This window comes from Mesoplodon bidens (genome assembly GCF_964165515.1).
Source record: "Mesoplodon bidens genome assembly, chromosome: 2".
In the NCBI taxonomy this organism is placed as follows: domain Eukaryota; kingdom Metazoa; phylum Chordata; class Mammalia; order Artiodactyla; family Ziphiidae; genus Mesoplodon; species Mesoplodon bidens.
In genome coordinates, this window is record NC_138177.1 from 51,463,160 (window position 1) to 51,607,338 (window position 144,179).

Here is a 144,179-nt window from a genome sequence, read left to right on the forward strand (position 1 = left end):
ATTGAAGAGACTGTCTTTACTATATTGTATACCCTTGCCTCCTTTGTCATAGATTAGTTGACCATAGGTGTGTGGGTTTATCTCCGAGCTTTCCTTCCTGTTCCATTGATCTATATTTCTGTTTTTGTGCCAGAGCCATATTGTCTTCGTTACTGTAGCTTTGTAATATAGTATGAAGTCAGGGATTCTGATTCTTCCAGCTCCATTTTTTCCCTCAAGACTGCTTTGGCTATTCGGGGTCTTTTGTGCCTCCATACAAATTTTAAGATTTTTTGTCTTAGTTCTTTAAAAAATTCCATTGGTAATTTGAGAGGTATTGCATTGAATCTGTAGATTCCTTTGATTAGTATAGTCATTTTCACAATATTGGTTTTTCCAGTCCTAGAACATGGTATATCTCTCCATCCGTTTGTGTCATCTTTGACTTTTTTCATCAGTGTCTTATAGTTTTCTGAGTACAAGGCTTTTACATCCTTAGGTAGTATTATTCCTAGATATTTTATTCTTTTTGTTGCAATGGTAAATGGGAGTGCTTCCTTAATTTCCCTTTCAGATTTTTCATCATTAATGTATAGGAATGCAAGAGATTTCTGTGCATTAATTTTGTAACCTGCAACTTTACCAACTTCATTGATTAGCTCTAGTAGTTTTCTGGTGGCATCTTTAGGATTCTCTATGTATAGTATGTCATCTGCAAACAGTGACAGTTTTAATTCTACTGTTCCAATTTGTATTCCTTTTTTTTCTTTTTCTTCTCTGATTGCCATGGCCAGGACTTCCAAAACTATGTTGAATAATAGTGGTGAGAGTGGACATCCTTGTCTTCTTCCTGATCTTAGAGGAAATGCTTTCAATTTTTCACCGTTGAGAATGATGTTTCCTCTGAGTTTGTCGTATATGGTCCTTATTTTGTTGAGGTAGGTTCCCTCTATGCCCACTTTCTGTAGAGTTTTTATCATAAATGGGAGTTGAATCTTTCATTTATTTCTGATATGATCTTTATGATTTTTTTCCTTCTGCTAACTTTGGAGTTTTTTTGTTCTTCTTTCTCTAATTGCTTCAGGTGTAAGGTTAGGTTGTTTATTTGAGATGTTTCTTGTTTCTTAAGGTAGGCTTATATAGCTATAAACTTCCCTCTTAGAACTGCTTTTGCTACATCCCATAGGTTTTGGGTCGTTGTGTTGTCATTGTCATTTGTTTCTAGGTTTTTTTTTTTTGATTTCCTATTTGATTTCTTCATTGATCTCTTGGTTATTAAGTAGTGTGTTGTTTCGCCTCCATGTGTTTGCATTTCTTACAAATTTTTTCCTGTAATTGATATCTAGTCTCATAGCGTTGTGGTTGGAAAAGATACTTGATACGATTTCAATTTTCTTAAATTTACCAAGGCTTGATCTGTGACCCAAGATGTGATCTATCCTGGAGAATGTTCTGTGCACACTTGAGAAGAAAGTGTAATCAGCTGTTTTTGGATGGAATGTCCTATAAATATCAATTAAATCTATCTGGTCTAGTGTGTCATTTATAGTTTGTGTTCTTTATTAATTTCTGTCTGGATGATCTGTCCATTGGTGTTAGTAAGGTGTTAAAGTCCCCCGTATTATTGTGTTACTGTCTATTTCCCCTTTTAGAGCAGTTAGCAGTTGCCTTATGTATTGAGGTGCTCCTATGTTGGGTTCATATATATTTATAATTGTTCTATCTTCTTCTTGGATTGATCCCTTCATTGTTATGTAGTGTCCTTCCTTGTCTCTTGTAACATTCTCTATTTTAAAGTCTATTTTATCTGATAGGAGTATTGCTACTCCAGCTTTCTTTTGATTTCCATTTGCATGGAATATCTTACTCTATCACTTCAATTTCAGTGTGTGTGTGTCCCTAGGTCTGAAGTGGATCTCTTGTAGACAGCATATATATGGGTCTTGATTTTGTATCCATTCAATGAGCCTGTGTCTTTTGGTTGGAGCATTTAATCCTTTCACGTTTAAGGTAATTATTGATATGTATCTTCCTATTACCATTTTCTTAATTGTTTTGGGTTTGTTTTTGTAGGTTCTTTTCTTCTCTTGTGTTTCCCACTTAGAGAAGTTCCTTTAGCATTTGTTGTAGAGCTGGCTTGGTGGTGCTGAATTCTCTTAGCTTTTCCTTGTCTGTAAAGCTTTTGATTTCTCCGTCAAATCTGATGAGACCCTTGGCAGGTAGAGTAATCTTGGTTGTAGGTTCTTCCCTTTCCTCACTTTAAATATATCATGCCACTCCCTTCTGTCTTGTAGAGGTTCTGCTGAGAAATCAGCTGTTAACCTTATGGGAGTTCCCTTGTATGTTATTTGTCATTTTTCTCTTGTTGCTTTTAATAATTTTTCTTTGTCTTTAATTTTTGTCAATTTGATTACTATGTGTCTCGGTGTGTTTCTCCTTGGGATCCTGCCTGGGACTCTCCGCACTTCCTGGACTTGGGTGTCTATTTCTTTTCCCATGTTATGGAAGTTTTCGGCTATAATCTCTTCAAATATTCTCTCGGGTCCTTTCTCTCTCTCTTCTTCTGGGACCCCTGTTATGTGAATATTGTTGCGTTTAATGTTGTCCCAGAGGTCTCTTAGGCTCTCTTCATGTCTTTTCATTCTTTTTCTTTTTCTGTTCTGCAGCAGTGAATTCCACCATTCTTTCTTCCAGCTCACTTATCCATACTTCTGCTTCAGTTATTCTGGTATTGATTCCTTCTCATACATTTTCCATTTCCATTATTGTATTGTTCATCTCTGTTTGTTTTCTCTTTAATTCTTCTAGGTCTTTGTTAAACATTTCTTGCATCTTCTCGATCTTTGTCTCCTTTCTTTTCCCGAGGTCCTGGATCATCTCCACTATCATTATTCTGAATTGTTTTTCTGGAAGGTTGCCTATCTCCACTTCATTTAGTTGTTCTTCTGAGGTTTTATCTTGTTCCTTCATCTGGTACATAGCCCTCTGCATTTTCATTTTGTCTACCTTTCTGTGAATGTGGTTTTCATTCCACAGGCTGCAGAATTGTAGTTCTTCTTGCTTCAGCTGTCTTCCCTCTGGTGGATGAGGTTACCTAAGAGTCTTGTGCAAGCTTCCTGTTGGGAGGGACTGGTGGTTGGTAGAGCTGGGTGTTGCTCTTTTGGGCAGAGCTCAGTAAAACTTTAATCTGCTTGTCTGCTGATGGGTGGGGCTGAGTTCCCTTCCTGTTGGTTGTTTGACCTGAGGCGACCCAGCACTGGAGCCTACAGGCTCTCTGGTCTGACTAATTGCTGACTCTGGAAGGGCTCATGACCAGGTGTACTTCCCAGAACTTCTGCTGCCTGTGTCCTTGTCCCTACAGTGAGTCACAGCCCCCACCCCCGTCTCTGCAGGAGACCCTCCACCGCTAGTAGGTAGGTCTGGTTCAGTCTCCTATGGGGTCACTGCTCCTTCCCCCTGGGTCCTGATGAGCATACTACTTTGTGTGTGCCCTCCAAGAGTGGAGTCTCTGTTTCCCCCAGTCCTGTCAAAGTCCTGCAATCAAATCCCACTAGCATTCTAAGTCTGATTCTCTGGAGATTCCTCCTCCTGTTGCCAGACCCCCAAGTTGTGAAGCCTTATGTGGGGCTCAGAAACTTCACTCAAGTCACCAGACTTCTTTGGTATAATTGTTCTCCAGTTTGTGAGTCACCAGCCCAGTGGTTATGGGATTTGATTTTATTGTGATTATGCCCCTCCTACTATCTCATTTTGCCTTCTCCTTTGTCTTTGGATGCAGGGTATCTTTTTTGGTGAGTTCCAGTGTCTTCCTGTCAATAATTGTTCAGCAGTTAGTTGTGATTCCAATGCTTTCACAAGAGGGAGTGACTTCACGTCCTTCTACTCTGCCATCTTGGACCCATCTCCTTGGTTACATATTTCAGGTGAACATACATGTAGTAAGTTATACCAATATTTTAAATTTATTATGTTGTGATAAGAAAGTTTTCATTATAATTTTATTACCCTGATTCTGATTATTTCATTTCTTATGGCTTCTTTTTTATATATTTTTCTGTTTTCTTTTGAGTAGTGCCAGAGGTAGTATATTTATCCTGCTGTTATTAAATAATCAATAGAAAAAAATAGTCCAGCAGCAATAATAATCTATGGTAAAATCTCAGAGATCATCCACTTAAAATCATAAATATGTAAACCATAGTAATACATAGATATTTTTACACAAAATAATTATTATGTACCGAACCCAATCACACAAAACGAAGTTTCAACTATGTAAACAACATGTCTGATTACTATCAAATATTATAAGAACAGTATTTTTTTTTTTTTTTTTTTTTTGCGGTACACGGGCCTCTCACTGTTGTGGCCTCTCCCCTTGCGGAGCACAGGCTCCGGATGCGCAGGCTCAGCGGCCATGGCTCACGGGCCCAGCCGCTCCGCGGCATATGGGATCCTCCCGGACCGGGGCACGAACCCGTATCCCCTGCATCGGCAGGCGGACTCTCAACCACTGCGCCACCAGGGAGGCCCTAGAACAGTATTTTAATTAGCTATATTTTAGGAAGTCATTTGATTCTTTTTATTTGTTATTTAAATTCATAGTAAAATCTTTCATAGTTAAAAAATTAATTCTAGAAAAGGCAAAACTATGGAGATGATAAAAACATCAGTGATTGCCAGGGGTTGGGTAGGAGGTGGTATTAATATGCAGAGCACTGAGAAATTTTAGGTAAATGAAAGTACTCTGCACGATATCATAATGATGGGTACATGTCACTATATATTTGTCAAAACCCATAAAATTTGCAAACCAAGAGTGAACCCTCATGTAAACTATAACTTTGAGTGATTATGATGTGTCATTGTAGGTTCATCAATTATAACAAATGTAACACCCTGGTAAGGGATATTGATAATCAGGGAGACTATGCTTTTAGAGGGGCAGCACGTATATGAGGAATCTCTGAACATTCCCTTCAATTTTTCTCTGAGCCTAAACTGCTCTAAAAAACTTATCTTAAAAAAATTTTTAAATTAAGCTATTGTTTACCACTCTCTCTTTTATCCCAGGTATATCTTTCTTTGTAGTTTCATGACTTCCTTTAGTGGTATCCTTAAATTTCCTCTCTATCTTTTGTGTATTTACTATAGGTGTTTGTTTTGTGGTTATCATGAAGCTTATGTATAACAACTTATATCTGTAACAGTTTATTTTAAGCTGATAACAAATTAAGTTTGATCCCATTGTAAAACTCAGCATTTTTACTCTCTTCTTCCACAATTTATGTTTTTGATGGCACATTTTACATCTTCTTATCTTGAGTATTCTTTGAGTAATTGTTGTAATCATAGTTATTTTTACTAATTTTATCTCTTAAACTTCATACAAGATTTATAAGTGATTAACTCACTACCTTTACTATTTATTTACCTTTCCAATGAGATTTATCCTTTCATGCATGTTCTTATTACTAATTAGCTCCCTTTCTTTCAGCTTGAAGAATTCCTTTTAACATTTCTTGTAAGACTAAAAGAAAAGCATTTTAAAATGCTTTTTTCTTTTTGTTGCACTGTTTGAGTGAGTTCCACTGCCCTGTCTTCCAACACACTGATTCTTTCTTTGCTTCATCCAGTCTGTGGTTGAGTCCTTCCATTGTAGTTTTCAGATCAGTTATTGTATTCTTTAGCTCTGTGGCTTCTATTTTGTACTTTCTTGTATTTTCCATCTCTTTGTTGGTGTTCTCAATAGGTTCATCCATTCTTCTCCCCAGTTTGGTGAGCATCTTTATGACCAATACTTTGAATTCTTTATCAGGTAAATAACTTACCTCAATTTCATTATTTCCTGAGGTTTCCTCTTGTTCTTTCATTTGAATATATTCCTCTGTTTCTTCATTTTGTTTGACTCTCAGTTTTGATTCTTTACAGCAGATGAAACAACCACCTCTCTCGGTATTGAAGGAGTAGTTTCATGTAGGAAATAAACCTTGTTCAACTCTGCCTCAGCCCCTCATTGTCTCTCAAACCTCTGTGCTTGGCTAGAATATCTATTATATTTTGAATAGTTCTCAGTAGTTAAGGATGTACCAAGACATGTCAGTGACCCAAAGGGAAGGATCTCAGCACCTAGATTCAGGCTAACTGGAAGCCAGACTGTCAGGCATCAGCTTTTAAGAGTATGGAAATACATACAGTCCTATGGTACCACAAGCATAAGTTCCACTGTTCACCAGTGCCAGGCCAACTGGAGGTGTCCCCTGAGTAGCTGTCACAGAAATTGGTGCTCCAGATGAATGTATAAACTCTGTTCTGGGTGATACCGGCAAGCTGAAGCAAGGCAGAAGGGGAGGGCCAAGATGATGTATACAGCCTATATTCCCTGAGAGCAGCTCCATAGGCCACTAAATGTGTGCTGAACCTGAAGACTGTTCCTCAGACCAGAGCTCCAGGACAGGCACAGAGGGCTTCTTCACGGAAAGTCTGGGGAGTGTGCCCCAATCCACTGTCTGGGCAGTGCCTTGGGAGTGGTAGCCTGTCAGAACCATCTCTCCAGTTGCCACAGTGCTGTGGGACCCAGGATACAAGACCCCCAGCCATCAGAGCCAGGCCATCAAGTGGCATCCCCTGGGAAGCAGCCACAAAAGCTGGGGCTCTAGACAAAAACCATGGCACCAGTCACACATAAATCTACCCTCCAGGAGACACTGGTGCACTGGAGTGTGGCAGAGGGTGACCATGAAGATAGTGCCCACCCTCTAAGTTCTCTGGAAAGGATTACAATAAGCCCCAAGATCCTGCCTAATCAGAAGCCCACCCCTCAGGCTGCAGTCAGCATGATCTGTTAAAAAACCTTCACAGGAAAACCAAGCTCCTGAGCCTGTTTCCTCTTGCCATGCCCAGGGGATGGTAGCTGTTTAAAAACTCTCTCTCCATTGGTCACAGTCCTGTGATACCCACTGGCCCCCAGAGCCAGGTGATGTAGGAGTGCCCCCTGGCAGCAGTCTAAAAAATTGGGACACCAGAGAGTGGTATGAGATCTTTTCTGGGTGACACGAATTATTAAAGAATCACAGGAACAGGAATACAAGATCCCCTGGTATCCAGAGCCATGGATGAAGAGGTGTCCACTAGGAAGAAGCCACAAAAAGTTGGGGCACTAGACACATGCAAAAGTTCCCCTCCAGGAGACAACAGTGCTCTGAAGCATGACAATAGAAGAGCGTGAAGATGGCATGCACCAGTCTATGTCCCCAAGTGTTTGAGCAGGCTCCAAATGTGTGTTAAATAAGATGCTTCCCCCTCAGGCCAAGGCTTTAATCTAAGCAGATGAGCCTCTTTCACTTTATGTCTGAGCACTATTGGCTGCCTCTGAGCTGGGCCCTGGGGTGGGCAAGTCTGAGCAGGAGCACTTTAAGAGCGGTCTCTCAGATCGCTATCATCTTGTGGGTCTTGGGAAGTGATCCCATTGGTTTTCAAGGCCAGATGTTTAGGGGTTTCTCTCTCAAGTGTATGTCCCCAAAGTTAGAATGTCTGGTGTGGGGTCTGAAACCCTTGATCTTCAGGGAGAATCTCTGGGTTCAGAGTTCCCTCGTGGTTGTGGGACATCATGGTGGGATAGGGTTTATGGTGAGATAGTTTCCCAGGTTCTGCTACCCACCTCGATGTCATTTACATCTTGTTTGGACAATGTGTAGTTCTCACTCAGCCAGGCTTTCAAACGTTTTAAGAGGAAATTGTTCCATACGTAGCTGTAGACTCAAGTGTGTCCGTGGGAAGAGGTGAGTTCAGGACTTTGTATGTTTCCATCTTGGAATAGAACCTACTTCTTATTCATTTTTAATACATTGTATATCGTTCAGATTGAGGCTCAAATGTGTTCTGATGCCCTGAGAACACACCAGTTGGGCGGTGAATGGAGGCAGCCAAAATCTGAGTCACAATATGCTTTACACAATATATTCTCTAAGTCTATAGCTTTTTACTTTTATGGGGATTTTGTTCTTGACGGCTTCTCTTGTCTTCTTACGCTGAAATGGCTGGCTTAGCAGTGGGATGGGAAGAATCCATGCTGGCACATGGGGACCAAGCAGAGGCTTATAGTTCCGGAGGAGGAGTTGGGAGAAAAGATGAAGGGGGATGGGTGACTAACTGTACTGTAAGCTAGGTGTGGGGTCTGTTGGATGACACTTGGGCAAAGGTATCCCTTGTTGAGGCCAGAAAGAATAGCTTTCTAGGAAGTGTAAGAGTGGAACTATCCACCAGCACTCACAGCTCTGTACTGGATGGCCAGTCCTGGAAAGCAAAGGAACATTCTGCTTGTAGTCTTAGGAATGTTTTAGTAGAAAAAACACAGACAAGGTGTTGAAGAAACGTTTATTCTACTCACAGCTCTGCCCTGTGGCCTTAGTTTGCTTACCAGTAAAATGTGGGTACTGAACTAACACATCTTTTAAAATCCACACTCTCTAAGTAGGATTTTTAAGCTCCCTGGCAAGCACAGGATAGAGCAGAAGATATTTCCTCGTAACTGACAGGTACTTTGCTGTTCTTTCCTCAGTATGTCAACCACCTCCAGAAATCCTGCATGGTAAGCACGCCCCAAGACACAAGGATGACTTTTCCGCTGGGCAGGAAGTGTTCTACAGCTGTGAGCCCAGATATGATCTCAGAGGGGCTTGTTTCCCTGCCCTGTACACCCCAGGGAGACTGGAGCCTGGCAGCTCCCAGATGTGCAGGTGCCTATATTCTTATCTGGTCTGAGGATCAATCTCTTTGTCCCTCACATAGACATCTAACTCCTGTGTTTTTTTCCTAGTGAAATCTTGTGCTGACTTCCTGGACCAACTTCCTAGACCAACTTCCTAATGGACGTGTGCTCTTTCCACTTAATTTCCAACTTGCGATAAAAGCATCCTTTTTTGTGATGAGGGACTGAGGGACCCTACAAGAGAGACCAGGGACTCTGTGATGGATAGAGACTCTCTTGGGTTCAGGGATTAATCCACAAAGGGAAGCTGACCTATGGAATAGAAGTACCCGGAGGACTAACTGCTGGGCAGTTTTGAAGTAAGTGTCATGACTCGGGAGCATCACTATCAAATAGATGAAGAAAATGGCATATGTAATTCAGTGTCAAATACAAACATAAATATAGACAGTGATCTTGAATTCATGGTTAGAAGTTGAAGTAAATGGGGAAATAGTTGTTTGGAGGCAGGAAAATGTAACTTTCTAGGAAAATCTGCTAGTAAAAGGCTTGACATATAAGACAACAATTGTTTGCAATGTGATAGATCAGGGAAAGGTTGTTTCAGGAAAATAAAAACCAATCAAGAGTGGAATTTGTAATACTATATGGATAAGAAATAATTCAATCATATATCTTTGCATCTGTAATATCTTGGTCTTTGGGATCATAATGGCCAATGTTATTGTTTCAGGAAGTATTATTAACTGTTCATGTGGATCTAGGACTCTCAGTAGAATGCAATGTCTGTGAGAGGTAACAAGACTGGGTAATATAGTAGTTACTCTAAACAATTTCCAAGGAAACTTTGATATTTACAAAGTCTGCCACCCAGTAATGATGAGCAGATTTCATAAGGACCATAGGATCTAACAATAATCTGGGCATTTCAGTGGCAGAGACCTCTGTGAGCCCCTTCTGGCCATTACAGCTCTGGTGGCAAGAAGAGCAATGTCGGTTCTCTTTCCCCATGTTCCCTGTTTTGATTCCCCAAGTCAGGAGCCGATCTTGCTCATGACCTACTAATTAGGATAAGAGGAGTGTCAGAGGACTGTCAGTGAGAAATGCAGAATGGGTCTAGGGCACTGGGGAGAGTCCAGCTCTGTGTTCAGGGACTTCTGAAGTGACACTGGGCTATGTCTGTTTGACTAATAAGTGTACAAGTTCTGATTACTTTGTCTGTCACAGGACACCGCAATACTTTAGAATAATTTGGCTTCTGAATTTCTGCCAGCTACTGAATGCAAGTCCTTAATAAACTGAGACTTCTGGCTTGTTCTGAACCTAAGAAACAAATGGTATTTAGGCTGAAGTGAAAAAGCTGAGCATCTATCAGTGAAGAGATGAAGGGAGAAATGGGAATTGCTCACCTATTTGCTACCCTTTTTCTCCTTAGGTTCTGATTAAAAGACAACTCTGCTAGCCATTGTGTCTTAGTTGGAATGTAACCCCCTTGAAGAGCAGTATTACTGTGTGTGAACGTGAGTACAAATAATTCTGCAGCATGGATATATCTCCTTATTTTTTTCCTAGTGTGTTTCACCTCATTGAATAACCTGTTGTCTGGATCTTTATTTAACTAAATTACTGATAAAATACTTCTTTGTTGTAAGAATTTTTACAAGGTCTGGCAGGTCTTATACATCATGTGTTCATGTTACTAATCTGTAAGTAACTAGTTTAATGTTGGTGTTGAATTTTGTGGGGAATATGTGGGGAGAAAGTAGATGACATAAAGGTATGTCAAAATTTATTTATTCATTTACTTTTTAAGTTTCACCACTGAAGACTAATCTCTCTTAAATTTTTATGTCCTTCTATCCCTCACATAGGTGAACTATTTTTTCAGCCTCTCATTTAGTCCATAGTATTTACGAGGAAGGCTTCCCATGTGCCAGGACTTTCCATGTGGGGGTTGCTGAATAGGAAAGTCTTATTCCTGCTCTTATGAAGTTCATTTTCTATTTGGGGAGGCAGACAATAAACAGGAAAATAAGTCAGTAAACAAATTAAAAATAGAATATATAAAATAGTATGTTAAAAAGTGATGTGCTATGGGACTTCCAAGGTGGCACAGTGGTTAACAATCCACCTGCCAATGCAGGGGACATGGGTTCGAGCCCTGGTTCAAGCACTTCAGGCTTCACGTGCTGTGGAATAACTAAGCCCATGTGCCACAACTACTGAGCCTGTGCCCTAGAGCCCACAAGCCGCAACTACTGAAGCCCGCGCACCTAGAGCCCTTCCTCTGCAACAAGAGAAGCCCCGCAATGAGAAGCCCGTGCACCACAATGAAGAGTAACCCCCACTCACCACAACTAGAGAAAGCCTGCATGAAGCAACGAAGACCCAACACAGCCAAAAAAAAAAGGGGGGGGGTGTGCTATAGAGAACAAAAGCAGATTTATATGATAAATTAGTATGGTTCAGAGAGGTGAGTCAATATTTGAAATGTTGAGGTGAAGTACCTTAAATTTCCAAACGACCTGTTTAAACAAAACATACAAAAGACTCAGAAATTAATAAATAGGTAAAAATATTTTATATACCAAGACATTACTGATGTATCCTACTCTGTTTACTAAAGCAAGGCAAGATTTTTTAAATCCCTTCCTGATGATTAGAAAATGTTTTATTTTGGATTTCATTAAAGTACTTTGCTGGAAATCTATTTGGACATCTTATGGGATTATGATGGAACTTTTAAGAACACTCGATACGTATAAAATTCATATATACAATAAACTTAACCTTCCTGAAACACAAAAAGCTGAAAATAAGTTAGGTAAATTTTGGAGAAACATAAACACACAGTTAAGAGTCCAGATACGAGGAGTCAATCATTGCTTGATGTACTGAGGTCCTCATCTGGAGACATTCCCTATGGAAAAGAAGTACAGTGGACCAACTGTATCTACAGGTCCTGCATCCGTGGATTTAATCAACTGAGGATTCAACTAACTTTTTTTACTGAAAAGTAAAACTTAAATTTTCCCCATGCTAGCAACTGTTTACATGGTATTTACATTGTATTAGCTATTATAAGTAATCTAGAGATGACTTAAAGTATACAGGAGTGGGTACTTAGGTTATATGCAAATACTACGTTAAGCCATTTTATATAAGGGACTTGAGCATCCATGGACTTTAGAATCCATGGGGATTCTGGAACCAATCCCATGTGGATACTGAGGGCAAATTTATCTTACAAATGTGACCTCCCCCTCCAAGACAGAGAGATGACCTTCAGCCTCACTGGGGACAGCACCACCCAATGCACAAGCGACAGTCAAGGGATGGGGTTTGGAGCAGCGCCGCCCCTCCCTGTGAACTTTCTGGTCCTACTGGTCAGTGCACATTTCCCCATGATCCAGAAGGATCAGTGTATCTAGATGAAACCTCCGTGTTTCTATAGTGACAATCATTTTTTCTTGTGATATAGCTTTGTTATGAATGTCAGAGGCAAAATTACCTGCAGGATGAATAACATGTTTTAGATGTGCTACAATCTCTCCCAGTTGGTGGTATTCTGATGACCCTTCCCTCTGGAGTGAGGAGTGTGGGATGGTGAGGAGAGGTGGGAGTAGAGAGAATAAGTAAAGGCCAGATTTTACAGGAAATATTTTCAAAACACAGAAAACAAATGCCAAAGAAATATTCTGTTATGCCATCTCTACTGAGTTGTCCTTATACTAGATAGATGGGTGCGCAGAGCAAAGAGCACATGTTGATGTCTGTAATTTACTTCAGAACTGATGATGTTACTGAGTATAGAAGATGGCAGAGTAGGAAGACCCTGAGCTTACCTCTTCTCACGTGACATCAAAATTATAACTATTTACAGAGAAACTAATTGATGAGGATGACCAGAACCTAGTAGAAAAGAGCTTCTACAACTAAAGACTTAAAGACGGAATCACAACAAGATGGCTAGGAGGGGCAGAGTCAAGGTAAATCGAAGACCCATACCCCTGGGTGGTGACTCCCACAAATGGAAGAGTAACTAAAACTGCACAGGTTCTCTCCAAGGAGTGAGGGGTCTGAGCCCCACATTGGGCTCCTCAGCCTGGGGGTCCTGTGCCAGGAGAGTGAGAACCCAGAATGTTTGGCTTTGAAGGCCAGTGGGACTCTAGGAAATAGAGACTCCACTCTTAAAGGGTGCACACAAAATCTCACATGCTCCAGGACCCAGAGCAGAAGCAGTAATTTGAAAGGAGCCTGAGTGACCCACGTACTGATCTTGGAGAGTCTCCCAGAGAGGTAGGAAGCAACTGGAGCTCATCCTGGGGACAAAGACACTGGTGGCAGCCATTTTGGGGAGCTCCTTCTATCATGTGGACATTGGTGCTGGCAAGTGCCATTTTGGAATTCCCCCCATTAGCTTTTTAGCCTCAGGACCCAGGCCTGCATCTACCCACCAGCCTGTACGCACCAGTACTGAGCACAGCTCTACCCACCAGCAGGCTGCCTTAAGACCTCCTAAATCCAAAGATAACCCTGGACACAGCCCTGTATGGCAGAGGGCCCAGGACCCAGCACCACACATGGTGAAGTCACTAGACTTGGGACTCCCAGGGTCCTTGTGGCCAGAGACCCTAGGACCCAGCCTCACCCACCAGTGGGTGGACACCAGCCCTATAACAACTGCAAGTCCACAGCCTGCCATGTCAGGACACAGCCTACCCATCAACAGGCTGGCACCAGCCCCAGGAACCACTGGGCTCCAGCCCCACCCACCAGCAGGCCAGCATCAGCTCTGAAACACTTTGAGCCTCTCAGCCAACCTCAGTGGATCTGGCCCCACTCACCAGCTAGTCAACACAAGCTTCAGGACAACCCAGACCCCACAGGCAGCTGTGTAAGGACCTGGCCCCACCTACCAGCAGTTCGACACCAGCTCTGGGACCACAGTCAGAGACCACAGATCCCAGTTCTGCACACCAGTAGGCTGGCACTAACCCCAGGACCTGGTTTCACCTACTGGACCTACTGGTGGGCAGGTATGAGTTCCAGGATCTCCTGGGCCCCACCCCCACCCACCAGCCACTGGTCCCAGGACCACCACAGCCCACAGCCTTCCTTGTAAGGACCCAGCCAATGTACCAGCAGGCTGGCAACAGTCCCAAAACTTCCCAGGCTCTGGCTCAGCACAGCAGCAGGCCAGCTCCAGCTCTGGGACACTATGTGACCCTCAGCCAATGGCCCTGGATTCCAGCCCTATGCACCAGCGAGCTAAAACAAGCTTCGGGATTCCCAGGGTGCTCTAGACAGAGTCCCCAGGAAATGGGTCCACTCACCAGTGAGCCAGCACTAGTCCTGGGAACACATGGGCCCTGGACCCACCCACCATCATGGCATCAGCAGTTATGAGACACCTTAGTCACTTTAGCCATACACCCCAGGATCCAGCCCCATTCACCAGTGGGCCAGCACTAGCTTTGGGACACCACAGGACCTGCAGCCAGCCATGTTAGGAATCAGTCCCACCCACCAGAAGCCCAACACTAGATCTGGGAACCCCAACCCTGCAACCACCCACCCTGGAACCCAGCCAGCTCTGCCAGTTCTACCAGTGAGCCAGCACTAGACCTGGGACCCACTGCAAAGCCAGCCAAGTCATAACCTAGCCCCATAAACCAGTGGTTAACAGCCTCCACACAAGGCAGGGCCTGGCAACAAACTGAACTGGGGGCTAGCCATGACTATCAGGCCACTCACAGTAGTCAGTCCACCACAAAAGAAGGACTCATGCAGCTCACATAAGGGGCAGCCCTAGAGCATATAAGCTCTGGTGACCAGAGGGGAGTGTGCTACAGGAACACATAGGATGTCTCCAATAAAAGGCCACTTCTCCAATATCAGGAAACTTAAACAACCTACCAGATACATAGAAATAAAGTCAGCAAATCAGGCAAAAATGAGGCTAGAGAGGCATGTTTCCCACACAAAGAAACCAGATAAAACCCCAGGAAAAGAACTAAATGAAGTGGAGATAGGCAATCTACCCAAGAAAGAGTTCAAAGTAATGACTGTAACAGTGATCAAAGAACTCCAGAGAAGAATGGATAAATAGCACAAGAAGTTAGATGTTTTAACAAATAGGTATAAAATAGGAAGAACCAGACATGAAAAACACAATAACTGAAATGAAAATTACACTAGAAGGAATCAATAGTAGATTAAATGATACAGAGGAACGGACCAGTGAAATGAAAGACAGACTAGTGGAAATCACTAATGCTGAACAGAAAAAAGGAAAAAGAATAAAAAGAAATGAGGACAGTTTAGGACACCTCTGGGACAACATAAAACATACTAATATTCACTTATAGAGGTCCCAAAAAGAGAAGAGAGAGAGAAAGGGGCAGTAAACATATTTGAAGGCATAATAGCTGAAAACTTCCCTAACCTGGGAACAGAAATAGACATCCAAATCCAGGAAGCATAGAGAGTCCGAAGCAGGATTGACCCAAAGAAGACCACACCAAGAAGCACTGTAATTAAAATGGCAAAAATTAGAGATAAAGAGAGATTAAAAGCAGCAAGGAAAAAGCAACAAGTTGAGTGCAAGGAACTCCCATAAGACTATCAGCTGGTTTTTCAGCAGAAACTCTGCAGGCCAGAAGGGAGAATCATGATATATTTACAGTGATGAAAGGGGAAAACCTACAACCAAGAATACTCAACCTGGGAAGGGTTTCATTGAGATTTGATGGAGAGATCAAAAGTTTTACAGATAAGTTAGAGCTTTAGTACCACCAAACCTGCTTTACAAAAATATTAAAGAGACTTCTCCAAGTGAAAAAGAACAGGCCACAACTAGAAACATGAAAATTATGAAAGGAAAAAGCTCATTGGTAAAGGCAAATATACAGTAAAGGAAGTAAATTAACCACATACAAAGCTAGTAAGAAAGTTAAAAGACAAAAAGGAGTAAAATTATCTGTATCCACAATAATCAGTTAAGGGCTACACAAAACAAATAGATGTAAAATACAAGGTCAAAACCAGTAATGATAATAGGAGAAAAATACAAATGCAGGGTTGTTAAAATGCATCAGCAACTTTAAATAATCATGTAAATATATACAGATTGCTATATATAAATCGTATTATAACCACAAACCAAAAATAGATACACACACAAAAAAGAGAAAGGAATCCAAACATAACACCAAAGACAGTCATCAAATCACAAGAGAAGAGAGCAAAGAAAAAGAAAGGAATGAAAAATAACTGCAATAACAACCTCAAAACAATTAATAAAATGGCAAAAAGTACATACCTATCTATAACTACTTTAAATGTAAATGGCTTAAATCCTCCAGTCAAATGTTATAGACTGGTTGAATAGATACAAAAACAAGACCCGTATATATGTTGCCTACAAAAGACTCACTTTAGATCTAAAGATTCACAAAGGCTGAAAGTTAGGATATGGAAAAAGGTATTCCATCCAAATGGAAATCAAAAGAAAGTCAGGGTAGCAATGCTTATATCAGACAAAATAGACTTTAAAACAAAGAGATAAACAGGACTTTACATAAAGATCAAGGGGTCAATCTAAGAAGATATAACAACTGTAAATATATATGCATCCAACATAGATTTAGGAGCACCTAAATACATAAAGCAAATATTAACAGACATAAAAGGAGAAATCGACAGCAACACAATAATAATAGGGGACTTTAACACCGCACTTACATCAATGGACAGATCATCCAGACAGAAAATCAATAAGGAAACACTGGCTTAAGTGACCCATTATACCAGGTGGACTTAATAATATATACAGCATATTCCATCCAAAAAGCATAATACACATTCTTTTCAAGTGCACATGGAACAGTCTCCAGGATAGATCACATGCTAGACTGCAAAACAAACCATGGTAAATTTAAGAAAACTGAAATCAAATCAAGCATCATTTCCAACAATAATGCTATGAGACCAGAAATCAACTACAACAGACAAACTGCAAAAACACAAACAAAAGGAGGATAAACAATATGCCACTAAACAACCAACGGATCACTGAAGAAATCAAAGAAGAAATTTAAAAAATATGTGGGGACAAATGAAAATAAAAACACAACAATCTAAAATTTGTGGGACACAGCAAAAGTAGTTGTAGGAGGGAAGTATAGCAATATGAGCTTACTTCAGGAAGCATGAAAAATTTCAAATAAACAACCGAATCTTACACCTAAATAGCAAGAAAAAGAACAGAACAAAACCCAAAGTTAGGAGAAGGAAAGAAATCATAAAGATCAGAGGAGAAATAAATGAAATAAAAACTAAAAAGACAACAGAAAACATCAATGAAACAAAGAGCTGGTTCTCTGAAAAGATATACAAAATTGATAAACCTTTACCCAGACTCATCAAGAAAAAAAGGGAGAGAGCCCAAATCAATAAAATCAGAAATGAAAAAGGATACGTTATAACTGACATCACAGAAATACAAAGGATAATAAGAGACTACTACAAACAACTACATGCCAATAAAGTGGACAACCTAGAAGAAACGGACAAATTCCTAGAAATGTACAATCTCCCAAGACTGAACCTTGAAGAAATAGAAAATATGAACAGACCAATTACCAGTGATGAAATTGAATCAGTAATTTAAATAAAAAACTCCCAACAAACAAAGGCCAGGACCAGATGGCTTCACATGTAAATTCTACCGAACATTTAACTGTGCTGTCTCCAAAACTAACAGCATAGTACTGCTTGACAGCTAAATAAATTCAACTCCAGAAATAATGTAAAAACTAAGAGACAACTTTATTGGAATCTCTCAAAGAGGCTCAAAGAAAGATTACACTATGTGATGCTCATAAAAATGTCCTAAAATCCACTTTACCCATTTATGTCCCCCAGGGTTCCATTCCTTAAAGCAACTGCTTTCCTAAAACCTAGCTTCTCTCTCTTCCTCTCAGACTCTCTCTCAAAAGCTCCAGCTAAAGTTGGCTTATCTGTCTTCTACTATGCCCTTACCATCTGAATCTTCTATTTCATCAAAGTCTCCATGACATTTCTAAGGTAAATAGTGTTTCTTCTCTACAGCTCAACAAAACACAACACTGAAAGGGGCACAGGGAAGTGCAGAAAATATCTTAGAATGTGGGGTTGGGAGAAAGGGTGCAAATATATGTTTATGCTGGCACATAAATATCGGGAAATTGTTTAACCTCACTAAAACTGAAAGAACTGCAAAAGAAAAGAACAAGTTACCATTTCTTTGTCCATTAAATTGTCAACAACAGAAGGTTCTTATGTGACCCCCAATAAAAAGCAAAATGTGATGAAACTGATACCCTCATATGTTGAAGGTACAATTATAATTGGCAAAAACCCTATGAAAAACAGGTATGCAATGTATGTAGACAGTAACACAAATACTCATGCCAATTAGCCCTCCTAGAAATCCAATCTAATGAAATAATGTAAAATACAAAAATATTTCATGCATTTTTATCAAGGATTTCATTACAAATAAAACTTGAAACAGCTTAACTCTACAATAGAAATCTTGAACTACACTATGATACATTCACTAGAAAAGTTTATATTACTTTGCCTCTGACATAATATTCATTCCTATTGTATCACTATGTAAACTTTAAATGCATGGGAAAATTTACCGGAAAGGAATGTACCACAACATTTCAGGGTAGTAGGATTATGGATGATATTTTTCTTTTGCTCTGCTTTATAAATCTTCTGCTGTAGTTATATTATTTTTATGACAAAAAATATTACATTAAAAAGAATAAAACACACTTCTCTGAGTACAAAAAATGAGATTGTGTGAGTAAAACCAATGGCTTTTTATATCATAAAAAGCTTTTTATATCAGAAAAAATTAAGACTATGTATTGAAAAAATCAGGATGAATTATAACTCACTGAGAGTTCCTGTTTGATCATATTGTGTGCCAGAATGACGTTTTTTGTGGCTTTTGCTTCCTTTTAGACACAAGTGATAATCTCACAGTTGGTAAGTTTTATGAAGAGTTTGCCAAGGAAACCTAGCATCCTTAACAGTAAGTATCCACTTATAATAAATGAAATGTAAAAAGAGAGATCAAAATATCCTAGACTGCAATTTTAATTAGAAAGAAAAGAATAATGAATTCAGGCCATAGTGTAGCAAAACTGGTATCCTTATATGCATATAGAGTGAGTGTCCTTTATCAAAGTTTCTATACTATCTTTGAACCATTGTTAAAAAAGAATCCTTCTTCCTATTTTAATGTCTGGAGAAGACAACTTGCTCTTTGGTTTATAACCTAGGAATAGCCTTCAGGATGGTAATCGTGCCCATTTGCACAAATTGAAAGCCACAAAGACCAATTTTCTAAGACCATTTCTGTGATCTGCCTATGTGAGAGGAATAGTTTTGTGGTAGAGTTTCTAAGAGAATCAGTAGAGTCTGCTGCATAGAGTATCTCGTGCCTTGTGCCTCACACAGGAGACATGCAGGATCATGGCGAGCTGAGCAGAGGAGCTCCAGTGCTTTTTTTCACCCACTTGTTGAAAGGCTGCTATTGGACAAACGTTACAAACTGCTCTCTCACAGCTTATCTGTAACCCTGTGGTAATAAGACTAATATGCTAGATTAAACCAGGAGCAGAGAGGAGTTCTTAAAGATAAGCCTGTGGGAGGTGTTTTTAGTAGCAGAATTTGTAGTTACATTTTTTTTAACATCTTTATTGGAGTATAATTGCTTTACAATGGTGTGTTATGTAGTTACATTTTTAAAACTCATTGGCAATCTCTAGTGGGACTAGATATTAAGATAGAGTTTAAAACCTCCAGGTTAGGGACTTTCCTGGTGGTGCAGTGGTTGAGAGTCCGCCTGCCAATGCAGGGAATGTGGGTTCGAGCTCTGGTCCAGGAAGATCCCACATGCCGCGGAGCAACTAGGCCCGGGCGCCACAACTACTGGGCCTGTGCTCTGGAGCCCTCAGGCCACAACTGCTGAGCCTGTGTGCTGCAACTGCTAAGGCTCATGCTCCTGGAGCCCGTGCTCTGCAGCAAGAGAGGCCACTGCAATGAGAGGCCTGTGCGCTGCGATGGGGACTGGCCCCCGCTTGCTGCAACTAGAGGGAGCCTACACGCAGCGACGTAGACCCAACGCAGCCAAAAAAAAACAAAAACAAACAAACAAAAAAAACCCCTACAGGTTAAAATATAAGCCATGACCCCTAAAACTCCTATAAGAGAAAGTCGGCAAAACATTCTTTGACATAAATCACACTAATGTTTTCTTAGGCCAGCTCCTAAGGCAATGGAGATAAAGGCCAAAATAAACAAATGGGACCTAATCAAACTTATAAGCTATTGTACAGCAAAGGAAACCATAAACAAAACAAAAAGACAACCTATGGACTAGGAGAAAATATTTGCAAATGATGCGACCAACAAGGGCTTAATTTCCAAAATATACAAACAGCTCATACAACTCAACATCAAAAAAACAAACAACTCAATCGAAAAATGGGCAGAAGACCTAAATAGACATTTCTCCAAAGAAGACATACAGATGGCCAATAGGCACATGAAAAGATCCTCAAGCATTGCTAATCATTAGAGAAATGCAAATCAAAACTCCAGTGAGGTACCAACTCACAACAGTCAGAATGGCCACCATTAAATAGTCTACAAATAACAAATGCTGGAGAGGATGTGGAGAAAAGGGAACCCTCCTACACTGTTAATGGGAATGTATGTTGGTGCAGCCACTATGGAGAACAGTATGGAGGTTCCTCAAAAAACTAAAAATAGAGTTACTATATGATCCAACCATCCCACTCCTGGACATATACCCAGACAAAACCATAATTCAAAAAGATACACGCACGACCTATGTTCATAGCAGCACTATTTACAATAGCCAAGACATGGAAACAACCTAAATGTCATCGACAGGTGAATGGATAAAGAAGATGTGGTATACATATACAATGGAATATTACTCAGCCATAAAAAAGAATAATGCCATTTGCAGCAACATGGATGGATGCAACTAGAGTTTATCATACTAAGTGAAGTAAGTCAGAAAGAAAAAGATAAGTACTATATGATATCACTTATATCACTTAAAATATGACGTAAATGAACCTATCTATGAACCAGAAACAGAGTCACAGACATAGAGAACAGACCTGTGGTTGCCAAGGGGGAGTGTGGGTGGGGGAATGTTGGCTTGGGAGTTTGGGACTAGCAGACACAAACTATTATATAGAGAAAAGATAAACAACAAGGTCCTACTGTGTAGAACAGGGAACTATATTCAATATCCTGTAATAAACCATAACAGAAAAGAATAAGAAAAATATATATATATGTGTGTGTGTATGTATGTATATATATATATATATATATATAAATCTTATTTATGCTCAAGCATAAATAAGATTCAATAACCATTTCATAAAAATGTATTTCTTTAGAAATCATTATCTTGTCTAATCTAAACAATCTTAGATCACACACCATTTCTTCATGTATTCCATCTCTTAAAACCTGCCTGCTGTTTTTCTTCTATGTTCCATAAATGTGTAATGTCCATGGCAGGAGCATTCTCTCTCTGACCAATGGCAAACCAGATGGTGGCAGGGGAAAAGATCATGGTCCTCTTTAATCTTAAAGGTCAGGGAGCAAACCTCCCAAACATGTAAGCAACTCATAATAAAACCTATTGTGTGTAATTTATCAAAATTTCAAAACATTTAAAAAACGTTTATTTTTCACTTGATTCACTTCTTGGGATAACAAGCAACTCACAATGAAACCTATTAGGTGTAATTTATGAAAATTTCAAAACATTTTAAAAACTTTCATTTTTGGCCTGATTCACACCTTGGGATAACAAAATGCCATTTATTTTCATCTTAGAAATAATGTATAACTCTAATTAGAAAAGGAAGTTCTAAGCTTAAATAATCAGAATGCAGAAGTCCCTTCTCGACCTGGAAGGAACTTGTATTCTAGTGGAGGAAGAGACAACAGTAAACCAGACACTCAATGAATTACAGGGGATAAAGGCTATGATTTTCTTTGCCCATTTCTGAATCTGATTTTGTGTCATTGAAATTCCATATCCAGAACTGTATAGTACAAAGCTGAAATAATTCTTTTTTTTCTTTCAATATTCCTTTTTTTCTTCCCTCTATTTTATTGGATTTGTATTAGCTTTCTGGTAGATTGAACCAGTATCTTTCTGGAGAACAGTATTCAATCTCTCCTCTTTCACTCTATTCTGAGTTATTAGCCTATAAGAAAATTACAGTATTTCTGTAAGGGTATCTGTCCATATTAAGGTTTTGTGAAAACTTTCCTGTTTGTTTGCACAGACTTGCAAATTCTTTGTGATTTAACCTCACTGGCTTGACATTTCACTAGTGAAAAAAATACTATTATCAGCACATGTGATATTTTACTGTGTATTTATGACATAATAATTTGTGACAAATGTTAAGATAAGTCATGCACCGATCACTGAGAAACAATACTGTTAGACTGCTCCACAGAGCCCATTTATCCCTGCCTCTTTGTTTCTGCCTCTAATCCACTCCCATTTCTATACAAAAAACCTTCTTGTCCACAGTCAGATAAAGCCTTGAGTTTTCATTAGTATTATGCGTAGTTCAAAACTATTAAGGCCGCTCTCTGGAAAGGCTCGCTGCATTACCCTCTATTCACATTAGCCATCAACCACCTGCACAGCCATTCTTTGAACACATACTCACTAAGGTTGTATCCTCTCACGCCCTATGTACCACTCAGCATCCAAGACCACTTTCAGGCCATTACTCACCTAACCACCTAGTCACTGCTCCTTGGACGCCCATCCAACGTGGCTGTCCAGCCCTCTATGCTTCCTCATGCATGAATCTCAAGTTGCCCTTCCTCATCCTGTGGACACTTTGCTCCTGACTCACAGTCTCCTCTTTATCTCAAGTGGTGCCACCATCTAACCTCCATGAGAGGGTAAAGAGGAATAATGAGGAAGTACTGGGAAGTGGTGGAGTGAGTGAACTCTTTGTGCTTCCATTCTTAAATCCCTAATGCCAAGCTAGACTTGAAATCTAAAGGTACTAGTATTGTATGATTCATCATTTCATTTATGTAAAGTGAAGTGCTGATTAAATGAACCGCAAAGGCAGAGGAGCATACCCGGTAAGACCCTGGGCTTTGCAATCGGTAAGACTTGTGTTCACACTCACTTACTACTATGAGACCCTCAACAAGATACATATCCTGTCTAAACTCTACTTTCCTTCCCTGTAAAATAGGGAAAATAAGAGTTTCTACCTCACTTAACACAGTGCCTCACTTATGATGAATGCCAGAAAATTTTAACTATTGTTATATATGCATGATTATTATTACTGACATTTAAAAGTCATTGAATACTTCTATTTACTGTCAGTTCTCATATACCTTCATGACAACTACTGCTGCTCTCCTAACTGTGGGTAATAATTGTACAGAAAACAGAACTTATGTCTTCACGACAGGGGAAGAAAGAAGTCTTGTGTAAGATTGCAGTGCAAAGACATTCACACTGTGAAGCCTAAATGTCACAATGTTGTGGTGAACAATATTCAGTAATCAAAATTACTTTGGGAATGGTGAAATGTGTTGTTTTAAGGCACGGGCCCTTGTCTAATAGGCAATTTAGATTCTTCTGACATGATGGATAGGATGGTTTTATTATTATGTCCTAATAAGTTTTTACTTAGTCTTGAAAGTTGGGATTTAGTTATGTTTTTCCTTTTAGATACCTTGCAAATATTTCAAAAACTTGAGACAAATTATGTTCTAAATTTCAAAAATTAAAGCAACTGATTTCTTTCAATACTGAAACATATAACTGAGATACTTTTCCTGCTTTTCCCCATTGCCAATTAGCAATAATACAGATGAAAAGTCTAAAAAAGTGATTATCCATTTATATTCCCAAGAAGGCAATGGTGTTCATCCTCAAAACCAGCAAACAAATCAAGAAAATAGCAAGTACCTAATACACATACTGAATTAAAATTTTTTTCAACAACTCAAATGTTGAAAGTGGAAACAGAATTTGAATATGGTACTTCACTAGTTGGATCACTGGTACCAAAGAAGTTGGAATGTACTTCAGGAGGTGGAAATGCCTTTGTTGTTGTTGTTGTTTCTGGATTATTGTTTCTTCTAGTGATTTGGGGTGATGACTCTGTCAGGGCTGTGCACAGGCACTATCTTTTTCAAAACAAAGACTAAGACTTCTCCCAGAAGAAGGAATTGAGCCCCAAGACTGCAACATAGAAACCTTGCCTAGTTTCCAGCCTGCGTGTCTTGCTTGGTGGAGTTCAGACTCCAGACTGCAATATCATCTCTACCCTGAATCCCCAGTCTTCTGTTCTGCCCTGCAGATTTCAGACTTGTCTACCCAACAACTTCATGAGCCAATTGCTTAAAAGAAATCTTTCTCTATATATGTAGATACCCTATTGTTTCAGTTTTCTCTGGAGAACCCTAATACAGTTGCCATTGGTCAAAATAAATAAATAAAGTAGTCTTACCCAAGCTGTTGTGTAATAAACATGTTAGCTGTTTGCATAAGGTTTGGGGTGAAAAGGAAAATTATGCTACAGCCAAAAGTGGCACACAACCTAGACTGAATAGTAGAAGTCACTGAACCAAACATAACTGTTTCATAAATAGTTATACTGGAACACAGGCACACCCATTCCTTACTTAATGTCTATGACTCTTTCATATTACAGCAGCACACTTGAGTGCATGCCACAGAGACCCAGAGGCTGCATGGCACACAAAGCCAAATATTTACTACTGGCCCGTTAAAAGACGAATTTGCTGACCCCTGAACTACACCAGACTGTGAGGATTTTCTCACAGGCTGGTCCCCCTTTAAGTTTTGCTTTCTACCCTTTTCTCAGGCCTCTCTCCCATTAGACACTCATCCCTTCAAATCTTTACTGCAATCTCAGGGTGCCTCATTTCAACTCAAGTTTTCTTGTAAATTCAAAACTTCAGTTTTTCATACAGAGTCATTCACCTGGTCCTTGCTTACTCTGGCTATGGCCAGAAGTCCTAAAATTTCCTATCCATAATATCCTTAGGGCATTTTCAGAAACACTACCTCCAAAAGCACTAGAAAGGTATTAGGCCATTCCTGTAGAAGCAGAAGCAAAATCATCACATTTTTTAGTAAATTTCTTTTGTTTCTGACCTACCTCTTTCCCTTATCAATGTGCATTAATCTAAATCTGGCATCTTATATCTACATACATGTCAGAAGTTATAAATTTAATAGAGAACAGTGGAAGGAGCCACAGGAAAAGGTAAGGAAGTGGGAGAGGCATTTTATAGTTAATTAAGTTATATGCAATTCAAATTTTTCTAAACAAAAATATACAGGATAAGGTCAATTTTCTCCTAAATAGAAATGAATTTGCAAAGCCCTTTGTTTATTATCTGGCTTCTACTCACTTTGCTTCTGTCAAACAGCTTGTTTTTCATGACTGTTAATGGAAGCAAATGAAATGTCTATTGCTTTTAAAAGCTTCAGAATTGGTAATTTATTTTTTGAAGGTTTAATGATCATCTAGCCTGATGCTCCTCCAATGGGCATTTGCATATGCCCTGGGACTGCTTGGCTGGTATACCAATAGGATATAGAAGTCATGAGATAAAAATGGCAAGACTTCCTAGGAGAACATTTTTCCTAATGTTATTCCAATAGTTCAAGTGGAAAATAGCATTATATTAACACAAATACATACGTAAGAGAACAGAAGACAAATAAGGCAGGATATTTTAAGATGAGTAAGACAGAGAATATTGTACATTCAGGGCTGCTTTAAGGCCTCCAAGGCTCATGGCTGATGAGTACCTTTTCTTTGCTATTGGGGTACTGGGATGGAAAAGTTGTGCAAAACTGTTCCATGGCCAGCCATGTTGCCTCCAAATATAAACAGCAGACACAATGGTCGTCTTTTCAAGAGTTCATTTAAAAAAACAGTCCATAAGAGTGCTTAAAATATCATTTTATTTGGTCTCATTCCTGCCAGGTTACCTGTCTAAAACACGTTTCACCTTTCTTCCCATCTAAGTTGCATTAACCCAGCTCAGAATTCACTCACCCAAGAAGCTCTCCCAAACAATTCCAATCCAGAGTGATGTTTTTCTTTGGAACTCACAGCACTTCCTTTCTATACCATTTTAAAATAATCTAGTTTCTTTAAAAGTAATGTGTGCTCACTATTGAAAACATGTAAAACACAGAAAAATAGAAAGAATATTAAAATTGCCTATAAGAGCCTCCACCCAGTGGTTAGTGTTTTTAAGCTTCCTTCATAATATTTTACATTTGCAAGGTTATACCTTGAGATTATATTGATGGTATACTATTTTTTTTTCACCAAATGACAACCATTTCTCCCATCATTTCCCCCAAGCTTTATCTAAACACATCCCATAGTATTTGACATTTCATGTCTTGTTTTTTATCTATTAACTCTATGACAGTCATTCACTTGCTCATGCATTCATTCTTGTAACACTCAGTAGTCAAATATAATGTACCAAACTTTGTGCTTACGTGTTTTCTTTCCCATACTAAATTAACTTATGGGTAATGAGCACTTTTTAAATTGTCTCCACATTTCTGAGTATAGATTTAATCAAATGAGAAGTATACAGTAAGTATTTGAGAATGAGCTTACCAAAATTTCATTCATTCTCAACTTTTTGGAAACATTCTTTTCTTTTTTTTTTTTCCTGTATGCGGGCCTCTCACTGTTGTGGCCTCTCCCGTTGCAGAGCACAGGCTCCGGACGCGCAGGCTCAGCGGCCATGGCTCACGGGCCTAGCCGCTCCACGGCAAGTGGGATCTTCCCGGACTGGGGCACGAACCCGTGTCTCCTGCATCGGCAGGCAGACTCTCAACCACTGCGCCACCAGGGAAGCCCTGGAAACATTCTTTTACATCAAGGTGCATCTCAAATTGTGCATGTTGACTGCTGACCACCTTTTAATAAAAAGGTAGGAAGTCCTTAATGAATTGTCTCAAATGTTTCCTTTTAAGCTTGCAATTTTTAAAAAAATTAATTTACTTATTTATTTTTGGCTGCGTTGGGTCTTTGTTGCTGCATGCGGGCTTCCTCTAGTTGCAGTGAGCCGGGGCTACTCTTTTTTGTGGTGCGTGGGCTTCTCATTGTGGTGGCTTCTCTTGCTGCGGAGCACAGGCTCTAGGCACGCAGGCTTCAGTAGTTGCGGCACGTGGACTCAGTAGTTGTGGCTTGCAGGCTCTAGAGCACAGGCTCAGTAGTTGTGGCGCATGGGCTTAGTTGCTCTGCGGCATATGGGATCTTCCCGGACCAGGGATCGAACCCGTGTCTCCTGCTAAGGATCTGGCAGGCAGATTCTTAACCACTGTGCCAACAGGGAAGTCTCTAAGCTTGCAATTTTGATCACTGACTACCAAAGGATCAAGGTTAATCATTTGTGGCAACATATGGTAGACAAGGCATCAGAGTCTGTACCAAGCTTAACACCTGTGCACCCAGGCCAGGTGCAGGAGCAGAGAGGGCAATAAAATTAAAGAAGCAGACTCCAAAGACACGGCTGTGTTTTGAAGGCCATGACAATGTTCAAAGATGATGCAGGTAACACATGATGTTGGGAAATCTTATGAGGTAGAAGGAGAACAATGATGAGGAATCATTAGTAACTGGGGGTGTCAGGTAAACTGACAGGCCTCATCAGGGGTTTGTGCACTGGTGGAAGGACAGTGTTCCTGGCCTTATGAAACAGGAGAGGCTTCAGCATGGCCAAGGGAACATTCTGATATCTTGTATTATACAATAGTTTCTTTCAATCCTGACTGTGAGTAGGGGAGGAGGATGTGCTATCTGAAACTGACCCTCCTTCAAACTACCAGCTCTTGTTTATTTCCTCTAACAAAATCATCATTCAGAAAAAAGAGACTCAGGAAATATTTTTTGTATTAAGAGGGACCTATACGTGTTCTGGAATGGGGCTCTTTTTATTTAGTTGCTCAACTCTGAGAACAAAAGAAGCAATGTGAAAAGGTCAAGTTACTCATTACCCTCTCTTATCTACTCAGTGTCTCAATTTATGCCATACTTTCTTGCGCCCAAAATAGCAACCACCACAGCAGGCAATAAGCACTTCCTTTGAAATTGTAATTTATGTGTAATGTTTGCATCATGATTATCAGCATATAAATTCTGGGTAGTCCAGTTGTCGACCATGCTGTCATCTAAATAAAAATATTTTGTTATTTCAGTGTCCTTCCTTGACAAAGTACTATAAAGCTGGAGAACACCTCGAATTAAAATGTTGATTGGAAAAGAGCCAATTCATTTCAACAGAATAAGATCTGAGACTCATAAAATCTTTTAAGTGACTTCACAGAGATGCAAACATGTGCACTTGAAGATGCTGAAGCTCTCCCAGTACCTACTGAAGCACCCTCTTCTTAGCTTGGATTACAGTCACCCCTTCACCCTCTTCTCTTGTGCTGAAAGCACACATTACCTAGTCAGGGGAAAACTACACTTAGGATTTATAAGTAGTCTCAATTACTTAAAGAAATGTCACCCAGGATTTCTGTTTACATGTTTGTCATTTTTCTTTCTTATTATCAAATATTATAATATGAAATAGGCTCATTGAGGAGAATTTGGAAAATGCAGGAGGAAGATATGAAAAACTGATCAGTCATAAAAATATATTACCTAGTGATAACCACTGTTAATATTTCAATTCATTTTCTGCTAATCTTTCTTCAAGTATATTTCTTTATACACACAGATATCTTTCTTCTTTAAATAACTTCTTTGCTTTTATAGAGCAGAACGCAATCCTTATAGATGGACTGTGGTAAAATGTATGCTATAACAGTTTTCACTTTCTCTAGAAAAAAATTAATTTCTGTTTAGTAAAAAGGCATTAAATGATTACAGAGAGAGGGGTCAAGGGAAATATCTGGAACAAAATAAGGAAATTAGTATTTCCTAAGCTCTAGTTCAAAAGAACTTTGTACTGTGTTCTATATAAAAAACACTAAAATTTAAATAAAAGCATAATTTTTATTACAAAAGTAGCTAGATTATTTTTTATGGGTTCAGAATAAACTAAATTAACTAAGAAAGCATGACTTTTAAGAATTTATCAAATTAATAAACATGTATTGATACTTTCTTAATAAATGGCCCTGGAGTCTCAACTGGTCCACATCTTTATAGATCAAAAATTTATTTGGGGGACTTCCCTGGTGGTCCAGTGGTAAAGAATCCACCTTACAATGCAGGAGATGTGGGTTCGATCCCTGGTCAGGGAACTAAGATTCCACATGCTGCAGGGCACCTAAGCCTACGCACCACAACTACTGAGCTCAGGTGCCTCAACTAGAGCCCATGAGCCCTGGAGCCTGTGCACCACAACTAGAGAAGAGAAAACCTGCACGCCACAGCTAGAGAAATGCTGCGTACTGCAACTAAGACCTGACGCAGCTAAAATAAATAAAAATAAATAAATCTTTAAAAAATTTGTTATGATATTATGAGCCTTGCTAATGATCTCTAGAAAATATCAGGATATTTCTGAATATTTAACAATAGATTCTCATATGACTACTGCTAACTTCTGTGTAATTCTGGGTTTTAATAGTTGCTTTTAGAGTGTATTCTGCCATATATACTTTGATAAATATAAAGAGTGAGCTGGACATCAACCTGAATTTCAGTTTTAAATTACTCAATACAGAAAAACAAAAAACAGCATAAGCAAAGTCAACTGACAAACTGTGACAAAAAAATTGCAACCTCTATCACAAATGAAGGGTAACTGGCTTCTTTAGAGAGTTAAAAATTCAAAGACCAGGCTTCCCTGGTGGCACAGTGGTTGAGAGTCTGCCTGCCGATGCAGGGGATACGGGTTCGTGTCCTGGTCCAGGAGGATCCCACATGCCGCGGAGCGGCTGGGCCCATGAGCCATGGCCGCTGAGCCTGCATGTCCGGAGCCTGTGCTCCGCAACGGGAGAGGCCACGACAGTGAGAGGTCCACGTACTGCAAAAAAAAAAAAAAAAAAAAATTCAAAGCCCAACCCTCCCCCAACTTCCCAAAGTATGGGTAAAGGACATACACCTAGGTCACCCAAAAAAGAAAAGCAAATAGCCCACGAATATATGAAAAGATGTTCAATGGCTTTGCTTAGTTGAACCTCTATTATTATCTGCATTATTTCTTGGGTTTCTGGAGAAGAAACTTTTAAAGGAAAAGACCCCAAATAGCCAAAGCAATCTTGAGAAAGAAAAACGGAGCTGGAGGAAGCAGGTTCCCTGACTTCAGACAGTACTACAAAGCTACAATAATCAAGGCAGTATGGTACTGGCACAAAAATAGAAATATAGCTCAGTAGAAGAGGATAGAAAGCCCAGAGACAAACTGATGCACTTATGGTCACCTAATCCATGACAAAGGAGGCAAGAATACACAATGGGGAAAAGACAGTCTCTTCAATAAGTGGTGCTGGGAAAACTGAAAAGCTACATGTAAAAGAATGAAATCAGAACACTTCCTGACACCTTACACAAAAATAAACTCAAAATAGATTAAAGATCTAAATGTAAGACCGGACACTATAAAACTCTTAGAGGAAAACATAGGCAGAACACCCTTTCACATAAATCACAGAAAGATTTTTTTTGACCCACCTCCTAGAGTAATGAAAATAAAAATAAAAATAAACAAATGGGACCTAATTAAACTTAAAAGCGTTTGCACAGCAAAGAAAACCATAAACAAGACGAAAAGACAACCCTCAGAATGGGAGAAAATATTTGCAAATGAAGCAACTTACAAGGGATTAATCTCCAAAACATTAATCTCCAAAACATACAAACAGCTCATGCAACTTAATATCAAAAAAACAAACAACCAAAAACTGGGCAGGAGACCTAAATAGACGTTTCTCCAAAGAAGAGATACAGATGGGCAAGAGGCACATGAAAAGATGCTCAGCATCACTAATTATTAGAGAAATGCAAACCAAAACTACAATGAGGTATCACCTCACACCCATCAGAGTGGCCATCATCAGAAAATCTACAAACAATAAATGCTGGAGAGGGTGTGGAGAAAAGGGAACCCTCTTGCACTGTTGGTGGGAATGTAAATTGATACAGCCACTATGGAGAACAGTATGGAGTTTCCTTAAAAAAATAGAAATAGAACTACCATATGACCCAGCAATCCCACTACTGGGCATATACCTTGAGAAAACCATAATTCAAAAAGAATCATGTACCACAATGTTCACTGCAGCACTATTTACAATAGCCAGGACATGGAAGCAACCTAAATGCCCATCGGCAAATGAACAGATAAAGAGGATGTGGTAAATATATACAATAGAATATTACTCAGCGATAAAAAGGAACAAAATTGGGTCATTTGTAGGGACGTGGATGGACCTAGAGTCTGTCATACAGAGTGAAGTAAGTCAGAAACACAAAAACAAATATCATATATTAACACATATATGTGGAATCTAGAAAAATGGTACAGATGGACCTATTTGCAGGGCAGGAATAGAAATTCAGTCATAGAGAACAGATGTGTGGACACAGTTGGCAGAAGGGAGAGTGGGATGAATTGGGAGATTGGGATTGACACATATACACTACCATGTGTAAAACAGATAGCTAGTGGGAACGTGCTGTATAGTGCAGGGAGCTCAGCTCGGTGCTCTGGGGTGACCTACATGGGTGGGATGGAGTGGGGTGGGAGGGAGGCCCAAGAGGGAGGTGATATATATATACATATAGCTGATTCACTTCGTTGTACAGCAGAAACTAACACAACATTGTAAAGCAACTATACCACAAATAAAAAAAAAAAGGAAGTAGAAATTAAATGCTTGGAAATAGGCCTTTCTTAGAATTAAAATTCTCCATCACAAGAAAAAATGTGTTTTGTTTTTTCAAAAATGGAGTAGGTAGGTCACTGAGCAATATGATTAACAAATATCTGATGCCTGTGACTTTTTAATTTCAAGAAATCTGTGAGATTTTTTCTATCACATCAGTTATCTATGGGAAATAGTGTATATATTAATGATGTCTAAAGTATTATATAGCTAACTTGTATTATTGAGCAATTCTTTTCACCCCTGGCCTTACATTTTTCATGTGAAAAGCAGGGACTGGAACAACCGGTCTCCAAAGCTGTTCCCAGTGCTAACATTCTAATTTTGTTTCGTTTGACTTTTTGTACAGTTAAGTGTGAGATGTAAGTTAGTTTAAGTCTGTGGGGTTTTTTGTTTTTTTTGTTTTTGTTTTTGTTTTGCAGTACGCGGACCTCTCACTGTTGTGGCCTCTCCCATTGCGGAGCACGGGCTGCGGAGGCACAGGTTCAGCGGCCATGGGTCACGGACCTAGCCGTTCCGTGGCATGTGAGATCTTCCTGGAATGGGTCATGAACCCATGTCCCCTGCATCGGCAGGCAGACTCTCAACCACTGTGCCACCAGGGAAGCCCAAGTCTGTGATGTTTAAATGCACTGTCTCCACCATTATAATGCAAGGAATAAAAAAAAATTATGTTTGCAAATGTACTTATGGAATATGGTTTGTAATATATTTACTTTTTAAAGCCTTGAAAAGCCAAGAGGAAACAAAATGAATATGTGATCCTTATGAGAAATCCCCTCCTTTCTGTACTTGACTGGGTTCAGAATCCCTGTGTTGGGTGTGGCACCACAGTAATGCTCTTAAGGTTAACAGCCAAGTAAGAAGATCAGTTTGCTGGCAGGTGCCTACCAGGTGCGAGTAGAGGTGGCAGAGCTCCCAGGACCAGCATCAAAAAGGTGGCTTAACTATCCTCTGTTTAGCCATTCTCTTTCAGGTTTTCACAAATAACTAACCTGTAAAGCACCATGACAGGGGAAAGCCTCTTCTCAGAGCATTCACAGGCCCCTTCATGCTGCTACCTTCACCTCTGAAAAGCAAAATGTAAATATACCAATTTAGGAGGCAAAGGATCGTCTAACATTGTTTTATTTAATGAAGTCCCCCTCGGGTTAATGACATCCACAGACACCTCCCTCCACCTTACCGCCATTCCTAAAGCTTACAGGAGAGCTACTACGTAGCTTAAAACCTGGTCTACAATCATCTTCTCCATTCTCTCCTTATTTTCCTGTTTGCAGTTTTACAAAATCTTTAGGGGGAGTTGGAGGAACCATTAGGGTTTGAGCCCCTACTTCAGTCAAAGCCTCGACTCTTGAGTTCTATTCCTCGCAGCACCTTAGGAAGTTCACAGTCAATACTCTCCCTTTGAACTCAGTCACTAAAATGACCTCAAGGCTAAGGGTTAGACAGTAGATCCACTTCATAGGTCAGCTTGCCATGCCTGATTTAGGAGTTTTCTGTGCAGACAGTTGTAGACAAATCCTTTCAGAGACAAATTCTGCTTGTTCCCAGTACCTAACATTATTAAACTCAAAATTTCTCAGAACTTTTCCAGCGTTGGGTAAATCCATGCTGGGGAGGATTGGCAGAGACATGTTAAATGCACTTGACAGCAATGCCCATTTATTTCATTCAGTATTTAACGGGTATTTGTTATGCACCTGGTGTAGGTCTAGAACTGTCTCAGCACTGGAGATACAGCCAGAAAACTATCCCTGCCCCATGGAGCTAGTCCAGAAAAATAGGGAATTAGGCTCAAAACCTTTCAAATGGAGCCTCAGTTGGGTCGAATCAAAGTAAGTTAGAGAAATCTATGTGAAAGTCTTCAGTTATATTAAGAATGGCTTGATGAAACACAGGTAAAGAAATTTCACTGATTGAAATAAAATTCCAGTAAAGCCCCAGTTCTTGAATCTAATCTAGCATTTGTAACTAGTAAACCATTGCTAGTCATATTTTTTTCCCTTTTAAATTTTCTGATGAGAAATAAAAACTTACTTCCAAGACTAGAAATAGATGGGAAAGTTTTTTTCAACTTTATTCAGATATAACGGACATATAACATTAAGTTCCAATAGTTACAGAGAACATAAATAGATCCATTTTAAGTGCCAACATTGAACCACAGAACATTTCTGTTATATCACTGTTTTACAACTATAAGAAATAACAGAAATGATAAGTCCCCCTCATTGAGTTTTCTATTCACTGTCTCCTTAATTGTACCTCCTTTAATTGTCATCATGGAGTGTCTGGAGTTTATAATCCAAGACACTAAGGTGTTTATCTAATACATCACCTCCACACTTAGTATCTTGTATGCCAGATATAAGAATCCAAACATTGTGTTGGTGTGGGAGGAAACGGAAATTCCATAGTTTGCTGAACTCAGAAAACCTTTAGTACATCTCAGATATAAAGTTGTTTAAATATATATAAAATTCTCTAATTGCAGAAGATGCATTTGAGATTTACACGAAGAGCTTCCATTTTCTTACCATCCTCTCATACCTTAACCCTATGTGATACAGGTTCTATTCCCACCATTCTATGAACAAAAGAACAGGTGATATACAGGCTGGCTTTTTTTAAAAGTGTTTCTTTCCCTGATTCCAAATGTAACAAAGGTCAATACAGAAAAAAAAAAGCACACAAAAATGAAATATAGATAAGCTTATGAACTGTTAGTTAATTTGGACTTATTTCAAACTAATCTCTTTTTAAGTGTGCCAGTATACTATTTTGTTTTAATAAAAGTAATGACAAAAGGCACACACCGATTTGGAGTTTGCTTTTTCTACTTACGAATATACCATAGTTTCTCATATTTTTTTTACACTGCTTGCTGCGTAGAAATTCATTCCATAAAGCTGCCTATCAAAAACTCTTATACTTCTGCTAGACATTTAAGAGTTTATATTTTGTTCAAAATTATACATCTTTGCTCACAGCTCTGATGATATCTTTGGCATAAACTCTAAATGAAACTAGTGGTTTAAAATTCATGTCCATTTAAAATTGTAACGCATGAGAAAGTTATGTAAACTAAAACTTTGAGGGTGCTGCCCCCCACTCCACCCCGTCCCCAATATGTTTACACACTGGTTGACCTTTTTATTCTTTGCCAGCTAATACGAAGAGAATGTCAGCTCCTTTGTTTGCTGTTTAAATCCGGTCATGTTACTTTCCTTTCCTTTTACTAGTCATACAGGTTTACTCACAACTCTACAAATAAATCTTACTCATTCTTATTTCCAGCATTGAGAGATTGGTTCACCAGAAAAGGTGTCACTCATCAATTCCTACCCATCCCAACTCTGACGACATTCATTGCTTCCAGAAATATGGCACTTAATGCACCCTTGTCCTTACCCTTTTCATGCATGTATATGTCATCTTCAATAAAACATTTAGTCGTTCGAAGGCAAGGCCGTAGAGTTGAGGCCCAATATGCTAATGGCCCGGTGTTGTTTAATAATTTACCTTCCCAGGGGTGCTCTCCTGGGAATACAGGTGAGACTAATTGACTTTAGCAGTTGGGAGAGCAACAGCCAAACCTTCCATGTTTTTGAAATCTATCAGGCCATGAGAGGCTTCAGTAGCAGAGGCTCAACCACGGAAATCTCAACTATTGTCCCGAATTATGCCTGACTAATGCCAAAGATTGAGCAAGGGCCCAGGTATCCGGACAGTCTGGAGTGCCCCAGGTCCAGACTGGAGTCCTGAGGGGTGTCTGCCCCACAGTGACCCACTGCCTGGGCTCTAGTTTCTATCTTCAGCTCGATGAGTTTTACTCTTTAATCTAGCGTTCCGGAAAACTGACAATGCTGACCTCGCCAACCCTTGCTTCCTTTCCACCCTTCCTGTATAGGGTGGTAACAGTCTTTACGAACAGGCGGTGAACAAGCCATTTCTCTCAAACCGCAGCTGTGCTTCCGTGTAGGTCTGCAGAAGGAGGAGCCAGGTACAGCCAGGGTCCAGCAGTGAGGCATAAAGCGGCCCGCGCGCAGGGACTGTTAGACCCTGGCAAGCGCCACGCCCCGCCTCTCCAGGCCTAAGGGCCACCCCCAACACCGAAGCCCCGCCTTACAGCCCGCCTATTGACCCGGCAGGCCCAGTCCATAGAGTCACTTCCGCCCTGGGCTCTGTCCAGGCCACGCCCGGCTGCGTCACCGCAGTTGACGGTTTGTGAGTGTGCGGATTCTTATCTCTTGGTAACCGGACTCAGAAAGATCTCTCCTGAGCTGTTTCAGGTTTCTCCCTGACCTCCCGAAAATGACGGCGTCTTGCTCCTCTCGCAAGGCATACCCCTACCGCTCCGAGAGTCCCTTTTCTTCTAGGTGCTTCGTTGGAATTCTTTTGGTGGCGCTACTGCTCCTGCTTCCCATATCCTCCGGTAGGAGCCTGGAGAGGGTGTCCGCACAGGCGGCGAACTGGAGCGGGGGGGGGGGCAGGCCGGGTCGGGGGGCAGGCCCACTGGAGCCGAGGGTTGGGGGAGCTTTGCTTGGTGGCTCGGGGCGGTGGCTCGGGGCGGAGGCGCGGGGCTGAGTCCACCCGGGGTCGTAAGGAGTTAGGGTAGAAGGTGTGGCCAGACTGTCCCCGGCTCGTACCGTGTGGGGACCCCGGGGGGTGGGGACCACGTAGTGGCCGAAGAGCAGGCTTGCTTGGTGGCGTGGCTGGGGTTTACCCGGGGCCAAGCTGGGTCTCTAGCAAAAGCCTGCACGGTGTTTCCGGGACTGATCAAGTCGATAAGGGAGCGCCAACCCGGGGCTGGTGGTGAAGGCTTGCTCTTGAGTTGCCCAGGTGCCTGGGGATGTTGCTAGGCTGGTGCTGTGCTCGTGGGGAGAGTTTGCCCTGTGTTCCCTGGGCGGGATGACGCCTTGTGCCCTGCTGGGCGTGGTTAGGGGAGCCCAGGCCAGGTGTACGCAAGTGTGTGCTTTGAGGAAATGGCCAGTGCAGCCGAACCGAGTGTGGGACAGGGAAGCTTACTACTTGCTTTAAGTGGGCCTGCGGAGCAGATGTTGTGCCTGTAGCACTCCGGTGAGAGCAGGCTCTGGGAGCCTGGGATTTAGAGGGTTTGGAAGTGGGCAAGGTGCTTTTTGTAAATAAAGTTAACAGGAAACTTGGTACTGGAGATCGTATTGATATTGATTTGCAGGTTCTTCTTTTTTTTTTTTCTTTGCAGTAGAGTTATCTTCCTGTTCTCATCCAAAAGACGGTATTCAGTTCTATTACCGAATGGCTTTTTGGCATTGCTTTCCTTCTTTCTGAAGGTTGGGTCATGTTTGAGGGTATATCCGAAGCAACCTAAAAAACACTGGTAGCCACATCTACGGAAAAATGAGTATCCTAAGAAGTGAACCAGAAATGGTGGTAATCTGGTTTTCTCCTATAGCTCATAAACTAAACCTGAAGGCCCAACCACTAAGTTTGTTTCATGTTTCACAGAAAGCACTTTGAAGTACATATATTCTAAAAAAAAAAGGCATGCTGGGCTTCCCTGGTGGCACAGTGGTTGAGAGTCCGCCTGCCTATGCAGGGGACACGGGTTCATGCCCCGGTCCGGGAAGATCCCACATGCCGCGGAGCGGGTGGGCCCGTGAGCCATGGCCGCTGAGCCTGCGCGTCCAGAGCCTGTGCTCCGCAATGGGAGAGGCCACAACAGTGAGAGGCCTGCGTACCACAAAAATAAAATAAAATAAAATAAAGTCATGCTTATTGTATAAAACTTAGGACAACCATTTTTAATACTTTGGTAGATTTCCTTTTGTCTTTATATGTACATATGTTTTCATGCCCAAGTTATTTTTAGGATCCTATTACGTATACGGTTTCATTAGCAGCATTCATTCAACAAATACTTGACTTCTATATGCCAGGTCCTGTACTGGTCCTGAGGATACACTGGTGAGCAATAACACACCATTCCTATTTTCATGATCCTTATTTCACTATTTGTCTGCCTACACACATGAATATATGCAGGGACTGTGTTTTGCTTACTGCTATACCTCCAGTGCCAGGCACACATTAGGAAATCAAATATTTGCTACAATTTATTGGAAGTGGTAGACAGTAGCCAAAACATAATACTAATGAATATGTTATAACCCAAGAGAAGTACCCAGGAGGAAAGGAGCATGATTCTCTGACAGCATTTAACAAATGACTGGTGGAAGGGAAGACATTTCTGTTCATCAAACAAGCCAAACTCTGCCACTTTGCCTTCTGTACTTGCTGTTCCCTTGGCCTTGGGACATTCTCCTGCCTCTAGCATAGTTGGCTCCTTCTTATTCTTCAAATTCACTTGTGATATTACCTTCTCAGAGGGACCTTCTCTGACCCACTATTTCCAGTAGAGACACATGTTCCAGCTCAATTACCCCCCTAACTGGTAGTCACTCTCCCAAACTGTTTTCTGTTCTTTCCTCACTAGAATGCAGAGATCTTGGCTGTCTTGTCACACTTGTGGTTCCAAGTGCCCAATTTTTTGCCTAAGTGTCAACACTCTTGTATAACTCTCAAGTACCAGAAGATTAAAGGTGACATTCGGCTGGGGCTTAGAGCCCAGGAAAAACTTCTCTTGCTTCCAGGAGGAAGCAAGAGAGCCATGCTTAGGATGGCCTTTCTTTGGTGCCTAAAAAGCTAAGGCAGGAGCAGCTGGGGGTCAATCTACCTTCTCCTGATAGTAGACTCCTCAGGTCTCACCATACTCGTCTTGCTTATTACGGATCATTTTAAAAGTTTATTTCTATGCCGGAGAGGTGTGGGGGATGGAACAGCAGTGCTAACAAGAAATTAAAAGGAATTTTTTTAAAGAATAATAATGTTTAGAATAGGCTTAAAGCTAGAAGTTGAAGGATATGATGAGAACTATTTAAAATAGAGGGGGGCTTCCCTGGTGGCACAGTGGTTGAGAGTCCACCTGCCGATGCAGGGGACACGGGTTCGTGCCCCGGTCCGGGAAGATCCCGCATGCCGCAGAGCAGCTGGGCCCGTGAGCCATGGCCGCTGAGCCTGCTCGTCCAGAGCCTGTGCTCTGCAATGGGAGAGGCCACAACAGTGAGAGGCCCGCGTACCAAAAAAAAAAAAAAAAAAAGTAAAATAGAGGGAATTCTCTGGTGGCGCAATGGTTAAGAATCTGGGACACGGGTTCAATCCCTGGTCTGGGAAGATCCCACATGCCACGGAGCAACTAAGCCCGTGTGCCACAATTACTGAGCCCGCGTGCCACAACTACTGAGCCCACGTGCCACAACTACTGAAGCCCGTGCACCTAGAGCCTGTGTACAGCTTCAGCAAGAGAAGCCACCACAGTGAGAAGCCCGCGCACCACTATGAAGAGTAGCTTCTGCTCGCTGCAGCTAGAGAAACCCCGCGCAGCCAAAAAGAAATGAAAATAAAATAAAATTTAAAAAATAAAATAGAGGAAAATAGGTAAATAAAATGAATAGCATGTACTGTGGAAGATAACAAAACTAGAAATGGAGGAAAAACAAGGTGAAGTTTAAGGCTGAAAGGTAAAATCAGGATAGGTGGGAAACATAGATGAGGTACAAATGAGAACTTACTATACTGGGCAGGGAAAGTATGTGGGTACAATAAATATTTCACTGAAGCAGCTCATGAGGAGAAGGTTTTGTAAGTGGGCAGTGTGTGCTTGGGAGACTTGCCGTCTCAGAGGTAGTTGCCAAATGGTAGGGGATCACAGAAGGGACCAGTCTCATTCCTCCAGAATGGGTCTGCTTTTTGGAACAAAACCTACAATTTCCTTTTATGGGTGGTCTCTTCTGCCTGTTTTAGGTCTGTTCTTTCTTCCTAATGAAAGAATCCAAGATCAATAAGGGCTTACACAGTAGTTTCTTAGTTTCTTACTCTACATATTACAGTGCAGGGAGAACAGTCCTTATCTGGTCAGTTGCTAGGTTACATATACTGGGAGATATGAGACAAAAGAAATTAGGTGGTCAAATATTTCTCCAGTGCATAATGCTTTAAGATGATTATTTTCAATATTAGATTCATTATACTATATTCTTTACCATTGGTTTCTGTTTAACAGCAGTGGTTCTTTGAGAACCAAAGTTTTTTGAATAACAGCTATGAGGGACATACTGTGTGAGGTGTTGTGCCCACATGGATGAATGGAGTCCACTGGTGAGCTGAGACATCCATGCAGAGGAGAGTCCAAGAGAAGAGGACTGGTCACTGCCTCCCCAGGATAAGCAGAAAGTACTTCCCAGAGGAGATGTCGAGTGGATTAAGTCAAAGAAGACAAGACTTGAACAGGAGTTGCTCCTGAGCAGGAGGAAGGGTGTTCAGAGCAGAGGGAGCATTGTGAGCTCAGAGATGTGGCACGGCTCGGGGCAGCCATGGACTGCCTAGTTACGCTGTGTGGCAGCAGTAGGGCAAAGGAGGCAAGAGGAAGGCAGCGGTGTAGATCACAGAGTGAATAATTGTGAAAAGAACAGGATAGGTAGCAATGAACAAACATCATAATAAAAATCACCTGTTGGTTTTGGGCACCTTGACTTGACTTAGCAGAATGCAAATCTAAACCAGGGTTGCTTTGATTTCCCTAGGCTCAGTATAAGACCATTTCTTGAGGACTAAATTGCAGACAGAGTGTATTGGTGTAACCATGCAAGGTTTCCAGGTTAGAGACAGTGATGGGAAATGGTGTTGGCAGTAGAACTAGGCTGCTTGGCTTCACTCCTGGGTCTGGTACCTTCTGGGAATGTATTCTTAAGCAAGTTACTTCATGGCTCAGATTGGTCATCTTAAAGAGGGTGAAATAGTACCTAACTCATAGGATGTTTATGAAGAGTAAGTTAGTTTAAAAGGACTTCAAATATGGTTGGTACAGGTAGTGCTTAAATGTGCTATTTCCAAAATAATTAATATCATCTCTTTTGTTGTTAGAAACAAGTTCTGGGATCTTTCATACCATACCTTAGGGAAAAAATGTAACCAACAGGACTTGGAGTTCTCCTTTGAGAATGTTAAAATGCCATTTCTAGTCATAGCAGTAATGGAGCATGGGTTCAAATAAATAAAGCACAAATATTTTGACATAAAAAAACTCTGATAAAGGGAAACATCTGTAACTAAAGGAATGGAAAAAATTTGAGGAAAGGCATACAAAAGCAAAGAAAAATGATGATTTTCGGATATCTCTGGAACAGGTTGGCTGAACAGTATAAAGAATTTGAATTTTGATCCAAGAGTGCAGAGAACTGATAACAGTGCTCCTTCAGCTCTGGCATTAGGAACTAGAAATGCAGTGAAGAATGAGACAATGGCCCTCAAGAAGGGTACAGTCTCTTAGGGAGTACAAACAATGAACAATTACAGTATGAAAATTGCTATGAAAGAAGTAAATTGGGGCTCATGAGGACACTTAACTGAATTTTCTGGGTGAGAGTTGTTAGGAGCCTCTGGGAAGAAGTGGAATCTGAGATGAAACTGAAGGATGAGTGGGTGGGAGGAATGGCAGTCTCTGGTCAAAGCTGAAGTAATATGATGCAAGGAGGTCTAGAGTGCTAAAGTAAGTTGAGTAATTTAATGGGCACTACTAGTGGAATTGAATGTGGCTTAGAAGAGTGTGCAAGAGTGAGCGGATATTAAAGCTCTGTTAGCCATGTCAGGGATCCTTAGACATTATCATGAGGGCAACAGGGAGCCGTTGAAACATATCTGACTTGGAAGGGCCTTGGTCCTAGTATCATATCAGTATTACTCTGGTGGCAGTGTGAAAATGAACCGAATGAAAGGTGGCAAGACCAGTAAGGAGACCTATTCAGAAACTCTTGTAGCAATCCAGATAAGAAATGATAGTGGCTTGAATTAGAAGTAAAGGTGGAAACAGAGAGAGGGAACAGGCATTTCAGTTGTGGAAACCATGTATCTTGTTTGCTGGCTTCATTATGTTATTTGAGATAGTGTGACACATTCCAAGTGGAGCTGTGGGGAGGCAGTTGAACACATAGACTTGGCACCCCAGCTAAGATCTGGGATGGAGAGAGGGATTTGGGATGCAGCTGTCATCAGTTGTAATGATGTCATGAGAGTATACATTCTGACCCAGGGGGATTTGCAGAATGAAAAGGAGAGCTCGTAGAATAACCCATGAGGAACGTCACATTATGCCATCAGACAGAGAAGGAAGAGCAACCAGAGGACAGGCTGAAAACCAGACTGGTTTGCTACCTGGAAACCAAGGAAAAGAGCTTTATAGGCACAAGGGAGCAAAGAGAGAATGAACAATAGCTCCCGATGTTATAGACAGGGTGATTAAAATTACTGAGGGAGAGAGTGCTAGGATGAATTTACTTAGAAGGTGGCTACTTAATTATTTCGAACATGGTTTATGTGATTTTTTTATAGGTCTAGAAATGAGTGGAACGTGAGAAATAAAATTGACAGGTATAGATGTTAGAGCGTCCATTCTGAGGAAGCAAAGAAAATTTGAAAGTAGGTTGTGTAGAGTGAGAAAAGGGTAAGATTCATCAGGATTCATTGAGGTTCCGGTTTGGGTCAGAGACGATGATTTTCTAAAGGTACCACCTGTGCAGGGGTGTGGGTGTGTGCTTATGCCAGAGAGTTATTTTTAACTTTTGCAAGCAGGTAGAGAGTCCTTGCATAATTTTGTAAGTGTACAGAAGGTGAACAGTTTTCTTGATCCATATTAGGGACTATTTCACCTTCCTGAAACTCATCTGGAAAATTGGGGAATTTTCTGAATGCAGCCTATCATATGATATAATGGATTCTGTTATTAAAGTATAGCATTGCAGCCTAATAATAATTATATTGTAAACTCTCTAGAAAAAAAGCTCAGTCCATATACTATTTTTCTGATGCTCGGAATGTTTAGTTTGAAAATCCTCATAGGAAAAACGAATTCAGTATTCTGAGCAAGAGAAGAAGATATTTGATTATAAAACAAGTATGATATTGGACCCAGTTATTACAGTATATAAAGCTTGTAATCAACTGATTGCCAAAGCAAATGTTCTAAACTGCACATTGTTGAAGGCATGTCTTTTGCGATGCATGTTATTGGGAAGAAATACTTCAGGTTAGTTGAATAGATTGAACCATCCAGTTGACATTTCTTTTTCCATACACAGCACTGTATGTGAGAGTCATATTAGGAATTCTCTCTTCTTTTTATGCCTTCAAGATAGTTACTGGGGGCTTCCCTGGTGGCTCAGTGGTTAAGAATCCACCTGCTACTGCAGGGGACATATGTTCGAGCCCTGGTCCAGGAAGATCCCACGTGCCGCAGAGCAACTAAGCCCCTGCGCCACAACTAGTGAGCCTGAGCTCTAGAGCCCATGACCCACAGCTACTGAGCCCACGTGCCACAACTACTGAAGCCAGCGTGCTTAGAGCGTGCGCTCTGTAACAAGAGAAGTCACCGCAGTGAGAAGCCCGCGCACTGCAAGGAAGAGTAGCCCCCACTCGCCGCAACTAGAGAAAGCCTGCGCGCAGCCATGAAGACCCAAAACAGCCAAAAATAAAAATAATTAATAAAGTAAATAATTTATTTTAAAAAAAGACAGTTACTGAAATTGAATACATAAAACAAAGATCACTTGTATAATTTAATCACATGCATGCTGTTACTTGATTTCTTTCTTGGTGCTTCCAGGATATTCTAGAATGATATGTGTTTTTATCTAAAATGGAATTATATAGCATTTCTAGCCCATTATTTCCTATTGTAAAATGAGAATGTATGGCTCAGGGTATTCAGTAAATTTAATGTTATTAATAAAATTCAACTCTTTACTAATCTTTTTAAAAAATGCTTTTAATAACTATGGCTTTTTGTTTGTTTTTTGCTTTTGCCTTGTTTTGGGCAGTTGATTCAGGAGCATTCATGTAACAAGATCAGCATAGTGGATACGTTCAAAACATTTGCTAAATGCTGAAAGAATTTCAGCACATGATGTAAATGAAATGTTGGACAGTGTATTGAGAGAGGAGTTTAGAATTTAGAATAAGATGTAAAATATTTCACTTGTTTAGACTCTTGACCATTCTCAATCTGAAGACCAAATTCCAGGGAGTAAGAAAGAAAAAAGTTCCTCAGGGACCAGAATAGGTCTCTCTCCTTTCTCCTTAGGTTCTTTTTATTTTTTATTTTCTTAACACCTTTACTAGAGTATAATTGCTTTACAGTGGTGTGTTACTTACTGCTTTATAACAAAGTGAATCAGCTGTACATATACATATATCCCCATATCTCCTCCCTCCCACCCTCCCTACCCCACCCCTGGAGATGGTCACAGAGCACCAAGCTGATCTCCCTGTGCTATGCGGCTGCTTCCCACTAGCTATCTGTTTTACATTTGGTAGTGTATATATGTCCATGCAGCTCTCTCACTTCGTCCCAGCTTACCCTTCCCCCTCTCCGTGTCCTGAAACCCATTCTCTACATCTGCGTCTTTATTCCTGTCCTGCCCCTAGGTTCTTCAGAACCATTTTTTTCCTTTACATTCCAAATATATGTGTTAGCATACGGTATTTGTTTTTCTCTTTCTGACTTACTTCACTCTGTATGACAGTCTCTAGGTCCATCCAGCTCACTACAAGTAACTCAATTTCGTTTCTTTTTATGGCTGAGTAATATTCCGTTGTATATATGTGCCACATCTTTATCCATTCATATGTCGATGGACACTTAGGTTGCTTCCATGTCCTGGCTATTGTAAATAGAGCTGCAATGAACATACGGTACACGAATCTTTTTGAATTATGGTTTTCTCAGGGTTATATGCCCAGTAGTGGGATTGCTGGGTTTATGGTAGTTCTATTTTTAGTTTTTTAAGGAACCTCCATACTGTTCTCCATAGTGGCTGTATCAATTTACATTCCCACCAACAGTGAAAGAGGGTTCCCTTTTCTCCACACCCTCTCCAGCATTTATTGTTTGTAGATTTTTTGATGATGGCCATTCTGACTGGTGTGAGGTGATACCTCATTGTAGTTTTGGTTTGCATTTCTCTAATGATTAATGACGTTGAGCATCCTTTCATGTGTTTGTTGGCGATCTGTATATGTTCTTTGGAGAAATGTCTATTTAGGTCTTCTGCCCATTTTTGGATTGGGTTGTTTGTTTTTTTGATATTGAGCTCCATGTGCTTGTAAATTTTGGAGATTAATCCTTTGTCAGTTGCTTCATTTGCAGATATTTCTCCCATTCTTACGGTTGTCTTTTCATCTTGTTTATGGTTTCCTTTGCTGTGGAAAAGCTTTTAAGTTTAATTAGGTCCCATTTGTCTATTTTTGTTTTTATTTTCCTTACTCTAGGAGGTGGGTCAAAAAGGATCTTGCTGTGATTTATGTCATAGAGTGTTCTGACTATGTTTTCCTTCGAGAGTTTTATAGTGTGTGGCCTTACATTTAGGACTTTAATCCATTTTGTGTTTATTTTTGTGTATGGTGTTAGGGAGTGATCTAATTTCATTCTTCTCCATGTAGCTGTCCAGTTTTCCCAGCACCACTTATTGAAGAGGGTGTCTTTTCTCCATTGTATAGTCTTGCCTCCTTTATCAAAGATAAGGTGACCATATGTGCGTGGGTTTATCTCTGGGCTTTCTATTCTGTTCCATTGATCTATATTTCTGTTGTTGTGCTAGTACCATACTGTCTTGATTACTGTAGCTTTGTAGTATAGTCTGAAGTCCAGAAGCTGGATTCCTCCAGCTCTGCTTTTCTTTCTCAAGATTGCCTTGGCTATTTGGGGTTTGTGTGTCCATAAAAATTGTGTAATCTTTTGTTCTACTGTCAAAACTGCCATTGGTAGTTTGATATGGATTGCTTTGAATCTGCACGTTGCTTTGGGTATTTTATTCATTTTCACAACGTTGATTCTTCCAATCCAAGAGTATGGTATATCTCTCCATCTGTTTGTATCATCTTTAATTTCTTTCATCAGTGTCTTGTAGTTTTCTGCATATAGGTCTTTTGTCTCCTTAGGTTGGTTTATTCCTAGGTATTTTATTCTTTTTGTTGCAGTAGTAAATGGGAGTGTTTCCTTAATTTCTCTTCCAGATTTTTCATCATTAATGTATAGAAATGCCAGAGATTTCTGTGCATTAATTTTGTATCCTGGTACTTTACCAAATTCATTGATTAGCCCTAGTAATTTTGTGGTGGCATCTTTAGGATTCTCTATGTATAGTGTTATCTGAGAACAATGACAGCTTTACTTCTTCTTTTCTGATTTGAATTCCTTTTGTTTCTTTTTCGTCTATGATTGCTGTGGCTAAGACTTCCCAAACTATGTTGAATAATAGTGGTGAGAATGGGCATCCTTGTTTTGTTCCTGATCTTAGTGGAAATGCTTTCAGTTTTTCACCACTGAGAACAATGTTGGCTGTGGGTGTGTCCTCTATGACCTTTATTATGTTGAGGTAAGTTCCCTCTATGCCTGCTTTCTGGAGGGTTTTTATCGTAAATGGGTGCTGAATTTTGTTGAAAGCTTTTTCTGCATCTACTGAGATGATCATATGGTTTTTCTCCTTCAATTTGTTAATATGGTTTATCACATTGATTGATTTCCATATATTGAAGAATCCTTGCATTTCTGGGATAAACCCCAGTTGATCATGGTGTAGGAACCTTTTAATGTGCTGTTGGATTCTGTTTGCTGGTATTTTTTTGAGGATTTTTGCATCTATGTTCATCAGTGATATTGGCCTGTAGTTTTCTTTCTTTGTGACATGTTTGTCTGGTTTTGGTATCAGGGTGATGGTGGCCTCATAGAATGAGTTTGGGAGTGTTCCTCCCTCTGCTATATTTTGGAAGAGTTTGAGAAGGATAGGTGTTAGCTCTCCTCTAAATGTTTGATAGAATTTGCCTGTGAAGCCGTCTGGTCCTGGGCTTTTGTTTGTTGGAAGATTTTTACTCACCTTCTCAATTTCAGTGCTTGTGATTGGTGTGTTTATATTTTCTATTTCTTCCTGGTTCAGTCTCGGAAGGTTGTGATTATCTAAGAATTTGTCCATTTCTTCCAGGTTGTCCATTTTATTGGCATATAGTTGCTTGTAGTAATCTCTCATGATCCTTTGTATTTCTGCCGTGTCTGTTGTTACTTCTCCTGTTTCATTTCTAATTATATTGATTTAAGCCTTCTCCCCTTTTTTTTGGTGAGTCTGTCTAATGGTTTATCAATTTTGTTTATCTTCTCAAAGAACCAGCTTTTAGTTTTATTGATCTTTGCTCTTGTTTCCTTCATTCCTTTTTCATTTATTTCTGATCTCGTCTTTATGATTTCTTTCCTTCTGCTAACTTTGGGGGTTTTTTGTTCTTCTTTCTCTAATTGCTTTACGTGTAAGGTTAGGTTGTTTATTTGAGATATTTCTTGTTTCTTGAAGTCAGATTGTATTGCTATAAACTTCCTTCTTAGCACTGATTTTGCTGCATGCTATAGGTTTTGGGTCGTCGTGTTTTCATTGTGATTTTTTTCTAAGTATTTTTTGATTTCCTCTTTGATTTCTTCAGTGATCTCATGGTTAGTTAGTAGTATATTGTTTAGCCTCCATGTGTTTGTATTTTTTACAGATTTTTTTCCTGTAAGTAATATCTAGTCTCATAGCGTTGTGGTCAGAAAAGGTACTTGATACGATTTCAAGTTTCTTAAATTTACCAAGGCTTGATTTGTGACCCAAGATACGATCTATCCTGGAGAATGTTCGAGGAACACTTGAGAAGAACACGTATTTTGTTGTTTTTGGATGGAATGTCCAATAAATATCAATGAAGCCCATCTTGTTTAATGTATCATTTAAAGCTTGTGTTTCATTATTTATTTTCATTTTGGATGATCTGTCCATTGGTGAAAGTGGGGTGTTAAAGTCCCCTACCATGATTGTGTTACTGTCGATTTCCCCATTTATGGCTATTAGCATTTGACTTATATACTGAGGTGCTCCTATGTTGGGTGCATAAATATTTACAATTGTTATATCTTCTTGGATTGATCCCTTGATCTTTATGTAGTGTCCTTCCTTGTCTTTTGTAACATTCTGTATTTTAAAGTCTATTTTGTCTGACATGAGAGTTGCTACTACAGCTTTCTTTGGATATCCATTTGCATGAAATATCTTTTTCCATCCCCTCACTTCCAGTCTGTATGTGTCCCTAGGTCTGAAGTGGGTGTCTTGTAGACAGCATATATATGGGTCTTGTTTTTGTATCCATTCAGCCAGTCTTTGTTTTGTTTGGAGCATTTAATCCATTTACATATAAGGTAATTATCCATATTTATGTTTCTATTACCATTTTCTTAATTGTTTTTGTTTGTTATTGTAGTTCTTTTCCTTCTCTTGTGTTTCCTGCTTAGAGAAGTTCCATTAGCATTCGTTGCAAAGCTGGTTTGATGGTGCTGAATTCTCATAGCTTTGCTTGTCTGTAAAGGTTTTCATTTCTACATCGAACCTGAATGAGATCCTTGCTGGATAGAGTAATCTTGGTTGTAGTTTCTTCCCTTTCATCCCTTTAAATATGTCCTGCCACTCCCTTCTGGCTTGGAGAGTTTCTGCTGGAAGATCAGCTGTTAACCTTATGGGGATTCCCTTGTATGTTATTTGTTGTTTTTCCCTTGCTGCTTTTAATATTTTTTCTTTGTATGTAATTTTTGATAGTTTGATTAATATGTGTCTTGCCATGTTTCTCCTTGGATTTATCCTGTATGGGACTCTCTGCATTTCCTGGACTTGATTGACCATTTCCTTTCCCATTTTAGGGAAGTTTTCAACTGTAATCTCTTCAAATATTTTCTCAGTCCCTTTCTTTCTCTCTTCTTCTTCTAGGACCCCTATAATTCGAATGTTGGTGCATTTAATGTTGTCCCAGAGGTCTTTAAGACTGTCCTCAATTCTTTTCATTCTTTTTTCTTTATTCTCCTCTGTAGTAGTAATTTGCACTATTTTATCTTCCAGGTCAGTTATCCATTCTTCTTCCTCACTTATTCAGATATTGGTTCCTTCTAGAGAATTTTAAATTTCATTTATTGTGTTGTTCATCATTGTCTGTTTGCTCTTTATTTCTTCTAGGTCCTTGTTAAACGTTTCTTGGATGTTCTCCATTCTATTTCCAAGATTTTGGATCATCTTTACTATCATTACTCTGAATTCTTTTCCAGGTAGACTGCCTACTTCCCCTTCATTTGTTTGGTCTGAGGGGTTTTTACCTTGCCTCATTCATCTGCTGTGTTTCTCTGTTTTCTCATTTTGCTTAACTTACTGTGTTTGGGGTCGCCTTTTCACAGGCTGCAGGTTCGTAGTTCCCATTGTTTTTGGTGTCTGACCCCAGTGGGTGAGGTTGGTTCAGTGGGTTGTGTAGGCTTCCTCGTGGAGGGGACTAGTGCCTGTGTTCTGGTCGATGAGGCTGGATGTTGTCTTTCTGGTGGGTAGGACCGCGTCCAGTGTTGTGTTTTGGGGTGTCTGTCACCTTATTATGATTTTAGGCAGCCTCTGTGCTAAGGGTGGGGTTGTGTTGCTGTCTTGCTAGTTGGTATATGGTGTCCAGCACAGTAGCTTGCTGGTGATTGAGTGGAGCTGGGTCTTAGGGTTGAGTTGGACATCTCTGGGAGAGCTTTCACTGTTTGATGTTACTTTGCGCCGTGAGGTCTCTGGTGGATCAGTGTCCTGAACTCGGCTCTCTCACCTCAGAGGCCCAGGCCTGACACCCGGCCAGTGCACCAAGACCCTGTCAGCCACACGGCTCAGAAGAGAAGGGAGAAAAAAATAAATTAATTAATTAAATAAAATAAAGTTATTAAAATTAAAAATATTATTATTAAAGGTTTTCAAACTTTTTAAAGTAATAAAAGAAAGAAAGAAAGAAGAGAGCAACCAAACCAAAAAACTAATCCACCAATGATAACAAGTGCGAGAAACTATACTAAAAAAAAAAAAAAAAAAAAGACGGACAAACACAACCCTAGGACAACTTGTAAAAGCAAAGCTACATAGACAAAATCACACAAAAAAGCATACACATACACACTCAGAAAAACATGAAAAGGAAGAAAAAATACATATCTATATATTTTTATAAAAATAGGGAAGAGAGCAACCAAATGTATAAACAAATCTACCAATGATAATAAACTCTAAGTACTAAACTAAGATAAACATAAAACCAGAAACCAATTAGATGCAGAAAGCAAACCCCAAGTCTACAGTGGCTCCCAAAGTCCACCACCTCAATTTTGGTATGATTCGTTGTCTATTCAGGTATTTCAGAGATGCAGGGTACATCAAGTCGATTGTGGAGATTTAATCCGCTGCTCCTGAGGCTGCTGGGAGAAATTTCCCTTTCTCTTCTTTTTTCGCACAGTTCCTGGTTTTCAGCTTTGGATTTGGCCCCGCCTCTGCGTGTAGGTCGCCTGAGGGCGTCTGTTCTTTGCTCAGCCAGGACTGGGTTAAAGTAGCAGCTGATTTGGGGGCTCTGGCTCACTCAGGCTGGTATAGGGAGAGGAAGGGGTATGGAATGTGAGGTGAGCCTGCGGCTGCAGAGGCCAGTGTGACGTGGCATCAGCCTGAGGCATGCCGTGTGTTCTCCCCGGGAAGTTGTCCCTGGATCTCGGGACCCTGGCAGTGGGGGGCTGCACAGGCTCCCAGGAGGGGAGGTGTGGATAGTGACCTGTGCTTGCACACAGGCTTCATGGTGGCGGCAGCAGCAGCCTTAGCATCTCATGCCCATCTCTGGTGTCCACACTGATAACTGTGGCTCGCACCCATCTCCTCCTTAGGTTCTTAACTTTATAAGAGTGGCCTCTGAATTCTTGTAGTCCTTTAGAACTTAATATGTCTCCATCACATTATTTTACATAATTTTTCTAACAGATTTGTTAGGTTATCAAGTACCCAGATAGTTAAAAGCAAGAGGGGGCTTCCCTGGTGGTGCAGTGGTTGAGAGTCCGCCTGCCAATGTGGGGGACACAGATTCATGCCCCAGTCCGGGAGGATCCCACATGCCGCGGAGCAGCTGGGCCCGTGAGCCATGGCCTCTGAGCCTGCATGTCCGGAGCCTGTGCTCTGCAACGGGAGAGGCCACAGCAGTGAGCGGCTCGTGTACCGCAAAAAAATAAATAAATAAATAAAAGCAAGGGGGCTTACTGTTGTAGAAATGACATTATTCTAGGGAGTAAAAAACTCCTTCCCTCAACACCCCCCAGAAAACCCCAGAAGTAAAAAATTCTAAAAGCATAACAATATAATAGCTTTACTGTTGGGGTATATTGGATAAACAACCCAAACAGCTACCTCAGGGAGCTTCTGAGGAATGAGCAATCCATTGATCTGTGAAGGAAAGTTAAATTATATTTAAAGTAATGTTGAAGAGAGCAAGTTGTTTTTTCATGTAATATTTTTCAGATAGTTCATTTTGATATTTACATGGTGTCTATTCATCACTTTTAAAATGCTCAATTCACTAATAGGAAACAAATGAAACGAAGTATTATTTTTTGAAATACTTCAGTCCATAATTATTTTGATTTATGAATCCCACAAGGCATATTTTATATTCATCTCTTTCCATAGCATGTCTTGAGTACCAAGTGAGTACAGATTGTAGTAGAAAAAGAAGGCATATGATCCCTGCCCTCCAGGACCTTGCCTTCTGAGAGGAAACTGAGCCTGAAATGACAAGTGATCATATGCTTGTGTTTCAAACTATGGAAGAGTAATCTGAACAGAGTGCTGTATACTGTAGGAGACCTCTTAGAGGAGAGGTGAGTTTTGAAATGAATTTAGAAAAAAGTGGGAAAGGATACATACCTAAAATGTATTTATATTTCAAAACTAAAAACGTTGATGCTATCTCTTTAATTTACTGTTGAATAAAAATTCATCTTATTCCCTAACAAAGCAAAAGCTAATAGGTTGTTATTTAATGTAAGTAAGGCACATACTCCACTACTATCACCAGTTGGGTAAAAGCATGGGACGGTCATTTAAAATCTTGCTAAGAACCTTTCCATTTATTCTGTACTACCTACCTGATGCCAGGCCACAGTCGCTGGCTGGTGAATGAGATAAAATATTTTTATGCTCTTCTTCTCTTATAACTAGATGCCTGTGGTGAGCCACCAAGGTTTGAAACTATGCAGCTCCGGGATGTCCCTAAACCCAGTTATAGCCCTGGGGAAAGTATACATTATGAGTGTCGCCCAGGTTACCAGCCCAAGCGTCCTCCTCTTCCTACCTCTGCTGTTTGTCAGGATGATAATACGTGGTCACTTCTCCAGGAGGCCTGTACAAGTAAGTAAACAAAACTTTTTTTTTTTTTTAATTCAAAAAACTTTTTTATTGCTCTAGAGATTTTTCACACATTTTAGGGTTCATGTTTTACGACTGAAATGGTTTTCTCATGTGAATGTAGGTTTTAGAGAGCAGTGCATTCAGGCTTTGAAAAATCTCCCGGGAACCTTTTTTTTCACAATTGGTTGCCTGGGTAAATGTGAACCTTCTTTGATGTTATAACAGTTAAAGAAAGAAAATAATAAAAGATAATAATATTCCCATGAATTCAAGTGAGCAATGTAGAATTTTGAATTTGATTCAAATCTGTTTTGAAACCAGTATAAAACAACGAATTTGAAATTTTCCTTTTAGGAAAACAGTGTCCTAACCTAGGGGATCCAGCAAATGGCCAAATAAAGTACCCAAATGGAAGTATTCTGTTTGGCTCACAGGCTCACTATGTTTGTAATGACGGGTAAGTAGAATGCTCCTTAGAGGAAATAATGTTATATGTTACTAAATCCATTTTCATTTTGCCTGTCTTCTTAAGCATTCCCACAAAGTTGATTCCATTTTGCTTTCTGTGTGACAAGTTTTACTGTAGCCAAATAACTCTTGGGCTTTTTATGGAGAGTGAAAAGATGTGTAACTAACTAGTAGAAAGAAATTTAAATTGAAGGAAAGTAAAATTGTATAATACTTGGTATATGTATTAATAAACCTCTCATAAGCATTAAAAATGTGTTAATCATGGTGACTTTTCCTTGACAACACAATGCACCCTATTTAAAATGGTCAATTCTCAGAGGTGAAATAGGTTTATGGAACTGGGAGGTAGAGTTGCCAACCGAAGATATTCTTATATCAAAGTAATCTGTAAGATGTCACGAGACCAAAAGTGACCTGGTAACTTAGACAATAATGTTGATCAAGATCTCTTAGTTGGAAAACCTTATTTTTAAAGCTACTACAAAGGAGTGAAGCATCTCAAAGAGAGCTACTGAGGATTTAATAATAGCCTTTGTTTTACAGGGCTCTTTAAATAGCATATGTTAGGGATACTGAACATTTATAAAAAATGTGAATTTAAAAGGTAAATGTAATATGCTATGGAAACACAACTGGTTTTTTAATATTGTCTATGTATCCTGGTAGTTTACTGAGTTTATTTATTAGTTTTTACATTGTGTGTGTGTGTGTGTGTAATCTTCAGGGTTTTTTCTGTAGAAGATTATATCTTCTGCAAACGTGATAATTTTACTTCTTTCTTTCCAAGGTAGAAATATATTTCTTTTTCTTGCTTAATTGCTCTGACTAGAACTTCTAATACCACGTTGAATAAAAATGGTAAAAGCAGTTGTTCATGCCTGTTCTGATCTTAGAGGAAAACTTGCAGATTTTCACCACTGAGCATGATGTTTGCTGTTGGATTCTCATGTATGGAGTTTATTATCTTAAGGCAGTTTCCTTCTGTTTCTAGTTTGTTAAGTATTTTTATTATGAAAAATATTGAATTTTATCAAATGCTTTTTCTGCCTCAATTGAGGTGACCATGTGGTTTTTTTTCCTTTCATTCTTTTGATGTTGCATATTACGTTGATTGATTTTTATGTGTTGAGCCATCTCTTGCATTCCAGGAATAATTCCCACTTGGTCTTGATGTTTAATCCTTTTAAAATGCTGCTAAATTGTTTGCTAGTATTGTGTTGAGGTTGTTTGCATCAGTGTTCTTAAGGGATAGTGGTCTCTAGCTTTCTTTTCTTGTAGTACCTTTATTGAATTTTGCTATGACCGTAATGCTTGTCTCATAGAATGGGTTTGGAAGACTTCCCTCCTTTTCAGTTTTTTGGAAAAGTTTGAGAAGGATTGGTATTACTTCTTTAAATGTTTGGTAGAAATCACCAATGAAACCATCAGATCCAGGATTTTTCTTAATTGGGAGAATTTTGATTACTGATTCAATCTCCTTACTGGTTACAGATCTATTCAGATTATCTGTTTTTGTGATTAACTCTTGGTAGGTTTTGTGTTTCTAGGAATTTGTCCATTATATCTAGTTTATCCATGTGTGGCATAAAATTGTCCATAGTATTCCCATAATAGTTTTTATTTCTGTCAAATCTATAGTGATGTTCCTGCTTTCCTTTCTGATTTTAGTAATTTGAGTCTAATCTCTTTGTTTTAGTCAATCTAAGGGTTTGTCAATTTTGTTGCATTTTTTGAAGAACCAACTTTTAGTTTCATTGATATTCTCTCGTTTCGCTCTTTTTGTTGTTGTTGTTTATCTCTGTTCTAATCTTTATTATTTGCTTCCTTCTGCTAACTTTGGGTTTATCTTTTTCTGGTTCCTTAAATTGTAAGGTTAGTTTGTTTTTTCAGAGCTTTCGTTTCTTAATGTAGACATTTATAGCTATAAATTTCCCCCTTAGCACTGCTCTTGCTGAATCCCATAAGTGTTAGTATGTTATGTTTTCATTTCCATTCATGTCAAAGTATGTTCTAATTGCCCTGATTTCTTCTTTGAGCCATTGGTTGTTCAAAAGCATATTGTTTAATTTTCACAATTTTATGAATTTTCCAGTTTTCCTTTTGATGTTGCTTTTTAAATTCATCCTATTGTGGTCAGAGAATATACTTTTATGATATCTGTCTTTTAAAATCTATTATTAATATTAATTCGTGGCATAAAACAATTATATTATTAATTATTTATTAAATAATTAATTATGTTTTGTATAACATTAACTTGTTTTCTAATTTGTCACCTAACATATGGTCTATCCTGGAAAATGCCCACTTGCTCTTGAAAAGACTGTGTATTCTGTTGTTGTTGGGTAGAGTGCTTTGTATATATCTGTGGGATCATGTTGTTTTACTGTGCTGTTGAAGTCCTCTGTTTCCTTATTTATCTTCTGTCTAGTTGTTCTATCCATTATTGTGAGCGAGGTATTGCAGTCTCCAACTATTGTGTAGAAATGCATATTTCTGCCTTCAATTCTGTCATTTTTTGCTTCATATATTTTGATAGCCCGTCATTAGGTGCATAAATGTTTATAATTGTTATATCTTCAGTACTGAGTCCTTATTAATATAAAATTTACTTTATTTCTTGTAACCTTTTTCATTTAAAGTCTATTTTGTCAGATTTTAGTATAGCTACTCTACTGTCTTTTGGTTACTATTTGTGTGAGATATCTTTTTCCAGCCTTTCATTTTCACCCCATTTGTGTCTTTGAATGTCAGGTGAGTCTCTTGTAGACAACATGTAGTTAGATCATGTGTTTTTATCCATTCTGCCAATCTCTGTCTTTTGATTGGAGAGTTTATTCCATCTACACTTAATATAATTATTGACGAGGAGGGATTTATTTCTACCATTGTGCTACTTGTTTTCTATATGCTTTATAGATTTTTCCTAGTCCCCCATTTCCCGCATTACTGTTTTCTTTCGTGTGTAATTGATTTTTGTAGTGAAATGTTTAAATTCCTTTCTCATTTCCTTTTGAATATATTCTATAGTTATATTGTTTGTGGTTACCATGGGAATTATTATACATTGAACATAGTACATGGGAATTCCCTGGCGGTCCAGTGGTTAGGACTCTGCATTTCTACTGCAGGGGGCAAAGGTTCAAGCCTGGCTGGGGAGCTAACATCCCACAAGCCTCACAGGTAGGCCAAACAAAACAGACTAGCAAAATTGTACAGTTATAACACTCTAGTTTAAATTTATACCAGCTTAAATTCAATAAATTACAAAAACAGTCCTTAATAGCTCTATCCTCGCCCCTTTTGGTTGTTGATATCATACTACCCTCTACACAAATATTGCATACTAGCTTCTACTTTAATTATTTATTTATTTTAAAATTTAGTGTTTTAAATCACATATAGAAAACAAAAACTGTAGTTGCAAACCACTGTTTCAGTCATGTTAGTTTTATCATTGCCTTTGTATTTACTTTTACTGAGATATTTATTTATACATAGGGCTTTGAGTCCCTTCATTTCTTTTTCAGTACTCCCTTGAGCATTTCTTCTTGAGGAGTATAGTGGTCACAGACCTGCTAAGCTTTTAATTCTGGGATTCTGGGAATGTCGTAATTGCTCCCTCACTTTTGATGCTCAGTTTTGCTGGGATAGAGGATTTTTGGTTGACAGTTTTTTTGTTTTTTTTTCTTTTAGCACTTTGACTATATCAATGCACGGTCTTCTGGTCTCTGAGTTTCTAATGACAAATCTTAATTAGTATCCCTTGTATGTGATGATTCATTTCTCTCATGCAGCTTTCAGCATTCTTTGTCTTTTGAAAGTCTGATTATCATGTATCTTAGTAAGATGAATACAAAGTGACCTGCACTTAGAATTTTAAGCTTTTGGAGAATTTTCAGCTTTTGGCATATTTGTTTCTTTTATCAAATTTGGGAAGTTTTCAGCCATTATTTCTTCAAGTATTCTCTCTGTCCCTTTTGCTGTATCTTCTCCTTCTGAGAGTCCCACAGTGTATATGTTGGTCTGCTTGTTGGTGTCCCACAGATCCCTTAGGCTTTGTTCACTTTTCTTCAATCTTTGTTCTTTCTGTTTCTTAGAGTCAATAATTTCCATTACCCTATCTCAATTTCACTAATTCTTTTTTCTTCTCAAATATGCCTTTAATTATTCCAGTGACTTTTTCATTTCCATTAATGTACTTTTCAACTCCAGAATTTCCTTTTGGATTCTTTTTAGGTTTTCTAGCTCCTATTGATATTTCCATTTTGATCACATATTGTTCTCTTGACTTTCTACATTGTTTCCTTTAGTTGTTTGTGCATCTTTATCCCAGGTATTTCTTTCAAATTTTACTGAGGCTCCAGGGTGGGGCTTAGGCAGGGGACAACCCTGTGGGCAAAAAAAGAGCCAGTGGAGAGGATGTATCTGACCTTCTTCTTGGGGCACAGGTTGTTGGTTTGGCCATACTTCTTCTTGTGGCAGTTGACAGCACTGGTGTGCAGGTGAGCATAACACTTGCAGCAGATCATTTTGTCACAATTGTACTTCTGGGAAAGCTGGCAGAGGGAAGACTTGATGATACCACCCTGCAGGTGAAGCACCAAGTGTAGGGTGGATTCTTTCTGGATATTATAGTCTGAGAGAGTAAGGCCACCCTCAGCTGTTTGTCTGCAAAAGTCAGACCCTGTTGGTGGGGCAGGATGTCCTCAGTGTCTTTGATTTTGGCTTTGACATTCTCAGTGGTGACACTGAGCTTGACCTCAGGAGTGATAGTCTTGCCCATCAGGGTCTTCACAAAGATCTGCTGTTTGGCTTCTTCATTGGCTTCTCTGTGTCTGCTGTTTGGCTGCTTCACTGAAGAAAAATGGGGTAGCAGAACTGGCATCTGTTAATTTCCATTGAGAATGCCTTCACAAGACATTTAAAGTCTTTGTTTGATAGATTTGTCATGAGATCTCCTTCAGAAAAAAATTCTGTTCATGTATTTTTCCACTGTATGAGCCATACTTTTCCTTTCCCGTTTCTTTGTATGCCTTACAACTTTTTTGTTGAATCAATATTTGAATCTAATAATGTGGTAACTCTGGAAATCAGATTCTGCCTGCTACCTAGAGCTTACTGTTTTATGGGGTTTTTTGTTTTGTTTTGGTTTGGTTTTCTCATTGTTGTATGGTGTCTCTGTGCTGAGGAGCAGGCTGACATATAAACTTGAAGGTCATCTCAGGTTTTCTCTGAGCCTTTCTCTGGGCAGGCGGAATCATTTTCTAATTTTTTTCCACATGGCAGTTATTTTTGAATGTCCTAGTGTTTAATGTCTGGCTCCTGTTAGTGGAAACAAAGTAAAAGTGAAGGGGAGGGGCAAAGGATGCTGGATTTTACATCCCTTGGATATCATTTGTCCAGTGTTGAAGGAGCTTGAAAAAATTGGGGGAGGTGTGACAACACAGGCTGCCCACCTTGATTTCTGCTTCTCTGTGATCAGAAGCAGCAGTGATAAGAACACAGATCCCTGATACTTGGAGGGCAGATTCTTTTTTGCCCACCCTAGCTCCCACAGGCTATTTATAAGCTGCTCTAGCAACACGTTTACAGATGCCAGCAGGGCGGGGGGGGGCGGGTTAGGTAGCTGCCACCCTGCTAAGAGCTAAAATTGACTGAAATCAAGTTAATTTACCTAAGTCTTCTCCTAGTAATTGCAAGCCATGAACAGATTCTAGACTTCCAAAATAGTGATATCAGGCAGATTCTGTCAGTGTCATCATCAAGGTGGGGAGACAGATTTCTGTTGCCACTTATTTTGCCATCATCCCAGAATCCTCTCCTAACGCATTATAATATAGATTCAATGAATTAGCCTTTAGGGAAAAGTCCTCTGGAAGTGGGTACAGGCAGTTACACTGAGCCTTTTTTAACTTGATCAAGTAAAAATAGCGGAATATCCAGTGAATGTTCCACTGGAACATATAGATAAGGCTACTAGGCACCAAAAGTTTAAGATGTAGAATCAAGGAAGTTGTAGCCCTCTTGAGAAACACAATATATAGAGAGAGGCATCAGAGCAAAATAGTAAATGAAAAGTACCAAATAGAATCATTCATGATCATTACAATGAGAGTCCAGAAGAAGAGTGTATTATGAATTTAAATAACTGGAGAATATTTCATTGAGTAGTATTCCTGAACCACTACTAGAAAGATACAGTCATACTTTGGAGATATTGCAGTTTCATTTCCAGACCACTGCAATAAAGCAAATCAAATGAGTTTTTTACATACATTTATACTATAGTGTAGTCTGGTAAGTGTGCAATAGAATTATGTCTAAACAAATGTATATACCTTAATTTAAAAATACTATATTACCAGAAAATGCTAACCATAATCTGAGCCTCAGAGTCACAGTAGTAACATTAAAGACATTGATCACAGATCACTCTAACAAGTATAATAATAGTAATAAAGTTTGAAATATGTGAGATTTACCAAAATGTGACACAGAGACATGAAGTGAGCAAACATTATGGGGAAAATGGCCCAAATAGACTTGTTTGATGCAGGGTTGCCATACACCTTCAATTTGTTAAAAACTTAATAAAGTGAAGGGCAGTAAGATGAGGTATGCCTGTATTCTGAACATTAATAAAGAATCTAACGAATATTATTTAAAGAATGTTTAAAAAAGCTAAAACTTACCTAGTACTCTCTACATGCCAATTGCTAACTCATCCAATCCTCAAAACAGTCCTATGAGGTATGTAGTGTTACCCTCCTTTTCATAGATGAGGAAACTGAGCAAGAGAACCTTGCCTAAGGGGCTTGCCCAAGCTCAAATAAGTCAGTCTTAGAGCTGGAACTTGAATCCAGGCAGGCAAGCTCTAGGGCCTGATCTGTCTGCTCAGTCCTTACTGAGCAGAATGGTGTGATCAAAAGGGTAGAGAAGTGAACGTGTGATGCATTTGCCAGAGAGAGCAGAGGGCCTACACTGACAACATGACAGAGTAATTTAGACATTTTGCTGTGGGCCAATGTGTGTTCACATGCAGAAACTCTATTTAATTAAGTTGCATATTTAGTTAGCACTTACATTATATTTTGTTTAAGGAACTTCTCCCTCAAATTACTATAGTGCAGGAAAACAACCATATAAAATCGTTTTCATTATTATGTCCATCTTGTAAGTACAAAAGAACGTCATAACTTTTCTTTTCTCGTTTAGTTATTTCTTAATTGGACCAAGTATTCTATACTGTGACATTTCTGAAAGTACTGTGAGCTGGAGTGATAATCCTCCAATATGTGAAAGTAAGTATATTCTCTCTTTAGAATATAGAGGAGCAGTTCTCAAACTTTGGGTCTCAGGACCCCTTTATGCTTTTAAATTAACATAGATACCAATGAACTTTTCTTTATGTGGGTTATGTCTTTTGCTATTATTATATTGGAATTAAAACTGAAAAGTTTTTAAAATAATTATTATTCTTTTTTTTTCTTTTTTTTTTTTTTTTTTTTTTGCGGTATGCGGGCCTCTCACTGTTGTGGCCACTCCCGTTGCAGAGCACAGGCTCCGTATGCACAGGCTCAGCGGCCATGGCTCACGGGCCCAGCCGCTCCGCGGCATGTGGGATCTTCCCAGACCGGGACACGAACCCGTATCCCCTGCATCGGCAGGCGGACTCTCAACCACTGCGCCACCAGGGAAGCCCAATATTATTCATTTTTAAGAAGAGTAAGCACAATACCTGTTAGTATATACACCATACTTTTATGAAAAATCAAAAATTTCCAAAACAAATAGTGGCGTTGTTTTACATTTTTGCAAATTTCTTCAATATCTGGCTTAAAGGAAGACATCTGGATTCAGTCTCTTGCAAGATCACACAATTATAGCCTCTGGAAAATTTCACCATACACTTGTAAGGATGAAAGTGAAAAATGACGATAATACTTGGTATCAATGTGAAGAACTGATTTAGTGAATAGATATATTTATAAATTATGAAGTGTTTCTCAAGCAGCACTGAGTTCTGTTTTGTTTTGTTTTGTTTTTATCTGTACGTGGGCCTCTCACTGTTGTGGCCTCTCCTGCTGCGGAGCACAAGCTCCGGACACGCAGGCCCAGCGGCCATGGCTCGCGGGCAAAGCCGCTCCGCGGCACGTGGGATCCTCCTGGACTGGGCCACGAACCCATGTCCGCTGCATCGGCATGCAGACTCTCAACCACTGCGCCACCAGGGAAGCCCCTGAGTTCTGCTTTTAATCATAATTATAGTATATCATGAAATTGTCAACATCTCTTATGATGAGAGCAAAACTTAGTATGGCCTTGCAGATAAATAAATGTGTTTCATATAGATTTTTAATGTCGTTATTTAAGAAAATTAGTTTTATTTTAAATAATTCACTTCTAAATTAATAGTTTGAATTTAGGATAATACATTTTCTCATAGAAACCTTCTAAATGGATATTGGATTCACAACTAGCTTGTAGAAATCATATATTAATTTACTGAAGGCAATTCATAGATCTTTACTAATTGCTGTTTAATCTTTTACCTTTCCTTTTGCCTTTTATGTCTTCTTTTTTTTCCCTTTCTAAGAGATTTTGTGTAAACCACCTGAAAAAATTCTAAATGGAAAATACACAAATAGCCACAAGGATATATTTGAATACAGTGAAGTAGTAACTTATAGTTGTGATGCTTCAAATGGAACAGATCCATATTCACTTGTTGGAGAGAGCAAGCTTGTTTGTATTGGAAAAGACAAATGGAGTAGTGACCCTCCTCAGTGTAAAGGTAATAATATTTCCATTCATTTCCTTCTTAATTTGTTAATACTGTAGAAACGCTTTGTAAATTGTTTTACTTACAGTAAAAACAGCCATATGTGCTTGATCCTCCTGTTAAATTGGTTTCTAATTTAATTTAATATCGGTCAAATCAAGTAAAAAATGCTTCTACTTGTAGAGCTTCCCCCCTCTCACCCCACAGGTTCTTGGCATTCCAATTTATACGTTGTGAACTACTGTGTATATGCATGAGTTAGGACTTTTTTCCATGAAAAGCATCAAAAAATTCAGCACACACTTTCTTAAACATAACAAAGTGTTATCTTGTATTACAAGAAGTCTGACAGTTTTGGCTACAGGAAATCATAGTGTAAATTGTAAAAGATTAATTGTCTCACAGGTATGATTTATAAACTCTGGGCAAATCTTACTTAAAGATAACGTTTAAGGCATTAGAGCATGATCAAAAGCAGGGAGACACTGGAGGGATTTTTACTCTTGAAAGAAAGGGTCCACTGAATAATAGCAAAATATTTACTCTTCTCAAGTGAACATGGAACATTCTCTAATACCGTATTCTAGGCAATAAGGTAATTTTTAACAAATTTCAAATAATTGAAATCATTCAGAGTACATTATCTGATCAAACTGGGATGAATGTAGAAATCAAAATATAAATCTAGAATATCCCCAAATATTTGAAAATTATGCAGACACTTACAACTAATAAATGAATCAAAGACAAAGTACTAACAAGGGAAATTAGAAAGTGATTCGAACATACTAAAAATGAAACACAGCATATCAAAATATCAGAACTTGTGGGATACAGCAAAAGCATTGCTTAGAAGGCTATTTAAACCATGAAATACGTATATTGGAAAAAGAAAAGTCTCAAATCAATAATCTGAACTTCTACCATAAGGAACTAAAAAAACAGAGCAACTTAAACCCCAATAGGAGAAAATAAAGCCAGAGAAAAAATCAATGATATTGAAAAGAGAAATAATATAGAGAGAATCAAATCAATACCTGCTTCTTGGAGAAGATTGATAAAATGGATAAACCTATAGGTAGTTTGACAAGAAAACAGAAGATACAAATAACCAGTATCAAGAGTGAAAAAGAGGAGGTCACTACATATACTGCAGACATTTAAAGAATAGTAAGGGAATAAAACAAACAACTTTATGCCTGTAAATTTGACAACTTAAACCTTGCATGTAGATTTTGTCTTTCCTTTTGTTATTGTGGTATATCACATTGATTGATTTCTGTATGTCGAACCATCCTTTGCAGAAGGAAATTTTGTCAAATGCATAAATAGCATTTGACGAAATTCAACATCCATTCATGATAAAAACCCTCATGAAGGTGGTTGTAACAGGAACATATCTCAACATAATAAAGGTGATTTATGACAAACCCACGGCCAACATAATACTCAAAGGTGAGAAGCTGAAAGCTTTCCTGAAATTCAGGAACAAGACAAGGATGCCCACTCTCAGGACTTCTATTCAACATAGTATTGGAAGTCTGAAAAGAAAAAGAAATAAAAGCTATCCAAAATAGAAAGGAATGAGTAAAACTATCACTATTTACAGGTGACATAATACTCTATATAGAGAATGCTACTCTACACAAAAACTATTGGAACTAATATATGAATTCATCAAGGTAAGAGGATACAGGATGCATATACAGAAATCTGTTGTGTTTCTTCACCCTAATGAAGAGTAAGAGAGTAAGTTAAAGAAACAATTCCATTTAACATTGCATCTAAAAACAAACAAACAAATAAAACCTAGGAATAGACTTAACCAGTGAAGTGAAAGACCTATACACTGAAAACTATAAAACATTGATAAAGGAATCTGAGCATGATCCAAAGAAATGGAAAAATATAGTGTGCCCTTGGATTGGAGGAATTAATATTGCTAAAATGGCCATACTACCCAAACCAATCTACAGCTTTAATGCAATCCTTATAAAAATACCTGTCACATTGTTCACAGAACTAGAACAAATAATCCTAAAATTTATATGGAACCATAAAAGACCCAGAATTGCCAAAGCAATACTGAGAAAACAGAAGAAAGCTCAAGATATAACCCTCCCTTGACTTTAGACTATACTACAAAGGTACAGTAATCAAAGCAGCATGGTATTGGCACAAAAACAGACATGTAGATCAATGGAGTAGAGAACCTAGTCCATTGTAGTTCAGTGGAACAGAGTAGAGAACCCAGAAATAAACCCATGCACTTATGGTCAATTAATCTCCAACAAAGGAGGCAAGAATATACAATGGAGAAAAGACAGTCTCTTCAACAAGTGGTCTTATGAAAGCTGGACAGCTACATGTAATACAATGAAATTATAACATTCCCTCACACCATATACAAAAATAAACTCAAATTGTGTAAAGGCCTAAATGTAAGAAATGACACCATAAAACATAGGCAAAACACTCTGACAAAAGTTGTAGCAATATTTTCATAGGCCAGTGTCCCAAGGCAAAAGAAACAAAAGCAAAAATAAACAAATGGGACGTAATCAAACTTAAAAGCTTCTGCACAGCAAAGGAAACCATCAACAAAACCAAAAGACAACCTATGGAATGAGAGAAAATATTTGCAAATGATGCAGATGACAAGAGGTTATTATCCAGAGTACCCAAACAGCTCATACAACTCAATATTAAAAAAACAAACAACACAAAAAATGGACAGAAGACCTAAATAGATGTTTCTCTAAAGAAGACATACAGATTGCCTACGTGTATATGAAAAGATGCTCAACATCACTAATTATTAGAGAATTGCAAATCAAAACCACAAGGTGTTACCACTGGTCAGAATGGCTGTCATCAAAAAGTCTATAAATAATAAATGTTGGAGTGGGTGTGGAGAAAAGGGCACCCTCTTGCACTGTTGGTGGGAATGTAAAGTGATGCATCCAGTAAAGAAGACAGTCTGGAGGTTACTTAAAAAACTAAAAATAGAGCTATGATCCAGTAATCCCACTCCTGGGTATGTGTCTGGAAAAAGCGAAAACTCTAATTCAAAAAGGTACATGCACTCCCAATGTTCATAGCAGCACTATTTACAATAGCCAAGACATAGAAGTAACCCATGTGCCCATCAACAGGTGATTGGATTAAGAAGATGTTTTGTGTGTGTGTGTCTGTGTGTCTGTATGTGTGTGTATTGGCATATTACTTAGCGTTAAAAAAGAATAAAATAGTTACATTTTAGCAACATGGATGGACTTAGAGAATATTATGCTTAGTGAAGTAAGTAAGACAGAAAGACAAATACTATATGATATCAGCTGTATGTGGAATCAAAAAAATAATACAAATGATTCTATATACAAAACAGAAACAGACTCACAGATGTAGAAAACAAACTTATGATTACCAAAGGGAAAAGGGAGGGGGGCAACAAATTAGGGGCATGGGATTAACAGATACAAACTACTATACCATATAATAAAAAAGCAACAAGTATTTGCTATATAGCACAGGGAATTATATCCAATATCTTGTAATAACCTGTTATGGAATATATCTAAAGAATAACCAAACAACAAATCACTATGCTGTACACCTGAAACTGATGCAATATTGTAAATCACCTATACTTCAATAAAAAATTATAAAAAACCTTCTTATGAAGCATACTGCAGGCCCCATGTCCTCACTGGGGAATTATACCAAACATTTAAGGAATAAATAGTAGCAGCCCTACACAAAGTTTTCAAGAAAACTAAAGAGATAGGAATACTTCTTAACTCATTTCATGAGGACAGCACTGCTCTGATACCAAAACCAGACAGAAACATTGCAAGAAAATTACAGACAATATCCAAAATGGGCATAGAACTAAAACTTCTTAAAATATTAATAAATCAAACCCTTGCCTATGAAAAAGTAATACATCATAATTAAGTAGGATTTATTCCATGAATTCATGGATGATTCAAATTTGAAAATTAATCAGTGCAATTTACCATATCAAGAAACTTTGAAGAAGAAAAAAAAACACTCTTGCATTCCTATACACTAACAATGAAAGATCAGAAAGAGAAATTAAGGAAACAATCCCATTCACAAATGCAACAAAAAGCATAAAATAACTAGGAATAAACCTACCTAAGGAGTTAAAAGACCTGTACTCAGAAGACTAAAAGACACTGATGAAAGAAATTAAAGATGACACAGATGGAGAGATATACCATGTTCTTGGATTGGAAGAATCAAATTGTGAAAATGACTATACTACTGAAAGCCATCTACAGATTCAATGCAATCCCTATCAAATTACCAATGACATTTTTTACAGAACTAGAACAAGAAATCTTAAAATTTGTATGGAAACACAAAAGTCCCCAAATAGCCAAAACAATCTTGAGGGAAAAAAATGGACCTGGAGGAATCAGACTCCCTGACTTCAGAGTATACTACAAAGTTACAGTAATCAAGACAATATGATACTGGCAAAAACCCCAGAAATATAGATCAATGGAACGGGATAGAAAGCCCAGAGATAAACCCATGCACCTATGGTCAACTAATCTATGACAAAGGAGGCAAGGATATACAATGGAGAAAAGACAGTCTCTTCAATAAGTGGTGCTGGGAAAACTGGACAGCTATATGTAAAAGAATGAAATTAGAACACTTCCTAACACGTACACAAAATAAAATGGATTAAAGACCTAAATGTATGACCAGGCCCTATAAAACTCTTAGAGGAAAGCATAGGAAGAACACTCTTTGACATAAATCATAGCAAGATCTTTTTTGACCACCTCCTAGAGAAATGGAAATAAAACCAAAAATAAACAAATGGGACCTAATGAAAGTTAAAAGCTTTTGCACAACAAAGGAAACTATAAAAAAGACAAAAAGACAACCCTCAGAATGGAGGAAATAGTTGCAGATGAATCAATGGACAAAAGATTAATCCCCAAAATATATAAACAGCTCAGGCAGCTCAATATTAAAAAAACAACCCAATCAAAAAATGGGCAGGAGACCTAAATAGACATTTCTCCAAAGAAGACATACAGATAGACAAAAGGCACATGAAAAGGTGCTCAACATCACTAATTATTAGAGAAATGCAAATCAAAACTGCAGTAAGGTATCACCTCACACCAGTTAGAATGGTCATCATCAGAAAATCTACAAACAACAAGTGCTGGAGAGGGTGTGGAGAAAAGGGAAACCTCTTGCACTGTTGGTGGGAATGTAAATTGATACAGCCACTATGGAGAACAGTATGGAGGTTCCTTAAAAAGCTAAAACTAGAATTACCATATGACCCAGCAATCCCACTACTGAGCATATACCCAGAGAAAACCATAATTCAAAAAGATGCATGCACCCCAATGTTCATTGCAGCACTATTTACAATAGCCAGGTCATGGAAGCAACCTAAATGCCCATCAACAGATGAATGGATAAAGAAGATGTGGTACATATATACAGTGGAATATTACTCAGCCATAAAAAGGAGTGAAGTTGGGTCATTTGTAGAGATGTGGATGGACCTAGAGACTGTCATACAGAGTGAAGTAAGCCAGAAAGAGAAAAATATCATATATTAACGCATATATGTGGAATCTAGAAAAATGGTACAGATGAACCAGTTTGCAAGGCAGAAATAGAGACACAGATGTAAAAAACAAAAGTATGGACACAAAGGGGAAAAAGTGGGGGGGAGGCGGGCGGTGTGGTGTGATGAATTGGGAGATTGGGATTGACATGTGTACACTAATATGTATAAAATAGATAAGTAATAAGAACCTGCTGTATAAAAAAATGGATAAATAAAATTCAAAAAAAAAAAGAGAACTAATGAGAGCTTAGAGTATGCTGCATATCCTCCCTTATTTGAACCCAGAGCCATTTGCTTAGACAAACCTTCCCTTGAATATATTGGACAATTCTGTCTCCACTTCTCATTAGCTCTGTAAGTTATTTAACTTCTTTGAATGTCAGTTTCTCCTGCAAATAGAATGCCTAACTTAATGTTTATTTTAAAGATTAAATCTTCTAGCATGTGCCAAAAAACAAAAACAAAATAAAACCACACATGATCACCTTAATAGATGTAAAAGAAAAAAGAGTATATGACAGAATTTATCATCTTTTCATTATAAAATGAAAGTAAGGATATAAGGGAACTACCTGAAGCTGACAAAAGGCACCTATAAAAATTCCCCAGCTAACATTATACTTAATAGTAAAAGAGTAGTTTATTTTTACTTAAAGTGGAAGAAGACAAGGATGTCTACTGTTAACCATGCTATTCGGCATTGTTTTGGAGTTGCTAGACAGTACAATAAGGCATACATATTGGAGAGTAAGAAATAAAATAGACTTCATTCACTTATGACGATTGCTTTTGTAGAAAACTTGAATGGCTGAAGTTTTAACAAGGTTGCAAGATACACGATCAACATACAGAAATCAATGGTATATCTATATACTAGTAAAACACCATTAGAAATTGAAATTTTTCAAGTACTGTTTATACCAGCTCCAAAACATGAAATACTTGCATATAAATCTAGCAATGTATGTGAAATATTTAAATGGTAAAAACAACTAAACACTTATAAAAGAAATTAAAGAAGACCTTAATAAATAGAGAAAATTCAGTGGTCATGGATTAGAAGACACAATATAATAAAGATGTCAGTAATTGATCTTTAAAATCAACACAATCCCATAAAATCCCAGCAGAACTTGACAAACAGGTTCTACAATTTATTTAGAAAGATAAAAGAACTAGAATAGTCAATATAAATTTGAAAACAAATTATAGATGTCTCATTCTACCTGATGTCAAGACTTCTTATAAACCATGCTCTAAGGAATATAATCAAGACAGTGTGGTATTGGTGAAAGGATAGCCATGTAGAGCAGTGGAACAGAATAAGTGTCCAGAAATAGACCCTTTCAAATATGTCCACTTGATTTCATCACAGATATACAAACAATTCATTGGAAAAATGGTAAAATTACAGGCTCCATTCGATATACATTATGCATAGAAAAAAGAAAGCACCTCAACCTATGTTAGCACCATAGACAAACATTTACTTACAATGAACCAAAGACTTAAATGTAAAACCTAAAACCATAAGGCTTTTACTAGAAAATGTAGAAAATATTTCTGCCTCAGCCAAAATTTCTTAAATCAATGCTAAAAGCATGATCCTTCTTCTTTAAAGAAAAAATATTAATTGGACTTATTAAAAACTCAAAACTTCTGCTTCAACTACACTGTTCAAAGAATGAATAAAATGAGCCATAGACTGGGAGAAAATATTTGCAAAATACATATCTGCTAATGGACTTGTATACAATATAATATATAAGTAACTCTCAAAACACAATAAGAAAAGAACCCAATTTTTTTTGAGATGGGCAACATATTTGAATAGATCTTTTTCACCAAAGAAGACATATGTATGCCAAAAAAGTACATGAAAAGTTGCTTGATATCATTAGTAATTACAGAATGGAATTTAATACCATAGTGAGGTATCACTAAACAGCTATTAGAATGGCTGAAATTTAAAAAAAAAACTAAAAACTAACAATACCATTAACTGGCAAGTATATGGAGCAATTGGAGCTCTAATACATTGCTGGTAAGTATGCAAAGTGGTATGAACATTATGGAACGCAGTTTGGCAATTCCTTATAAGGTTAAATATACATTTACCCTACAATTCAGCAACATAAGTAAAACGGTATGTTTATATAGAAACCTGCATGAGAATATTCACAGCAGCATTAGTCATAATCGTTCCACACTGGAATTAGCCCACATGTCCTTCATCTGGTAATGGATGAACAGCCTATACCACATCCATACAATGGAGTAATAACTCTGCAATAAAAAGAAATGAACTCCTGAATCATGCAACAGCAGGAATGAATCTCAAATGCATTATGCTAAGTGAAATAAGCCATACTCAGAAGCTGTGATCCCATTATGACATTCTGGAAAAGCAACATTATAGGGACAGAAAACAGATTAGTGGTTGGCTGGTTGGATAAGGTAGTTGAAAGCTGGGGAGGGTTGATTACAAAGTGGCATGAGGAAGTATTTGGAGACAATGGAACTTTTGTTATTGTGCAGGTAATTACATGGTTATTTGAATTGATCAAAACTAATACAGCTGTACACTTAAAAGGGTGAGATTTACTGTATGTACTTTGTTATCTAGTAAACCTAACTTAGAAGAAAATCATTAGGTACAATTAAGAGCATATAGGCCCAACAGTGAAAAATATCAGTGACAGAGTGATAGAAATCCACCATGATTTGAAAAGAAAGGTTAAAATAAGAAACAGAGAGAAAGCTTTGGGAGAAAAAGCAAAGAGTCAAACATACATGTAACTGGAGTTTCAGAAGAGAGGAGAGAGAAAAATGTAGAAAATCATTTCAATAAATACTGGCCAAAAATTATCTAAATTTGATCCAAAACAACAACCCCACAGGTCTGGGAAATTCACTGACCGTAGCAGAATAAATTTCAAAAATTTACCAAGAAACCCCCACTAAACTAAACACAACATGGTAAAACTACCGAAAACAAAAGAAAAAGTAGCCAGTGAGGGGGAAAAACGAAAAACAAACATATTACATTCTCCCTCTCCTCACCCCAAAGTAAGAATGACATGACAGCTGACTTTTGTTAAGGAACTGTTGAAACTACAAGACAATAATTTCTGCTAATGTGCTGAAAGAAAAAACAGTTAGCCTAGAATTCTCTGTCAAAGAGAAATCTTTCAGAACTGAAGGTGAAATAAAAACAGTTTCAGATAAACAAAAGCTAAGAGAATTTGTCATTAGCCAACCTGGACTATAAGAATTGATACGGAAATTCTCCTGGCTGAAGAGAAATAATACCTGATGGAAATTCAGACCCAAAAGAAAGGAGAAAGGACAGACACTCTTCTGGTTTAAAAGGCAGTGTATTATCTGGCCCTCATCTATTACTCAGATTTAATCTCATAAGATGTTCTCTTGAGCTCACTGCCCAGCCCAGTGTTTCTTGATTTTGTTTTTTCCCAAATTCTGCCAAACCCATTAATGGATCGTGAATCCTAGAAGGTCAGGATGAGTATTTTACTTTTTAAGAAGTAGAGTAGAATGGGAAATACCAGAGTACACTGTTGTGAGGGCTAAGTATTAACTTTTAACATTATCTCAGGCCCGTTTGTTTATATACTGGTTTACAATGTAAAATGTATTTCTTGATCTCTGGGTTACAGTCCAGAATGTTTGGAAAACACTACCCTAACTCCGCTGGCCTTTGTACTTGAACATCCCAGTTCCTGTGTGCTGTTGTTGCTTCTTTTTCATATCTTGGCATGGCTAACTTCTTTTCAGCTTTTAAATTTGAACTCAAATATTACCTTCTAAGAAAAGTTTTTGCTACCTTTCTAAAAGAGCAGGGTACTGCAATTAGTGTTAGCATGATCTTAAAAAAATCCTAGAGCTAAAGAGCATTGAAAGTTTCTTTTGAACTTACCCTGAATTTTTGTCTGGTACTCAGACCCTTCTCAAAACTTGTCAATAATGGAAAGAAAATGTAGGAAAGCAAATAAACTATAATGACAGTCTGCTTTAGGTGGGAAAAGGTTATTAGACTTCTCCAGATCTGTCCCCTGGAATTCAAATGCACAAAGTCTTTTTTTTTTTTTTTCAATTAACATCTTTTCATTCCTTTCCTCTTTCTTTCCACTGGAAATTATTACTTTGCACTAGTTTTTCTGGCCCTATGTGAAAGCAGCTTTCCATTAATTCTGGAATTTCTCCATTTTTCAGTGGTCAAATGTGTATATCCATACGTTGAAAATGGAATGATAGTCTCAGGACGTGGACCAAAATTTTACTACAAGGCAACGGTTGTATATAGATGCAACGAGGGTTTTAAGCTTAATGGCAGCAACAAAATTGTCTGTAGTGCGAACAGTACTTGGGAGCCTGAGATACCAACATGTATTAAAGGTATAAATATTGTCATTTTCCTTTTTTTTTTCTTTGACATTAAATATGAATGATACAGAATAATAGAAAAGAAACAATTTTCATATTTAACTGTCTTGTATTCATTTCTGTGATAGTTGTATGACTTCAAATTCACAAAGAAATCTGCTGTTGCAATTTTGGATGTCTTTATAGGGTCTTAGCATTTCCTGTACATCACACATGTGTATAACTTTCTCTTGTTTGGCATTTTTTACGTGTAAAAATGAATAGCAATGATTTTTCAGAGTAAATTGAAGCATAGGAAGTTTTACCTAAATAAGAGTGAAAGGCATAATTCATATTAATGAAAAGAAAATAATAATGCCTGAGTTTTTTATTCAGTCTACATTATTTTGTTTTCCAGAGTCAACTACTCCTAGTACCCAGCCTCCAATTTCCAGTGCCTCAGGTTTAGTAACTACCTACATATATTTTTTCAGAAGTCTTTTAAATTCCTGGTGAAAATGCCAGCAGTAACTCCCAAGTGTTTGATCCAATCTACATTTTTTTTTGTTTTCTAGTGTCAACTCCTCCCAGTTCCCAACCTCCAGTTCCCAGTGTCTCAGGTCTAGTAACTTCCTGCTCATATATTTCAAAATCCTTTACATTCCTTGTGATTTTTTTCAAAATCTTTTAAAGTCCTATGATTTACACTCATTCATCAATTTTAGGAATGAAAGGAAGAAGAACATATTAACAGCCATTTTAGTTGTTACATCTAGTGACTTTAAAATTATTTGCAGTAGTCTGCAGATATAAGCAGGTGGCAAGTTAAGTAAACTTTAAACATGTTTACTTACATGTAAAATGATTAAAAGATGGGTTTTTTGGTGGATGATTTAAAACCTTCCTTACTGAGTGATAGTAAATTTAAAATGGGATCCATTTAAAGCACTTAGCACAGTGCCTGGTATCTAGAAAGCTCTTAAAGGTAGCTTGTATGCATTACAGCATAACTCAAAGTAATATTAATGCAGAGGAAGGTCCATGGCGTCTGTTTTTTAACATGTATGTTTTCTGTGTCATCGACATTGATAATTTATTCATTTTAAAAGTGATCTGTTGGCACCTTTACAGGGTATCTTCTGGGTCTAGGACTATGTTTCTTTTCCCAGACGGTGACCAGTTTGGTTCTGTAGGGACTACTGATTAGCTGCTCTGCCTAAGACCTGAGAGACTATTTTGTTATGGTGGAAGGAATTATCTTCCTGATTTCAGGGCTGCTATCTCTGGCTTCTTCTCTTTGGTTGCAGCAGAAGCAAGAGACAAGAGGAAGAGAGGAAGAGCATTAGCCTGGGCAGACTGCACTCAGGGTCCCAGTGTGGCTCTGCTCACTAAAGTAACATCATTTCTATAGGTTCCAGTGTCCCATTGTTTAATGACTCAAACAAATGTCATCTACTGGCTTTTAATTTGTTTACTTCCTATTGTCCTAATATTTTAAGGGCTGAGGGGAATTTTTCATGTTAACATGGTAATTAGAACACCTTTTTTTATAATTCCTGTAAACCTGGTATCCAGTAATCTCCTTGAGTACCTTGGTGAGGGCTGTGAAGTTTTGGGGGGAAAAATGTGTTTTTTTGGTGGATGATATTAACCCATCCATGTTTACTCACATGGTCCTATCGGGACTATGCACTGTGGTATACTGTGTTTGTTGATAGGCTCTTTTGAAAGAGTTGACCATAAGCATTTTATAAAGGATTTATAAAACACTGATACAGTTTAGTGTTTGAAGAAGAGAGAATTGTGAGGACAAATTTATAAAGAAGGTAAACTACAGGGATTTTTTTTTTAAATATCAAAAATCAGAATTCCTCATGAGACTGTCAGTCATTTTTTATCATCAGTTAGAGAGTATGAAAAGGATCATTAGTGACATATACTGGTGATAAGGTGGATATGATTATGCAAATATGAAAAAATGTGGGCAAAATACTAAGTGGAAAAGAAAAGGATACAAATTATGTACTAGGGTACTATGTGGATGGTATTTTACAGAATAATAGAAAAGAAGCAATTTTCATATTTAACTGTTTGTATTCATTTCTGTGATAGTTGTATGACTTCAAATTCACAAAGAAATCTGCTGTTGCAATTTTGGATGTCTTTATAGGGTCTTAGCATTTCCTGTACATCACACATGTGTATAACTTTCTCTTGTTTGGCATTTTTTACGTGTAAAAATGAATAGCAATGATTTTTCAGAGTAAATTGAAGCATAGGAAGTTTTACCTAAATAAGAGTGAAAGGCATAATTCATATTAATGAAAAGAAAATAATAATGCCTGAGTTTTTTATTCAGTCTACATTATTTTGTTTTCCAGAGTCAACTACTCCTAGTACCCAGCCTCCAATTTCCAGTGCCTCAGGTTTAGTAACTACCTACATATATTTTTTCAGAAGTCTTTTAAGTTCCTGGTGAAAATGCCAGCAGTAACTCCCAAGTGTTTGATCCAATCTACATTTTTTTTTGTTTTCTAGTGTCAACTCCTCCCAGTTCCCAACCTCCAGTTCCCAGTGTCTCAGGTCTAGTAACTTCCTGCTCATATATTTCAAAATCCTTTACATTCCTTGTGATTTTTTTCAAAATCTTTTAAAGTCCTATGATTTACACTCATTCATCAATTTTAGGAATGAAAGGAAGAAGAACATATTAACAGCCATTTTAGTTGTTACATCTAGTGACTTTAAAATTATTTGCAGTAGTCTGCAGATATAAGCAGGTGGCAAGTTAAGTAAACTTTAAACATGTTTACTTACATGTAAAATGATTAAAAGATGGGTTTTTTGGTGGATGATTTAAAACCTTCCTTACTGAGTGATAGTAAATTTAAAATGGGATCCATTTAAAGCACTTAGCACAGTGCCTGGTATCTAGAAAGCTCTTAAAGGTAGCTTGTATGCATTACAGCATAACTCAAAGTAATATTAATGCAGAGGAAGGTCCATGGCGTCTGTTTTTTAACATGTATGTTTTCTGTGTCATCGACATTGATAATTTATTCATTTTAAAAGTGATCTGTTGGCACCTTTACAGGGTATCTTCTGGGTCTAGGACTATGTTTCTTTTCCCAGACGGTGACCAGTTTGGTTCTGCAGGGACTACTGATTAGCTGCTCTGCCTAAGACCTGAGAGACTATTTTGTTATGGTGGAAGGAATTATCTTCCTGATTTCAGGGCTGCTATCTCCGGTTTCTTCTCTTTGGTTGCAGCAGAAGCAAGAGACAAGAGGAAGAGAGGAAGAGCATTAGCCTGGGCAGACTGCACTCAGGGTCCCAGTGTGGCTCTGCTCACTAAAGTAACATCATTTCTATAGGTTCCAGTGTCCCATTGTTTAATGACTCAAACAAATGTCATCTACTGGCTTTTAATTTGTTTACTTCCTATTGTCCTAATATTTTAAGGGCTGAGGGGAATTTTTCATGTTAACATGGTAATTAGAACACCTTTTTTTATAATTCCTGTAAACCTGGTATCCAGTAATCTCCTTGAGTACTTTGGTGAGGGCTGTGAAGTTTTGGGGGGAAAAATGTGTTTTTTTGGTGGATGATATTGACCCATCCATGTTTACTCACATGGTCCTATCGGGACTATGCACTGTGGTATACTGTGTTTGTTGATAGGCTCTTTTGAAAGAGTTGACCATAAGCATTTTATAAAGGATTTATAAAACACTGATACAGTTTAGTGTTTGAAGAAGAGAGAATTGTGAGGACAAATTTATAAAGAAGGTAAACTACAGGGATTTTTTTTTAAATATCAAAAATCAAAATTCCTCATAAGACTGTCAGTCATTTTTTATCATCAGTTAGAGAGTATGAAAAGGATCATTAGTGACATATACTGGTGATAAGGTGGATATGATTATGCAAATATGAAAAAATGTGGGCAAAATACTAAGTGGAAAAGAAAAGGATACAAATTATGTACTAGGGTACTATGTGGATGGTATTTTTTTAAAGATTCATGTCTTTATTCTGAACACATATTTTTATGGTTTATTATTAGTTAACTTCTAGGATTTCCATTATATAATACAAAGCCATAGTGAACATCCCATAGTGAACATTCTTATGGATACATTCGTATGTACTTGTGTAAATATATATTTTAGGTTAACTTCACAGAAGTAGAATTGCAAAGTTCAGGAAGTATGTGTATTTTTCATTTTGAGAAATAATTCAATTTGAGAAATAATCTTTTTAAAAAATCAAAAGTAAATCCATAATTTTGTATTGATAAGTCTGGAGAATTGAATCAAATTTATTTTTCCAGATTCCAAGCCTACTACTCATCCAACTACGACTCTGGGATCAAGTCATCCAGGTTCAGGAGTTCTTTATTCTACATATATTGCTTAGAACTTTTTAGGGTGATGAGTGAAAAATGATGTCACATATTAATTTGCATTTATTTAATTATCAGTGAAGCTGAGCTTTTTTCATGTACAGTTATTTATTCATGTCCTATTTTCATTTTTCTGTTTGGTTTCTAAAATATTTCTTTTTTTTTTTTTGTTACGCGGGCCTCTCACTGCTGTGGCCTCTCCCCTTGCGGAGCACAGGCTCCGGACGCACAGGCCCAGTGGCCATGGCTCACGGGCCCAGCCGCTCCGCGGCACGTGGGATCTTCCCGGACTGGGGCACAAACCCGCGTCCCCTGCATCAGCAGGCGGACCCTCAACCACTGCGCCACCAGGGAAGCCCTCTAAAATATTTCTTGTCGATTTGTCAGAACTCACAAAAGCCTGTTTAAGATGAACTTTTTTTTCTAGGTTTTTTTTTTTTTTTGCCTTATATTTACAATAGTCAGTTTTCTTTTAAAATTTTATATTATTGGGTATATATATTGCTTTTTATAACTTTTAATTACATAAATAGTATATGAATATTAATTTGTAAAATTTCAAACATTATGAAATCATACAGAGTAAAAGATTACTTCTCCTCCTCTTTCTCTAGTCCATTTCCTGAATCATCACTTAATAGTTTAGGGTATCTTTTTATTTCTGTACATCAGCATCTTTATATGTGTACTTATATACATATTTGGGCATTTTTTCTTAACCAAAAATGGCATTATGCTGCTCATATTTTTCTGAAACTTTCACTTTTTCCATTTAATATCTTGAATTGGAGTTGTTTTTAGATTTACTCCCATCCTTTTTAATGATGACTTTAATATATACCACATTTAACTATTCTCCTATCAGTGGTCATTTACATGTGCATTTTACATTGATAGGTAGCTGGGTGTATTGCTCTTTTCCCTAATGGCTATGACTGTGTATCCTTCTTATAAAAGCTTCAGGACTTCCCCATGCTGAAATTATATAAACATCTTAACCATACATCCTGATTGCATTATTTGCATTAAATCGTTGTTTTATCTGAAATTCATTATGGTATGTGGAATGAGATTAGGTTCATCTCCATTCCACCCACCCCATCTAATGGCTAAGTAGAACTATTTTTTGAATAAGTTGTCTTCTCTACAGCTGTTTTGAAGTGCCAATTTTTATCATACATTAAATAAAGTCATAGGTGTTCTAATCTTCTCTCTGTTCCCTTGATCTCTGTCCATTCCTGTGCCCCCACTAAGTCGATTTTTTGATGGCAGTACTATGATATGTTTTAATATCTGGCAGAAGACATCCTTTTCAGAAATGTTCAGGCTATTTTCTATGTTAATTTTTCTAGATAAAACTTTTTTTGATTATTTCAACCATTTTAAGTGTACATTTCAGTGGCATTAAGTACATCACTACTAGCTATCATCACAACTTTTTCATCATCTCAAAATGAAAGATTATATCCATTTAATAATAGCCCTCCATTCTCCCTCCCCTCAGCCCTGGTAACCAATATTCTACTTTCTATCTCTATGAATTTGACTATTCTAGGTCAAGAAGCAGAATCACTTCTGACTTATTTCACTTAGCATGATGTTTTCAAGGTTTGTCCCTCTTGTAACATGTAGCAGAACTGTATTCCCTTTTATGGCTGAATAATATTGCATTATTTGTATATACCATATTTTGTTTATCCATTCATTTGTTGATAGCCACTTGGGTTGTTTCCACCTTTTGGCTATTCTGAATAACACATTGGGTTATATGGTAATTCTGTGTTTCCCTTTTTGAGGAACAAACTTAGTGTCTTCCTCAGTGGCTGCACCATTTTACATCCTCACCAGTGATACCCATAGGTTCTAATTTCTTCACCTCTTTGTCAACACTTATTTTTCTGTTTTTTGATAATAGCCATCCTATACATGTAAAGTAGTATCTCATTGTGCTTTTCTATTTTTTAATTTCCCTAATGATTAGTAATTGATCATCTTTTCATGTGCTTATTGGTCTCTTATAGATCTTCTTTGGAGAAATGTCTACTCAAGTCCATTGCCTATTTTTGAATTGGTTTTTTGTTGTTGTTGAGTTTTAGGAGTTCATTATGTATTTTGGATATTAATCTCTTATCAGATACATTATTTGAAGATGTTTTCTCCCATTCTGTGTATTGCCTTTTCACTCTGTTGGTAGTGTCATTTGAAGCACAAAGGTTTTTAATTTTGGTAAAGTCCAATTTATCTATTTGTTCTTTTGTTACCTGTGTTTTTGGTGTGACATCCAAGAAATCATTGCCAGATCCAATATCATGAATATTGTCCTCTATGTTTTCTTCTAAGCGTCTTGTAGTTTTAGCTCTTAAGTTTAGTTCTATGATCCTTTTTGAATTAATTTTTGTATATGATGTGAGTGTCCAACTTCACTATTTTGCATGTGGATATCAGTTTTCCAAGAACCATTTGTTGAAGAGATTGTCCTTTCCCCATTTTTCCCCATTGAATGTTCTTAGCACCCTGTTGATAGTCATTTAACCATATAAGCAAGGGTTTATTTCTGGGCTTTCTACTCTATTCCATTAGTCTGTGTGTTTGTTTCTATGCCAGTACCACTCTGTTTTGATTATTGTAGCTTTTTAGTATGTTTTGGAACCAGGAAGTATGAGCCCTCTCAACTTTGCTCTTCTTTTTCAAGGTTTTTCTTGGCTATTGCTAGTCACTTGATTCCATATGAATTATAGGTTTGATTTTTCTATTTCTGCGAAATGGATTTTCAAGATGGTGATAGGGGTTGCATTTAATATGTAGATTGCTTTCTGTAGTATTAGCATCTTAATAATATTAAGTCTTCCAACCCATGAACACAGGATGTCTTTCCATTTATTTATGTCTTTAATTTTTTTTCAGCAATGTTTTGTAGTTTTCACTCGATGAATGTTGCACTTCCTTGGTTAGTTTATTCCCAAGTATTTTATTCTTTTTGATACTATTGTAAATGGAATTGTTTCCTTAATTTCCTTTTTGGATTGTTCATTGCTCATGTATAGAAATGCAACTGATTTTTGTTTGTTGATTTTGTAGCCTGCATCCACCTGTGTTGAATTATTTGTTCTGTCAGGTGTGTGTGTGTGTTTGTGTGTGTGTGTGTGTGTAATCTTTAGAGTTGTCCTTTTATAAGATCATATCATCTGGAACAGAGATCATTTATTTCTTCTTACCCAATTTGGACGCTTTTTATTTCTTGTACTTGCCTGATTGCTCTGTCTAGAACTTCCAGTGTTATGTTGAATAGAAATGGCAAATGCAGGAATCCTGGGTTGTTTCTTATCTTAAGGGAAGAACTTTCAGTTTTTCACCATTGAATATGATGTTAGCTATGGCTTTTTTATAAATTGTCTTTATTATGTTAAAGTTTCCTTCTATTACAAATCAGATTCTAAATTGTTTTTAAGCCCTCTTGTACCTTTTAGTTTTTTTGTTCTGTTGAGATATAATTGACATATGGCACTGTATAAAGTTTACGTTGTACATCATAATGATTTGGCTTACATACATCATGAAATGATTACCACAGTAAGTTCAGTGAACATCCGTCATCTTATATAATACAAAATTGAGGAAATAGAAAAAAATTTTTTCCTTGTGATGAGAACTCGTAGAGTTTACTCTCTTAACAACTTTCTTACATAACATACAGCAGTGTTAGTTATATTTATCATGTTGTACATTACATCCCTGGTACTTATTTATCTTATAACTGGAAGATTGCACCTTTTGACTGACTTCATGCAATTCCCCTTTCCTCCCACCCTCTGACTCTATTAACCACAAATCTGATCTCTTTCTATGAGTTTGTTTGTTTGTTTGTTTTTGAAGTATAATTGATCTACAGCACTATGTTAGTTCCTGGTATACAACATAGTTAATATTTTCATGCATTTCAAAATGATCACCATGGTAAGTCTAGTTACCATCTGTCACCATACAAAGATATTACATAACTATTGACTATATTCCCCATACCTTACATTGCATACCCATGACTCATTTATTTAGTAACTGAAAGTTTTTACCTCCTAATCTCTCTCATCTATTTCTCTCCTCCCGGCAGCCACCTGTTTGTTCTATGTATGACTATGTTTCTGTTTAGTTATGTTTATTTGTTTTGTTAGATTCCACATATGAGTGAAATCATATAATATTTGTCTTTGTCTGACTTGCTTCACTTAGCATAATACCCTCTAGGTCTATCCATGTTGTCGCAATTGGCAAGATTTCATTCTTTTTATTCCATTGTATGTGTGAATGTGTGTGTTTATATTTGTATATATATGGATAAAGAAGATGTAGTGCGTGTGTACAGGAGGGCTTAAAACCAATTTAGGATCCAATTTGTAATACAAGGAAACTTTAACAAAGTAACATTCATCTATGGATGGGCACTTAGTTTGCTTCCGTATCTTGGCTATTGTAAATAATGTGCCAGTGAACATAGGGGTGCATATACTTTTCAAATAAGTGTTTTCATTTTCTTAGGATAAATACCCGGTGTTGGCTTGTATGGTAGTTCCATTTTTAATTTTTTGAGGAATCTCCATACTGTTTTCAATAGTGGCTGCACCAATTTACATTTCCACGAACAGTACACAGGGGCTCCCTTTTCTCTACATCCCTACCGGTATTTGTTATTTGTTGTCTTTTTGATGATAGCCATTCTGACAGGTGTGAGGTGATATATCATTGTGCTTTTGATTTGTACTTCCTGATGAGTAGTGATGTTGAGCATCTTTCGTGTGCCTGTTGGCAATCTGTATGACTTCTTTGGAAAAATGTCTATTCAGGTCTTCTACCTATTTTTAAATTGGGTTCTTTGTTTTGTTTTGATGTTGAGTTGTATGTGTTCTTTGTATATTTTGGATATTAACCCCTTGTCAGATATATTGTTTGTAAATATCTTCTATTCATAGGTGGTCTTTTTGTTTTGTTGATAGTTTTCTTTGCTGTGCAAACATTTTTTAGCTTGATGTAGTCCCATTTGGTTTTTTTACTTTTGTTTCCCTTGCCTGAGGAGACATCCAAAAAAGTATTGCTAAGGCTAAAGCTAAAAAAAGGGTATTTGCTATGTTTTCTTCTACAAGTTTTATGGTTTCAGGTCTTACATTTAAGTCTTTAATCCATTTTGAGTTTATTTTTGTATATTTTGTGAGCAAGTAGTTCAGTTTGATTCTTTTTCATGTTGCTGTACAATTTTCCCAACACCATTTATTGAAGAGGCTGTCTCTTCCCCATTATATTTTCTTGTCTCCTTTGTTGTAGATAATTTTCCATATAGGTGTGGGTTTACTTCTGTGCTCTCTCTTCTGTTCCATTGTTCTATGTGTCTGTTTTTGTGTTAGGACCATACTGTTTTGATTATTTTAGCTTTGTAGCGTAGTTTTAAGTCAGGATGTGTGATACCTCTAGCTTTGTTATTCTTTCTTAAGATTGTTTTGGCTATTCGGGGTCTTTTTGTTTCCATACAAATTTTAGAATTATTTTTTCTAGTATTTTGATAGGGATTGCATTGGATCTGTAGATTACCTTGGGGTGTGTGGTCATTTTAACAATATTAATTCTTCCAATCCAAGCACAGTATATCTTTCCATCTGTGTTGTCTTCAATTTCTTTCATCAGTGTCTTATAGTTTTCTGAATATAGGTCTTTTACCTACTTATTTCTTGGTATTTTGTTCTTTTTGATTTGATTGTAAATGGGATTGTTTTCTTAATTTTAGTTTTAAGTATAATCACATTGAATCCATAGGATAATTCTGACAATACACTAATGATAAATTTGTTTGCTGTACCACAGAATATTGTCCCAGGAAATGTTACTGGACAGGAAGAAGAATGCTTTGATACTGAATATAAATTTATAATATTTTGATACTTCTTTTAATGAGAAACATTAATATAGTTCATATAAGGAAAATGAAATTATAAGGGTTTTTGTACAAAGCAAAACCTATGAATTTAGAGGACTTTAAGCTTTATTGTTTTTTCTCCTTCTTTTTTTTAACTTCCATTTTTTTCCTTTTTTCTAGGATATCCCAGTCCCAGTGATGAAACACCACCTAAAGATGCTGAGAGTTTAGGTATTATTTTGGTTGTTAATAACCCTGCATCATGAGGCCCTAGTTTTCAACATGGAAATATTACCGTTATCTGTAGTTAGAAAAGAGACAACATGTCACAAATTGGTGATAATTGTTCAATGTGTAATTGTAAAATTGTACATTTTAAGTAATTTTAAAGGTGAAGATACCATGACAGATATAAGTGGTACTATGTATAGGCACATGTGGGTAATACAGTTTTTAAGAGGTTCCCCAATTTAGGCTTCCTAGCATGATAAGTTTACTTTCTTAAATAATACGGTTAGATGTAGTTTAATATATATAAAACATAGCTTGTTTTCCATGTGATAGTGTTACTTTGTAATGGCAGTTTTTAGATAAATTTTCTTTCTACTGGTACCTTGTATATACAAGCCTTAAAGTACTGCTAGTTGGGTTAGTTTTTCTATATCAAGCTGGGGTAGCACACTTAATGTTGGCTTACATAGTTCACACATATGTGTTAAAGAGCTTGATGAAGTATAGTTATGACAGTTAAATGAAATATAAAGATTTACTGATAAGGAAATGAAGAAAAATAGCTATTACTTTACTTTAGACTAGTAAAGTTAATCTTTTTATAAAGTATACTTTAGGCTTGTTATGTTTTCCCTCTGAAAACTGGTCAAATTGCCACTGTGTCAAGTGAATCCAGTGCCATCTCAAGAAGCTTACACTTGATAATATTTATGAAATAAAAAAAGCAGAGCCAAACATGACATTTTATGCTATGAGTTATAGATAATAAAAGTAATGGCAGTTTAGAAGCAGAGGTACTACTGACAAACATTTCTAAGAATTTAGATTTGGTAGTATTATTTATTGCTCTCTGGATAGTCAAAAATGCATGCTTATGTTTCTGTGCATAGTTTTTATCCATGTGCCCTGGTGTTCCCTTTACATTCTTAGAGCAAATCTCCTTGTAGGACTATGTCTTAATCTGGGGGGAAAGGGGAATAGGCGCTGTGATGATACAATGATGTATTGTTTGTGAAGACTCTGCAAATAACATCTATATGATAGATTAATAGCACTCTATGACTTATTCTACAGACCCACTTAGGGAAAAAAATATATGTTAAATTTCTAACAAAATCATAAGTAATAAAAGACTGAATGTTGAACTAAACGAACTATAGTGGGCTACTACATTTCTAAAATGATTTTCCTCTAAACTAGTAAATTCTAATTGTCTTAGTTACCTTTACTAAATAACCTGCTGTGGTAGCTACAGCATACAACAATGAAAAGTGAGGTTCCTGTTAGGAGTTTCACAAGGTGTGTCCTAACCCTGGAATGTGATTAGAAGGGTTCTGTGATCAAAATAACCTGGAAGCACTAGCAGTCATGCTAAAACTAGATTGATAATTTTTTCTTTGTAGTTATAGATGATCTGAACAAATTAAAATGCAGCTGCTACCTGGAGACCCCTAGGTACTTAATTATCTCCCAAACTGTTTTCATTTTTTCTCAGGTGCAGGAATCATTGTTGCAATTGTCATTGGTGCACGTACGTATCCCAAACTTTGATACCAATTAAATCAACACATTACTCTGAAGAAGTGCAATAGTTTTTTAAAAGATTTTTCTATTTCTGTGGCTTTATAGCTTGAAATTAAGTAAAACAGGAAAAACCTGACCTTTTATATAATACACTACCTTGTATTATTGTTTGTCTATTCCTTTGTATTCTACATGCCCAGTTACTAACAAACCCTAAATAATACAAGTTATTTCAAGATCATTACTCATATGAGCTTGCATCCGAAATATGCTTTGGGTAATTTTCTCAATTAATCAAGGACTCTTCTCTGACTTACTCTGTACTGTTTAATGCAAAGAATTGCATTGATACTGAAGAGTCCAGATGGAATGTAAATGTATATGTGCTTAGATAAGATAACATTTTCTGGCCATGGAAATCTGACCATCGTTTATTTCTTCTGCTAGATTTTGAATCTTGGCAATGGTTTTTCACAGTTACATATCATTTGTTTCCTGATTTCTTGTAGTTTTTGGCGTTGGAGTAGTTGTCTGCAGCATCTGCTTCTGTTTTGGCAAAAAGAAGAAAGGGTAAATTAAAGCATGTTTTTTAATTTATTGGTCCTTCTCACACTTGACATAGTTTTGTGCAGTTTTTGTTTGTAGTCTGTATTGCATGTTGTTTTTTCAAAAAATGCACCTGCATGAGTGTGTTGTCTGAATTACATTTCTTTACTAAAAACGTTTTCAGCTGCTTTCAATATCATTGCAACAAGAGTAATCTGTGCAGGTTGCTTCAGCTAATTATAATGTGAGAAAAATTTCTGTGGGATTTGAGGTTTAAGTGCTGTAGTAAATCATGGACCATTTTGGGGCCTTCTCTATCCTAGGTGTACCTAACGTCCTAGATTGGACTAATGGCCAAGATTAAATATTATAAAAAGGTTCACTGTGGAGACTTTGACAGCTGTAGTCACTGTAATTTTTATGGTGAAAATGTTCAGTTGTCTGTATAACTGAGGTAGTAGTAAAGAGCGACATAGATGGCTCATTCAGATGCCCGCTGTGCTTTCTCTTAGATTTGTTATTCATACAAGTTAAACTGGGGAATTTAAGGCAACACTATTTGATTTCCCTCTTATGTTCTCTTAATTTACTAGGTTGCAGTAAAACTGATGGGGTTAAACTAAAAGTTGCTGAGAGGGTAAGATTTATAAGGCACTTCATGAACTCTGGCTTTTTATCTATAAAAATGAAATAAGGAGGGGGGACTTAAAATTGACAAAGAAAAGGTACAAATACATAGCTTCTAAGGAGAATAGAATTTTTAAACATCATCTTAAATTTTAATGAAATAATTTAAAATCTAATGAAAGACTGAGAATAAAACTGGAGCATAGACCAAGATTAGGTGCTTTGATATTTCTGACTTTTAGTGATTTTTTCCCCCTATTGCTTTGGAAATAGCTTTGAAATCAAACTAATAATTAACAACAATTGGTATTCATGGCTTTATGATATATATTCCTTTTATATTAATCACTGGGTTTGGACGACATAATAAAAGTACGTTCGTCACTCATAAAGAGCTCAAACTTTTTTTATATTTCTTGGTTATCTTTTAAAAAGATCCACAGTGCCTTCATTTGAATCTTAAATCTTATACTTGTAGAACACATAGTATGCATATTTGATTTCTCTATCAGCAGTATATTTTTAAAATTACATGTACACAGCAATCTGACAAGGAAGTACTATCAGTGAAATATTTGACAAGTCTAAAAGGTTTATCTAGAAATAACCTCTCAAGAAAGCAAAACAAAATAGCTCTCTGCTCCTCACTCCCCTTCTTTGCTTAAAACATCACTACACCAAAATAAGTTTCCCTAACAAGTATCAACCAAAAACTCTCTCTAGCTACCTACCAGTTAATGAAAGCCAAACAATTATCTGAGCATCGTATCCCCCAGGTTAAAGTTTCAGTAGCATTACAGATCTGAGATCCCATTTCTAATGTGTTCCCAAGTGATGATGCTGCTGGGCCTGGACTACACTTTGAGAAACCAGGGTGTAGACCATTACTGATATGCCTGTGCTCTTTAACTTGAAGAAACACCATCAAGCTTATTGGGAAATGTTTTACCTGTTTAAGATTATTGGATTTTTTTAAAGACTCCTCATTTATATGTATGCTTTTTTAAAAGAATGTGAAGTAATACCTAGCTTTAGTTTGCCTTTCTTTTAAAAAGGTAAATATTTTTATTATATTCTTTACATTGCTTAATGTCCATATTTCCACCCCCCCAAATTGCTTTTGTTGCTTTAGAAACTCCTTTACAAGACTGTAAAGTGTAGGCAGTTGCTTCTCCATTCCTAGGGTTAACTCTGGAAGCAGGATACCAGGCACAATAATCCAGAATTGCTGTTAATGGGAGTTCCCTGGCGGTCCAGTGGATAGGACTCAGCACTTGCACTGCCGTGGGCTGGAGTTCAACCCCTGGTTGGGGAACTAAGAACCTGTAAGCTTCGTGGCGTGGTCAAAACAAAAACAAAAGAACACAAATTTGCTGTTAAAACTTGATACAAAATGGATTTGATATAAACTTGAATTTATGATAATTTGGGAACACAATTACCCTGCTACAATATTTATACCAAAGCATGAAAATAGTATAAGTAGTCATTTTTAAGACCATTAAATTTTGATGAAATATGACCACAGGGTTAAAGTACTCTGTTATAGTTTCCTGTTTCTTAGCTCTCAACTAAGAATAGAATAAGGATCCCAGTTGGTCTGATGGGCTCCATCTACACCCTCCTTCCTTTTCCCTTGCAGTTTCCTTTCTTAACTAACTCTTCCACCAAACTTTCCAGCCTTGGAATCCACAGCCCTTGCCCTCTCCTTTGCTATTGCTTGAGTCCTGTCTTGCATGTCCTGACTGTGTGGTTCCAAAAAAGATACCTTTTGTTTACATTAATGTTTTCAATTATTTGTTGTGAATATTTTTTTCATAAATGCATGATTTTCTCTACTCGGATTAAATCATCACTGGATAAGTGAGTTTTTTAAGTTCATTAGAATTATTGCAATAATTTATGTATTTTAGTAACGGTGACTGAGTACTTTTTCTTTTTTTCCATTAAGGATATTTATTATTTGGTGTAATTTTAAAGTATTTTAATGTTATATTAATAATGGCTGATCCAGTAACTGTAATTTTTAAGCTGTCTGCTTAAATTAATATTACTGAAGCTTTTTTGGATATAATATAAATGGTGAATCCAGTTCAGGTGGTGGGGAGTATAATGACATGGGTAAAAACTTGAATGGTCAAATTAACTTGAACATTTTTCTACCTGGTTCTCAAATTCTTGAGCATTGAACAAAGGCTTTAAAAAATTTTAGACAAAAACTAGTAAATAACAACGATGTTGTAACAGCTGAGAGAGCATATTTACAAAACTTAGGTCCATCCTAGAAAAATGGGAAGTCATATAATAAGTTTTACAGAGATCTTCCCTTAGGTGAAAACAATTGTGCCACAGGAAGAAACTGTCCTCGATGCAAAAGATCCATCTGAAAATGTATGATGTCATAAAGATTTCTGAGACAGTATTACATGGAATTAATACATGCTCTGTGTATTGCCTCAAAATCTAAGGTGCTAGAGACAGGACCATTTCTCCTCATACAATCTTATTCTGTGAAAGAGAGTTTACATTATTCACTTCAGGCTAAGAGGTTTCAGAGGTAAACAGATTGCACACAAATTTAGAATCTGTTTATCTGCTGGATGATCTGTAAGACTTAAAGTAGCTTCTTGCACCAAGTTCCTGTTTCAGGTTCCTAATGAGAATCAGGAGAGCCATAATTTATGAACCTAATTGTCAGCTTTATTTCCCTTCTCCATCATTGATTTTATCCCATTTTTATGCCACTCTTCCTTCCTTTTGGTTTGACGTCACTATTTTATTCATCCCTGTTCCCTTCCTTTGTTCAGCACATACCTAACTGGTGAAAGCCACAGACAAGTAAATTTTATTTCTCTCTGAGAAAAGGTGAGAGAAAGGTTTGCTTTTATCATTAAAAGGTATCTGCTTTCTGTTGCGTTTCTTTTCAGAGATGTCCTTTCTTCTGAAAAATATTCAATAATATTTAGATATTGATAAACTGAACTAAGATAAGTGGGCAGTAGACATCCAAGAGGACATTTGAATTCCTGTTCCCTTTGCTAGATTATTGATGTTTTCTCCTACCTTCCCTGTTTTAATGTAAAATAATGTGCATTGACAGGCTCTTGCTTTGATATAGGCGCCAACAGAGTAACGTCCCCCATGTCCTTTCATCAGACTGTCTAGCTCCTCTACCTTCTAGCAGCTATGAATCCAAAGCTGGGGGAATTCTTTAGCCCAATGGGAAATAATCACAGAATGTGTTCATTTTAAGTTCATTTTGGTTTTTTGACAGAAACCAAAATACATTTCACTTAATTTTGTAAAGATATTCAATTTCCACTTGTAAATATTAATTATTTAAAGGCATTTATCTGTTTCCCTTGGCCAGGATATTTTTAACACATAAAAGAGAAACCACCGGGCTTCCCTGGTGGCACAGTGGTTGAGAGTCTGCCTGCCGATGCAGGGGAGACGGGTTCGTGCCCCGGTCCACATGCCGCGGAGTGGCTGGGCCCGTGAGCCATGGCTCCTGAGCCTGCGCGTCCGGAGCCTGTGCTCCGCAACGAGAGAGGCCACAACAGTGAGAGGCCCGCGTACCGCAAAAAAAAAAAAAAAAAAAAAAAAGAGAAACCACCACCAGCAAAAGATCCTCAGATTTTGGAAAATTATGAAATGCATTGCCTTAAGCCATTTAACCCCCTCTACCTTCTGTCTCTGAATGTTCCTCCTTTTGTGCCAGAATGTGTGTCTGCATGGCCAGGAAAAGAGGAGTTATGTTTCCCACCACTTATAATGTGAGGCGCTACCCTAGGTTACAGTCATGAGTTTGGGAGCAGATTCTACAACGGCCAATAAGAAGGGCAATTTCTTAGTAAAAGCAAAGTGGTGACTTTGATCACAGGGGCAAAGGGGAAGGCAAAACATACCAACTAGAATGGCACTGTGGGCCTACCCAGCCCTATGTATCTGCTTGGTTCTCTTAGGATTCCTTTGAGGCTAAAGCCAACCAGGAAAGTAGTTTTCAGATGGGCCGTGAGCTTAAAGTTGTCTGTAAACACTTGAAGTGAACTTAATGAATGCTGAAGGTAATATGACATAACTGTAATTAGTACAATAATTCACTTTCACATTTTAATCATGTTCAAATAGCTTTGTTGTTATATCAAATTAATGTTTCTTTAAGTTTATATTAATGCAGGGACTTTCCTGGTGGTCCAGTAGTTAGGACTCCGCGCTTCCATTGCAGGGGGCATGGGTTCAGTCCCTTGTCGGGTAACCAAGATCCCGAAACCTGAGGGGTGTTGCTGAAAAAAAAAAGAAGAATTTTATATTAATGCTTATTTATCCTTCTCATATATTGGATTTCTATTTAGAATTCTACTTAGAGAAAAGCATTTCACTACTACAGAAAAAGAAAAAAGTATTGACCTCAAAAAATCGTAAAATATAGTGGTCTTAGAGGATTCCGGATAGGCCTAAGTATTGAGTCACTCTCCAGAATAGTCCTGAGGAAACTGCTTCATAACAAGTGTTGCGCTGTGACAGTGCTGGTTCGTCGTGACGCCTCCCCCAGCAAGAGAAATATGAAAGTCTCCAGAATTAACACGGTTAGCTCTTACATGGGGTCGGCACCCTGAAGTGTTTGCTGGGGCAGGCATCCTGTAAATAACCGACTGGTCCCGTCCCCATTTGGTTGTAGTCTGTTTATTGTAGTCAGTTTCCTAAGCAGGGACTGGAACTGCGTTTTCCAGCTCCAGAGTCAGTAGCCCTGAGTGGCTGCCGAGGACGGCAGAAGTGGCTCATCCTACGTAAGATGAGCTTCCGTGCACACTACACACCAGATTCAAAGACTTAGTGCAAAGAAATATACAATCCATGGATATTGGGTTAAGTAAAATATGTTAAAACTAATTTTCCTGCTTCTTATCCTTTTTTTGATGTGGCTTCTAGAAAATTCAAAATTACCTGTGTGACTCGCATTATATTTCTTTGGGAAACACTGGACTTGAATAACAGAGTTTAGAAAGATGTCTGTTGTTACAAAAAAAACAAAAAGTGTTATGTGAGTTTTAGTTACTTAGGAGACTCTCCAACCAGAACACATGATTTTCCTTGACCGTGAGGGGTAAATGAGGCGTTCCTCACTGATCTTGAACGCTGCTGGAATCATTAGCTGTTTAAAGGTTTCATCTCAGAGTTAGATTTTAAATCGCAATATTAGGAAAATGTGTGTTTCTCTGTAGTCTTCCCCATTAGCCCTAAATTAAGATAAGGGAATATTTACTAAGTATATGCAACTGCTCTATTTCTTGTCTTGGAGAGAATCAAAACTACAATACAGCAATAGAAGAAGGGTTTCTAGAGTGAGACTGGTTGAACATTGGAATTATTTTAAAAGAATCATTTAATTCCTAGTTCAGTGACTCTTACTAGTATATAGTTTTTTTAAATTGTCTATGTTCTAAATGGGCTTCTGGAATTTAATTTATGTACTTAATTATGTTCATCTCTGACCCTATTTTCTAACCTTGCTTCGTAGGAAAGAAGGTATTGCTACATACAGCGCTTACCAGGATAAGGCAGCCACTCCAGCAGAGTAGATGAACTAAATGGTTTCCACAAACCCATGTATCATTCAGCCATGAAAATGAAGGAAATCCTGCCATTTGAGACAATACAGATGGACCTTGAGGGCATTATGCTGGGTGAATAAGTCATATAAAGAAAGACAAATACTGTATGATCTCACTTATATGTGGAATCCAAAAAACCAAGCTTACAGAAAAAGAAATCAGATTTGCCTTCATCAGAGGTGGTGGGCTGGGGGTGGCAGTTGAGTAAAGGCGGTCAGAAAATGTAAACTTCCAATTATAAGATAAAAACGTACTGGGATGTAATGTACAGATTAGTGACTACAGTTAGTAACACTGTATTGTATATTGGCAAGTTGCTAAGAAAGTGGATCTTAAAACTTCTAATCACATGGAAGAAAAAAAAATTTTTGTAGGTACATGAAGTGATGGATGTTAAATTATCGTGTAATCATTTTGCAATATATACATGATCAAATCATGCTGTACACCTTAAACTTATGCAGTGTTATATGTCAGTTATATTTCAATACTGAAAGAAAAAAATCTATAAAAATTATTTGCTAGATTCTTACATTGTCAGGAATGGAACTGTTAAGCTATGGTGCTAACATTTTAATGTGGCTGAAGTATAGTCACCATCGTTTAATGCTTCTTTGAAATGTGTATGAATTTATGTTTGAATATCTTGCTTGTTTTTCCTTAAATAATGCTTGTATTTATAGGGCAAGTCAACACAGTATCCCCACTAGTATTAAGGTGGGGAAATATTTTTTCTATAAAATCTCCAAACTCAGAGAAATATAATTCAAAATGACATTACATTTCATTTGTAAAGAAAGTGATTTTGAAATCTTTTCTGTTCAAAGATGATTGCCAACTCTTACGATTCATTCTTCAACAATCCCAAGATATGAATTATATATTGTTTATGATAAAAGTTTGGTTTCCTTAACTAAGAATATTACCAGAAAGTACTCTTACAGTTAATAGGTTAAAATACTATTTTAAAAAATCTGTAACCTCTTGGTGATTTAGAGATGCTATAAAGTTTATTTCTGGCATTTGTTCTTCGCCCCTTTTAATAACAGTAAACCAGTCTAAGAAATCAAGAAGAATTCAGCATCAGTTGCATGCTTCTGTACAAAGTTAGAGGGCTCTAACACCCATAGCAGGAATGCCAGCTCAGGACAAAGTGAACACTGTGGGCTTGTAGTTTTCTTAAAAAGAATTCCACTCTTTAAGAGAATTAGAATCCACTCTAAATTCTGTTTTTCTCTCCCCACCTGAATAAAGAGATGTCTTACTTTAAACATGTCATCTGAATGTAGGCAGTTTTGTAGGGAATAAATTCATCAGATAACCTCAAGTTGCGTCAGAATCTGAGTCTCACCTCCTCTGTAAAGGGCAGAGTAAAAATGAAGCCCCATATTTCAGAAAAGCAAACTTAACTTTGTGGATTTGCTGTAGGTCATGCAAAGGGACAGGAAGAGGAAACAGCAAAGGTAGCTCTTGATGCTCAGGTGGGACAGATCCCAGCCCTCTTCTCTGTCCTCACACCAGGCAGCGCCTCCTTCAAATGAGCCAGTGGCCAAAGAGGAGGGACTGTCTCTCTAACTCCAATTACATTTTTACATGTTTTGTTTCACACTTTTATAGTAGTAGCACAAATTGGGCCAAAGAAACGTTGCCTTAGAAATATATGAATAAAGAATCAAGAGTGAACCGGAGTAAATATTGTTTTACTCCCTAAGGACATGTTTGTAAGGCCATGTAAGTGGTCCTTCCCTTTGTAGTCTCTGGTGAGGCACTTTAGGGAGATAAATTTGAGGAGAATAAATTCAGGAATTCTGAGATAAATATAGAGTTGAAGTTTTGCTGTACCCTTTTCCACATAATTTTTGAGAATCTAGCACTTGCTTAGAAGCAAGGGGGTGACTATAGTACATATTTTTAAAATCCTCAAAGAAGTGTTTTCAACCAAAGATTATTACGCTTACCAAAATAAATTGACTTTCGTAGTATAGTTTCCACTTCAAAATTAGTTTTTCTAATTTAATATATTTATATGTAAGATTGAAATATGTGTGTACATATAGATTATGTTCTGTTTGTCAAATAATTTGTCAAATATATGGGGACACCATTTTTCTCTAGAAATGTTTATTTAAATGAGAGGGAAAAGCGTATTTGAATTTAAAGGTTTCTTAAAACTGCATTTTGAGAATTGGACCTTCAGATCTATTAAAAAAATAAAATGTCGTTATGGAGAAGTTTCATTTGTGATAATGCATTTATTTCCAGTGTGTTTTATCTCAAATCGGAGTACGCTTCTATTCAGGGCCCACCTTCTGTAAGCATTCCCCTCCAACAGTCACCACTCCTGCCCCTCCCATCTCAGAGCCTTAACTTAAACATGTCCAGGCTTCTCCCCTCCCCAGGGGTCACATGCCTCCCCTGCTCAAAGGTGCTCAGTCCTACCTCCGTTACCCACAGCATAAAGTCCATTTCATGAAAGATACTTGAAAGCTTTCTACAGTTAATTCCCAACTTTTCTTCCCAAGCCTTCTCTTTCTGCAAGACTTCAGGTAACCTGCTCTCAGTCAAGCCAGACCATCCGTCCTGTGCTCTCTGCTGTATTCCTGGTTCACTATTGGCTGAAGCGCCTGTGGTCCTGTCCGTCCGATCCTGGGCCTCTTCCAAGGCCCAGCTCACAGAGCCCATTCTGTGCAGCACTTCCTGATTTCTGCCCAGCTCTCAGCCTTCATTATTTCCTGGCCTTGAGTTCACCACATTCAAGTATCTGTATCTATGTGTGTGGGAGAAGACATATCTTCCACATCACTTTAATGCGTGGGTGTGGCTAATTAAAAACCCAAGTCCCCACCATGAAAGCATAACATGTTTCTGAACCATGGCTGCACACTGGAATCCCCTGGAGACTTTTACTGATGCCTGGGTCCCACGCCCCCAAAATTTGTCATGTCATTGACCTAGGGCGTGGCCTGGGCAAGTAATTCTAATATGCAGCTAAGTGTGAGAACCTCTGCATTAGTGGTCCTCCAGTCTCAGAGTCTACTTCGACACATGAACTTATAAAGACATAAGGTGAATGCTTATACTTACAGAATAAAATCATGGTTTTGTAATTCAGCCTATAAAGAAATCAGAAAATATCTAAAACTTGAATTAAGGTCTTATTGCCTGCCTAACCAAAAGAGGCTATCTGTGGTTTCAAAACAAAACAAAAACAAAAAGCAATCTTTCTAATATCAACACTGGATGAAAATTAGTTTGACTATAACTAAAGAATGCATTTTATCAAATTCTGTCTTTAACTTGAGACTATAGTATATATATATATATATATTTTTTTTTTTTTTGAAATTGGCATAAAACAAACAGGGAGAGCTTTTAAGGTGACTAACAATAAAAGTCCTCTACAAGAATTCTGAAGAGAGCCGAGGTAGGCAGGAATTTGAATTTAAATTGTTTAAGAATGTTCTAGGTTCAAGGAAAATAGGCAACTCTGGTATTCTAAAACTTAGTAATTGCTGACAATATTGTAACCAAGAATGAATGTTTTAGCATATTAAAAATTTTATATATTTGTACTCAAGAGCAGGATTTAACATAGTCTATTGACTTTCAGAAACAATGCAAAATTGAGAGAGTGTACACATATATTTTTTTTTTCTAAGCTGCATTGCTTTCATCATTTCCAGGCTCATCCATCCAGAAAAGGTTACCCTAGAATGAAGTGGTGCGCCTTTATAGTATTAGCACTGCTGCCCTCCTGTGGACTGTTAGGGCATTTGACCATGCCTCTCTTAGTTTTTCAAACTTTGTCATTATTCAGAGATTTTAGTCATTGCTGAGTCCCAGAAACCGTTTTTAATTTCATTTTAATTAACTAGCGCTTTTCTGCTTGCCTTCTAGGAAATTAACTTTTGAAGAAGCGCTAACCTCTGTCCCTTATGGCTTACATGTGGAGGAGCATAATATTGGGGTCTGCGGTCAGTAACTATTTTTCCTTCCCTCTGGCTTAAATAACAGCAGAAAGAGACCAAAATTGCCTTAAGTATGCATCACATTGAGAAAACTACCCACCCTGATTCCCGACTTATCGGCCCAAGAAAACTTGTTTGGGATAGTAAGACTCGTAATCGCCAGGCAGTCACCTAAGTTTCTATCGTTCACCACCTTTATGAAGCTTTTAGAAACAACTATGGTAGGTACGTACGTATGACACAATGGCAGGCCTTGTGCAGAACTAGCAGAAAGAATCAGGACATCTGGCATCCTGGTGCTTAGGGTTTGTGGCTTCACTGAGAATTCTGGAGACAACTATCATTTAGATGAGCACTGTTCATGGTGTGCAGGAAAATGATTGGTCTTCTGATCACCCACTGCCACCTGAAAAGGATCCAAGGGAAAATATTCCTTTCCATCTGTCTTTGACGTGGACTCAATTATTGGAGAATCCTTGGGTAGGATCCCATACAACCACGCTTCTCAAATTTTTGTGTGCAGGTGAACCACACGATGATCTTGCTAAAATGCAGATTCTTGAAGCAGTAGGCCTCGGCTGGGGCCCGAGGTACTGCACTTGTATGTGTTCCACATACTGCTGTTTGTGGAGGCTGTATAAGGGCCTCCAGAGATACTGGAGTCATAATACAAGTATCACCTTACTTTTTAAAATCCACTTTATGCCACTTAGTGCTTTTACAAAAGACCTACATTGGTACCTGTTTTCATTAATCAAAAGAAATCCAAAGAGGATTTTTGCTTTTATGAAAAAAAAAGTGAAAAGCGAAAATATCATTCAGCATTTATTTTGCAGCGAGCTGTTTTACAGGCAGCCCACACAGGAGGTGAGAGTGGCACCCCCACGCTCCTTCCTGGGAACTACACTCAGCATCTCAGCATCAAGCTGCCATAGGTCTAAAAGTATCTGTGCTTTTATCTCCATTTACTTTGTGCATCCCTTTGCAAGGTATGTCCTTAGGCATTTGCTTCAATGCTTTATGCCAAATCTGCTTATGAAAGGTTGCATAGGAACATTCTACTTTCAGATACCAGGGGAAAGCAGTACCTGGAACCTGTGAACGTGGCTTTGTATGCAAAGGGTCTTTGCAGATGAGATTTTGGGTGGGGAGATTATCGCCCCCAGGTAGGGCCCTAAATGTAATCACATTTAATCCTTAAGAGAAGAAGGCAGAGGAAGTCTTGACTACAGCAGAAGGCAATGTGACCACTGATGCAGCATGCTATGGTGCTGGCTTTGAGAATGGAAGAAGGGGCCACAAGACAAAGAATGCAGCTCTGGAAGCTAGAAAAGGCCAGGAAACTGATTCTCTGACAGTGCATCTGGAGGGAGTGTGGCCCTGCCTATAACTTAATTTCGGATTCTGACCTCTAGAACTAAAAGAATACAGATGTGTTGTTTTAGACAAGTTATTGTGTAAATGTTTGTGTCCCACCAAAATTCCTACCTTAAAATCCTAACCCGAAGGTGACCGTATTAGGAGGTGGGGCCACTGTGAAGTGCTTAGGTCATTTTTGTGGAGCCTTCATGAATGGGATTAGTGTCCTGATAAAAAGAGACCCCAAATCCCTTCACCCCTCTGCCCCAGGAAGTTACATGGCACTGTCTACAAACCAGAAAGCTGGCTCTCACCAGGCACTGAATCTGCCAGCACCTTGATCTTGGCCTTCCCAGCCTCCAAACCATGAGAAGTAAACCTGTTGTTTATAAGCTGCCTTGTCTGTAGAGTTTTGTTATAGCAGCCCGAAGAGACTAAGACACCAAGTTTGTTGTAACTTGTGAAAGTGGCCACAAGAAACAAATACACCGACACCACGAGTCCTCAGGTCACATTTTGTGTAGAAGCGAGACCCAGAGGAGGAGCTCTCAACCCTGACTGCGCAGTAGAATCCCCTGGGAAACTTTCAGAAAACACATGTCCAGACCCCATTTCTACAGCAGTATAACCAGAACCTGTAGGGGTGGGATCTGAAAATCACTATTCTAATGGCTCCTTGGGTGAATGCAATCAGAAGGTGGGTGGAGCAGAATCACATTAGAATAAACCCAAAACGTAGCTTTCCTTGTGTTCAAGGAAAACTCTTAAACTGCCCTAAAATGTAGACACACCAGTCTGCTAGGCAATTTCATGAAACTATATACCAGCTTCTCAAAGTGCAGGGCTGAGCCAACATCTTACACGGAGACTTGCCAGGTTGGAGATTTAACACATTGTTTACCCTAAGCTGGTAAAAGACTTGACTCGTCTCATAGTTATCAAGATTCACCAGCACTTAGTTCCACAGGTGGGAATTCTTTGCCAGTACAACTTGCATGAGGCTGGAGGTGCCTTCAGTCCAACTCGCTCTCCACTCTCCACTGCAAGTAAATGTGTAGCAAAACTCAGGGAAGCGAGCTCCATGCCTGACAAAGCATTTTCTATATCTGGGTGGAAAGCATGGCCTCAAAAACCAGACTCAAGATGTCTCCAAAAGAACCATTCTGCTTAGCAATTTGTAAAGAAAGACCACCCTGGAATGCCAACTTTAGGTAAAGACCTGTCAGCCTCCAGATGAATAAAGCAAAATAATCCTAAATGAGGGGCATGTTAATTACTTGGGGTGGGCACTGTGCATCTCATGACCCAGCCATAAGCACTATTTAAGTATTCATGGGAGCACCAGAAAGTACTTTTATGTAAAAGATGTCTCAAGTCATTGTTTTTGTGCTTTGATGCTAAACTCCATCTTTTGGCACTTTCTTATTTGGGGACTGGAATCACAGCAACCTGCTGGCAGAATCCATGAGTTACTTGCTTTACTGGTGATACCTAGGCTGGAGCTAGGGACACAGTAGGTGAATCAAAAGTTGTTCAGGGGCTTCCCTGGTGGCGCAGTGGTTGGGAGTCCGCCTGCCGATACAGGGGACACGGGTTCGTGCCCTGGTCCGGGAAAATCCCACATGCCGTGGAGCGGCTGGGCCCGAGCCATGGCCGCTGAGCCTGCGCGTCCGGAGCCTGTGCTCCGCAACGGGAGAAGCCACTGCAGTGAGAGGTCCACGTGCCGCAAAAAAAAAAAAGTTGTTCAGTTTGTTACAACTGACCCAAAGCTGTTATGCCCATAGGTCTATTGTAGCTACCTCAGCAAAGAAGTGAATAAAACAATTCAGGGTCTTAACTGTTCCCACCACCACATCCTGGGGATTAAAACATGAATTCTCCAGTCAACAGCCTGAAACAGCACTGCAGCTGCAGTGAAAGAATGCATCCCATTCACCTGGAAGTTTTCCCAGCAGATGCTTCACCTGTCCTACCCCCACCCGATTGGGCGGGGCGGCCAGCTGGGGGAAGACTGGCAGGAGGTGGACTTAGAAAGGCTTCCCAGGTGCTTGAGATGCCACCACTTATGGAGAACCACTGGCGTGAAACAAAAGTCCTGCAGGTAGGTCAGGGCTGGCCTTGCATCTCCTGTGCAAAATGGTCCATCAAGGGGACACAGCCCTCCTACCTGAAGAATCCCCTGTGAAATCAAGTCTGGCTCATCGCTGAATACTTTTACAGAACTGGTGCACTCTGTCTTCAAGAGTTAATAGAAACGAAGAAGCAAAAGTAGCAATACTCCTGCATCTCTTATAATGCAGCTGAATTCATCAGTGCTCCTCCAAGGGCCATGTGAGTACAGGCTCAGTTATGCCAATGTTTCTGAGGGAACACTGACTGCAGAGACTACAGGGCTGCAGCCCACTGGGAACCGAGGTCAGTTTCCCATTCAATAAGCAGCATCCTTCAGCCCAGGTCTGCAACGTGTCTCTCTTCTGTAATCCTTTTTTCTCATTTTATTTCTTGGCTCACAGAATTTCATTCCTGTCTTCATAGGCTACATTTTTAATATGTTTGCTGTAACCGACTTCAACTTCTTTACGAAATAGGTAAGATCTGCACAGCAAATTAACTTTTCAGGACCCCACTTATCATCATCATACAATTATGAATGGAAAATAATCTATGAAAAACGAAGACATGATAAATTGTATACAGTAAAGCATTTATTAAGGTCAGGATGCATGACAGAAAGATAATTTAACAGCAACCAATTTATAGTTTACATCACTACCACATTTCAGCAAACCGAGGACATTAGGTAAATAATAGTGATTTGCTTCTAAAAATCCATTAACTGATCTATTACCCGTGCATAAAGTATTGTAGATGCAGTTAAAGCAGCTAGTCGGAAAAAGCATAACCTTCCTCCCCCTCCCTCTGCGCATCCATCTTCCAGGAAGCCCCAGGCTGTTGCTGACCAGACTTGGCATGAGGCCTCGAGGCTGCTGCTTTTCCCCCTACATCATAACCGATTTCAAATGGTGCTAGACAAAAACAGACTCTGAACACCAGGAGAAATCGGTCAGCCTGTGTAAGAGATGGGTCCAGTGGTGCTCGGTGGGGTCCGGCACCTTGACCGTGCAGGTGGCAGGTCTGAGTTCAGCTGCTCGGCAACTGCAGCTGAATGTTCCACGGCATCTAGGAGCAGGTGGACAGTGCTGATGTGATGAGATAGTCCTTCTGGGACACAGCCCTCCCCTTGCCTATTGCAATCAAGTACCCAACCCAGCATTGCCCAAGCATGTGCTCAAAGGCCCTACCAACAGGCTACTGCTAGGGGCTGCCGCTCCCTGTCAACAGAAAGACTCTCACAACGTCGGGCTCTGCTCAAGCCTCTGAGTTCCTACTGAACACAGCCCCATCCCTGCACTGTCCCCCTCCACAACCCAACACACTCAAGAGTGTACTTTGCTTCTCAAGTCCTTCCTTTCTTGAACCGGCTCAGGTGGCAGGAGGAGGGAAGCTGATCCCACGAGCAGCAGCTCCTCTGCGGTTGGCCTTTTGCTGTGCTGCAATTCTTACTCCTAAAACACTGATTTCAAATGGTGCTAGATACAAAGATGGAAAAATCTAAGCCACCATGTGAAACCAGCTTCCAGAAGAAGAGGATCTCACTGAAGAAAGAAGGGAGATGCGATCGGAAGACCCAGCCTCTGCTCCGAGCAGAGGTGTCTTCTTGCCGTTCCACTAGTGACGGGACACGATATATGGATCCATTAGAAAGGCACAGAGAAGAGTCACAAAGTGACGCTCAAAGAACATGAAAGTCAAGGCTGATAATTTACAGACAATCGCAATACAAAACTCATGAATTCTAAGTTATTTAATTCCATAACCAGTCCCTACATATTATTATATATATGACGAAATAAAATAGCCAAAGCTGTTACTAAACTGGGTTAATATTTACATTAGTACTGCCCTGCTTTGTAAACTATTTCACAGTGTGCAAAGCATCTTCCGATATTATCTCACGTCATCAGGAAACAAGCACCCTTTCTGCCTGTGAGGCTCTAGCCACTACACAAAGGTGGGTTTCACCTGAGCCAGGGCAACTCTTCCATGTGTCCTAGTCACATAGATCATGGGCTCCTCCTTCCCAGCCATCGGTGAGTGGTCAGGACATTCAAATATGACCCCGTTAACTGCCAATCTTATTTATTCTCTACTGTGACACAAAAAGATTAGTGTCTTATAATTGTACTAAGTAGATTAATCCTCTAATAAAAGAATGGAGTTTTGTTTTGTGTTGTTTTCAAATTCTGCCTGAAAATTAGGTTTGCAAATGGTGTTCAAATTAGATTTCCCATCTCCTAATTGCACCATCTTTTTTGGTTGTTTGAAGCTGAGAAAATATGTCTGTATTTCCTCTGACACCATAACCAAGAGAAAGAAGAATCTGTATCTCTCCGGTTCCCTACCAATTCTTCAGGACTCTAGCTAAACCCTTTTATTTTTTATGCCTCCTGGACGTAACATCATGTGCTGCTCTAGAGAAGAGAAGGAAATAAAATTTGAACACCAAGTTGTGCTCTTGAATTCTCACAACAGTCTTGCGGAGTAGGTATTATTCCCATTTTTGCAGGAGAAGAAACTGATCCTCAGTGTGGTTCAAAAACTTGTCCACAGTCACACGACTAGGGAATGGTGTCGATTCCAGGTCTGACTCCAACGTCTGTGCTCCTACTCTTCTGCCCACTGCCTCCTGTTCTGTAGCTGGACTATCGTCTCATTCTGTTCTTGAACTTAATTATGAGCAAGATTGAGGGTGAGGGTAGTCCTAGGCAATATTTCTGCATAGATGGGGGGGTATTACTGACTGTACATGTTAAACTTGGGTGGAGATGAGAGCACGCCTGCTTCTGCAAGGAGCCGGTGCTTCGATACTTGCTTTGTTCTGCAGCACCCTGGTGCCTCTGTGGTCTCCACTGCACGGCTGTGGGAGGGGAAGACGCTGGGGATGAACTGGCCTGCAGTACCTGTGCTGGACGCCTGAGCGATCCTGACAGCAGGCAGCACTGGGCTCTGCAGCCGGTGGGGCTCTGCGTGGCCTCGGCCACAGGTGGGAGAGCCAGGGCTGGGGATCAGCACTGCCTGCAAGGGCCCTAAGGAAGGACACCTGCAGTCAACAGCGGAGGGGTGGTCAGTGTGCGGGGGTGGGGGGCGGGGGGGTGAATCTAAGGCGTTAAGGTCACGACTGAGCGTTAATGATAGTCATTCCCGTAGAATGTGAACCCTATAAAACGTGGGGTTTGGAGACCTACATTCGCTAATTCTCAGCTTTGCTGCTCTGTACTTCAGCCAAACTCTTCTTCCTTTGTAACTTCCAACTGCCACTCCCCACAAACCCTTTCCTAAGGTGTCGTCACAGGAGTCCTTCGGTGATCCAGACTGCCTCTTTCTCCACCAGAAGGCCTCTGCACAGGCTGTTCCTTCTTTCTGGAACAATCTGCATCTACTCTCCCGTAACTACCAACCCTCAATCATTGCCCTCCCCGCCAAGTAAGCCTGGTGGTCTGAAGTCCTCCTTCAGGTCTCAGCTGGGACACCCCGTCCACAGGAAAGCTCCCCAGTCTAGCCTGGCTTTGGGTTAAGCTCCCCTCTCACACCATCAAGCTCTTGTCCTTCAGAACACACTCAGGTCATCTAGTCATGAGGGTGATTAATCCATGTCTCTCCTGCTACCCAGGAAGCGTCAGCTCTGAGTGCAGAGGAGGGGATGCACGTAGCAGAGGAGCAACTGTCACCGAGGGAACTAAGGGACATGAACCTGAGTTTGGGCTCCAACTCTTGAGTTCTAAAATACTCTCAGTTCTCTGGAAGAAGAGACAAGAAATCATTAGCAATGCACTGCTGTAAACACTCTAAGAGCAGAGGGGGTAAAAGTCATCTTAGTATCCAAACCTTTCACCCTTCCAATCCCACCAGATAAAAGGGTCTGCTGAGGTCTCAGACCTCCAACAGAACCAGGCTTCTCTCTTGAAGCCAGCCGAGCAATGAACGACTCACTTACCTGAAACCAGCTGCTGATTTTGTCCCCTAGTTGCATGTAGCCAGGTGATTTCATGCGGCTGGAAGCAGCTTGCTCTCCCTGGCACCCAACCCGAGGGCCTCCTTGATCTGGAAGAAGGCAGCCTGGTAAAACCCCAGCCTGCTAAGGGCTCTGTCGTCAAAGGCGGGACGCTGGATCCTCCCACCTCAGCCTAGCGGCCCCACGCAAGCTGACCAGTGGAGAAGGGCTTAGAGGGCTGCCGGGAAGGAGAATCAGCCCCTGAGGAGCGGCTATGTCAGCCCTGGGAGGTGCCACAGCGCAGGAAGAGGGTTTGGGGGCCACAATACCGCACCAGTCCAGTCTGTGCCCACATTCTATTTGGAGGTTTTTCCACCCCCTCATGCCTACGAAACTCCTCTGCCTGGGCAGGGACCCGAGGGTGGAGGAAAGGTCACCATACAGTGAATCAGAACACAGTGGTTTTAATTCCTGCTCGGCCAGGCTCTGAGAACTGGGGCCTGTACTTTCCTGGAATAGGCCTCGGAATGTTCATCCGAAAAGAGAGGGGCTGGTGCAGACTGGTCACTGCAGATTCAAAGGTACGGAGGGGTCAGGCAGGAAGCTTTCAGACAGAGAAGCAGAGACAGTGTGCAGCAGAAGTGTGGGGACCCGGAGGGGCCGTGTTTAGTCTAAAGGTATGCAGAATCAGATACAGCTGAAAAAAAGAAAGAAACAGAAACTCTGCACAGGCCAAACAAAAACATCTGAGTGTTAAATACAATTCATGGGCTGTTGCTTGAAGAATAGCCTGGAGATTGCAAAGAGAGCTTCTACTGCATTCTATAAATGATGCTGTGTCATTTAAAGTCCTAAAAATCCTATGCCCAGCACAGTGCCCAAAAAATAATACGGGAGGAAAACAGGAAGGAGAGAAATCCTTGTTTACGAAATCCGTAAGCAAACCCACGGAACAAACAGATATTTGCCTCCAGGAACCGAATGCCGCTGGCTTGTTCTGCGCTACCACAGCGTGTTCAAATCCAGAACGCTTGGGAAGGTTCCTGCAAGGCAGCAGCTTCTCCCTCCCTCCCGACCCAGCTGGGTGCTGAGTCACAGCTACTTACATGACTGACGCAAGTTCCAGCCAGAGTGGGGGAGGAGCGCCGGAAGTGGAGCCCAGATCATCCATCTTCCTGCCGCTGGGAATGCTGGTTTCAGGGCTCCTGGGAGTGAGGAAGAGTCATGTTGGTGAGAGAGGGGCCTCGAAAAGGCCCTTTTGAAAAAGGGGAACAGTCTGCCCTTGAGTTAGTCCCAGACCATTGTACGTCTGAAGAGAGAGGCCCAGCCCAGCTTCCTGTCACTCTCGGCTCTAGCCCTGGCCCAGTGTCCTGGACATTTTGTCTTAAGCTGTCAGGGTGGGACCTGTTGCCAACTAGCTGTGGTTAATGAATCAGAGGAAAGGGTGATAAAATGAAAGGTATATATACAGGGGGCCGTGGAGGAGGGGAACGTGGAACTGGCTCTCTCTCTCTTCCTCTCTCTCCCTGGCAGCTTGGCCCCCATGAGGGCTCAGCATCCAGGAACCACCACACTTCACAGGCCCTAGATCCCAAGATGGGATGACATACTCCAGACCCACTAAACCCCCCCAGATGACCCCTGAGGTAAAAAAAATTCACCACGTCCTCAGCTTGTGTGGGCCCAGCATCAGCAGTTCCGGTTTCTCGTGGGGCAGGGGTATGGAGGCCTGTGTTCCTAGGCCTCTGACCCTTCCTCAACACCACCTGGGTCTGGAAATCTCCCAACCTCCCAGACTCAGGACAGGGCATGGAGCCCCTAATCGGGATGACTGGCTGGCCGGGAGGATGCACACGGCTATCCTGCCCTGGGGATGCCATGGGGCCTGGGGGGTAGCAGGAGACAGTGGGCAGCGAAGGGGAGGAGGAGGGGTGACGTGAAGACGGGATCAAGGACGCCTCCCTGTTTCCCAGAGAGTGACTTAGGCTGGGCAGAGGATGGGCACAGCCCTGAACTGCTTTCAGGGAAGCTGGTGCTTTCCACAAGAGGAAAAATGAGTGTGCCTTTGGTCTATTACACACACGCAATGCCCACCACAGTTCACAGGTCCAAGCCAACGCAGATGCGAAGAAAAACCACCAACACTGCTCCCTTGTCACTCCCAAATCATCTACTTGACCCAGTGAAGATGGACTCAGAAGTGAAACTTCAGGCTCAGGTGAAATCTAACTCTGGAGGTTAGGGGAGAGACACCCAGAGCCCAGCTTCCCCACCTCCCAAGGAGGAGCTGGGTCATCCCCTCCTGCAGCCACCAGGAGTAACTAGTAGGCGCAGTATGCCTCCAGGAGCCCCATTCAGAGGACTGCATGCCTGCCTGCTGGGTGAAGCATGTTCCTGTCCCCAGGAACCTTTCCAGAGGTGTGCCCAGCCTCTGCAGTGCTGCTCCCGCTCCTCCTGGAAGGAGAGCAGAGCATCTCCCCAAGTCAGACATCCTCCCAGGAGCACAGCCCCGGAAGGCCCCGGAAGGCGCCAGGAAGCCCGGGGCATACCCGTTAACCTCCGAGTGGCGGTTCTACCCAGTACCTGGGCACACACCTGGCGGAGCACATGGACCGGGTCATGCCCATGACCTGGTTCCACTTCCCTAGGTTGGGGGCAGGAGGCTGGGCAGACAGAGGGTAGGTCTGGAGTCCAAAGCCAGCTTGGAGCACCTTTCTCTCCTGCTTCCCCTGCAGCTGGCCGGGCTGGTGGCTGCACCTTCACGGCTATGCCAGCCTCATTCTGTTATCAGGACCTCTGTCTGCCAGTCTCAGGACCTGGAACAGTGAGTAGTGGGAGGAGGCAGGAAGAGGAGGGAGGGGAGGGAGGGAGGAGGAGGGGGGGGGAGGGAAGGAGGAGGAGGGGGAGGGGGAGGAGGGAGGAGGAGGAGGGGGAGGAGGGAGGAGGGGGAGGAGGGAGGAGGAGGAGGAGGGGGAGGAGGGAGGGGGAAGAGGGGGAGGAGGGAGGAGGAGGGGGTAGTTTCACAGTCTAGTGCATTCCCATCAGATCGGAGAGGGGAACACGTACAACTTCCCCTTTTCAAGAGCTCCGCTGCCCCCACTTTCGTTTCGGTTCCTTCCCCTCTGGACTGAGGATGGCACGGCTGGTGGGCTGGGCAGGGGCAGGCACCCAGGTGCCAGCCAACTGGGCTCTTGCCTGGCTCCATCTCGGGCCTGGCAGGCTCCCTCGCCCATTACCCGGCATGCCCTTCTCCTTGTCAGGGAGGCCGCGCCCTCTTGTTTTCAAAGTTTTATAACAGTATTGTTTGTTGTCCAGCAGATTAAATTCTTTTGGAGGCGGGTTGGCGGGGGCGGGGGGGGGGTGCGGGGAGGTTAGGGAGAGGGAGGAGGGAAAAGAGAGAGGGAGAGAAAACACAAATAACTGCTATTAGGGCCAAAAGATTAAATGAGTTCCTTTCTGAACGCAGAGTTCACCTGTCTTGGAAAGAGGCCAGTGGACAGGAGCCCACGTTCCCTTCCTCTCTGTCCCTGTCGCTCTCTTCTCTCTCTGCCCCCTCCTCACCTAGCAAGGTGACATGTGGTCTCAGACTTTCCAGGCCACTACTCAGAGTTCAAGCTGAAGAGAAGAAATAGCTAATAGGGCTGGGGGGGGGATTCATGCCTGAGCAACTCCCACCCCAGATAGGAAGCACGACATGGGTCCGAGCTGGTCCTGGCAAGGAGACCCTGGATTCCCATCTCCTCAGGGCTTTGGATGACCTTCTCCAGGACCAGATGGGGAGCTGCCCCATTTCAGAAACGGTTCATCTCTGCAGTGAGCCTGTGCCGTGTTCACATGTGAAATAAAAGTAATACATTCTATGATGTCAGAGACACCGGAAGAACTGGACCCCAAGGAAGTGGTAACATTGACAAATATTCCCGTATACCTAAGGAGTGAGTGAGGGTGAGAAACAGCAAAGGAGGGAGATAAAAAGCTGATATAAAATAAGCATGATCTTATAAAGAGGGGCAACCAGTGAAAAGCTCCTGACCTGTCAGGCCTTTCGATGCTAAATCTGCAGGCAGTAACAATACAAAAGGATATACGATTCTCCGTCTGTAATACAACCCTCATTTAGACATTAACTGGTTGACTTTGGACTTTGGTCACCTTTAAGTAGTATGCTCGCTTCAACACACACCCGTGCCTTTAGAACAGCAGGCGATGCTGGTGGTCCCAGAGCTGTGGACCTGCCCTGAGATAGTCCTCTTCCAGCTCCTGCCTTTCTCCAACAACTAGGCACGGCCCTGCCTCACGCACCCCTCTCTCTTTCACACACACGCGCGTGCGCCTGCTCCTTCACATCTCTGATGCCTATCAAAGATCCCTAGGGCTAGGAGGAATTGGGGGGGGGCGGGGCAGGGGGTGTGATACAAATCAGGATTAGAGCAGCTCAGGGCTCTTTCCTGCCAGGGATAAGGGGCAACGTGCCTTTCTCCCTTTTTTATTTTCAAATATTATCAGTCCTATACAGTCAGTGGCAGGAGTTCTCTCTGCAAGGAGAAACAATGCTCATGTGTCCGTCCCCCCCCAACCCCCCAACCCCGCCCCAGGCTCAGGCGTGCCTCAGAGGCAGAAAGGAAAGATGAAGAAGCCTGCGCCGGATCCTGACACCCACGCTCACGCTGTTCTGGGGTGGCCACAGAGTTCACAGACTCAGGCCCAAAGGCCCCTGTCCGGGACCTCCAGTCTCCCCCTCTCAGATAAAGAAGCCTCATCTTTCCTTGGGAACCCTCAGCAAAGGGGATGCCACAGTCCTTCCCAAAGTCTAGCCTAAGCCACCCTCCCTGCTACAGGTTCAGCCATCCTCCTTCCCAACCTCCAGGCAAACAGGGTCTGATATGACAAATCTTCATAGGTACAGTTACTGAAGCCTGCTTCCACCAAAACAATCCCCCGGTAGCTTCCCCATCACGGGGTTTCTCTACAAGCCGAGGCTATATTCAGGGGATACAAATGGACAAAGGTCCAATCCCAATCCTCCTTCAAGGAATACCCCGGGACAAAGCCTAAGCCACCGTGGCTAAATGTGTTGTAAATTAACACTTCTTTCCCCTTCAAAGAGGTTCTGGCCTATTTGAATGAAGATCACACAGAGGGCCACGTGGCCAAGAAGATGTGCAGCTCCCACTCTGCCTCAGCACCCTTCTAAAGGGTGAGGGTTGTGCTCACCCTTTAGAAAACACTGACACCAAGAATTCTCTGACCACCTTCTCCTCCGTGGGAAAGGGCTACTTCTTCAAGTCAATAGTGATTCAAACAATCAGAGCTGAAGCCAGCGTTTCCAGTATCTTACTCTACCATTGTACATCAGCCAATTCTTCCAGCAGGTGCTGTACACTAAGTAGCTAACAAACAGGTAACGTACACACAGTGTGCATCCTGGGCAAAGCTCCGTGTGTACCTTATAAATCCGATGGGAAAATCTCAAAGACCCCACAGTGAGGCCTCATTTCTAAGAGAGCTACTTAGCTGAAGCATGACCATAGGCACACACAGGAAGTGCCATACAGACATGTCAGAACTGTCTGAAGCACTGCATATTCCAGAAGCTTCCAAATGTAAGAAACCTCACCAGAAACACATGACGCACGGCTGGCTTCCCAGCCAAGGAGTGCAAGCCAGTCTTCACAAGAGCTCCAAGAAGTTGAAAGAACGGAGAACGGGAGAACCCAGATATTCTGAGGTTTCATGCCCCTTCAATATATAGAGAAGTGACCCAAGACCTAGAGAGATCAAGTCAACTGCCCAAGATCCACCCCGATCCCTGCCCCGCTCCATGGGTCCCACAACTAGAACCCGAGGAAATGACAACCAGAGTCAGGGGGCCTGGGTGGGTGTCCCAAATTAAGCGGATACAAGCAGTTAGACCCTGGCAGCATTCTCTCTGGTTCAGTGTCATCAACTACAGGGCTAATACCACCCATTTGCCCTCACAGGGCTGTGTGAGGCCAAAAGAGCTCGCAAACGTGAAAAGAACTGTGAAACATCGCACGGCACATGTGAGACAATGGTTACTACTCAATCCCTCTCCTGCCTGCATCCTAGCCTGAATCCCTCTTCACACCACCCTCCTGGGAGCGGGGGAGGCTCGGCTCAGAGTTACCAATCCCAGGTAAGTGTCCTGCAGAGTGGCAAGCAGACAGCATCTTGGAGAAATGTAGCTATTTTTAAAGCTCTGCATTCTGTCTAGCGGGTTGCACAATGTGTGCCTCCGCCTCTGGGCTCCTACCCACGCAGCCCAGGAAACATGGTGGACGCCAGGGACTGAGGCTGCCATGGAGAAGTGAGGCCAGGACCCGGCCACTCCTGGCCACAGCCTGGCTTTGCACAAACGCCCAGAAGGGCCTGGGGCCCTGGGCTTTGCTGTATGTGTTTCATTTTTGCTGTCTTTTAAAGAATGACTCAAGACTAAAAAGCCAAAATGGAACTGGTAGCTCTGAGATATTTGTTTTTGTTTTCTTTTCTCTTGTCTTTTTATCTTTTTTTTTTTTTTTTAAATAGAAGAGCTTAAACAACCACATGAGAAAAGAAGGCTAAATATAAAGGGAAACTTCCTGACAGCAAAGGGGCACAGACCCTGAGGATAAGTCGCAGGGAATGCACAGGACACAAGGGCCCTGAAGTCCTATTTTCTCTCCAGGATTTAGGGCCAGAAAGGATGGCACATCTTTCCTGGGGCACAACACGTCAAGTCACCCCCTGCAGCACAGCAAGCCCCCAGCAGCTCCCACACGACCCATCTCCAGACAAGCCTCTTGGTGGGAGCCAGAGTCCACGTCCTTGGTCACCTGAAGGGTCCTCATCAGCCACCTTCGTGCCATCTTCACCCTTCGCACTTGCTTTCGGGGGTCTTTCGAAAACTGTCTCCACCCACGCGCCCTAATTCATGCCGACAGTGTCCCTTCAGAAAACATGATTACAGCTGCTCTCAGACGGGTCTTCAAGGTCCCAGCCCTCTCTTGTGATGCAGATCCTGAGTTTCGGGCTAAGAAATACCTCCATGAACATCCAGGGAGCCCCCATATGGGAGTTGGCAGGAACCTCCAAAAAGATTCTGATTCAACCCTCTCATTTTACAGATAATGAAACCGAGGCCCAAAGAGGTGAAGGCGGTGGGTGAGTTTTTACCAAGGGAGCCAGAACCCAGGCCTGGTGACTCGTCTACAGGCTCCCTGAGCCCCCACAACCACACGCCACCGAGACCCACACGGCCCCCTGGCAGCAGGTGGCAGTCTCCGTGGTCAGGGTGGGCCAGGTGGCAAGGACCATGGCACCAAAGAGGGAGAATCTCGTGGCCCGACTCACCCGGGCCCAGCAGCCACTGCACTCCTACCATGTAAACAAGTCCCGAGCCCAGAGGTTGCACACAGGAAATGTCCCCTCCCCCGTCCCCAGCCACTGACCTCTCAAGACACAGAGCTCGTCCAAGCATCTGATACAAGGGGACTCCCCTCCCTTAGCCTCTGCCTGTCCCTTCCCTACTGCGAAATCACAACCGCGTGTTCTGGCAGGAGAGGCTCAGCTGAAGTCTGCCTCCTGCAGACATATGTTTTACCAGTGACTCGGCAAAGACTGAACCCGAGTGTCCCCCTGTGGTGCGTGGACCAGAGGTGGCCACGGTGACCAGGCTGGGGTGGAGATGCCAGCTGGCGCCTGGTGAGGGTGGGAGACAGAAGGTGAGGAGCAGCCACGGCTAATGGAAAAAACCCTAGTCTGCTGGTGACGAAACTACAGGCAACTGCCACCTTGATTCCTAACTCACTCCAAGTTCCTGTGAGCTCTGTGGACCTTGGATGGGTCTTCCCAGCTGTTAGGAAAAGAGAGGGGTTCGTCTGTGTATCAGTTCTCTTTGGAGGCTCAATCAATATGGCTTCCCCAGGTGGCCGAGGTCCTGCCGTCTCTCAAATTCCCTCCCTGACCAACATCTGGATGCCTCTTCTTATGTAGGAGCGTCCTTCTTTTCCATATATGTCTACTTTATTTTTAAATTCTATTTATTATTATTAATGATCTCTCCCCACGCTAGAATACACACTCCACAAGAGCATAAACTTGGTTTCGTTGAATTCTGCATCCCTAGCACCTAGCACAGTGCCTGGCATATATACAGCAGAGGCTGAAGACATATTTGTAGAAGGAATGTATTTGCCTGCCTGTCCACGGATACCAAAGGGTATCTGCCCCTGCCCTGCCTCCCTCAAAAGGGATGTAATGCAGCCCTCCCTGTGACAGCGGAGTCCCCTGGGTATCTGGCCTTTCACTATGGGTCACATCATTTGCCTATCCTCTGAAGGTCTTAGCTCCCAAAAATGTCTGGCTTCAGCCTAAGAGGGTGAAGAAAAAGTACAGGCTTTGGACTCAGAGGTGCCCGAGTTTAAATCTCAGTAGTGCCACCTACCAAGTGTGTGACCTTGGTTAAGTCACTGAACAATCACAGTTCTTTAACCATCAAAGGGAAGTAACACCGACTGCATATGGTTGTTCTGAGCATGAAATTAAATAAGCAAAAGGGGGCCCTGACAAAGGTCAGTTTCCCTTTCCCTGGTCTGCATGCCGAGACCAAGAACTCTGATGCCTGTCTCTGGGCTCCCTGCACACACGTGTTCACTCAGGCCACAGCAGGCAGCCCTGGCTGAATGCTGGACACCTCCTCCAACCCCCTCCTGGCCTTGATCCTGTGGTCAGACGCTGTACAACCATCTGCCCGCATGGCTCTCTCCATCCTTGTCCCCCTGCTCCTCCCCTGCCCAGGCTCCACACTATTGCATCAGGCTCCGCAAAGGCCCGGGGCCTGGAGGCGTTCTCTGGCCTTATCAGCCCACGAGCCGCTCCTGCGGAAGGAGCTACCAAGGAACCAAACCCAGTCTCTGCTTTCCTCACAGACACTCCAAGTCCCAGAAAAGCAACGCAAGATGAGGGCCTCCCACAGACAGCCGGCTAGTGGAAAAGGCACTCTCTCGCGCATATTTCAGAGGGAGGCAACAAGCCCAAAAAAGTGACCAGCATGAGGTACAGATCCTCTCTAAAGCTGCAGCTGCAGCCTCGGGGGCACTCGTGCCAGGGGACAGAGCTATGATATGCATTAAACAATTCACAGCCCTGACCAGACCAGGATTCAATGGAATAGGAAGGTGCTGACCAATCGGGTCCCCTGGCAGGGCCCCTCCCCCAGGCCTCCTGGCCAAGCCACACCATCACGGCTCCAGTGCCACCAGCTCTGTTAACCGCTGCCGGACCCCAGCTGGAAAGGCCCCACGCTGCCTCCTGGCTCCCAGACTGCAGGGATTCAAAGGTCGAAAAGAAGTGCCAGCTACGCCTGGCCCCCCTCTCAGGGGACGCCAACTATTCTGCTAGCCTGGCTTCTGACACATAACGTTCCATGTCGTGTCTGGAGAAGCCAGGCTGGTGAACAGGAAGGAAAGAACTAGGTGAGGGACAAAAGTAGGAAAATCAGCCGGCGAGCACCAACCCCAATTCTGGCAACACCAGAGGCCACAGAGGCTACTACATCTCAAGGAGCGAAACCAACTTCCCCACCCTGGTGATATCAACCTAGCTGAGGGCAGGGCTGTGAATGGAGGCAGCGGTCACCCGGAGCCAGGCCCGGGGACGCACTGCACACAGGACAGCGAAGGCTCCCGAGCATGGCCAGCAGTTCCATCTGGCTCCAGCCTGACAGCCAGTGCTGGCCAGACTCTAGCTGACACATCTTGAGGCACTTGGCCAGCTCCTCTTCATCTCCCCAGCTGCACCAAGGCTGATCTGTCTGCTTTATTCATGTTCCAGGTCCAACACCCCTAGCCATCCCTCCCTTCGTTACTGCTGGAGGGGCTGAGACTTGTCCAATTCCTTGAAGGAAGAGACATCGGACTCTTCCCAACAGCCCTGGACTCCTCCCTCAGCGAGGATCTCAGGCTGCTCACAGCCAACTCAGAGACTCATCTCAGATGGGAAGAGGAGAAGCTGAAACACTGGGAGGCAAGGGTACATCAGACTCCCCTGGGTAGGGGTGGGCGGGGGGAGTGGGGAGGAAACAGCAGCCACGTGCACGAGGCAACGGCAGAGAGCTGGCATCCCGCAGGTGCCCCCTGACATCAGCCGAGCGCGTCAGAAACGTACCAGCACCAAAACCCTTTTACCTTCAGACCCCAGGCAACCTTCTGTCAGCTCATTCCCACCGGGCCTGTTGGCCCAGAATGTGGCAGGAAAGTCTACTTGAGAGGAGGAAGGTTTCCCGGTAATGTGGCAAGTGCCTCCCGTCTGCCTTCTGAACCACCTCTGTAACGTGACGGAGCTCCCCAGTTCTGCAGGCCCTCATCGCTTTTAATCACGATCGCTATTGCTGCGACCAGCAACAGGGGACGTAGAGAAAAACACATTTCTACGTCAAACTGCCTGGAGATCTTCGCAACGGTTTACTGAGCCAGCGTTTGTTTTTTGACAGTAAAGGCAATGAGGGCCTAGAGGAAGGAAGTTATTCACTCAAGAAAACAAAAAACAAACAAACAAACAAAAAGGAAAACCCAAAGTAGGGGGAAAGAGCCCCAAAGTCCACTGCCCAGCCCACAGTCTATAAGCTCCAGACCACAGCCCTACACTAAGTGACGCTAAAGGTGTCCAGACGACACAGGAAGAGAAGGCCCAGTTCCCAGGCAGGCTCGCAGCCCCTCTGAGGGATCAGCACTCAGAATCTCGTGCTATTCGTAGGGGGTCAGGGAGAGCAGCTGGTCAGTTACTGCGGGAGGCCCAACTGTGTTGCCAACTACCACACCCCACCATCTCCCACATGGCCAGTGCCTGATCGCTTCGGCTGGCCGCCCTGCCCCCGAGCCTTCGCTGGTTACTAACCCCATTCACAGAAAAGCCGGGAGGAGGAGAATGGAAAGAAGGGAGCAATTGTCTGGGAGATTCTGAATGGAGAAGTTTGAGGCTTCTCCACTGAATAAGGAAAACGCCCTCGTGGGAAGAGCAGGGGGTAGGGAGGGCCCGGAACGGGTGGCCCACACCTGACTTACCTGGGAGGCAGGGAAGGAGGGCGTTGAATCCTATCTTCCTTGCTGCACCTGGTTTCCAATAAGCAGCCTGCTGATGGTTCACCGACAAGACTGGGATGGCGTCACATCCATCAGCACTTGTGGTCACAGAACCACACAAACTGGGGGCTCAACAGCACCTCTGAAAGGGAGGAGGCAAAGACCCAGCCCACTCTGCCCTATACCTCCCAGCATGACATGCTCATGCTCATTCACCACCAGCTGTCCTCTGAGGACAGCTGGCCCCTTGTGCCGGTCAAGCCAGACTTCCGGAAGCCCCAAACGAGGGTGAGGGTGGGGAGCAGACAAGCTCCCGGATGCCCGTAGCTGGGTCTGCCTCACATATCCCAAAGAAAATCAAAGAAAGGACGAGAGAGGGCTGGAGGAAGGCAGGGAAGGCAGCAGGTTCAAAAGAAGGAAGAGAGAGGTCAAAAGACATCCCTGGGCAAAGCAAGGCAAACCGGAAACCAGGAAGACACACCGGAGGCCACACTGTGCTTTCAGCCACATCATGTGCCCAGCCTGTCCTCCAAACCCAGGATCCAGGATCCTTCGAGAAGCACCAGCCCCTCCTGGCCCTCAGCCTACATCAGCGCCCTCCTCCACAAGATTCTGAATCTACTAGCATCTGAAATAGGGGGAAGGAGAGAAAGCTTGGCAGCCCTGAACCAGACACAGACACATATACATAGATACATATATGCACGCGTGTGTGCACGCGTGCACGCACACACACACACACACACACACACACACACACCCTCCCCAGTATAAAAGGCCCCATGGAGATGGCTCATACTCTCCAGGTTCTGGTTCTCTGATAGAAGCGCTCCTCTCCCGCAGGGGAGGGCAGACACATTTGATAAGAATTGCTTAGCACAATGCTATATATAGTCTAGGTTCCTCGCGGCCTAGAGATCTGGAGCTAGAACTTGGCAGAGAACCATGCTAGATGCTGGCAAGGCCCACCCCCCTCCCCCAGCTCCTCCAGCCAGCCAACTGAGAGCCTCACCTCCCTGCTGGGGGCAATGAGCGCAGGCAGGGCCCTTCCATTCAGCCCATGAACACTCTGCTCTGAGGGACCCGGCCTTTTGGCTCTCTGTTTTAGGGAGAATAGACTTCTCCTGAATGCGAGGGGGATGCGCGGGGGCTGAACACTTGAGTTCTAGCCTCTCTGCAGCTCTCCAGCAGCATGAGGAAATCGATCCAGTCCTCTCTTCTGGAGGACCAAGGGCGGCAGTGTGCAGGAAAGAATGGAGAAGGCACAGCAGCTGGCTAGGTTCAATAAACATCTATCCACTTCCGACGTTTGAAGGGATAAAAAGAATGCAAAAAAATACTTACTGCAGAGAGCCAGGCTGCCAGGCAGCTCCTTTTTCTGTTCCAAATAAATGCAAACGGGCACACACTTATCCCACAGGATGACAACTGTCTCCTGCACACCAGCACCATCGTCAGCGGAGTCTCCAGGAGTTTGTCACCTACTCATGGAGCTGAACTCCTCTGAGTTCTCTGTGGGGAAGAAGCGAAAGGTGGGCTCAGTTCCCAGGGCCAACCAAGCAATGCACATGCAGGCCCCAATCAGGGTCCCTTCCGGGCCCCCGGACACGGCCCTCCGCTGCGGCTCACCATCCACTGACAGAAGAAACACCACGCCGGGCCCAGCATCCTGGAGAAAGGCCAGTCCCAGCGGGCACGCGGTCTCATCAAGGACGGCCCATCCATCACATCTTTCTGAAAACAAACCTGAAGGACAACAGTTCTCTGAAGTATAGAACCTGGGCTCTCATCACATGCACAGCTTCTGGACAAAGAGACACAAAGGATCCAACACCCACATATATACAATTTTTTTAGGTCAAGTTGCTCTCTACTCAGGCTGAAAAAGACATGACGCAAAGGGGCCGGGGCTGCCTTTGCGCTTGGGTGGGGTCGGCCAGCGCCCACCCCTCGCCCGTCTCACAGTCTGCTGTGACCTGGGCCAGGTCTCCCTGTCCCCTCTGGCTCCCAAGGCCCCAGAGCCACTCTTCCCAGATCCCAAAAGAGTTGCGCGGGGAAGTCCTTGGGGAGAGGAGGTGCTCGGTGACAAATGTCAGTGCTGGTATCATCCATCCGCACGAAAGCGTGAGGCTGAAAAATGGCACACGAGGAGAGGAGGCAGAGAGCTCCAGGCCAGGCTGTCCCTCCATCCCCTCCCACAAGTTGTTTGCTCCTCCACCCCAGACGCTGGCCGAAAGCGGGGGAGGAGAGAAGGGAGGCCAGATGCTGGGGATAACGGTTTGGCTGAGATTCAGTGGCAATGGAGGCCCATGTTCTCTCTTGCTCCGAAGAAGGCATGGTGGGGCGGGGCCGGGCGGGCGGGGCGGAGCAGGGGGGGTGTCACGCGCACAAAGCGCAATGCTGCAGATTCAAGAAAAGCCTAGAACCCTGAGCCGCCATGATGACACACACACAGATGCAAAGGTCAAGGACTTCAGGCCCACTATTGCGCCTAAGAAGGAAATGAGGAAGATGAAGGGGAGAAGATAAGGCTTTGATTTGAGATAATAAGGAGAGGAGAGGCTGAAGTGGGCTGCCCAAGAGCTGGTCTTCAGCTCAAGGCCTGTGATGTGGATCCACCATCTTCACGTGATGCCAGCAGAGGAAACCTACGACTCCATATCCCCATAACGGGCACTAGGACTGCCAGGCCCACCCCTGCCCCCTAGAAGGGACCTGCCCTCCATCCAAGGCCATAAGCCACAACTGAGAAATCCCAAAGGGTTTTCTGAACCTGGGAAGATGTCTCTTGCTGGGGACCGGTGAGAGGAGTTCAAGAAGTGATCCTGTTTGCCAAGCCCACCTAATAAAACACGAACAGCTGATTTTCTTTTCAGATTCTAAAATTCAAGGGTCTACAGGGTCCTATTGAGTTATTCGACGTCGCCCCCAATCCCGTGCCTGGCGGCGGTCTTTCTTGTGCCAAGCCCTTCCTGAAAATGACCCCAGCCCAGGACCAGCGCTGAGCCCCGACAAACTGTTTTTGCTGCTTTCATGTTGACAGAACGTCCTGGCCACTCGGCTGAGTGCTCCATCTCCAGGCTCCCGACACACTGAGTCATCATCCGAAGAGGAAAAAAACAACAAAGCAGCCGTCACCAGGGTCCCCGCTGCCGTCGGCTGACGACTCACGGGCTGTCGTCACTCTCTGCTCTGCAGCCCCGGAACTGGTGACAGGGGGCTTCAGGGTGCCCAACTCCCCTCCCATGGGATGCAACAGCATCAGGAAGCAGGCAGTCACTGCTGCGTTCGGAAAGAAGGGAAACCAACCTGGCATCAAAAGGATCCCAGAGAGGCTCACTGTTTAACCCTCACTCCGCCACCACCAATGCTCATGGCGTTTCCACGGTGTTTTCCTGATGCAAAAGTTCCTAATGCAAAAGAGGGTATTTACTCCAGGTGGGGGAAAGGCACTACCTCACAGGCTTCAGGTGCATACTGCCTGGTTACCTCCTCCCCTGCCCCTGCTTATGAACGCACATAAGCTTCCTTCTCCCCCAGTTCTTCTCGAGCCACCTGCTATGTTCCTTTCTTAAGTCCCCACTAGACAACTGGGCAGGGGGAATGGAGCTGCATCACTTTCTCTTGGGAACCTATTTGCTTGGTAATATATCAGGCATTTCTGTGTAGTAGGTATAGAGGCTCCATCTCACTGACCGAGGACACTGAGACTTAGAAAAATCAAGTAACGTGTCTAAAACCACCCAGCTAAGATGAGGCAGAGTGAAGATGCAAACCTAGGTCTGCCCAAGCGCCATGTCTCTGCTTCTACGGTCTCCACTGATCTCTGGATTCCGGAGCTTATCCTGCTCTGAAGAGGCTACAACCTAACCCGCCTCTGCCTCCTCTTTCGAGAGGAAGGAGACCAGGAAATCTGAGGTTTGTTAGTCCATCAATTTCAGCTACAGAAAATCCCCATTGCCTTGGGTGAACCTAGCCTCAAAGAAAGAGGAGAAAGTTGATGAGGCAGCAGGAGGGTGGCATGGAAGAGCCAAGTGACCCAGACCTTGGGCGCAGGAAGATGAGCCACCCAAACTCTCACAGAACATCAGGGACTCACAAAACTCCTTAAATAGACACATTTTGGGGATCTACCTCGTATGCGGCATTTTGCAGACACTGAAGACTGAGAGAAGAAAAATGCAAAGGCTTTGACAGACCAGGGTTCTAATCACGATCAGAACACTTACCGGCCATGGGACTCTCCTCGCAGGGTTGAGGTGAGAAATAAATGAAATAACCGCCGTGAACCAGATGGATGTGGTACCTGGCAAACAGAAAGCACCACACGGGTACACGTTTCCCTTCTTTTCCCTAGCTTCCTGGGGCTCACAATCTAATAGGTGACATAAGAGTTATACAAGAAGAACCACAGCACATCTACAGTAGCACAAAAGAGGCATGAAGCGTATGGGAGTCTGGCCGGATGGGAGGACTGCTTCTTGTGAAGGTGATCAGGAGAGGTCCACGGAAGCTGGTGGGACTGCCGCAGGTGGGTGCAGTGGAGAGGAGGCGTGGAGAAGATCACTAGTGAGAACAGAGAGATAGAAAAAGCAAGAAGAAGTAAGTCGCCTGGTTTTTCTGGAATACGTGGTCCACCTAGGGAAACTCAGAGAGGTGAGACTGAGTTTAGGAAACCTAAGACAAGACTAGTTACAGACAGCCTCCAGCATACTGCTGAAGGGAAGGAATCTCCTTCTGGAAACGATGAGAAACCATTTTAAATTTCTGAGCAAGAAAGACAAGATGGCCACTGCACGCAGAAGGGCCTGGAGAGGAGAGGGACGGGCAGCAGGGAGCCTCACTGGAGGACTACAGCTGGAACCATGGCACTGGCAGGGGGCGTGCGAAGGAAAAAACGGGAAAAAGGCAGGGCCATCCAAACAAATCCTCAAAGCTGCCATGGACCCCACCCCCTGTCTCCATGGGGAGACTGCCAGAGACAGAACCTATTTGGGGAACACAAACCACAGGTCCGACATGTCTGCGATGAGCTGCCGTATCTCTGCCTCCACCCTCCCGCCCCAAACTCGGCTTTTCCCGGGACTGCTCTAAGCCTCAGGCCGAAGAAGGCATGGGAGACCCAGGCCTTCCGTGAGCAATGCCCACGCTCTGGCAAAGCCAGGGCTGTGTCCGAGGGTGGGACTGGGCGGTCCTGCCCCTGGGGCCACCTTCACTGCGGCAGCCACCGCTGTGCCCGCCTCTGCTGCGCTTCTGCCCCCCCTGCACCCCCCTCGCCGCCGCCGCCTCCGTCATAGCCCCCGCCCCCCGCCCACTCTGCGGAACTGGCACAGCAGGACCAGAAAAACCAACGCCACCATGTCGGAGACGAGCAGAAATGCCTCCAAAATGGCAGCCTTATGATAAAAAGGAGTCCAAAAATATTATCAACCCACCCAGGGAAAGGGAAGCCAGAGACAAGGGGAGGGAACTGTCAACCACCTCCCAACTGGCCACCCCCCCCCAAACCCTGACTCTCACAATTGTCACATCTTTCCCTTCAGAAACTTCCTCTCAAAAAGCAGAAAGCATAAGAGAGAAAGAAGTGCATCATCCCATCCTCCTGAGAGGTCCTGGGGGCCACAGGTGACATAGGGCATTCAGAAGGACATTCTGCGTTTCATACCCCAAGATGGGGGTCAGCAGTCCATTTCTGTCTTCAAACCCAGCCCCTATCGCTGACTGGACAAGAGCTAGCCCTCCAAGGGAGTGAAGTCTTTCACCGCTCACCCACCAGACCCTCCCCAGCTCTGTGGGCCCTGGGGAGCCAGGAGATAGGGTTGCAAGAAAGGGCCGAGAAGGCACAGCCGTGCCCTCCGTTATGTAATAAGAAGGGCGGTGCTGTCCTAGGCCAGAGACCCAGGGCGCATTGCGCTCCCAGATGCACAGTCATGGGCGGGGGCCACTGCGCAAGGTGCAGGGCTCAGAAACCCCCTCCCCACAGACACGGAGACTGCAACAAGGACCAGACGGGGAGCTGGGACCCTGATTTTTCCAAGTCCTCCTCCCCCAACCAGAGACGAGCAGCCTGCTGCCCTAGTTTTGCTCTTGCTCTTACTCTCCTCACTCCCCAGGATGACAAACCCTTCTAACCTGGGACCTTCAAGCCTCTTGTGGCCCCGTGGCTTTCCGGAAATCCCACCAAATACGCAGTTTCTGAGCAGCGTCCTGGGGTCGGTTCCCGTCCTCACCTTTCCAAGCACCGGGGAGCAGCAGCTTCCAGAAGGCAGGTCCTTCCCATAATGGGCTCAGCTCTGGACAGCCTGGGACGTCAATGCAAATCTCTTGTCCCCGGGGAGGAGCCCGGAGTCAGCAGGAAGCCCAGGGTGGCGGCAACAGCAGCAGTAGCAGCTCTGCCCTACCTTGCCCATGCGTTTCCAGGGGAGCCAAGATTTATTTTGCCGCAACGCTGAGGTGTGGCTGATCGGAAAATTCCCACTAAAGAACAAGTATTTTCTTCCAGTTTGGTCAACCCTCTGCGTGCCCATCTCCCCAACCCCTGCCCCTCCGAAACAAAAGTTTGGGGAGCCCTCAGCTCCTCTCCCTCACAGTGCATGAAGTTAAAAAGGCACAGGAAGAGGCTTCAACTGGTCAGTCAGAAGCAGGCACAGACACAGGAGCATACGCACACCCCTAAACAGATTTTAGAAAGCTGCTGGGCTTCTCCCCCCTCCCCTTTAAGCAAGTGAAATGCAAATTCAGATTTGATACCCTTCCCTCAGCCAATCAAAAAAAGGTTTTCACCTGCCATTGGTCCACCCACCAATCAGAGGAAGTGTCTGGAGTGAGAGCCCTCCCCTGGCCAATGGAAGGCCAGCTCAGTCACTTAGTTAATGATGCAGCAGTACAAGGAAGGCCATCACATGTGAACTGGAAGGGTGCCAACATGGAGACACAGAGAGCACAAGGTAAACAACTTTCCAACGCCAAAAGGATGACATTTAATCTCTAAATGCTAGCTTCCCCTCTCAGCTCATCCTCAACCCCTCTCAGCTGGCCCTACAGATCCTGGGACCCTCACTACCTGTCCCCCCAGAGCCCCTAACAAAATCCAACAGTGACTGCGTCACCATTCCCCACTTTCCCCAACTACGCAGTGACAAACCTACCAGCTTTACCCCACTTCTCGCAGCCCACGCCCCATCCTGCCCACCTGCTCCCCAATAGCCCCAGATTCCCAGGGCCGAATGTTTCAACAAGGCAACCCCTAGAAAGCTGCCCCTCTCGCCTTCCCCTCAACACTTCTCCTCCTCACTCCGTACCTTCTACCTGAGAACCATACGGACGGACAGACACTGATACCCAAACAACTTGGAAAACCAGCCTGTCTGTCTGTCTGCCCGATAGAAGGAAATGGGGGTAAAGGCTGGGAGGTCAGGTGGGACGTCAGGGACGGCTTGCTCCTCTTTCCTCTACCTCGGTCAGGCTTGAGCAGCTGACACTAAGGGAAAAGAAATTAAAGTGGAAAAAACCCCTCCCTCAGAAAAAAAAAATAGCAAAAAGCAAGAAAGAAGGTGAGAAAGAGCACCCACATACGCAGAGACATCGCCCCCGATCCCAGCAAATACGTACGTGGGGGAAGACGGGGGTTACGCCATCAAGTCCTGAAGCCCATCGGACCACCCATCGTCGCCTGCGCAGACCCAAATCTCGGTCGGCCGTAAGGTGCCGCAGTCCCGAATGTTCCAGAAACTGGTCCCATTAAACCTTCCACCATCGCCCCGAAACCTCTTGCTCCCACCCCTGCCCCCCACCGCCACCCTACCTCCTCCCCGCGGGAACCGCCCGTGCCACCTTGCGTGTCATCTCCTTAGCCTAGGCTACCCAGAGGCCTCCGGCCCCTGACAGATTTCTGAACGCTTGGCAAGTGAGCTGGCAGAACCTGGTGCCCGGTGTTGCTATGACTTGTTTCTTGATTTCTCTCTCTCTCTCTGCTGCAGCACGGCTGTTGCTAGCAGACCTATTGACGGAGCGCTCGCGCTCTCTCTCTCTCTCTCCCTCTCTCTCTCCCCTCTCTCCTCTCTCTCTCTCTGAGCTCTGTGACGCAGATCTAAATTCTCCAGTCTGCTCCTTGTGTTGCAAGAGCAGAACTGCAGCTTTTCCCCTGGAGAGCCAGAGGGCAGTGCCAAGGCTGGTCAAACAAGGCAAAAAAAAGTTGGGCCTACACTCCGCTTTCCTGGCCACGCTTCTCAGCCCCTCTTTTACCCCAGACCTCACTGCTCTGGGGCATAGAGGGCCTGGTCCCTGCAGGCTCAGACCTTCCCTGAGGGTTCCGCAGCCATAAGACTAGCTTAACTCTTTGAGTGACAGCGCCCAGAACCCAGACAGGGCTGTCCCACACTAAATGTGGCGTCATCTTTTCTTGAACCATAGGAGCTTCTCCTGGACCTGAGAATATAATGGCCCCCACCCTGAGACTACTGTCCTATTAACTCTTTCTGCCACAGACAAGTCCAGAATTACAGCCGTAGCTGATTTTTGTTGTTTTCTGCTTTTTTGGCCACAAACCAGGATCTTTTTTCTTCCCGGAATTTCCTAAGGACAAAAAGCATAATTAAAACATTGCCTGCTTACCCCATGAGTGAGATCCTTCTATTGGGGCAGGAATTGGAGAAACCAAATTGAGTGGCAGCCTGAAGAATCTAGAGTAAAACCAGTCCGGATCTCCACTCTTCCTGGGCTCAGAATTTTAGGGCCTGTGTAGATAGGTCCAATCACTTCTTAAAAGGCACTTAGGCTACTCAGTCCCAGAGATTCAGGTTGCTGAGTCATTTGTTCCCAAGAAGATCCTCTGACAACATGAAAAGCAGCAAAACAGAGCAGCAGCCAAGCCTGGACCTGCAGTGGCCAACGACTGGCTTCTTCTCTCCAGGGCAGGTGGCCAAGTGAGATGAGCACCCGCCAGCCCACCCCGCACTGCCCCTGCCATGGTAATACATGGGCATTCATACCTGGAAACTCTCACGGGGTGGGGGGGGTTTCCCACCAACGCTCTGGAGACTGACTGGGGTTGTTTTTGGATACTGACAGGTCTCCACTGCAGCAAAGCACAATAGCTCCCAACATTTTCCTGTCCCCAGACCCAGAAATAGTTCCAGAACAACTCAGATGCTAACTCACTGGACCCCATATACCTAGACAGACTCAGGAAGTCTTGGGTTCCCACAACGCCACATCCAAAGAATGCAGACCCACAAAGGTTTCTGGCGACCAGTTGTACCACAAGAGCCTAGCCCTGATCGGAAGTGAGTGATGTGTTCAGATCCTGGGGCAGCTGACTCAAAGTATATCACATCGAGATCACTGCAACTTCAAGACGGCTTGAGAATGAGAGGCCAGGCAGCAACCTTATCCTGTACCCCAACTCCCAAGCAGCCTTCTTCAAGCAACTACTCTGGGCCAAGGTTTCACCCAGCAGAAAGAAGACCACCTGGAAGACAACCATGGTACTCCATGGCTTTAAAAGAAGTCCAGAGCATCTGTGCCAAGCTCTCAGCAGGGGAGAAAGTGCTTCAAATTCACACCTTCTGGGCTCCAGGGTAGAGCATGCCAATAAAGAAGTCACCTACTGGTCTGATGACCAAAGGAATGTGGCCTTGATGGCACCAACGCAAGTCCCCCGGAATGGTCCTCTGCCTACTTAAATACCATTTGCCGTAGTTTCCTTTTCCATGGAAGAAAAACATGCCTAAGTTCATGTCAGGACATTCCTGATTTATCCAAGACGCCCAGGATCAAATAAACAAAGGGCTTTGAGCTCTGCCAGGGAGCCTCCTGCTTCAGGAGAGAGAACTAGAAGGAAGTAGGGCTCAGCACAGAGTTGGCCCATCACCCCGTGAACTTGGTGAATGACGTGGCTGCTCAATGCCATGGCGATGGAGATGTCACGGGTGGGTGGAAGTGAGAGAGAAGAGGCAAATAAGTCACGAGAGATGGAGCAAGAGCAAGTTAGGGTCAGGAGGGCCATACGCAGCCACAGAACCTACAGACGGAGGCTGACTGGTTCAACCACAGCACAACGGAGCTTGAGCCCATGCAAAGGAAGGTCCCCATCTCAGGGCTCGGCAGGAATCAACTCTGACTTGCAAAGCATTATGGCAGCACTATGTTTGGGAAGCTCTGTTTCATTTCATTTTTCATCTAAGTCTTTTCTCTTTCTTCCCACGACCCTGTTACTCTCCTTACAATTTACTAAGGTTGAAACTGTCATTTTAGGTGCCCCTGCCCAACTCTAGGTCTGCCTTCTATTAACCTGATTCTGCATGGCACCCAGAACAGAAAAACCCACATGGGATGACCAGGAAGCAGAAATGGATTCAGTTCCAAAAACATGGGAGGATGTTTACTCAGCAAGCACGCTCAAGCCTACAAGGAAGCAGTTTTACAGGGTGCTGCATGCGATGTTTGATTTCAGGGGGTAAAGATAACTTTGGAGTGAGGGGAAGGTGCTGGCTCCTTCCGTCCACCCTGTGAGGTCTGGGGAGGCTGGGCCAGGGCACACTTGAAAAGGCAGGGCTTCAACTCAAGCCCAGCAGGTCACTGGCTCGCTCCGGCTTCTCTGCAGCTCCAGGTCTCAGAAACTAAACACACTCTCCAGACATTGCGAGCTCTCCGTGGCCTCTGACTGATCTGGGTCAAAACCTCGAAATGTCAAAGAGGAAGAATTTTTTTCTTTAAAGGGGATGAGCTGGACTTTTACCCAGCCCTTGCCCTGGGTTTGGAATGCAAGCACTCTGTAATTGCCACAAACTCCAGTTCAGCGGGCATCAGCCAAGAGCGCAGGCTTAGTGCAGGCCTCTCTGCCCTCCCATTTCCTCATTAGGGCCTCCTGAACATGGGTTGGATCTTTCATCAGGAAAGAAGTCATTTCTCTCAAGACATGGAGCTCTGTGCAGGGGACTGATCTCAAACTCTACACGAGTATCAAGGGCTCGAGTGGGTGTTCTAGATAAATCAGGCAGCGGTCTGGTCTCAGGCAGCACTGACAGGTTCGGGTCCACAGGGAGAAGGTGTTTCTGTTTACCGCCTGGAAGGGAGCAGACAAAGGGCACTCAGTAACCCCAGGAGGTAAATCACTGATTAAGTACCTACTAGATGCTAAGGCCACATTCAGTGCAGAAGTACAAGACACAGGCCATCACCTCAAGACATACAGGTTCTGCTAGAGGACCCTACAAGCATCCCCAAATTGGCATCTCTGATGTTTCCAAAGTCTGCTCTTTAAAAGCTGGAACTCATTTTCTCACTGAAACAGTATTAAACGTACTGGTTGGGTTCCCAGGCTAGCCCACAAAAGCCACTTCAGGAAGAGACAAACCCCGATGCCTTGGGGGACTCGGCAGGTAGCAAAGGATGCAAGCCACGGGGAGGGAGTGTGTCAGGAGCAGGGACAAGCCCCTCCCCTGCTCTGCCCACCTGGGGCCATCTGGGAGTAGAGACCCAGATCGTCCAATTTTTCAGGAGAAGGCAAAAATCTACATTTACTACATTAAACTCTTGATTTTTAAACATTGTCCCCCAATTTTTAAAGTCCAAACATACCTGCAGAGTTTCCATTGCGTTTTCTCTGTGGTAATGTGTCCAAAATATGCTATAGGAACAAGCACTGCCCGAGTGAGGATTTAAATAAGATAAAGAAACAAAGAAGAAGTTAACCAAAAAGATTCACCTCACAGATGCTGCTGTCGGAGGAAAAGAATGGCACAGAAGGAAATAAGGGAAATCCTACCCTTCAGGTCAGTGGTTGTCAACCAGCCCCAGGTTGAGGGCTGCAGGTGGAGGGGTACATCAGAATTATTTTTAACTATGAATGATACCATTAGAGTGCTAGTATTTGTGCCCCATCCTGACCCACCAGAAGGACAAAAGAATCATTCCAATACACAGGCCCTCTCTCCCAGATGAGAGTTGCTGCTCTGGGCATCCTCAAAGGCTCTATTTGGGGCTTTGTTGATAAGATTGGAAAGGATTATCGTAATCCAGCTGCCCATCCAAGGCATAGGGCCCTCCATAAACAACACTAAGACCAAGGCACTGCCCAGCCTCTACTTCATTCAGTAACCCCCACCCCCCGGCCCACCTTTGGAGGACTCAGACAATGGAACATAACTGAGATGACATCACTCTCAAGGTAGCTAATTACCCACCTTAAGTCTTCGCTCTGCCTCTGGAGCCCACGGTACAAGCCTACTCCCCCAAAGGCTTTCAGATAGTTTAGGATAACCATTACAACAACAAGTCTTTAGGCTAAACAAGGAGGTACAAAAAGGGAAACGAAAAAGGGGTGGGGGTGGAGGCAGGAGGGATGGTAAGGGAGAAGAAGCTGGAGAGAAAGAGTCTTAAAATAGCTGGTCAAAAGTTAACAAGCCAAAGGAAAAGAGGAAGAGACCTATGTATTATGTATTCATGAGAAAGGAGGCACTTGTGGCAGAAAAACAGCTTAGTGACACAGGACATGCAAAAGGAAGGGTCCACAGTCCAGACATAAAAGAAAATGTCAAGATGAGCCAGGCGGTTAGACAGTTCCCAAGGCCAGCCACCAGGCTGTGCCAATGACCCAGGACAAACTGGTTAAAACTTGGAATTGGGAGAAGAAAACTGTATACAACTCAGTTTATAAGTAAGGAATATTCTTTTGCCCATTTTGGGGGGATAGAGGGGCTCTTTTTCTTATGTGTCTGTTGGACTCTTTACGTACTCTGGATACGAATCCACTTGCCAGTTGTAGGTATTACATGTATCCTTTCCACTCTGCTTGCATTTTCTGTCTTTTATTGATGTCTTTTGATGATGAGAAGTTCCTCATTTTTTTTTTTTTTTGCGGTATGCGGGCCTCTCACTGCTGTGGCCTCTCCCATTGTGGAGCACAGTCTCCGGACGCGCAGGCTCAGCGGCCATGGCTCACGGGCCCAGCTGCTCCGCGGCACGTGGGATCTTCCCGGACTGGGGCACGAACCCATGTTCCCTGCATCGGCAGGCAGACTCTCAACCACTGCGCCACCAGGGAAGCCCAGTTCCTCATTTTAATGTCACCCAACTTACCAATCTTTTCCTTTATTTTTGGTGCTCTTGGTGTCTTCTTTAAAAAAATGTATGGCTACCTCAAGGTTATGAAGATACTCTATGTGCCCTTGTAAATTAAGTTTTATTTTGTCTTAACTTTCACATTGAGATTGATGATCTCTCTGGAATTTATTTTTGTGTATGACGTGAGGTAGTGGTCAAGATTATTTCTTTCCTTGTGGACATCCAACTAACCCAGCACTGTTTATTATTAAAATGACTGTTCATTTCCCTACTGCCCAGCAGTGCCCCCTTTGTCATAAATCAGGTGTCCAGATATACACGGGTCTATAACTAGGCTCTCTGTTCCATTCCTTTGGTCAGCAATAAGATAGACAAATAGGCCTACTCGTATAGTCTTGGAGCACCAATCTTAAATCAGGTGATTTTTAACGTAAGGATATGTCTACAAGTAAAGCTTAAGAAAATATAAATCGAAGAACTAATTTTGCAACGTTCAATGTGGACAGACATAGCCTGAGCCCAGCCTGGGCCTCTCAGAAAGAGTAGGATGAAAAGAAACAGACACAGAAAAAGCATACCGAGCTAAGGAAGGGGGCAGCAAGAAGAAAGGGACAGAGGAAGAAATTAATCTTTTTTTTTGTAGACAATAACACAGTGATCAAGAGAACAGACTCACGCTGTTCAAGAGATAACTGGCAGCCACATCCCAGCTTATATACTATTTAGCTGTATGATCCTGAGCAAGTTAACTCAGCCTTTCTGAGCCTCGGTTCCCGAATCTGCAAAATGGGGGAAATCTTCCTCATTGAGCTCTGCAGATTAATAGATTAACTGGATGCATGTCACTTACATCACATTATTACAGAGCCTAGCAATCTAAGTATTCAAAAATATTGGGTGTGGGCTTCCCTGGTGGCGCAGTGGTTGAGAGTCCGCCTGCCGACGCAGGGGACCCAGGTTTGTGCCCCTGGTCCGGGAAGATCCCACGTGCCGCTGAGCAGCTGGGCCTGTGAGCCATGGCTGCTGAGCCTGCGCGTCCGGAGCCTGTGCTCCGCAACGGGAGAGGCCACAACAGTGAGAGGCCCGCGAACCACAAAAAAAAAAATAAAATAAAAATAAATAAATAATAAAAAAATAAAAAATAAAAAATAAAAAATATTGGGTGCTATCCTCATCATGCTTAGTGATACCTCAGAGACCAGCCAGACTGTGGGAACAATCTTGCCATTCAACAAACATTTCGTGAGTACATACTACTAAACAAGGATAATACAGATAGTGGTGAAAAACTCAGACTCCATAAAGTGAGACAGGTTTGAATGTGCATCCTACTACAGCCTCTACTAGTTATACAGACTTGAACAACTCATTTGACCTTCCTAAGTTCCTATTTTCAGCTTCATCCATACTTCCTAGGCGTTTTCTTGGTGAGGATGGTATGAGATACAGGAGCGTTCAGCACAATGCCCAACACAGAGTTAACGTTCAACTGGTACCAGTATCACTATGATGATGATGGTGACGATGGACAATGATGATTTTGTGGTTGGTACCATACCAGGCACTGGAAGAAAAGGCCTAGTAACACCTCAAGAGACCTATAGTACCTGGCAATCTCAGTCTTTCAACCAAGTACTAATCAGGCACAACCACACCTCGCTTCATACTGACAAGACCAAGTAGACAAGGTGGAGTATGTTGTGGTGATAGGCTGAAGACAGAGGAGGGGCTTCGAGGAAAAAGCTTGAGTGCCAAGTAAAAGCCAAACTGCTGGGACAGTTAACTACCTGGTAAGGAAATTCTAATCTCAGGGAACTTTAAGAAGAAATAAAAACACAGAATCTATAAATACATATAATGAGAAAAAGTCTGAAAATGTGCTGAGTCGAGGGGCGGGGGTGTCAGAAATGGTACTTGTAGATGGGACGTCTGATGTTATCCAAAGGTTCCTGAAAGAACCGTGCCGTTAACAGCTTCGATCAACAGTAATGACCATGATGTGGTCCGTCTAACAGCCTTAAGGACCGCAGCTTGTCAGTCTCCAGAAACAACTACCCCAGAACCACTGAGGAGTTTTTCCCATCAAATTCCCAACCCAAAGGACCATGGCACTTCTGCCCAGGTTGCTGAGCTGAAGTGAAACAAGGCCCCAGCAGTGAAAACAAACACTCCAAGGACACAATGCTGCACCACGTGCCAAGTGAAAATCCGAGAGACAAGGGCTAGGGACAGCCTGTGCTGGAGGGTAGGTCCTGGCAGAGGTGAGATGTAGATGCAGACACGGAATGCCGCCACGGGCGGGGAGCTGGAACCAGGCAGCAGACAGTAAGTGGCCTGCCAGACGCTGGCCCTGAGAACACAGGACTCCCCTGACTACAGGGTGAAAGAAGATGAGTGAGGGCCAAGTCAGCTCCTTAACAAACAGAAGTGAGCCCCAGCACCAACAGAGACTCCCGTGTGGAATACACCAAGGGCAGTGTAGTGACGGGGCACGTTTGTTTAGAGGGAAGGTCAGGCCTAGGGTGGCAGATATTGTGACCAGTATGCCCTATTCATAAGTAGATGCTTTCTTCTGGGCAGACTGAGTCAGTCTGCCTCTCAGGCCAAAAATCCAGGCTCCAAAGTGTCCTGCCCAAGCTGGCTCCCACCACCTCCTGGGAAAATGGAAAAGGCCAAAATGTCTGCCTTACCCTAGGCCACTGATCGTTAAATCTAAGCTACTGCCCCAGAGGGCTCATGGCTCAGCCTCAGGCAAAACCCAGGCTGGCAATGGGATGGGCACCTACTATTCTGACAATGGGCTGGGGCTCAGTAAACATGGTCATTCCACTAACCAAAGCCCCTGAACCAGGGGCTTCTAGGGTTGCCCGAAATGCAGGGGGCAAAGTCTTCTTGGGACTCAGGGAGTAACCCAACGCAACTCTTGGCTGGCTGTTCTTTAAATCCTGGCCGTCAACGGATGGAAATAATTTCCAGAGAGATGGAGTGTGGCCAGGCCACGTGAGTCGGACTGAAGGGAGCTCTACCCCACCCCTATACGGCGGACCCTGCCGTCTGTGCCACTGGCCAGGTGCAACTGGGGAAATGAGGGGTCTTGGCCAGATGCCCTCCAGGCACAGGCTAGGACCCTTAGATGTAACTGCTGCTCCTGGGGTCCTTTGTTTCGTTTTGTTTTGTTTTTTTGCGGTACGCGGGCCTCCCACCGCCGCGGCCTCTCCCGTCGCGGAGCACAGGCTCTGGACGCGCAGGCTCAGCGGCTATGGCTCACAGGCCCAGCCACTCTGTGGCATGTGGGATCCTCCCGGACCGGGGCACGAACCCGTGTCCCCCGCATCGGCAGGCGGACTCTCAACCACTGCGCCGCCAGGGAAGCCCTGCTCCCGGGGTTCTTGATCAAAGAGGGAAGTGCTGAGCAAGAGAAGACATATCTAGGGTATGGAGAACCTGGGCAACTGATGATTCACGGGGCTGTACTGACTGCATGACCACATGAGTGCCATCTGTCTCAAAAATGGCGTTCCTTTCCTGCCCCGGAACCAACTATTGCTTCACTCAGCTGAGTCAGAACTAGAGAGCAGTTGTCACAAACACAAGTAGGATGGGGGTTCCCCAAACAACTCTGACTTGCACTTTAATTTCCATATTGCCTTCTCCCCCACACAGGGGGCATGCCCATGCCCATGACCTTGCCCACAGCCTGAGAAGGACAGGAAAGACCTCGGAGCCATCGTGCACACCAGGGCACAGGTCTGGACTTTCAGCAAAGCGCCGGCCTCGTCAGGAGCTGGAGTGGGGACAAGGCTCTCATCTGACGGGTGGGCAAGGGGTCGGGACAGTCTAAAACATAGTATTTAATGTCATATTTGGGGGTGATATTGGGGATGCATTGTACATTATTTTCATAATATTAAGCCTTAACAAAAGTAAGGTCCCACAAAATTTTTGATGATGTGAGTACATCCTATGCACACAGAGAGCTCAAGAGCAGGGAGGGGATGATGACCAGAACCGTGGGATAAAGGGCAGTCCTGTGAGTGTTTTATTTACAGAGGGAAGGTGTTGGAACAACATGTGAAGGTTCAGCTCTCTGAAGGCCTCTGGGACTGGCGGGCAGCCGTTATTCTCAGGTTAGGATCTGGTTCAGGCCTGGAAGGTCAGTGTTCCTGCCCCAGAAGCAGAGGAACAGTAACAGCCTTAAAACACAAAGGATGACGCTAGAAGCTTCTCCCAGTGCCATTGAATGCGGAGTGACAGGAGCAGCCCTCCCTCCAACGCCCTCCCTCTAAAATCTCCAGAGTCCTCAGGGCCTAGGGTGAGCACTGAGAAGGCAGGTGAGTCCTACACATTTGTTATTCCAAAAAAACAGGCCTGGGGCTGACTATGTGTCAGGCTTGGTGCTAGGCTCTCTTTGGGGAACTCTGCCATGGAAGCAAGGGCTTTCCCGGTTGCCAGAGCCTGGAGAACTAGGACAGTAGGAGGACAGCTGGCTCCTTAATCCCACTCTGGCCCCCCAAAACAAGGTAGGGCTTGGCCTCTGGACATCAGTCTGTGCCCTTCTGCAGTGACAGAGCCAAGGGGGTGGGGGGACACCTGCAGGCTGAGTGCACTGACGACACAGTCAAGAAACTTCTGGGGAAACTGACACAAAAAAGGACCACTGGTGCTTCCGAGAGCCCAGGGTCACCAGAGGGTTAGAGGACACCGGATGCAAGGAGCTGGGATGCTCAGATAAGCCTGGGGGCTCCCCAGCCACTTCCCCGGCAAGGCCAGTTCCTAACAGCCAACGGAATACCCCTGCTGACCTCCCAGTCCCAGTGAGGTCACCAGGAGGGCAGTAACCACCATTCCTGCCCTGGACCCAAGAGAGCTGCCCAACCCCACCCAAAGGGCTGGGATGACCCACCAGACAGAGACTTAGAAACCTGGTGTTGCAAGGCACCCTACAGGTCATCCAGTCTCACCTTTCACCAATACAAGAAGACTAGCCTTGGGCTGGAGGCCAATGTATGGGACCTTGGGTGGGTTACTTCATTTCTCAGGCTAAGTTTTCTCATCTATAAAGTAGGGCTAATAAGCTACTCATACCCCTGCCCAGTGTTGTAGGAGATTAAGTGAGTCCATACAAGTAAAGCCCTGGGTCGCACTGCCTGGTACACAAGCATTCAGGAAGTGGCAACTATTATGACTTTTTATTATTAGCATCCCTGCGTCATGGCCATTCAGCTTACCTGTAAACACCAAGAGTGCCGCTGAAGGGGCTCACTATCTCAGAGGGCCACCCATCTTTCCTCCCTCGAGTCCTTCGCAGCTCAAAGGGAGGGACAGTGACCCAGCTCCCTGCATCAACATCGGCCTCCCTGTCACTGCCGCAGAGTAAGCCCGACACCCACGTCACATCACAGTCCTTTCAATACACAAAACTCTGCCCAGCAAACTCGTTCTGCTGAAATCTCCCCCTCTCTGGGGTATATATGCCCATGCTTTAACCATTCCTCATATGCCAGCAGCCCTTCTCTGCACTGGTGCTACTTTGACATTTTCCTTCTCATTGGGATCAAGAACTGAACAACCCTCCAAAAGTGGCCTGAGCAGGAGGGACAGCAGACTGACCTCCAGCAGAACCTTCTTCCCACAGGAGCTCTCCCTCCCTCCCTCCTGCTTTCTCCACCAGGGCAGCTGCCCCGCCCCCCCGGTCCCACCCTCACCCCCTACACTCTTCTTAAACCTTGCTGTGGTATCTTCCTTGGGAATCTCTCAGTCGTGATCTTAGGAATATATCAAGAAACCTCTGCTGAATTATTTCTACATGAAAAACACTCAGCCAGATGCTTTCACATATATTATGTCCACTAATCTGCCCAACTTTCCTTAGCTGGGAATAGCACCCTGTTCTCTGACCCCAGAGCTCCCTGCCCCTGTCCTGAATGCTCCCTGGCTGGATCCTTTCCACCTGACCAAGCTCCTTCAAGGAGAAGGCGTGCTGACACTGCTGATGTGGACTAGGACCAGAGACCCACGGTCTCTACTAGATGAAGCATTAGATCTACCTTTATTCTCCAGTCTTTCCCCGGCAGGATAGATGGCCATGATTGTCCTCCCTTCTCCAAATGCCAACAGCACGTGTAACCCTGTGTTACAGTCCGGAGCCTCATAATACACTGTCATGTCTTGTCACGTGTACTCGTCTATGCCTCCCACAAGTCTGAACTTCACAAAGGCCTGTGCCAGGTTTAGAATTCTCTTTCATTCTCTCCAATGTGAAACTCCCAGAGGCACCCAATCTCTGCTTGTTGATTGGCTGATCAGGCTCCCTGTCAGCATCACCACGCTGAGTCCCTGACAAACACACCGGAAACGGGTTCACCTGGTCCAAGTCCCTTCCCTGCACACACTGGTCCTGCGAGGCTCCTGCTTCTCTCTCCTTCCCTTGACCCAGACTTGTCAAACATGAATCTACTCCTCTTCCTCCAGCTTCCGGAAAGGATTCCCAAGCAAATGTCAAAGGGACACCCGACCTGTGCTTTCACAAACACCCTCTGGCCGGAAGATGCTAAGGGTGGCTTGCCCTGGGCTGAAATCAGTGCAGTGTCAACTCTGGACCTTGGGATCAGTCATGAGGTTTTCTTTTCGGTGTGGCCCCACGCGATGCTGAGGACGGAGGAGATAGAATCCAGCTGTCCTCACCTCAGAGGTGGGAAGGCACTGTCAAACCCACCCTCTCCCAGAGAATCAAAGACCAGAGACTCTAACAGCTCCCCATGGCTACTCACTGTAGATCTAAGCAGAACGCCATCCTCACCAGACACAGGAACAAATGAAGAGAAAGGAGCAAAGGAGAGCCATCGCAGCCCTCAGAGGTAGGCAGAGAGAGCTCAAGAGCCTCACCTACCTTCAGGCGCCCCCTGGGGTGGGCTGGAATTCCTACTATCATTATGAACACTCACCAACCAAAGAAAAAGGGAGCAACGCCCTCTGCCTTGATGCCCAGCTCCAGGCATCTCACAGATACTGGTGGGCTCCAGGGTCCCCTGCGACATGGAAGTGGTGACTGCACACAGAAGGCCTAAAGTCCTTGGGAGGCCGTTCTAGGTGGCAGCTCTAGTTACTTAACGCGTTCCTACCAAGTATCTCTGATTCTTCTAAATACTTCCAATACCTATGATAACGCCAGGCACACAGTGTTTGTGGATGAGGCTACTGAATCCAGGACAGGAGGAGAAAGAGAATCAAAATTAAATACAAGATATGGTTCATAACCAAAGGAGTTCCAAAAATAGATTCCAGAGCTAACATGATTTGGGAACAGTTATAAAACAGCCTGACTGCAAGGAAGCTTCTTGTGGACCTGGACTGCCTCTCACACAGCTCTTCACGCCACCATGGATGGCACACCCACTTCCAGTAACCGTCTGCTGGCCGAACAAACAAGTGAATGCAAGAGTGGAAACACAGTACAACTTCTTTGGGGCCTACTTCTAAATACCTGAAATATCAGTGTTTACCTCTCATTTTCTAAATCATACAATGCCCAGATACTGACTGACCACTACGTACCTTTAGGCTATACCCCAAGTTACTACATCACCTTCATGCAAGAAAAGATAAAGGGGCCTCGGCGGGTCACTTCCAACGTTAACCTCCCTCTCACCCCCCACCAACTCTTACCCTCCCGTCTCCCTTCACTCTCTCACACACAGAACCAAATAACAAGTTTAAAAATGGCAGGAACCCTTTGTGAATAAACTTTGTTCCTCGGCCAAGATGACAAAGCCAAGCTACACCATGGAATGCATCCCTCCTCCCACTGATTTGTAACCTGCTCAGGCCCAAGCTGGAACCCGGCCAGCAGACCTCTAGGACACGGCCATCTCCCCGCTGCCTGCAGGAGGACTGCGACCTCCTCTCCCACAGCCCTGACCCCCAATGACCCCAGCTTTGGGAGATGAGGGGTAGGAGAAGTAGAGCCTCCATTTGGCTTAGAGCCCTTATCAAGGGTCTGGCCTCCTCCCAAGGTTGCTCTGGGGCCTAGGTCCTCATGCCCACCAGACATGTGTGCTCCCCATCCCCCTTCGAGAGAGCCTTCAAATAAGGCTAAGCCCCCAAACCAGGACGTCCCTTCCCCCTTACCTGTCCAAACAGCATCCGCCTCATCGTGAACGTGGACCTCAATATCCACTAATCACTCACCACGCATCAGGCCTGGTGCTGGCCTCATGCATGTATCACAGCTCAGTCGGTCCTCACGACAGCACTTGGAAGCTGGGATGACCATCACCTCCACTTTACAGGTTAGGGGCTGAGGAGCCTGTGCAGGGTATGCAGCCAGTACCAGACTCCCAACCACTGTGCTAGGCAAGCTAGTGACATCCTCCTCTTAGGAGACTTCCTCCGAACTCTGTCCTTCCCTGATGAACTCCTCCCCATTTTCATGCTTGACAACTCCAGGGACAAAGGTGGGACCAACCATATTCCCTTAAAAAAAAAAAAAAGGCACGTGAACATGTACCTTTTTCTGTAAGTAGTTTTAAGTTTTTACTATCGACTCATTTAAGTGAGGTGTAATGTACGTATAACTCCTTCTTGTGCACAAACAAGTTTTATGACAAATTATGCCATTTTATCCCTCCTCGAAGCCTTGTGAAGTATACACAGTTATTCCCATTTTACAGATGGGCAAATGAGAAAAGTGAGGGGAGCTGGCCAAGATCGTCCAGCCAGTAATGGAGAGGCAGAGCAAAAAACTGACCCTAGGTCTTCCCAACGACAAGCCCCGAGTTCTAGGTGCCCATCGCATGAGCATCAGGACTGACCACAGGGGCTCTTACTCAGGGAAGCTCAAATTTACTGGCTGTGTGACCCAGGGCAAGTGAATTAACCTCCTCTTGTCTCAGTTTCTTCATCCAAAAAACAGTGCTAATAACAACTGCGACACGCGGTTATCCTCAGGATTAAGTGAGATAATGTATGCAGAGTGCTCAGCGCAGTGGTCAACACGTAGTAAACGCTCATTAAATGGCGGGGACTGTCACTGCACTCCACTGCCAAGGCAGGCCTGCGGTGTCCCCTGGCTTCCCAGGTGGCTGTTACAGCGGAGACCAGATACAACACTGTATGCAGCAGGTGCTTATTAAGACAGGTTGGCTACAAGCAACTTCCTTACACAAGCCAGCACCTCATAAGAGTGTGGCCCAGATTCAAGGGCACAGGTCGCAAGGATAAGCCAGTGTCCTCAATGGACAAGACCTGTGCCCTCCCGCCGGCCAGGCTGGAACCCAGCCCTGCCATGGTGGCTCTGAACAGCAGCATCTGTCCTGATGGACCTGTTCCGGGACCAGCAAGCAGGCAGACACAGGCTCCCGCCACAGGACCAAATAGTCACTGTCTGGTCCAGACCCCCAGAGCACTCGGCCCTCCCTGGTGAATCCTCCGCACTCTGCCTGCATCTCCATCCTGGGCTCCAGGTCCTGCTCCTGGGATTGGGAAACATGCCTGTCCTTGGGTAGAAGAACAAATAAAAGCACATGGCCTATTTCCAGCAACCTCACTGTTTCTCACTTTAAGATTAACACAATAAACACCGACGTCCAGAGGCTGGAGAGTGAGGGGGAAGCAAGTGGCATCGGAGCTGGGGCACGAGGACTTGCGCAGCAAGGCTGCCGTAACCTGGCAACCTGCGCAAGGTGTCAGAGAGAGGAGGCTGCAAATAGACAAGCACCAGGGCTGGAACAGTCAGGGCTGGATGGCGAAGGTCACAACAGGCTGGCCTGGTTCCTCGTGGCGCCGGGGGCCAGGGGGGCAGGGGAGCAAGATAGCATGCCGCCGGCCCACATGGCTTGTGACTCTCAGCCGTGTGTCCCCAGCACCTCCTAACTGGTCGCCCTGCTAGCTCCAGGCTCTCTCTTCTCCAGTGTAGTCTAGATTCTTCTACCAGGATCTTCCCTGAAACCCTGGACCCGCATGTCCCTCTCCTGCCCTGAAACCTTCCACAGTTCCCCAGTGCCTTGCCGGGGCTTTCTGCTAGCGTTCCAGGCCCCCTCGCATCAGGTCCCAATCCACCCCTCCAACCTGTTTCCACATTCTCCCATTCTGCAACCTCTGATCCTGCTTAATTGCCTTCCATAGGCCTCCCTCCTGTATGCCTTCACATACGCATGCCCTTCACCTTGGCCGAAATCCAGAGGTCACTGTTTTCTTAACACATGTTTGCTGAATGCCTACCGTGTGCCAGGCACTGGGTGGGCTAGGCACTGAGACTACGGGAACACATAAGACATGTCCTGTCCACAGTGAGCTCATGGTCACAGAGCTAAGCAAACAAGCCCACCACCACTTCACAAACATGGTGGGTAATCTAGGATTAACAGACATAGAGAGCACTTACCATGAGCCAGACTCTATTTTAAGCTCATTTATAGGCTCATTTCATCCTTTCAATAACTCCATGAGGTAGGTGCAATTATTACCAGTCCCATATCATAGATGAGGAAACTGAAGCAAAGCAAAGGTCAAGTAAAACTTACTCAAAATCACCCTGCCCCTCGCAGAGAGGCTGGTGTGGGCTCTGAGGCCCAGCAGGGGTGACCAGAGCCATGGGTAGAGCCAAATGCAGGGATGGCCACAGCCATGGCCCCCTCTCTCTACTTCCCAAAGAGATACCTTGGAAATGGGTACTTCCCACATGGAAAGGAGATGCATGGAGGGATAAAACATCACTCAAGGTTGCCCTCCCTCATCCTAGGAAGAAAGCAGAAAGCAGGAAGGGATGTTATGTATGAGTAATAGCCAATGGTCACAGCGTGAGGTGATGAGAAGCCCAAATCCACGGCAAATCCACTCAACATCTACATTTACCCCAGGCCACTAGGTGGGGGAACTTGACCCCAGATCTGCTGGGGGCTCAGTGACTCCAGAGTCCTGCCTCTGGCACAAGCTGGGGAGGGGGATCTCTGGGGTCTGTCGAATGACCTCTACTTTCAGTAGCCTTGCATGGCCAGGAAGACTCCATGGGCCCCTGCCAGCCAGGCTGCCTCTGTGCCAGGTAAGCCTTCACCAGCACATGGGAGGGCTGGAGCTGGGAAGGTGGCACAGCTGTGAGGCACAGGGCTCTGGGGCTGCAGCCAAGACCGGGGTGCCTCTACCTGGTGCTGCTCCTCCTGCCCACTGGGGCTGTGTGAGGGGGTGGGAGTGGGTTTAGCCTCAGGGTCAGGCACGGGTTATGACTGGGGAGGGGGAAAGAGACATGCTGCCCCTTCAGGGCAACCCAGGCGGCCTTTCCTCCTCCTCCTCTTCTGTCACGGCAGAAATCTCACCCTGGGAGTCCCTGTGCCCCATGCAGGCCACCAGAGCAGCCTCCATCCTGCTGCAGTCCCACTCAGGTTGTGGTTCCATCTCTGACCAATCAGCAGGGACCCTGTGCCTCCTCCTCCTCGTCTCCCAGCAACTCTGGAGGGGGCGGGGGCTCTTCCTGAAACTGGCTGGAGTGTCAGCCCCATGAGAACAGGGACTTCTGTCTGCTTTGTAAACTGCTAAATCCCTGGAGCCTAGAATAGTGCCTGCAATATAGCAGGCACTCAATAAATATTACTTGTGGAAGGCATGCATTACCATCCCCCACCTTATAAATAATAAATATGCACACATATACATACATGCAAATGTGTATGCAAATATATGATGTGTGCATACACAAATATGCGAATGTCATACATACACATATAAATTTTTTGAAGCCACCGCTAGGCAGTACTGGGGGGCCCAATGATTAAAAGAGTTAATAAATGCAACAGGAACCTGGAGGGGGCAGGATTCACTGGAGGCAAAGAGGCTCCATGGAGGAGGCAGAACCTAAAGGGGGCTCTGAAGAATCCAAAACTTCCAATAAAAATGGAAGGAGCAAAGGCAAGCCAAGGGGCAAGGAATGATGTGCAGAAAAGCATGGAAACAGAACCAGTCAGGCTCAGCGACAGGACACCAGCAAATCTCACGCAGCGTGACGGGGAGCAGAGGAGGAGGGCTGCTGGCAGGGGCTGAGCAACAAGTGGGCCAGGCCTCGGGGCACCAACCTGTAAAACCAAGGGTCTCAGTCCCTCTCGGCACACGCCTACAGCGAGGACGTAACCTGGGACATCTGAGCCTCCGCGGCAGAGATCTCCCTCCTGCGGGAGAAGCTGCAGAGCCTTTTCTGCTGGAAGTCATGAGTTGTTTGTTGATTTTTTTCCTGCTTGGCTTGTTTTGACACGAGGAAGAGGCTAATCCTCCTGGCAAACTTGGGTAATACAACAGGGCAGTCCCCTCCCTGAAGCAGCGGGGGCAGCTGGCTCCAACAGGGAGAAACCGGATCTCGGAGTCTGACTGGTCAGCAGCTGACCTCTCTGCTCTGACCTCTGGTGGCTCCTACACATCCCACAGGGGCCGTCTTCCCTGAGGAGCACAGGCTCTGGAGGCACACGGGTTCAATTTAGACCTCCACCTGTTACTAGCTGAGTGATTTCAGGAAAGAGACCATGCCTCTCTGTGACTCAGTTTTCTCATCTGTCAAACATAGCAATTATCCCACAGAGTCACTAGAAGGTTTAAATGAGCTAATACATAGAAAACAGAACCACATCTGGACACAGTAAATTTAGCTATGATTATTATTTTATTGTTTGTATATAAGGCTCCCTAAAACCCATGTCAGGCCAGACTAGGCTGGGTGCTAAGGGAACCTTCTATGGGGCTGGAGTAAGCAGTGGTGCCACAGATAATGCAGGCCAAACGTGCAGAGATCCAAAAACCTCCTTTAGGGTCCTGGTTTCCCTTTCAGCAACTCAGAGCTGGAGGCAGGTAGGGAGATGCTTCGTGCCTCCCAGCTCTGCCAGGAAAACTCTGGTACTCAGAAACAGGTAAGGACTCTGGCCTCTCCTGCCTCACGCCCTCTGCCTTGGCTCCTGCACTGGGGGCGGGGGGCGGTGGTGGCATCTGACTGGTACCTTGTACAGAGGATATGTGTTCCCACACACTTGGATCCTTCATTTATATCCCATGGGAATGCTCTAGGCATTTTCCTTGAGATAAATAGCTTCCAGGGATCCTGGATTTGGGAGAGTTAGCTGGATATCACCTTTAAAAAACATTTCTAAATATTTCCTTGAGATCTGGGGCAACCTTTTGGGTGTACATAAGAATTTACCAAACTGCTTTTTCAGAGGGGGCTCTGTATGAGAGTACAAGCTTTTGCCTGGCCCCAGGGGAGAGCAGTGGCAGCTCAGCGTTTGTGTGGAACTGCTGAAGAGTGAGGTGGTGGCAGATGTGGCATCTACTTTCTCAGTCTTCAGTTCAACATCTCCCCAGGTTCTGTGGAAAGGAAAGCCTTTAGGACTCAGGTTAAGTCTAGCGACAGTTCAGGCTCAAGTCTTACTTTTTAGATCTCAACCTTTTTGTCTTTACATCTGAGCGTCTAGTATCAGGCACGGCTGTCAGCTGGAGCTTAGTGAATAGTAGTTACACTGAATGGAGGCTCTGATTCTCCAGTACACAACTCAGAAACAGCTACACTCATATTTGAGCCAGGTGTATATGTCATATGCAACCCATTCTTTACAACTACCAGTGTCCATGATAAAATCTTCTATTACATTTACAGGGTAACGGGGTTGTTCTGGGGATTGGTGTCCAGTAATTATAAGTGTGACTGCTAAGTTACGCTAGAAGTAGTGTTTAGATGTAGATTACTCAAGCTTCCCAATGGCCATCTCTTAATTAACCTTAAAAGGGAGGAAAGGATAGAAGTGCCAACCATATTTCCCACTTTCCCCACATATCCTCTGCCTCATCGATCTGGCTTCCTTGTTGTCCCCATTCTTTCCACCAAGCTCTTTTTCTCATTGCTTATCTACCTGGCATGCCCTTCTCTCTCCTCTTTATTGCACAGAGGCCAACTCCAAGGCCACATTCAAGTACAAGACTTCCAGGAAGCCTAAGAACGGTCTGTGCTTCATGCATCTTTCTCTGCTGCTGCTTCACCTGCTGCTAGCCCTGGTGCCTTACCTAGTGCCCAGCATCTAATAGCTCTGGCTATTTCACATGTGTTTCCCCCTATCTCATGTTCTGGCCTGTACCTCCACCACCATGCTACAGAAACTTCTTTCCAAGGCCAACAATGATATCAGATGGAGCCGAGTTCATCTTGGTTCCCTCACTATTTGCCAGCTCTAATGTTCCTTCCTCAGATCCCATCCTTCTTGACTCGGACGGTGCTCAGCACCCCCTTCTTAAAACCTCTCTCCTGTTTTAAAGTACATGGCGCTTCCCTGAGACTACCTTTCCTGCATCATTCATCGTTCTGCTCCCACCTGTGCTGAGCCCAGGCCCCTGCTCCCATCTCAGCCCCGGTGCGCTGGGAGCACCTTCTCACCGCTGGCCTCATCTCTCACCTCATCTTTAGTCCTGAGTCATCTTGGAACACCTGTTGGACAGCCCACCTGGGTAGCCCACTGTCAGTTCACGTTCAACATAACTAAAATTCATTCAACAATTATTTGTTGAGCACATACTAAGGCCAGGATCTACTCCATTCACTGGTGAGCAAACCATATAAAAGTTCTTGCCCCAAGTGTCCATCAAGAGATGAATGGATAAATGAAATGTGGTATATCCATACAATGGGATATCATTCAGCCTTTAAAAGGAAGGAAATTCTGACACATGCCGTAGCACGGATAAACCTAAAGACATTATGTTAAGTGAAATAAGCCAGTCACAAGAAGGCAAATATTGTATGATTCCACTTTGTAAGGTGCCTAGAGTAGCAGAAAGTAGATGGGTGTCTGCCAGGGGTTGGGGGGAGGGGGAATAGAGAGTTACTATTAAACGGGTACAGTTTCAATTTTGCAAGATGAAAAGAATTCTGATGGTGGTGATGGTTGCACAAGAATATGAATGTACTTAATACCAATGAACTGTACACTTAAAAATGGTTATGATGGTAAATTTTATATGTATTTTCCACAATAAAAAGAAAAAGAAAAAAAAAGTCCTTGCTCTCTGTGTACTTTTCTGTATGTTATGCTTCAATAACAATGCAAAAACCTCTGTCTTCCTGGAACTTACATTCTAGACTTGAGATCGCAATCATCATCCAGCCAGCTTCCTTCCCACTTTCCCATCACTGGAACTGCCATTCGCCCAGGCTCTGTACTGTAGTCACTTGATTCCTCCTTCTCCCCCCATATCCAAGGACTCTCCATCTTTCTTCTTTAAGGCTTTCACCATGGTCCTTCTTCCTTCCACCTCTTAATTTTTGATGGAAAACATGAGGAAGCAGGAAACACTCTGCAGTGCCTGGTTCCAAGGCTGGCTCTCCCCCTGGCTCTGAGTAATCTCACACTTAGGCTTTAATTTCCTCGCCCGTTAAATGAAGAGTGACAAGACGTTCATGACGGCTCCTTCTGGCTCCAGCACAGGCTGGTCTCTGGGTCACCCCACCCGGCCCGGCCTGAGGTCTGATGTATTCCTCACAGGCCCTCAGTGGCCTGAGAAGAAAGGCCTCATTCAGGAGGAAATGGCTCCCTGCAATAAATACCTGTCGACTGGGGAAATGGCTCCCTGCAAGCGCTCCTTGGCTCTCTTTCCTGCCTGCCTGAACTTTTACTGCTCGCAACCTTGTGACTCTGGATTACCTGACTTTGGAGCCTGCCAGCCCTGCACTGCTGCTGGGACCTCTTCTGACCCGACAGCCTGTAACTGGGACAGCCTTGCCTGCTGACACTGGACCCTGTTCTGCTTCCACAAACTGGGCTACCCTGTGGCTGTATAACCAGGATGCTGCAAGCTGGACTCTGAATTCTCCCTGGGCCATGACCATGGCCCCTACTCATGTGCCTGTCTTGGCCCTGGGCCCTCCCTGCAGCGTCCTCTGAATGTACGCCTTCCGCTAAGCAGGGTTTACAACCTGTCTGAGATTGAGTCATTCACTCCACAAATGTCCACTATGAAGTCTACTTGTGACATCATCAAGAGATACATCAGGATGGAAAACAACTGCTTCTCATACCAACATATCCCACTGCCAGAACAAACTTCCCTACTCAATGAAGACATCATCCAACTCACCACTGTCAAATCCTTTCACTCAACAGGTATTTACTGAGCACTTATTATGTGCCAGGCACTATGCCAGGCATTCTAATAAAACACCGATTTTAGGAACCGCAATTTTCTATGCAATACCACTGATTACAGAGCATGAGTTTTGCAGCCAAAATCCCAGTTATGTGACCTTCAGTAATTACAAAATCTCTCTGAGCCTCAGTTTCCTCACTTGAAAATGGGGCTGGTAAGAGTGACAACTGATAAACATGTATGAGGAATAAGTGAGATTGTCCATGTAAAAGCTTAGAACAGTATATGGAGCACAGCAAGCACTTGGATATGAACAATTTTTATTTTTATGTGATCTCAAAGGTGCCAACACCTACATACACCAAGAACTTCAAGAGTCCCTGTTCCACTCTACACAGCTGATACCGCAATAGTGCCTCTGTAGACAAGTACTGAAAGAATGCAGCCCCAACTTCAATATCACTAACAAAGAATAAAAAATCCCCATGCAAAGTATTACATATAATCCTACTGCTTTCATGTGGATTAACCTCGGGGATATCACTAAAGGTATGGACTTCAAAAGCTATGGAAGGGAGAAACTATGTGCAATGCATATATTCAACAATGTATGAACAGCTTCCTGCAAACCAATAAGAAAAAGAGAGGCAATTCAATAGAAAAATGAGTAAAAGACCTGAACAGGCACTTCACAAAAGAGCATACCCAAATGGTCAATATCATGGAAGGGCAAATTCAGACCACAGGACAATATTACTTCATACCCACTAGAATGAGTACGATGAAGAAAGAAGATAATGCCAAATACTGGCAAGGGCATGGAGCAACCAGAACTTTCCTACTTCGCTAGTGGAAGTATAACTGGTATCACTGTTTGGCATTATCTGCTAAAACTATGATCTAGCAGTTCCACTCCTAGGTACATACCCAACAGAAACACACACATAAATTATGCATACATACACTCAGACATATGTGTGTACGTGCATACATTCATTCACCAAAAGACATATTCGAACATATTCATAGTAGCACTGTTTGAAACAGCCAAACTCTGCACACAGCCCAAACATGCATCAACCATACAACAAATAATAAACTGTGTTCTATTAATAAAACGGAATACTATACAGCCACAAGAATAGGAAACCACAACAGCACACTGCAAGGATGAACGTCACAGATAAAATGACGAGTGCAAGGGGCCAAATACAAGAGAGAACACACTGTGTGATTCCATATATATAAAGCTGAAAAGCAGGCAAAACTAATCTGTAATTTTAGCAGTCAAAATAGTAGTTACCCTCAGAAGCACGGTCAGCAGCTGGAAAGAAGCACAAGGCGTATTCTGGAATGGGGTGTGGTACGTTCTGCTCCTTTGCTTGACGTGGGTGCTGGTTACAGGCTGGGGGCACTTTGTGCCTAATACTTAGGATATGCTCACTTTTCTGTATGTGTGTTACATGTCAATTAAAAATTTCCTTAAAAAATAGCTAATGAGAAAAAAAAATTATGAACAATGGACTTTTATCCAAAGGGGTGGTCACCCCAACACCAACAGATTTCAGTGCCTGCCATCTCTGCTCATGAAATCTAAAAGATACATATACGTTTCTGATCACTTTCCTATTGCCTTTTAATAAATGGCAGAAATGTTACTCTACAACACTTCAAAACCATACTAAATAAACACGTTTTCAAAACTCCAAATGTCTCATGTTCTGAGACTGAGTTTGAAAATGCATTTGGGTTTTTTAGATGCATATTGAAATATGGAGTAATTTTTATGAGAAACAAGATTTTTAATGAGACAGAAGTGGTGGAGGCCAGGGTTGACAGAGTGAAGACCAAGACGACTGAGGATTTTGATTTTGAGACTGATTTTGGAGCTGGGCTCCAAATCAGCAACCCAGGGCTTACGTGTCCAGTGGCTGCCAGAGAACTGAGGTAGCTCTGGGCCCAGGAGCCAGGAAGTCCACACAGAAGCCAGAGACTCAAAGCCATGCTCAGGACCTAGAGCAAGATGGTAACTAAGTTGAAAGGACGCTCAGGGACTGAGGCCAAAGAAGGCTCGTAGGTGACGATAAGCCACCAAAGAGGTTATGAGGAGAATGGAGTGCACGCCCTGACCCAGTGCAGGAAACAGTGGCTGGGTGTGGGCAGTCCTGGGTATATAAGGAAGTGACCTCAGCCCATCATGGAATAAAAGGATGTGACCCTGGGTGTGCTCAGACCTGCAGCTGGGATGAGCAAGCCGGGCTTACCCAGAGGTTCTTTCTCTACTGGGTGTGACCCTCTAAATATACACACAGTCATCCGTTCAATCCATTTCAAACGTTTACCATCTCTGAACAGGACTTCAGAGGCTTTTGGTTTCGACTGTCCTGCTGCTGGATCAGACA

At 42.4% G+C, this 144,179-nt stretch overlaps 1 protein-coding gene and 1 pseudogene across 7 annotated transcripts; one reads left to right on the plus strand and one right to left on the minus strand.

Moving 5' to 3' along the window:
* Positions 1–35,888: 35,888 nt before the first annotated feature.
* Positions 35,889–92,385, plus strand: CD46 (CD46 molecule). Of its 6 annotated transcripts, none has more exons than XM_081224295.1 (16): positions 35,889–36,147; positions 51,848–52,036; positions 52,391–52,493; positions 59,726–59,811; positions 61,107–61,304; positions 71,158–71,340; positions 71,726–71,770; positions 71,883–71,927; positions 73,689–73,733; positions 73,846–73,890; positions 75,641–75,691; positions 81,792–81,842; positions 83,338–83,373; positions 83,876–83,936; positions 87,347–87,404; positions 90,061–92,385. In XM_081224295.1, exons 1-15 carry the CDS (start codon positions 36,027–36,029, stop codon positions 87,396–87,398), a joined length of 1,311 nt encoding a protein of 436 aa, XP_081080421.1. In that variant the 5' UTR covers positions 35,889–36,026; the 3' UTR covers positions 87,399–87,404; positions 90,061–92,385. The 6 variants fall into 6 exon arrangements, with proteins under 6 accessions (XP_081080421.1, XP_081080422.1, XP_081080420.1 ...); XM_081224296.1 differs by lacking the exon at positions 87,347–87,404 and adding an exon at positions 84,506–84,549 and having other exon boundaries at positions 35,890–36,147; XM_081224294.1 differs by lacking the exon at positions 87,347–87,404 and having other exon boundaries at positions 35,891–36,147.
* LOC308612487 (ubiquitin-ribosomal protein eL40 fusion protein-like) lies at positions 56,860–57,395 on the minus strand (annotated as a pseudogene). The gene has a single exon. The product of its transcript is annotated as a ubiquitin-ribosomal protein eL40 fusion protein-like (transcript).
* Positions 92,386–144,179: the final 51,794 nt, after the last annotated feature.

Excerpts from the sequence above, each read along its gene's own strand:
- CD46 (XM_081224294.1), top strand. The coding sequence starts at position 36,027 with ATGACGGCGTCTTGCTCCTCTCGCAAGGCATACCCCTACCGCTCCGAG. Across the intron at positions 36,148-51,847 it reads CCTGCTTCCCATATCCTCCG|ATGCCTGTGGTGAGCCACCA; the intron begins GTAGGAGCCTGG and ends TCTTATAACTAG. Across the intron at positions 83,937-90,060 it reads TTTGGCAAAAAGAAGAAAGG|GAAAGAAGGTATTGCTACAT; the intron begins GTAAATTAAAGC and ends CTTGCTTCGTAG.